Below are 143,756 nucleotides of genomic sequence, written 5' to 3' on the forward strand. Positions count from 1 at the left end.
CGATGATGAGGGCCTCTTACTCTTATGGCTACCCATATTGTATATTCTCTTTCTTTGTCAATATAGAGACTTTTTATTTTATTTATTGAAAATTGGGTTGAGAAGTGAGAACACAATGTCTCTCTCTCTTTTGGGCAAATTTATAAGCTTAAATATTGGTAGTTATTTGGGAGAGAGACACTTGGGTATTTATTATTATTCCAACTTTTTGGTAACCGGCGGAAGTAAAGGCCTAGAAAGTGCCGTTAATGGCATGGTTGGTTATATAAGGTGTTTTGACTATGTTTTTTACTATATGCGACCCTATGAGTGTTTTACCGTATCTATAGGGCCATTTTTTGCTCTTATATATATATATATGGCATCATGCATTTATGGCAAAGAAAATATATGCTAAATTTGCTCAATTTAATTTATGATATATATATATATATTAAGAAATTTGAAAAAGTTAAAGAAAAGATAAGGACAGAAAAAGGTGTAGAAAAGGAAAAAATAGTGTGTGAAATGATTTTGTCATAAAGATATTTCTATTATTTGGTTGTTTGAGAAAATTTCATCAAGAAAAAGTTTAAATTTATATAGATTTTTATTTGATTTTTTTTCTTAAAGAACTTACAAGTCAGTTAATAAATATGTTTTTTTCATTTAGAAAAATCTTGAAATATATTAAAAAAAATCATAAATCCTAAATATTTTTTTTTTAATTTTCATATATTTAAGAAAAATGTTATTTATTATTCATTTTTATAATAAAGTAAATATGGATCAATATCAACAAATATATACTCTTCTGAAAAATCTTATACCACTAAACGTGATTCATTATGCATCATTACATGAGAAGCATGCTTTCCTTAAAAAAAATGAAAGAAAAAAAAAATTCTAGAACACAATAAACACATTATGGAACCTTCTTCGAGTTTGACAATTAATTTTACCATTTCATCATCCAATTACTCGTCAAAAAACTAATTTATATCATATTATACATAAATGAAAATTATGGAACCTTCTTCTAGTTTGACAATTAATTTTACCATATTATACAGTCAACACTAATCAATTCATAGTATTATTTTAAATATTAAAAATGTGTGTCTAACCGATTTTTTTTCTTTCAAATTTTAACGGAATCTTATAAATATACATTTAAAACTAATTAAAACATAGAGTAAATTAAATATTTAATAATTTTTATTTTTATTATTTTTTTCAATTTATATAAGTTAAATTTAGATTTTAAATTTAATATTGAGATAAGAAATCAGATAGATAAAGATAAATAGTATACAATATTACAAATCCGCATAAAAAAAATTAAATATGATATTTTCTTAATTTCAAATATATACATTTTTAAAAAAAAAGGTTAAACTCCATATGTTTTTTTGTTCTTTCCCTATTTTGGCCCAAACAAATATATAACATATTAACATGTGCTAAAAATCATACACGCAAAATATAATGCCATGTCTTTTCAAAAAAAAAAAAAAAAAGTGACGAGTTAACAAATTAATTTGACAAAAATTATTATTATTATTTTTATTTTGAAACATTGGACAATAAATTATTTTACAATTTAGCATTACCATGGATCAAATATTGAGATGGGAGGGAAGGCATCCCACTTGACATTTTTAATATAGAATTTTAAATGTATTTTTTTTAACATTATTTTATTTTGCCTCTATGATTTTTTCTTTCTTTCTTTCTATATTACTTTCATTATGGAAAGAATCTGGTTACTGAATATAACATGCGCTGGAAATGCTCTGTTCTAGATAAATTTATTAAGTCAATTTTCTATTTGCTGATTTTCATTGCTTGCTAGTTCTCTATATTTATAGGTAATTGTATATTCATATCTGTAGAGTTTGAAATAGTAATAGTTTGAATATTGTCAAACCAATTGTAGACTTCCTCAAAATGAGTTTACTATCTTTTTTAAATTTCATCTATATCATTGGAATACTTCAAGAAGATATTATAGATATATATATATATATATATACACACACGCGCTTTGAAAGAATATTAGAGATATTTCACTTGCTTCTTAAAGATTCTAATGTAATGATTAAGAGAGAAAAGCTTGTGGGGGTACTCTACTTACCTTAAAATGCAAGTACCATATAAATATATAGACAAATGGATATAGATATATACTTTAAATTTACGTTACACGCATAACTTCATGAATATTTATATATGGAGTACTATTATATTATATAATTAATCACTAGCTATAATTATAGGCACTTTTGATATTTTTCGGTATATTATAAATTGTAACTCTATTTTTTTTTACTGTATATAATGTAGATGCAGATCTCATAAATTTTCTAGATTATTCCAAATAATTTAAAATGTGGAAATAACAATTCAAATATTTTATTGTACTCGATAAATATGTGGGCAACAAATTATTTAAATCTTTGGTATACTAAATTATTAAAAATTTCCTAAAAATTTATGAAAAGTCCGTGTAATTATATTAAAAAAATAGAATTGCAAGTTACTAATGTATCAAAAATACTAAAAATGTATAGATAATTATTAAAAACAATAAATAGTGTTTTGACATATATAGTATATATTGATTCATAATAGCATTCAACATTCAAATATACTATGGTATATGTATATATAAATGATTAATGGGTGAAAATGAATTATTTTTTAGAATCATTTTGCACATTTAGGTTTTGATAAATTTTTTTAAAATGACCCTTGTCTAAAATTTTGATCGGCTGTCTAAAAATTTCGACTAACTGTTTGGATTGTTGGAGATCATTTTGCTAAAAATTATTAAAATTAGACCAGAGTACAAAATGACTACATTTTGCGAAATGATTCGATTATATAATAGTAACAAATCATATTGATAATGTCTACAATATTACATCATTTGAAATATATATTCAATATATTCATTGATGATCAATATATATTTGAAACAATTTTTCTTTATATATAATAATAAATAGTGTTTCGACATATGTACTATAGCATATATTGATTAATAATAGCATTCAACATTTAAATATAGTATGGTATATATATATATATATGAATAAGTAATTGGTGAAAATGAATTATGTTTTGAAGTTATTTTGCATTGTTGCTTAGTTTTAATAATTTTTTGAAAAATTATTTTTGTCTAAAATTTCGACCAGTTGTCTAGACTGTTGGATGTTATTTTGCAAAAAAATATCAAAACTAAACCATAACAAAATGACTTTAAAAAATAGATTATTTTATCAAGGACCAGTTATATAATAGTAACAAATCATATTGATAATGCCTACAATATTACATCATTTGAAATATATATTCAATATATTCATTGATGATCAATATATATTTATAGTTTTGCTAGTTGTTGGAGATTGATAGGAACACAGGCGGCAGAAGTAGTAGCATTGAAGCATTGGGTAGCAAGAACCTTGTAAGCTGCTTGTGTTAGGTGAAATCCATCAAAGAAAACATAATCCTTCCTATCTGTACAACTCTTTTGGAAGCTATCACACGTCCCATATTTGGTTACTCCACAACATGGCTTAAACCCTTCTTTTAGCCCTGCAATATATATTTATATTAATACATTAATTTTGTTTTTAATAACTTTCTCTTAAACAAATAATGAAAAAAAAAAATTACCAAATTTTGCAGGGTTTTGAGCCAAGTTGAAAAAATAGTCATAATTTTTGCCTATGATGAAAGTGGCCTGACTCATGGAGCTGCTGCCTAACTGTTTGATCTTTTGATATAACATTTGATTGAAATTGGAAACCAGAGAGTTTAGTTCATCTGCACATCTGGGTTTTGCTGGAAAAGCCATATCTACTACAAATGGCAGACATCCTAGGGCTTCAACATCAAACACAACAAATTTTCTAGCCCCCACGTTATACATTCTCTGAAAACAAAATACCAAGTTAATAATTAGAAAGAAAAAAAAAAGGTATAAGATCACCAAATTTGTTGATATATATATGGAAATGTTTACTCATTTATAGGGTAGAATGTAAAGTAATAGTTTTAGAAAATACTTTGGATTTTAATTGGTTAAAAATGGTGCATCTATTTTATTATACCATTAAAAGATCAGCATATTTTTGGACAAGGTCTTGAGAAAAGGCATCATGATCGATGGAACGATGATCCATTCTTTCGTTCCTAAGAAGGTTGACAGAGAAGTCATTGACCCCTGTCACCACTAAAACTATGGATTTGGACAAGTGTCTCCTCAAATCTTTTCCATTTCTTAAAACTTTTCTTAACTGTTCTCTGATTGTCAATTTGAACATCTCAATTTGTCCCCTTAGGCTTGTAATACCTGGCTGAAAAATTTACACCAAAAAAATGTTAGAATTTGCAACTTAATCATTAATTAGTAGTAATGTTAAATGTTGTGTAAATATATATATATATATATGTATGTATTTATATGCTTCTTACAAACATATCAGTGCCTGTATCGTCCAGAATTCCAGACATAGAAGATGCATAGTTAAGACCTTCTGTAGAGGTGTAACTGCTAATATTAATGGAATTGCATGGAGGTGGCAGACTTAATCCAAGTGATTTAGCTGCAGCATTATTAAGATATATGTTATGAGAAATTGTTATAATTAAAACGCTGTAATTTAGAGCGTTGCTATTAGGCTCCTGACGCTTTATAAGTGATTAACTGTTATCATATTAGTTATTAAATCAAAATATGTCAAACTCGATATTAAATTATGTGCTATAATTTATCATTAAATACTATTTTTTATTTTAATAAAAACATTTTCTTTTCTACACATGCAGTAGATATTTTGGTAGATTTTTAATATATATTGGATATATGTTTAGTATGAGGTACGGATAGCATAATTTTGTAAAAAAAATCACATTAAAAAAATTCTGAAATTATATAAAAAAAATCTCTTTGGTTAAGAAATGTAAAACGAAAGTGTTCCTTACCAAAGAAATCAGCCAAGTTGTAACCATTTGTGGCCCTGCCTGGGGCTCCAGCAGGAAAATCTATGCCATAAGGTAAATAGTTTGTTTTAGCATGAATATCAAGATTGTTGTTATTGCCAACATCAACATTAGAGTCTCCAAACACGTACAAGGCTGGTGCTAACTTTTGAGCTTTAGATAGCTCAACCAAGAAGAAGATTAACACAAAAACAATTACTGATACCAAAGAGATGAACTTAGTCTTAGCCATCTCTCTTCTTTGTATCTAATCTTTTTGTGTCTTTGTTTCTCTCTCTCTCTCTATATATATATATACACACTATTGGGGACTTAAGTATGTATGCAAACCTTAGTCCCATTTATAGACAAATTATAACCTTGAATTTTGGTTTATGCATTACACCAAAATAGTATTAGGACAGCTAGGATATGACACTTGGGTCTTTATTAATTGATCATTTATCAACTGAAGGTGCTTAAAGGGTGTGGTAATAAATGCATAAGTTGTTATTATTATGATTGTTTGCTGTTTTTTTTAAATTCACTCTGGAGCTGGTGGTAACCTCCTTGGCCATTAGTTATTAGCAAAGTTAACAAAAACAGATCATTTTTTTTTTCAGTTTTCTTGCGTTCATTGTTAAATAGCTTATTTTAACTAGCTCCTTCTCTGCTGTTTAACTTTTACAGCACCCAATCAAAAAATTATATAAGTGAAACGGAATGCAATATTATTCTGATAATATTGAACGTTATTATGATGCCTTTTATTATGTCAAGTTTTTAGTTGTGCTCATTTGAATATTGAACTAGTGTTATATCATTGATGGAGTTAAAAGACTAGGAATCATGGGTGTATTTTTTAAAAAATTAATATAAGTATGTATATGAATTTATAATGGCCATTAAAATAAAAGAGAAACTCCCTATTCTATGCATAATGTAAACCCCCACAACAACAAAAAATACACCTTACTTAAGAAATTATAAACAGATGTTTATTTTTGTACAAGCGTCCTAAAATATCCGTCCCTCCTCTTTCTCTTTCTTCTCTCTTTTCTTTTCTCTCTCACTCCTCTCTCAATTTGCCGCCGCCCGTTGTTGCCCCACCCTACCGCCGTCTAAAACATACCTCACCAGAACTCACCAGCCCTCACCAAAATTAAGCATGAATAGACCTCACCAGATCTCACTAGTCCTCACCAGACCTAGGCCAAACTAAACATGAACATACCTCACCATACCTCAACAAAATTATACCTAGTAAGGTATGTTGAGGTTTAGTTTTGCCGAGGAATGGTAAAGACTGGTGAAATTTGTTCATCCTTAGTTTTGTTAAGGACTGGTGACATCTAATGAGGTATGTTCATGCTTTGCCGATGTTTGGTGAGGTGCATCGATTTTTTTTGACAACAAATATAAAAAATGTAGAAAATTCTAGATTTATTAATCTTCAACAAAATCCAAAAACAAATGGACAAATAACAAAATATATGTTCAAAATACATTATTAAGTGCAAAAAATCAACATCCACCACAATATATACACAAAAACTACTTACCCATTAGTTTTGGGGTGTTTTGGTGGAGAACAAGATTGGGTGTGGTGTAGTGTGTGCGTTGGGGTCGGCAGTGGGGCGGCGACAGATTGAGAGAGGAGAGAAAAAATAGAAAAGAGAAAGAAGAGAGAAATAAAAGAAAAGAGGAAGGAAGAGCATTTTAGAAAGCCCATACAAAAATGAACATATGTTTGTAATTTCTTAATGGTATTTTTTGTGGTGGGGGTTTACACTATGCATAGAATAGGGAGTTTCTCAAATAAAATTAAAAAAAATTAAATTTTTTTTCCCCTGTACATTAATTGTAGCACTGTCACTCATTTTCTATGCAAAAGGAGAAAAAAACCAAAATATCAAAATTTGATCGCTCAGTATTGCCTGTGATTAACTACGTTTTCTGGTAGGTGTTGTACAAAAGAGAATATTTAGCACATGATTTTAACTGTACAAAAGAGATTAGTAATAATCCTTTCAAGTATTATATCACAAAATTAATGAAATTTTACATTGGAGTAGGGGATTTTTATAGTTCCCTTAGACAGACTGGAGGGAAGAGCAATATTTTCCACTTTGGATGTACTTTCAATGGACTCCATCGCCCGTGAAGCTTGGAGAGCCATCTCAGCATGTAGTTGTAGACATGTCATAGCCATCTGACAATAAAAATCCATGTGATCATGAAGATGAAGGATCAGGTGCTTAAGAAATCATTGTTAAAACAGAACCACAAAACCATAAGGGAGCAAAGAAGCTATATGGGAGTCTTGGAATTAGTTGGCTTACCATATAGCATTCTCTATCTGTATCTGATTCGGCCACGTGAAGGGCCCATGTGCGAACCCAATCAAGCCCTTTGGAAATTTCTAGATTTCCTTCAGTCAAGGAAGAAGCAATGTACGAGGGATGGAGTGATGACAGTACACACGAAGCTGCAAAAAGAGCAGCCTTCCTCACATATGCCTCCTTGTGATGGCAAATTCCTCTGCATGAGGGAACAAGCAAGCATCGAGTCTTTAGTGACAGATTACAAAGTGAAAGAACTACAGTGTTTCAAGCGCTTCTTTTCGGCTAATTACCTGGATTGCAGCATATCTAGAAGAGGAGAAGCCAATGCAGATGCTTCTGGATGCATGGCTGCACATTTCATACAAACACCGAGCGTGTAGATGAGTTTCCCTAGGACTATGAAATCTCTATTAAGCAAATCTACACCGTGTCTTTTTTTATCAAAGCCTTGCATGGCAGGAAGCATAAACGCTGCTGCATACATAGGAAACTTGTTATGGGACCATTCTGATTGGTTATCTTGTACATTTGATGACCCCATGCTCCATCTGCGTGTCTTCCCTTTTCTTATTTGACCAGGCTTTGGGGGGAGTTCTCTCTCGTAACGATTTTCCCAGTTCAGTAAAGTTCCTGTTTCTGAAATCTCCTTCCAGGAGCCTGCTCCTGGAGGTCCTATGTCACTAGGCAAAAACCATGCCTGGTTCTCTGATATGGTTGAGATGAGGGGCCTCGTCTGATATTTGGGTTTTGTAGATTTTGTACGAGACAGCTCCAGAGCAGCGTTGGTCATTACATCAAGTATCATTATTCTTTGACTGAAATCAACATTAGGGGAATATAGTATTTTGTTTAAAGTGTCAAGAGACTCCAATGGACACATAACAACCAGAGCAATAAGTGTTCTTTGCCTCTTGTTTTCAGCTGTTTCTTCCTCACCTTCTACAGCCAAGTCAGAGCAACGAACCTGTACAAGAGTTCTGACAAGATCACTTGCTACATGCCTAAGTTCATCAGGTGATGCTCGGACAAGATTTTCAGCGACATCAAGAGCCTTCTCCACCTGTAAAAACCATTTATAAGAAAAGAGTCTTGATGTGTTTCATAACATCTGAGATGATTCAAGCCATCCAATATTTTTATTTTTTTTACCATGTCTTTCCAAATATAAATAATTTAGATCACAAGAAGAATAGTATTAACCCAGGTTTTATCTAAAGAAATCTCAGAAAATTGCACCAAAAGGTGGACCTCTTTGATGCCACTGATTTAAAAAAACTCTAAAATGGCCACTAAAAGAAAAAATTAACAAATAAATTGGATGACTTACTCCATCGGCATCATCAGATTTACGTAGTGCTCCAATTACATCAACCAACTGTGTGAAGTTTTTTTTCAAATCCGTATCATCGTCCACCAAGTCATACGGCTGTAAAGATGAGTCACTTGAGGTATCAGAAATCTCACTCCCATTATCATCATCGTCATCTTTATCAGAGCCAGAATCACAATTTAGAGTAGCTGGATCAATAATCTCATCTGGATCAACCAACTTATATTCAGACACTTTCTTAGTTTTAGTCTTCACATTTTTTAGTATATTTTCATCAGCTGTGTGGTTTACATCACTCTCCTTCGCTGAAGAAATACATGATTTAACATCGGCACCCTTTTCTATGCACCTATTGTTGGTTAGAGATTCTTTCTCAGAGTCGACTAATCCGAACTCCCAGTCAATGCTTTCTCCTATGCAGCTATCATCTAGATATAAAGGATTTTCTGGATCAATAACTTTTGAGAATGCTAATGCGACACTGCTAGCCATTCTCCGCACCAAATGGTTAGGGCTCTCCAGCCTACCTGCCAGCAAAAAGACAAGATATAAGACAGTGGTCAACACCTAGAACCAGTCACACAAGAATGGCACTGAAATAAAGGAGTGTGAAATTACAGCTCACTCCTTGAAGAATTGAAGACATCACATCCTTAATCTCATCTAGTTCCTCCCTAGAAATCTTTTCCAAGGAAAGGCCAATAGCTGCAGATACATCTGAATTACGAGATTAAGGGGTAACAGAACTGCAAATAACACAGAGAAACAATGCTCAAATTAACCAGAAAAGACAGAAAAGTGGAAGTTAGTATTAAATATTAAATTCTTTCTCCCTAAGGTTGAAGCTTCAACAATTTATCATCTCAATTGTAAAATCATCAGTATCTGTTATAGAGGATCCAATAGGACAATAATAAAAAGGATACAAATTTGTTGCTCTGTTGTAGCCGATTGCACAAACTCCTTCTTAGACCATACTGATGCCAAACTATGCAATGCCTCGAAGAATTTCTGGTTATTTTGGCCTTTAGAAGTCACTTTTAAACCAGGTGGGCGTTCAAGAAGAGCAAAATGAAGGATCCAACGAAGGCAACATATAGGAAATACTTTCCAGAGTAAAAATTTGTCTACGAACATGGACCTAAGAAGAAAAAACAAAATTAAAAAAATTCCAATTAGAAGTAACCACCTTACTTGTAAGTTGTATGCAGCACTGGCGCCATAAACTTGATTTCAAAATACCACGATAACTACTTAATTCTTCACTTGCTCAAAAAAAGAGGGAAAAATAGGAATTGCATTCGCTAACCTGAACGATGTTTGATGTGAAAAAAATCGATGAAATAATATCCACAGAATCCAGTAAGCTTCAGCATCACTCACCCGTTGCTTTGCAATCTCACGTAAAAGCTGCTCAGACATTCTTTCCACAGCATATGAATCTTTGACTGATAACATCATATTCAACCAAAACTGGGAGGCAGGATTTGACCCAATTACATCCGCAGCAAATGAATCGTCATTTAATGACAATAAACTTTGCACATGCCTAAGAACCCTTGGGACAACTTCACTTATGAGAACATCTGTGAAAAAAGATATTCAAACACTTGGTTTCCCCTCTTCACAGAATAAAATGGCAATGCTACTAAACAACGAAACAGGAGCGCCTAAACTTTTGGATGTAAACATCTCGAGGAACATATAATAGAAGTGTATAATTTACAAAAAACAAAAATGAAGACAAAGAAAGAATCCATTTATTCTCATACGGCTAAGGCTTTCAGTTTAAGACACACCTACAGAACCACGGCGACATATGCGGGATAATGTTTCACCAACAAATATAAAGGCACCATCCATGTCACTTTTATTGGATGCAGCTCCTCCATTTACTATATGTGAATTTCTTTCTTCAGCCAAAGAAAGAAGCTGAATGGTAATCTGTTTGAAGAACAAACTATAGTTCTGTAAAGGACAAACACTTAACTAATGTGGAACTCCAAAAATGTGAGCAATTAATATATCATATAGCTAACTCCATCTCAACGTCTGATACTCAGTCATTTTATACAGTTGTTTATGTTTTTGATCCTCATAAACTTGTCCAAGCATACAACTTGAACAAAACATTAACCACACAAGATTAGGCAAAAGAGATGCAAAGGATACTGAGATGAGAGTGAAACAGCAACTCCCATTTGTGCTTTGTCTGGTAAAGATGAAACAATCTGTGCCACCATAGAAACACGTGCCTTGAAATGTTCATCGACAGAATCTTCATTTTGGTAAGCAGCACCAAATTCCTTAGCCATCTGGACCACTCCATTATTTTCCAGCAAGCAAAGAATGAGTAATCTGTGGTGTTTGAAAAGGAAAGCAAAAGAATGACAATTACTTATGACTTTTTATCATTAATAAAAGTCTTGTTTCCTATTCATAAAAAAATAAATAAAATGGTAACGTTTTAATAAAATATCATGAAAACAGAGAGATATACAACAGAATTCTTATGATGTCAGATTTTTTTTCCGTAACCCAGATTACAACAAGAATAACATTTATATTTAATAATTCTATTCTATTGCGTAACTGTTGCACATTGTTAATAGATGGGAAAATCATGTTGGTACATACCTACATAAAAGGAAAAACTGAACTTAGAGAACTAATGACTTGGGAAATTTCTACTAGAAATTCAACTTGAAGACAATTGCATCTAAACTTACAGTTCAACATAAATTCATAATTGTTCTTCATTTCCTTTGTATAATTTTGTAACCCATGTGTTCACTGATGGACAGAACAAAAGGTCACCTAGAGAGCTAGTCTCATGTGCAACTTAAACCAAGCAAGGCTTTCCACAAAAACAATGTTGTGATACTGCGAAAACGAGACTTTAAAATTAAAAATTATGAGCTTGTCAACATCTACCTTTCAGTATTTGAGCGGACAGCTTGAGCATCAAGTCCATCAGTTCGAATTGGCTGTAAGCAAGGGACCAAGGCTTGAACAACCTCAGTCATAAGTCCATTAGCAAAAAATGCATCATAGACATGCTTGCGTACCGAAATGGGGAAACAAGCTAGCCAATTGGAAGTAACCTCTGCAACCAAAATAGCAATGTACATGAAAATGGAGTAAGAAAACACAAATTTGCGTACTTTAATTTTTCAAACATGATGATTTTAACAAAATGGAGTAAGAACACAAGCTAAGCAGTTGTACCACGTAAAAGAACTCGAGCGAAGGTTGGAAATGCGGTTCCTCGGTAGAACACCTGCCACCACTCACTTCTCTCATCTGCTGAAGGAACTTTGGGACTAAGAATCTGAAACAATTACCAACAAACAAACATAAAATCAAAACAAAACAAAACAAAAAGGCGTGAGAGTTCTGAAGGTCTACTGTGACCATGAAAGTTCACCTTGTCTCGATACCGCTCATCAATACTACCTGCAACTCCAAAACTCATGTGTTAATTGTTTTCACCAAAATTTTAACAGAAAAAAAGAGCCAAAATCATATCTCTAATCATATATTTTATGAAAAAACTGATTTTGTCTCAAAGTTAAGGTAGTGCAACGAAGCAGGTCTTGATAACCACCTTTTCTTAGTACAATCAATTGAGCACAGCAATGTCAAAAATCAAAATTTATTGTTTTTCCTATCATTTCTAAGTAACCAAATTCACAGATAGAAATTTCAGAAAATGAATAAGTCGATTGAAGGTGACCTGAGAGAAGCGAAGAATCGAGAGGAAAGAGAAGGATGGCGAAGGAGTGAAGGGCGCAAATGACTTGGTCCACATGCTTGGAGTCGTTAATGGCAGAGATTACTTCTCCAACCTTATCAAGGACTTGAGCTTCTACGACCTTCTTTCTCCTTGCTCCCTCGTCCTCCATTTCCATCATCTCTGCTTATGTTCTTCCCTTGCTGTAGCCTCCCTTGTGTTTTGTGTTTTATGTTTGGCCAAACTATATTGTCGTTTCTATCCATCTCTGTCTTTTTTATAATAAAAAATATATGTCGTTCTGACATTATTGTCGTTTTATTGTTTCATTGTCGTTTTTGCAATTAATTCCCCTTCCCCTCTCCGATCGATGTCTCCATCTCTCTTCACCTTTGCGAGTAATCATCCCAAACTATATCCTTTCTTTGCGCTCAAATCAGTCGTAAAGGATTGACTTAAAACAATTTGCAAACTAAAATGACTAAAATGAAAATATTTACAATTGTTTGGATAAAAGCGATATTTTCTTAATAGTAAGGGACCAATGGAGTAATAAACTCTCTATACCACCAAAACTACGTCGTTTTTGTACATCAGCGTTAAAACGCTGCGTAATTATATTGGCACCAGCGAATTGAAGACAAGAGAGAAGAGGCGGTGTGGAATTTGAAGGAAAGGAAGGGAAGAGTGAGCTCCTTTTCTCGAACATACTCGCGCGCTTACCTCGGCTTTGGCGCTCTCTGCTGCCTCCAACTCTCACAGGTAATGAGTTTAGTTTTTGAAAATTTGGTTTGATTGGAATTTTCATTCAATCTTCTTTTTTGTGGAGGTTTTTAGTGTAGCATGTATGGAAAAACTTTGTTTGTATTTGACACATTGTTTACAATTTATTAATTTGAGATGTTTTAATGCTTTTATCCATAAATATGAATTTTTTTAGTATTTGATACTTAGTTTTGTTTTGTTGTATTTTTTTTTTTTAAATCAGAATTTTCATTCAATCTTCTGTGTTGCTGTGTTTGAATTGGCTAAGTTGGAGGGCAGAATGGATGCGAATATGAAGCTTGTTTTGATGTCTGCCTTGATTCTTTTGCTCTTGCCTTCGTCTTCATCAACCTCTGAACCAGCCACCACCGAGCGTTCTTTAGGTACCTTTTTTTTACATTACTTTAGTTAAATCTTCACCGTTTTTATTTTAACTTGTTCAACTTTCGAAGCTCTAGGTTTTTAATTTTGATTTTGACATGAACCATTGACGTCTTCCCTTTTCTCGTATGGTTTTGCTTCTGGTTGTGTAAGGATATAACAGACTAACTAAACTTTTAATACGCATATATTTTGTAATTTTCTGTGAAATTACCGAGGAAAGAGAGCTTCAAATTTAGAGTTGTAGTAGAGTTATTGGGTTATTTGGTTTTGTTTGGAACAATGGGACCAAATTTATGGAAAATCTTTTTCTTTTCTTTCTGTAAACAAATATTTAAACATGGTACACGTATAATTATGTTTTGAATTTCTTTGGTTTCTTTATTTCCTGCTGTGTTGGTATAGAGTTTGGAATTTATTCAATTCACAGAATTGCATGAAACTGTATTTTTTATACTTTGTATGTTATATATATTAAATTTACTTTACGGTTTCAGATCCTATATATTTATGTGTCTCTGACATTATGAGATTCTATATTGGACCTGTTTTAGCTATCTTTAGATGGGATATGGGGCTTTTTGCTACAGCTTTTACTAATCCTGCAACGTTATTCTTCAGCAGTCATTAGGGGCAGTGAGTTTTCTTAAAATGATGCTCTTAAATGACAAAATAGTACCACTTAGTGATAGGTTATTTTGCAATTCATGTGTTACTACCAAAAACCTTAACAGTTATGGTCAAAGCATAAAGATGATTGGAAATCTGGAATATGTGATGTGGTCTTGATTTCCATGATCAACCGTATGGCTTGTTGTATTATATCAAAGTATTGTTGTGCTGCAAAGTGCATTCTAATAGAACTGAATGCTGACCCAACCAAATTAGGATTGGAGATCATAATACGTGTGTGTTTTGGATTTTGGTGTTGTTTTCAGAAGTTCACTAAACATACTCATGTTTCTAACAATTATATACTGAAGCAAAAACTAAAAAGTATTTCTGCTCTTGCAAAAAATTTGTTCTCAACTAGTGACCCTCTAGATTTGCTTTGTATGTTCTTGCAGTTGTTGCCCCATCCTCTGTCCTTCAATTATCTCGTGGGTTACCGGTGCAAAATACTCCTGGAAAGCATGGAAAAACTGTGGTTTGTGAAAGAATTCATATTCGTGGATTGTCCAGGGTTAAAAATTTGAGGAAGTTTGCACACTCTGTGACAGTGAAGGTATCAGTACGAAATTCAAGTGTCCATGCCCCCAATGCCGAGGTTTGTTTCCATAGGTGAGTCGCTATATTTTGTCTTTCTCAATTTGATAGCTTAATGATTAAGTTACTAAAATCGAGAATGGTCTTGAAGGTTTGCATATTTAATAAGTGATGTCCAATTTTCTTTTGCAATGTAAAGTTTTTGTTTATATGCTATATTGTTGATTTTGTGAAGTATGTACGCAATAGCTAATCACTCTGAAAATTCATTCTTTTCTCTTGCTACATATTTTTAAACTTAAAATATAGAAATTTTAAGCGTGGTATGAAGCAGAATGCTTTTATGCAATAATGTACTTGTATATCTTAATTTTTAGCTGAGAAAGTAACATTTTTCCCTTCTATATCACATCAACACACTTAAATCAAAAGATGAAGACTGCACAGCATATGATGTGGATGCGTTATAAGATTTTATATATCTGCTGCAGGAATATATCTGTGGCAATGGGCATGTGCCCTGAAGGCCACTGGGAGAAAGTTTTCAAGGGTTCCTGGGCCCGACATGGGTCACCATTTGACCACAAACTATTAGATATACGGACAGCTAGTTCATCCTTGGAAAGTTTTGAGGTGTCCATTAAAGAAGGTAACTCTTTTCAGCTTATTGTTTGCATAATATACTCTTGATTTAAATCTTTATATCAATAATTGGTTCACCCACTTCATCTTTTTGTTTTGCAGAATTTTTTCTCCATCGAATAATATTTCTGGTATTTGGAATAGTAATGATGAGTGTGGCTTCCTTTCTGAGCACGTCATTAATATTTTACTATGGCAGTGCAATGGCAGTTGGAGTCATTCTTGTAATATTGGTGTTTCTTTTCCAGGTAATGTAATTGCGTCCCTCTGGTATTGCTTAATTGACATTGAGCAGTAGAAAGCTATGTTTCTAGAATTTGTTGTTCTTAAAATTTGCAAAAAAAAAAACGACTTACATTATGGTTAGCTGATGAGTAGATATCATTGTGTTTTATTTACTATTTTGCTGTTGTGATTTTGTCTACTAGCATGGACATCAAGTTAGGATTGTTGCTTGAAATTTTCCAAATCCTGCTTATGCATATGTTCATGATTATTGTAAATTTCATCGGCAATCATTATATTTGCTATATAGATTAGATATCTGTGTGGTTGATAGTGTGATACTCATGGATTATTGGCCTATTTTCTGTAAGCTTCATTTCACCCCTTACGAAATGCCTTCCCACAGTGAATATTCTGGGATAAATTTTCCAGAATTGTATTATGCAAATCTCATGGAGGACTAGGTCTCCTCCTAACTGCTATTAATTTATTTTAGTAGACAATGCAGTATGTGCTATGAGTTTGTTGTAGTATTTCATTATTTGATTTTATAATGTGGCCATCTGCTTAGTTTAGACTGATACGTCAATATTTTCACTTTGACGTGAATAATTGAAATTCTGGAAAATTTATTTGGGATTTAAATGGCATAATTGTTTTTCCCTCTGCGACTATTGTGACACAATGTTTTCTGGCATTGGCAGGGCATGAAGCTAATTCCATTTGGTGGAAAGAGATTTGCAATATTTATCCCCTCATCTATTGTGAGTATCTGTTTTTAGATCATTTTATTTGTATAGTATTTACATGAGTTTAACTAACCTGAATCTTACTGATTTGTGTTATATCAGGCTGGTCTCGCATATTTTTTCAAGCTATTTGTACCTGGAGCTTTGCATTCAATTCTGGAGCTGATTGGGATCGATCAAGAAATGTATGATCCTGTATGTGAGTTTTCTTGATTCTGGTAAATTACCTTTTTCTGCTGTAAAATAAATAATATATTTATTTGTATTTCAGATAGGGGGAAAACCATAATATTTTGTGAACAGTAAATGAATTCAGAAATTCTTATGCATTTTTTTATTGTATTAGAGAAGCTACTACACTCCAGAGCATTTGTAAGTTTTTTTATTACTGATTGATTGCTTATTGCAGCTGGTAAAATTTCTCCTGGCTTTTGTTATTCTTACTGGAGCATGGATGGGCTTTTGGGTGGTTCGCAAACTTGTCCTAACAGAAGATGGATCTGTTGATATAAGTACAGCTCTATTCGTTGCATGGTCCATCCGAATCTTGGCTGCTCTTATGATCCTTCAGGTTTTTATCACCAATCATAAATTTAATGGGATATTTTCACATGACCATATTTTTGTTTCCTGGATTATTTATTTGTTATTGTTACAAGTGACCCATTACTTGACCAAGTATATGTTATCTACAGAGTTCTGCAGATCCCTTACTAGCAACAGTAGCTCTAGTATCTGGAATAGTGGTCTCTTCGATGTTAAGGAGAGTTTTTCGATGGCGATTCATTCGTCGTGTTTGCCGGCAAGTCTTTTTTTCAGTTCAGTAACTCAATTATGGTGTCTTAACTAGTAACCGCAGACAAAATTATGTGCTTCAAGGCTCAGCATAAGCTGGCTGGCGCTCCTAAAATATTCTGATTCTTGTATTTTCAACATAGTTATCTATAACTATTCAAGTATCATATGTTCCTATGTTATGCTTCTTTTTTGTTTGTGCAATTAATGACATATACGAAATGCTGTTGCAGAAAATTACTGAAAGCAGCTAAAAAGAGCCACAGTATTTCACCCGTGCCTGATTACTCAGAATCTGAAGATTCTCTCGATGACTACACGTGCACAATTCAGAACAATGATGATTCAAATTTCCTTAGGCGTTCATCTAGAAAGTTTGCAATGGCATCATCAATCAGCCCTGGCCAATGTTTGATTCTCTCTCTCTCTCTGATATAATTTTCTGACAATGAAAGGAACCACTTAAATGCCACCTTTATAAGTACTAGATACTAATATATATGTTTTTTCTTCTTCAGGGTTTGGCAGGGGAACCCCCGGTAAGCTGTTGGATGCAGAGTTGTACCCTTCTAGCTTCCATGATACAACTGAAAGGAAACGATTCACGAAGCAGGGGTGGGAAAAGTTCACCAAAGACTCCACAGAAGCAGCTTTGGAAGAACTTGTTTCTTCACCCTGTTTCGGCAAATGGGTTCACCAAAATGCAGATAGAATCACTGTAACCCCCAACAGTGGAAAATCTGAAGGGAAGCAACGCAGATCTTTCTGGTTTTAGGCAGTAGCTGCTTTCAGGTCCTTTGTTCGGTCAGAAATGGTGCATGTGAGACAAGGAGCACGAGTAATAAAGAAGAGTTTGAATTGTAGATTTCAGTTAGGATGGAGAAGAAGCAGTAGCTGCATTTTTGTAATTACATCGTGATATTATGCATATGATTAAGAATGATGGGCATCTTTCTTTTTTCCACAAATTTGGCCCATTTAGAACATTAGGAACTTACCATGTAACTTATGTTCAGTAGCTTAGGCTGATCTTTAGATTTGGTCCAAGTATTCTTTTTCTCCGGTGTTTTGTTTAAGCTTAAACTAATCAACTCAAGTATCCTTTCCAGTTATTGTAATCTTCATCTTTTTTTTTTATTTGTATCAAAATTATATAATTTTTAAAATTTGTGAAGTTGTATTTATCATAAAGTGTCTTGGTTGTAACGCTTTCTTTATTATTTTAAATATTTATCGAAATATATTTTTAAATTCAATTAAAAATAAATATTTATTAATTATATTATTATAAATTTAAATATTATAAAATATTATTATTATATATTATAATAATATTTAATATAAGACTAAATATTTAATAATTATATTAATATAAATTTAAATATTATAAAATATTATTGTTATAATAATATATAATACATAATCTTAATTTTTATTAAATTTTTTATAATTTATATTTAAAAAGAAAATATGTTATTTTTTATATTTAATATGAATACATATATATATTCATATTAAATAACAACAAGCGTTGTAAATACATTATATGTAAGTGTTATATGTGTACTAATAGTATGATTGTATATCTACATAAGAAATTATAATAAGTAAGTTTATTCTCCAAATATTAATGTGTAATTTGAATGATATCACAATTGTTTTGTACCTCAAATAGGATAGTTTGTGATCTAAAATATTATCATATTAGTATTATTTTAAATCATAAACAATGCTTATAACTTTTCTTTTAATATGTCTATGTCATTCTTTTATGTATAAAATTATTTATTTATTTAAAATTTATATGACAATCATAAAAAATTAATAAAACTAAGCAAATAGCAAATGTACATTACACATTGCTTAGTGGCTAGTGCTAATGTGTGCAAAATGAAAGAAATTCAAATTGCTCTTTAGGAGACTTTAAATTTCAAATGGCAGCACTCATATAATTGTTGAATTAGAGTAATTAATAATAATATTTGCTAGGTTTATCAACGGTCCGTTTGGATAATTTTTACCATTTAAAATTTAGAATTCAGTTTTCATTTTAAATTGGTGTAATTCAAAAATTGACTGACCAGTAGATAACATTAAAAGAAAGGATCATTTTAAACTACGATTTGGTCGATTTAAATCGCTAAAACTTGAAAAAAATAGAATAATGAAAAGTGAAGATTGTTGGAATCCAAACAAAGTGAATTTTTTTTTAGGAGAAACAAAGATACAAGCACAACACAAAAAGTCCAAAACCTAAACCCAGTTAAATCCACAAGAATCAAAAGGGGATTTTTTAAAAATATGGCTTTTTAGCCATTAATGTGCAAAAATATGGGAGTTAAATTTTCCTTAATTTGTATGGGAAAATTTAATTAACAAAAACTTAGTTTATGGGAAAACTAATCTCATATTAGAAATCAAAATTAAACAAAAAAATTCAATAAAAGGAGGGGTACTATGGTAATTAACATTGCCAAAACTCATTCAACCAAGCCACATCTTCTCTTTCATTTTGCCCTAGCCGCCACCTCCCTGTCCTCCACTCGCCTGCCTCACCATCTCCACCATCATCTCCGGCCACCCACCCTCACCACCTGCGATTCACCTTAGGCGCGCACCTCCGTGAAACCCAGCCAAGAACACCCCAATCGCACCATCGACGAACACAACCTCAATCCGCGCATCTCTGCGCGATTCCATTCGCGAGCCCCCAAATCCAAAACGACGGGGATAGGCTGAGGTGAGGGGTGTGCTGGTGGTGGTCGGAGGTGAGGGAGAAGGGTGGCGTCTGGGCTGAGTGCGATTCGTGGTGCTCGAAGGTGCACAAAACGACGGGGATGGCTGGGTTTGTGACAGGGTTTTGCGCGCAAGGGATGGGGGTTTCTGGTGGTGGTCGGAGGCGAGGGAGGAGGTTGGTTCGTGGTCAGATCTGTTTTTTTTTTTCTTTTCTATCTTCAGATCTATGGTAACTGGTTACCCACATTCTTTGTGTGTATATTTCAGGAGGTAACTGATTACCTACACATTTTGATGTGTGTGTATATTTCTGGGTTCTTTATGGTAACTGGTTACCTAGATTACTAAATCATATTTACTCTTCCTTTTTTTTTTCCTTCAAATGTGATGTTTCTTTTCATTTCTAATATGAGTGACTCGTCACACCTCTTATGGTAACTGGTTACCCCTCTTATGGCAGTAGGTTACTAATCTCACTGTAACTGGTTACCCTTCCTGATACATGTTATTTAACCTCTAAGACTATTTTTTACATAACTGTGAAAAATCAAACAAGTAACTGGTTACCCCTCTAGATAAATGCTATTTAACCTAGCTGTGGGATTTTTTTTTACATAACTTTGAAAAATCAATTAAGTAACTGGTTACCTTACTCAGGTTTTGAAAAAAAAATGAAAAAATGTTTATAATAAATAAAAAAAATAATAAACACAATTCATATTATAAAAAAATAAAAAATAAAAAATTTGCAAAACAACCATGGAAAATTTTAATATAAAAATAGTTATATAAAATTAATATAAAAAAAATCAAATAAGCTAAAAAAAATAATCAAATTACAAGCATACCCTTCCAAATTAATAAAACTTGATTAAGAGTAAAACTATGGCATAATCAAACTTTTATACAAAAATATGGGAAACTAAACCCATAAAAGTGAAATTTAAAAAAAAAAACCATAAATTAACTTTTCTTGAAAAAAAAATCATATGTTTGCACAATCTATTAAAAATTCCATATAACATATAATTTTCACGAATCAGAACATAGTTAAATGTCATAAACACAACTCACAACACATAATTATATCATTTATTTCTGACTTGCGCTCAAATAAGTCGTTTAGGGTCTGATTGGTTCGCGATTAGAAATCTGTATTTTTGAAAACTGAGATTCTGAAATGAAAATCTGAACTTAGTAACTAAAAACATGTTTCTGAAAATGTGATTGATTCAATATCAGTAAACTGTTTTTGAGTTTTAAAAAACTGAATCTGTGATTGGTATTAAATTTGAAAATATAACAGAAACTAAATATGTGATTGGTTCAGCTGAATCTGAACATTATTTTAATTTTATACATAGGTTGTATAATATTAAATTTTGATTTATCAATAAATTTAATTAAGTAAAATTTAATTATATTGATAAGCAGTGATTCAAATACTTGAATATGTCTTATCACAATTTTGGTGGATCTATAATCAATGTAAAATTTGGATATTTGGATATACATATATGATTAGGAATTATTTCTTTATTTCATGGCTTTAGTGATGCGTGACATAAGTGCATAAATATATGTATACACACAAGCATATTTAGTAAAGGTCATTAAAAGAATAGTTATTCATATCAGCAATAGTAGTTGATGCATGGTTATTGATTATTACATCAACACAACAAGAGTACATCAAGAAAGTATATTTGCAACAACAACAACAGAATACACATATAGAGGGACCCTCCATTCTAATACATGTAAGTTTATCTCTATGGAATACCATGCCACTTTTGGGTGGAATTTGGCATTTTATCTATCTACAATGACATTCCAATTTTACAAGAAAGCAACCATTGAAGGACTCAAAATTAATTTCTCAAAAACTTCTTACTCTAGAATTGCAACTGAATAAAAATCCTATTCCGAAGATGCTTATTTGGTGAAAGCCCACAATAAAAACCAAGATTGCCAAATCAGAATTAAAGGCAAGAGAGAGCTTTTAGACTTGCATTTAAAAATTTCACCTGATTGTCAAATTTGACCAAATAAGAGCACAAACCATAATTCAAGTCCATTAACCAAATATGCAAGCAAGAGAATTGAATAAAGGTATGGAAATATAAAAATAGAATCAAACAATATTATATATATTGCTTCTGATTCTCTTTTGCGTGTATAATGACTCCTTTATTATTTTTTAGTTTCTTGAAACGTCTCAACATTTGTAATAAGCAGTTGTAAATTCTCTCATTTTCTGTCATCAAGATCTCTGTTCACACAGTTGTAAAGTTAAGTCTCTACTGCCATTGTAATCTCCAAAGGTAGTTGTTCAGTTTTCTGCAATTTATCTATGAAGTTTTCTTGTTTTGTGATTGTTCTTGTTTGATAATAGTTTGATCACCACAAAGTGTATGATTATAAATATTTTTTTTCTTCAAAAAAAAGAAGAGAAGATATTAATGTTTTGACTGAGAATTAAGATACGCACATATGTATACAAAAATGGTGAAGAAAACTTTATTCAACTGATTAATTAACATTAAGCCTACAATGAAATGAAAGACTTTCAGCATGAGAAAATTAGAGAAAAGTATAGAATCAAAAGAAACAAAAAAGCATTAGAGCTTTTGGATTAAAGTGTAACATTAAAATTACTCAAGTTGATATTGAGCCATAGTGATTTAAAGCATATAAATTTCTATTCAATATACTATACATTACGTCTCTAAGGCATTTTCCCAAACATGTGGAGTGCACTGTTTCTTTCTTCTTAAACCAGCAGCATTGTTGCATAAAATTACTCCAAAAAAATTCCAACTATAATGAGCAGTACTAAATGTAGAATCCAATTGACATTATTCCAAAATATAAAAAATAAGAAGAAAACTCAGCATTTGATGCAACACATACTACAATCTTCTAATTATACATCTTTCAAGACATAAAGAAAAGCAAACTATAATAACATTAACTCACTCTCTGTTCCTTCTTCAATCAGTGGTGTGTCCAAATAAGGTGAAGCCCAATATAAAGAGTCTTTCAACTTAGATTCGTCTTCCAAGCTTTCAAAAGTCTTGACCTTCAGGTGCTTAAGGTTTGTCAATGGTTGATGACTTCTTCTTTTAAACTCTTCAGGGAAGAGGAAAACCTTAATACATAGTAAACAGAATCAATTAGCTAGCATTGACCATGACCATGCCAAACTCTACAATCTTATAAAGAAAAAGAGGCTAGAAATCAAGTCTAATTAAATTAAGCATATTACACCAAGTATAAGTTCCTATGACCATATCACAAGAGAATAAGCAATTGAAAATTTTGATGTACTAATGGTCGTTGGGTATCGAAAATGCAAACTACTAACTGAAAAACAAGAAACATACAGTATAAAAAGAATAAAAGCTTGTGAAAACAATGAAAGAATTATTGTACCTGTTCTGACTGAGCTTCTAGGCTTTAGAACAAATTTCACATCACTAAAACAATAAACTCTCAAACATAAATATATATATATATAAACGTTCAAACCAATTTTAGAGATACCTTATGTGGCTGATGGTAGATGTGGAGTTGGAGTGGATCAGGCGCTGTTAGGAGGGGCAACGAATCACCATTGATGAGAGAGAGATGAAGAAGCTCTGTCTTTTGCAAATGGTGGAGGGGAGAGGAGATGGGATTTTGTTTTTAGGGTTTTTAGGAAGAAATTTCACAAAACGAAGAAAACGGTATTTATTCGTTTTCTATTTTACAACATAAAGTCCAAATATAGATTTGGATGTGGTTTTGAAAAACTAGCTACCAATCAATTATTTTCATGCCCCACAAATTTTCAGTTTTCTAATTCATAAAATTATACCCAAATTCTATACCAATCATACCCTTAGGATTTATAAAACAATTTTTCAAACTAAAATGGCTAAAATGAAAATATTTAAAATTATTCAGGTAAAAGAGATATTTTATTAATAGTGAGGGACCACTGGAGTAATAAACTCTTTCTACCACCAAAACTACGTCGTTTCTGTGAGTCAGCGTAAAAACACTTATAAACCTCTGGGCCTCCACCAATGCATATTTATATTTTCTTCTGTTCAGTTTCTTCGTTCGTCTTTGCCCTTTACTCAATATCTCTTCCATGGCGACTGCGGTGGTGGCTGATCCAAACAAGAAGCTTCCCCGGCCAGGGCGGGGCGGGTTCGAAGCTCATGGACTATCCGAAGAAGAGGCTCGAGTCCGAGCCATAGCTGAGATTGTTAGCTCCATGGTCGACCTCTCTCACAGAGGCGAAAATGTCGACCTCAACGCGCTCAAGTCCGCCGCTTGCCGCAAGTATGGCCTGGCGCGTGCACCCAAGCTCGTAGAAATGATTGCGGCGCTTCCTGATTCGGAGCGAGAGTCGCTGCTTCCAAAGCTCCGGGCCAAGCCGGTTCGAACCGCCTCCGGCATCGCCGTCGTGGCCGTGATGTCTAAGCCTCACCGGTGTCCCCACATCGCCACTACTGGGAACATTTGCGTGTACTGCCCCGGTGGACCTGACTCAGACTTCGAGTACAGCACTCAATCTTATACTGGCTACGAGCCAACTAGTATGCGCGCCATTAGAGCTAGGTAGGTTTTTTTTTTTTATTAGCTTTTACTCTCCTTTTTTTATCATGCTTTGGTCTCGGTTTTGTTGGCATGAGGCGTACACTTTTTTTAACTTAAATTTCCAAATTCTTGTAATGGTTTCTTTAGTGATGTTTTAAAGTGGATTTTTTTTTTCGAGAAACGCATCAGAATTGTAAAATAATAATTATACAAATAAAAAAATTGAGCATAATTGTCAGAATGTAAATAATCTCATCCTTGGAAGTGTTTGTTTCGGGTAGTGTGGCTTAGTTCCGTGGACAAGTGACCTAATAGTAAATCTGAGATGGGGAACTAATGCCATGTTTTGTATGAAGGTAGGAAAGAATTCGAACGAAAGGGTAGAGAAAGGAGATTAGTCTTCCTTATGTTTGATACTAGAGGAATGGTAGAATAGGGGATCTAAATTTGGCTAGAACTGATGATTTGAAAAATTGACAGATTGTAAGTAAACTAATCCTGGGAACTGGGAAGTGTTTGTATTGGTTTGTGAGGCTTAGTACAAGTAATTCTAAGATGGAAACTAATGCTATGTTTTGTAGGAAGGTAGGAAAGAATTCGAACGAAAGGGTAGTAGAGGAAAGAAAACAGTCTTCCTTGTATTTGGTACTAGAGGAATGATAGAATATGGGATCTAAATTTTGCTGAAGCTGATGATTTGAAAGTCATCGTTTAGATTATTCCCCATTGAAACCCTTCTCGCCAAACAATCTTGTACTCCAAAATTTATTCACTAATCTGTTGACTCCTCACTTCTCCTCCTTTCTACTTATTTTTTCTTACAAAACAAGGCAGTAAGGTTGTTCTTTTTATGTTATTAATTACCTTTTTTGCTTGTTCGCTTACCTTTTTGGGTGTAGTAAATGTCTAATATATGGTCATTAGTCATTGTGATTAGCATGCAGTATTATTTTTTACTTGTTTGCAGTATAATGTTTGATATATTTTCTGTTATTAATTGTTCGCCTGTGCTCTTATCTCTGGTTTTAGATACAACCCATATGTCCAGGCTAGAAGCAGGATAGATCAGTTGAAGCGTTTGGGTCACAGTGTAGATAAGGTCTGGTTTGTTTTTTCCATTTAAAGTACTTGAATAACTATTTAATGTTTATGCTAGATTTTGAAGCAAATTTTCACCTGCTTACTAGCATGACCATATGATTTCAGGTTGAGTTCATTTTGATGGGCGGTACATTTATGTCACTGCCAGCAGATTACCGTGATTATTTCATAAGGAATCTTCATGATGCTTTGTCGGGACACACCTCTGCGAATGTAGAAGAGGCCGTGGCCTACTCAGAGCATGGTGCTACTAAATGCATTGGCATGACTATCGAAACGTGAGTTTTAAAATTGATGTATAAAGATATGAAGTCCCAATATTCTAGGTTTATTTCAAGTATTCTCAACCTTTTTTTTAATTATTATTTTTTAAATAACTAAAAAAAATTAAAAGTAATTACAGCTCAAGATCGGGTTCTTTGCTGCTGAAATTTTTCTTATCTCTTGCCTCTTTTCCAAATCACCAGGAGGCCAGATTATTGCCTTGGACCTCACCTGAGGCAAATGCTTACCTACGGTTGCACAAGATTGGAAATTGGAGTACAGAGCACGTATGAAGATGTGGCTCGTGACACAAATAGAGGTCATACAGTTGCTGCCGTGGCTGATTGTTTCTGCTTGGCAAAGGATGCTGGTTTCAAGGTGTGTTATTTTCCCTTAACATATCTTTATTAAAGTTACATAATTAAATATTACATGACTATAATTTTTAATGGCTGATTGTTAATCTTTTTCAACATCTTGTGGTCTTTTTATTTCATCTCTGTTTTCATTACATAACCTTGCATCAACTCTATTCAGGATTTTTATGTTTTTGTGTCAAGGACAACTTTGTGTTACATGTTTCATCATAAATGTTATGTGAATCTGCTGGACACAAATGCTTCTCAAGCATGTTGTTTTCATTTCTCATGCTAATGTGTTTTCTTTAGGTTGTTGCACACATGATGCCTGACCTTCCAAATGTTGGTGTGGAGAGGGACATGGAAAGTTTTCGGGAGTTCTTTGAGAGCCCATCATTTCGAGCTGATGGTCTTAAAATCTATCCTACCCTTGTGATCCGTGGAACTGGGCTTTATGAGCTCTGGAAAACTGGCAGGTATAATTTCAATATTTATTTTCATGGTTTTATTTGTCCCAGAGAAAGCCTTTCTCTTCCTGCTATGTGCTGTTTACTTTTGGTGATTACTGATGTTTAAAATGTGTGATTTTACTTGTCTTTGGATCAAACTTTGGCAGCCAAACACCAATAATAGCTTAACATCAGAATCAATGTTGAATATCTTAGTAAATTGTTCATATTTTCTCCATTTGCAGGTATAGAAACTATCCACCAGAGCAACTTGTGGACATTGTAGCTAGGATTCTAGCCTTGGTACCTCCTTGGACACGTGTCTACAGGGTACAACGTGATATTCCCATGCCTCTAGTTACATCAGGGGTTGAGAAAGGAAATCTTCGGGAGCTAGCTTTAGCTAGGATGGAGGACTTGGGCTTAAAGTGTCGTGATGTTCGAACAAGAGAGGCTGGAATCCAAGTAAGTATGCACAACTGTACTCATTATAGTATCCAGCTTATTATGTAATTGTGTAGAACTCAGTAGTTCTGCTTCTCAGAAAAGGGAAGAAAAGAAAAGTCCAAAATACTAACATGTTTGATGATTTTAGGATATCCACCACAAAATTAAGCCTGAACAAGTTGAGCTAGTACGTCGAGATTATACAGCAAATGAAGGATGGGAAACCTTCCTCTCATATGAAGACATACGCCAGGTATTTGGAATCTCTCTCCATCTACCTTCCTGAAATATATTTCGTCCCCAACTACTGAGCACTTTCTAATGCTGTTAATCAAATTTACTGGTTATACCTCAACGAATTCCTTAACTGTCAGTTGTGCCGTAGATAAATCCATGTCCTTTCATGTTTGCTAGCAAAACAATTTGCGCCTGCCGAAATCTAACATGCTTTTCTTTTATTGATTCTTGCTTGACAATAGGATATTCTTGTTGGCCTGCTGCGGTTGCGCAAATGTGGGCGGAACACAACTTGTCCTGAACTCATGGGGAAATGTTCCATCGTTCGTGAACTCCATGTTTATGGAACTGCTGTTCCGGTTCATGGGAGGGATGCAGACAAACTGCAGCACCAGGTACACACACTAATGCTTCTACAAAACAAAATTACCAAAAGTAATAAAGAAGGAAAAAGAAAATGTTCCTACTCATTATAAGTTTTTAACCTTTTTGTTGTTCATACTCACAGGGTTATGGTACTCTTCTGATGGAGGAGGCCGAGCGTATTGCTCGCAGGGAGCACAGGTCAACAAAGATAGGTGTTATTTCAGGCGTAGGAACACGGCATTACTATAGGAAACTGGGTTATGAGCTTGAAGGGCCTTACATGGTAAAACATCTAGTATGACAAAGCTAAAATGGAACACAGTTTTGCCTCATCTATAATCTGTAACCTTATAAAAAGTGAGCGAGAATAAGAAAGTTTTCGTTTGGTTTTGGATATTTATTTTACATATATTACCTTTGTGCCTTAGGCTGTGTAAATGTTTTTTTTTAATTTAATGATAGCCTAGTACTTTCATAAAATATACATATATACCGTCTATATAGAAAGTGTAATAGATAAAGAAATTTTTTTTTTTTTTTTTTTTTTTTTTTACTTTAACATAATATTCTAAATATTTAATGGAATATATTTTTAAAATTAATTAAAAAATAAATATTTATTAATAATATTAATATAAATTTAAATATTATAATATAAATTCAAATGTTATAAAATGTTATTATTATAATAATAAATAATACAATACTATATATTTGATAATTATATTAATATGTATAATTTTAATTTTTTACTAATTATATTAATATGAATTTCAATATTATAAATTTTTATTATAATAATATTTAATAAAAAATTAGATATTTAATACTCATATTAATATAAAATTACATATTATAAAATATCATAATAATAATACATAATTTTAATTTTTATTAAAAAATATTAGTTTAATAAAGTTATCATATTATATATATATATATAGGGAAAGGCTTCAGTGTTCCACTTTTCTTTTCAACACTGGTGTTGTCTATTTCTGGCCTTACACGTATACTTGTTGACTCTAGTTTATATAAATGGAACGGTGGAACACGCTATTAATTGTACAACCTCCTACTCCATATCATTCATTTAAGAGTTGTTTTATTTGGAAAAAATCGCGGGGTCCCGATATTGAAGTTCTTATTAATCGGTGGGTTCATTTATAAAAGTAAAAAGAGGTATTTTATGGGTAAAGCATCTGCCGATTGTTTGGTGAGTTCTGTCTTCAAAATCCCTCTCTAACCCTGGTTGTGGGTGGTGGTTTTGGATCTGTCGATTGTTTGGTGAGTTCTATCTTGAGAATCCCTCTCTAACCCTGGTTGTGGGTGGTGGTTTTGGATCTCCCGATTGTTTGGTGAGTTCTATCTTCAAAATCCCTCTCTAACCTCGACTTCCGAATTCCGTTCAAACCCGTCGATTGTTTGGTGAGTTCTGTCCTAAATAAATTTTTGTGGGTGGTGATTATAAATATACTGGGTTTTGGATCTCCCGACTTCCGAATTCCGTTCAAACCCGTCGATTGTTTGGTGAGTTCTGTCCTTAATAAATTTTCTAGGTTTCGGTATAGTCAGTTATGTCCTTAACGCTGGCAATCCGGGGCTTTTTTCCTATCTTGTTAGTGTTTTAAAGTTAAAGGTGGGATGTGACCTTCACTCTCGTTCCTCTACTTCTTATTAAATGTTACTGGGTTGTTTATTTATCTTTGTATAATATGCTTGGGATGTTTGTGTTAATTTGTGACTTATAATCGATTGGATCATTCTTTTGCCGTGTGAGTGTTTAGTAATTAACAGTGGGTCTATGTTATTTTCCATTGAAATGAATCGATTTGTTTTGGGGACAACCTTGGTGTATTCTAGTTGTATTTGATCAAAATGTGAAATCTTGTAAAAAACATGTGTGTTATATTTTTGTCTTTTTGCAGGAAGGTATGTAGTGTGGACTGTGGTAGTCGTTTAGCACTAAACTACCTCAAATATTGAATTGTTGTTTTTATTATGGGGGTAAGTTATTTTCTACTGACACCCACTATATTTTGTTGTTTGTGACCGTGAATATTAATTTTCTATTTAGAGTAGCCCATAGTTTTAGTATAAGTTTTGCTTCACCATTTGAATGAGCATCTTGAGAATTAGCAGGAACCGGATCGAAATACCATTCAATTTCAGATCATAGAGCGTCAGATGTCAAGCATGGAGTACTGTGTTCGTTCGATAAATGCAAATATTGACCTCCTTAGAACCGATGTTAATCGTCTAAAGCATGTTTGGATAAAAGCGACCGTGAAGAATGTAATTTCGAGGATCGTGTTTTAGAAAAGTTATATGGGGAACAAGGACCAAAGAAAGTAGATATAGATGAGGATTGTGCATTGAGCAAGAATTATCAAAACACAATGTCCGATCTTGATTACTTTTGTCGACTTGCTGATGTTGGTAGTTATGTGGATGATGATTGTGATTTTGTTACACTTGATGTTGCTGGGGATGTGAAAGGCAAAAGTGTAATGCCCCGAATTCTTCGATGTGTTTAACGGCGTGAATAGTAGGCTGGGAGGGCCATACTTGTTTAATTATGTTATTAATTGATAAAATGCATGTATATGTTGATTATATTATAATATGATGTGAAATGCATGCATGTGAGTCCATATTTTTAATTACAGGGATGTGATGGTAATTTGGCCTGTTGAGGGTGAATTGTTTATTTGTACGCATGTTGGTGATATATTTTGAGACCACATTATGGTGTGGGTTTGTTCGAGCCATTCGGCATGAGACGATCATGGTATGTTAATTATCGGTTTGGTCATAACGGGCTTAAGCTCGGGGCTCGGGGTGAGTCTCGGGGTGTTTTAATGATTAGAGTGTTACCGGGCATTAAAGGGTAACGGGATGTGAATTATTGGTGTTTGAGAATAATGAGATTAGCGGGAATTGGGAAGCGTTAATTATGATTAACGGGATAGGTGGAAAGTACCAAATTTACCCTTGAAATGGTTTTAGAAGCCTTAAATGACCTAGGGGCATTTAGGTCATTTGGCTTGGATATATGTGAAGTTTTAGATGCCTTTAGAAACAGAACAGAAACAGAGCTACACTTCTCTTTCCCGTACGTCCATTTCTCTCATTTTCTTCTTTGGAGTTTTTGAGCTCAAAGTGTGGAATTAAGCTAGGAAATCAAGGGGCTGAGGTTGTGGACTTGGTTCAACCATTAGAGAGGGTTTAATTCCAGGTTTGAGGTAACCGCTAAAGGACCAAAAGGTTGATCGTTCTCAGGGGTCGTTCTTATATTATTTTTAGCTCGAACCAGAGGTAAGAAAACTGCACCCCAAGTGTGACATGCATGGTTATACATGAGGCATGTTGGTTGTGTAAATATGGACATGGATTGAATATAGAATGCTTAGCATATGTTGCTCACTTGTGCATGGAACTGACTCATTAGTCAGATTTGGCAAAGGTGCTAGTATCAACTGTGAAGTTGTGACTTATTAGTCAGGTTCGGCAGTGGTACTGGGCACTGGTCACATTGCGTTGACTCATTAGTCAGGACGGCCTTAGCGTGTATCACGCAAGCCAACAAAGATTAGATCTAATCGACTATCAGCATTGAATGACTCAAAGAGCATTAATGCCAGACCGACCTTGAGGGTCGACGAATGAAATAAGCGCTTGGAGGCTAGTGGCTTACCTAGCAGCCACTATCCCATTTGAAACAGTGACATGCCTGTCAGTCACTCAGTATGGTTTACCAGAACCTGTTGAAGGCTAGTGGCTTACTTAGCAGTCACTCTTCCATTTGAATTAGTGACTTGCTTGTCAGTCACTCAGTATGGTTTATCAGGACCTCATGTGATGTTCACTCATTTGTTTGAAAGCTTTATGCTCAGTGTGATTATAACGATGATCACTTGATAATGCTTATGTATAGTGTTATGTTTTCTTGCTGGGCTTTGGCTCATGGGTGCTATGTGGTGCAGGTAAAGGTAAAGGAAAAGAAAAGCTCACCTAGCCTTGAGTGGAGAGCTTAGGTGGTGGTGATGTGTACATATGCGGCCGCTTAACCACCACGGCCAAGGAGTTCTCAGAGGAACTAGGGGGTTTACCCTATTTTTGCCGCTTAGGTCAGCGGGGTTGTAAATTTAAAACATTAATGACCATTTTGTACTGAGAACAACTTGTAAATGTTTTGATTAGCTCTGCAGAGCAGTTTGTAATGAAAATATCTATTTCCCTTTTTATTGGTTTTATACCTTAACCTGTTAATTACACTTAGAGCACGTTTTTGACCAAAGGACTCGGGTAGCGAGTCAAATTTCCGATCCACCGTTCACCGTAACTGTTCTGGGGTAACCAGGGCGTTACAAAAATGGTTTGTCATATTAGTTTCATTTTGATTTTTGTTGTTAGAATATTGATAATGTTTTGAGATGAATTTCATTTAACTGATAATGTAATTAAGAGCTTGTTTATATATAGGGTTGCGTTGAGGAAGTGTATATTACTAACTCAAAGAAGAGTAAAAGGAAATTTGGTTCTACCTCGAACAGTGATAAGGTGATACCATTGTATTATATAAAATAATTGTCTATAAAATGAACAATTATTTGTAATTGAATCATTGTGTGATTGGCAGGTCATCAATATTGACTCTGAGAAAAAAGGACGTCGTGAAAGTGAAAAGTTTTTGTGTGGGCCATTTATATTGACTATCTCTCCTTCTTCTCAAGAGGAAGTTGTGGTGAACTATATTTTCAAGAAGCCAGAGAATGATGAATTGTATGTTGTCTGATAAGTGAAAGTGTGGAATATATTAAGAGTTGTCTGAATTTGAGGTAATTTTACTTTATATTGTGTGAGTTTGTTATGAATGCAGAGAAACTCTAGTTCTATGTGGTAAGCAGGGGTTGAGTCGAAAGCATTTGAGGACATTGCAGCCAAACACTTCTTTGTCGACCTTAGTAAGTTTTTTTTAATAAAGTTGAATAAGTAATGGCAATTAGTGTTGTAAGTTATTTAGTAGAAGTGATTTATTTTGGGGTTTTGTAGGTTATCAATTGGTTTCATTGTATCTGACTGAAAACGAGAGGGGTGTTTCCAAAGACTTTCCGCGTAAATGGTTTTTGCCTACCCGAATGACGGTATACTATATTTAGTTTGATACAGTATTTTATGGATTATTTTTTATGTTTGAAATCTGTAAATAGTTTGGTTTATTATAATTTATTGAATGTATTGTGTAGAGTGAATTACTTGGTCCTGCCAAAGAAATCCATTTACGGAATTATCGTGAAGGAAATATATACATGGGTCCACTCTTTATTTGTAATGAGGTGATTCATCGATCACTGTCAATAGTTTCAATTGTGGTGTATTAGATTTGGACCCATGTATTAAAAAGTTGGAATTTATTTTTTTAATATAATTATTGGTGTAGATATCAATTCCTATTCAAGTTAAGGATCATCTAGTGTTGTTCCGCATCGTGATGGGCATCAGAACTATTCAAATTTTGGACTCAAAACTGGAATCTGATGGGGGTTCCCGTGCTCCTTATTTGGTTGAAAATGTGGTAAGCTGGTTGTTATTTTTGTGAACAAATTGCTTTTTAACTAAATTTGATTTGACTGCAAAATTGATGGACTCTGTTTAAATAAATTGCAGCTGCGTAATCTAGATATTGCATGTGAAGATGAAATCAAGGAGGATAAGCGGCCTGGGTGGACTTTCACTGATTTCTCAGTTGTGGCGATGGAGGATATACCAGAACAAAGGAATTTGACGGATGGTGGTTTGTTTGTGATAAATAGAATGGAGGGGAGACGAATTAGTGCTGCATTACACATTAACTATGCATAGAATTTCCTTTACATTGGGTACCCACTTTATATTAATTTGAATTTATGTTTGTATTTTGTCATGTGTGTACTTAGTACGATTCTCAGTTCGAGCGAGTCCGCATATTGAAGAGGATTGTCATGAGTAATTTTAACAACCTGCAATGTTTAGTGTTGAAGAAGGCCCTTCAGCTTGAAAATGAGAAGGAGTATAAGGTTGACAGTGAGGATTCAGAATCAATAGTGAGGGGCAAAGGAGGTAAGGAAAAGTGTGCCTCAAAATTTAAGGGAGAGAGTGGTTTGAAAAAGGGAAGAAATTGGTGAGTGTGTGAATTTTTTTTTATTATTCCATTATTTTTAAATGTTAAGTTGTTATAACTTCATTATGCTATTTGTCACTGATTTTGGTAATCAATAATTGCAGATACTACAAGTGACGTTTTTTGTGTGGTGCTGATGGATTGGAGATGTAGCCATCCAATGTAAAGTTGAAGAAGATTAGCATCATGTTGACTGCTTGTTTTTTGGGTCAACAGTACTGTTATTTTGGGGTTATTAAAGAATCAATTTACCCTCGTTACCTTCTCAGATGAATTAATTTGTAATGGTTAGATTGTAAAGATGGTAAATTGAGTTAGATATTTTGGTGTATTAATATCTTAGTCTAGTTGCATCAGGATGTTGTTGACAGGGACATGAGAGGGTCATTGTCATTGCTTTATCTCCTATTTAAACTATATGAATTTTTGAGTTCTATTATGGGGTTTATGTTTTTAATGTGTAACCGAATTGGTCTATTTTGTACAAAAGTTATTGTTAGTAGTAAGGCAGATACAATTCACCACTTTTTAGACTAGTGTGGAATTAAGCATCTATATTTTTTTATAAGTTTCCTCCCTCTTTGATTAACAAGAAATTGAAAATACATCTGCAATTACTATATTTCTACTCTATCGTATAAATGTCTAAAATTTTGGATTGGCTATTTTGTAAAAGTTGGCCAAATTTGAGTACGAAAATTTGGAATAATGTAAAGTTCATGCTAGTGTTAATAATAAGATGAGGTAGTTGTATTCTTAAATTATAAAAAAAAAAAAAAAAGGCATGACATTTTACAAGGAACTTCTTTGATGACCCTTCTCAGACCCCACACTCTTACTGCATTATTCTATATAATCCACCAAAACGGTTCTTCTTTCTCTGACATTACAAATCTAACAAGATAAGAAACCTATTATTAAGAGAATAAGGCCATTCACAATAATTTGGCTCCGCCATTGATATTATGATACCAACGGGAGTGAGTAGATTTCAACAAGTGTGTTTTTGCTTGCTGCTACACTATGTTTGTTAATGAATATTGGTAATTGTCATTTAAGTGAAACAAAGCTTATTAAATATTTGTCATATAAAGTTTCATGTTTAAAATCCTTGTTTTCCATGGCAGTTAATTGAAATGACTTTTACAAATCATGAAAGTCATACAAAAAGGAGAAACTACAACATAATAATATTAAGAAATGACTATAAACCAATACACCATCCATACATACATATGTGGCAAAATTTGTAATAACCTATACATGTAGATGTGAATAATAACCCAAAAAAATTGATTAACTCAGTTTGTATACTTAAAACATGGTGCACGCAGAACAAGTAAGGAGGATTGGTGGACTACAAAATACTGGTTTGTTAACCTTCTCAAAACCTGCCAATAAGTTTAAATTTGTGACCAAGCACCATCATATTCAACCTCCGCCATATCTGACCAAACCACTGCCTTCAAAGTCATCCAAATTGTCATTCACATCACCCATTTCATTGTGGTCCCCCTCATCTTCGTTATTTTGTTCGTCATCTTCATCTTCAGTGGCATTTATTTCGTCATCATCTTCTTCAGTGGCATATATTTCCTCCTCTTCGTTGTTGTTTTAAGATATTTTAGGCGGTAGATTGGCTTTTCGTTTTTTTTCGTTTATGGTTTTTGCAAGTAGCATTGTTGTGGCCCACTTGTTTGCATTCGGTGCATCGACGGAGTCGTGGTGGTCCATTTGGTCCTACCCTTGCTGTTCCTTTTGTTGATATGATAAGTGGATTTTTAACTTTCAGAGATGGAGTAACGGGTGTCTGGTTCTCGTTGCCATCAATTTCCAACAATTTCAATGCTGCAAGCATTTTTTTAATCTCCTCTTTGGCCTTTCTGTATCGCATCTCACTCGCGGATGCAACGACTGCCAATTCATTGCAGTCTTGTATTAGCTATGTGAAATGGCGCTCTTTCGTTGGTAAATGGAACATCTCTGAACTAAGCAGGGCATTAGAATGTACATGCAGAAAATTCGTCTTCAGCCATCGTGTGGCAATAAGGGATTTTGGGATCTCAGTGATCTGCAAAAATTTCATGATAGCAAACATGTGGGAGCAGGGGATTCCACAACTAGTGAATAACATACACTCGCATATTAGATGTTTATCTGGTATCCGTTGTCTAACAAGCTTCCTATAACTCTTATCACTGTATTTTGCAAGTAGATAAACATTTTCATTTTCATTTTCGCCTCTTTCTTTTCTACTTACGGATAACTTTCCTCCCTTTTGAATTTGCTCTCTTATCTTCCAATAGAGGTTCCTTGTGTACAAAGTTGCTACTTGTTTTTCAACCAAATTCATGTAAGTCTTGCCTAAATCTGGCATCGTGTGGTTAGATTCATGATCATCTTTACGTTCTTTATGTCGCATCCATGACAAAGCCATGTCTAGTCTTCGAATGAAGTCATTTAACTTCATATTTGCCGCAACCTTTGTTTTAATAAAAGCGTTCATTCCTTCACACCTTTGTGTTGTTCCCATATAGGCGAAAAAGTGTCCTCTAAGAAATGTCTCCGCCCATGTTTCTCTCTTCTCATACATGCAAGTCATAAACCCATTCTGATGGATGGAATAATGTTGTACACACTGTTACCATTTTGCTTCAAATTGGGTCTCCTTCATGCACTTTGACATTAATTTATGGAAATCTCTGATAAAATTTGAATCTTTCACTGCTATAGAGGCATTCCAGCTAATGTGCCAGCTACAAAGACGGTGAATAGTTCTTGGCATCAACTGATTTATAGCCATATTCATGGCTGGACAACCATCCGTTATCACTGTTTTTTGAGCTTTTTCATTCATGCACTCCAAGAAAGACTGAAGCACCCACAAATAAGTCTGTTCATTTTCATTATGCAAAATTGCATAAGCAAAAATGGTTGTCTTGAAGTGGTTGTTCACTCCTAACAAGATTAGTAACGATTTTCCATATTGGTTGGTGTTAACCGAGATTTTCGGTAACTACGTTAATAAATGTTACTTAAGGATAATTGTAATTAAAGCTGAAGATTAACACGGGGTTTTTACGTGGTTGGGGCGTTAACTAGCCTTAGTCCACGAGTCTGTAGTATTAGGGCTTGAAAAACCTTTTACAATGGAGTTTCTCTCTGTATTTTGACAGGGTTACTGTATCTCAGATGAAGAGAGATCCTTTTTACAGTGTTCTGTAGCTTATATTTATAGGCTTATGGGAACACTGGGTCTGGGCCGGGTACGACCCGGGCCCATCGGAGATATGGATACTCTTGGCCTTTCTAGTGGAATCCCAATACAAAAGATACAAAATACATGAATTCCAGACCAGCTAAGGCCCAATAAGTTGACTCAAGAGCTATATCTCGCCCGACAAAACGGTGCTTTTGGTCTGGACATTTCGAGTTACGAGGTAGATTCAGGAGACAAGACCAATCAGAGTACTTGGCAGCACAGACCTGAAACAACGGCGTGCAATCCCGAGGTGGCCTTTTCTGCAGGTGAAAAGTGGGGACAACGCCCACGCGAAGTGGGGCGGCTTCAGGGTCCAGGACGCTTGACCCCTCCAATCGGGGATGAGGTGATCCGGGTCCGTTTACCTTTGTCCCTCTTCATTTACCACAGGCCCGGACCGTACCAGGGTCCGGGACCTGGACGCGTAGGTCGTGGGGGATCCGAATGATCTGTACATCACCCGAACGTCCGTCCCTGAGGACGGAACCCGGAGGGCCATGTCGGACCCCTCAAATGGGCCCAGACATGCACCCCCGGTCCATACCCCTCCCCTCGGACATTTTCCGTACCAAGAGGCCTTGGGCCGGGCCCGCGTGCTTACATGGCCCCTGACAATGGACCTGGACGAAGGCCCCGAGCCCATGCAGGAAATGGGGATAACAGTTGGTCTCATATGTTGTGTCAAAAACTAATGCGTGGCCAAATTTTTCATAGTCTTTCCTACACTTCCCGTCTGCCCATATCATTGACTCTAGCCTTTTTTCTTGGTCGAAAGTGTACTTACAAAACAATTGGTCATCATTATCAGATTTATGCTCTAGGTATCCAATAGCTTTAGAAGCATCTAACTCAGCCAATTCCACTTTATTGTCTTCAGTGAACTTGTTGTAAAGGTCTTTAAGTAAAAAAGGGAGTTTGTCATAACCACCATGTTGTAGAGCCATGAATGACATAATTTTACAAGTTTGAATACCTGATTTCCTCATACATCTTGCTTGTTCTAAGGTCCCATCTGGTACCTTCCTGTGGGATCTTAAGAATGCTATATGGTTCTGTGATAGTAAAGGATGGGAATGATTATGAACAAACTTATTCACTATCCATTTTCTAGTTGCTTTTACTTTGTTAACACATAAAACCACTTTGCAATCCATCCTAGTAACTGCCTTAGGCTCACGTCTCCTTGGCTGCATTTTACACCATTTCTCGTCCCTACGACCTTCGCATGAGCAAACCCAACTTCGTATCGTTAGATCACCATCCCTGCTGGTTCTTCTTGTCCCCTTTCGAACACCAAATCCCATTATTCTTGCGTAGGTTGTGAAAAAGTTTTCAGCAGCCCCAACATCATCAAATGTTTTGCCAACTAATTCTTGTCGAGTTATTTCAGCTAGATCCTTGACGATACCAAGACGTTCCAAAATTTTGTTGAAATTTTCGAAAGAAAACCCTGCTGAAATGTCCATTTCCTAATATTTCAATCTGAAAATTAATTCAAACATTACAATTTTACTTGTATGCAGAGACATATATGATTTATGGAGGATCACTGGAAAAAAAACATGCATACTACATATGGAGTAGTATCTTACTTGTATGAAGCGTGAAATGGCCAACCATTCCAAACCTTTGACTGCCTTCCCACGTATCCCAGACAAAAATATTTTAACCAATGTCCCTTGATTATAGAAGAGGCAGAGACATCTAATAGTTAGTCATGATTTTTGTATTAAAAAACGATGTCAAAATGAAAGAATGTGTTTTTTAAAGCAACTTACAGTTTCTTTGATATTAGTTCTTCACACACAGAGATTTAGTATAAAACTTCAATTTTGTTGAATAAACTGAATAAATGGTGGATTGAACGGTTTTTTTATATCCCCATCAAACATTTTAATAATTTCTTCCCACCATTTTTTAATTCAAATCATGTCTCCACTTAAATCTTTATTATATGGTCAACTTGCAGGGGCAGTAGCTAAAGGTTACTCATTACGAGCACAGTGATAGGCAGTAAAAAATTATTTTTATTGAACTGCATCGTTTCATTTGATTTATTTAATCAGCTATGCTCTCATACACTATCATGTTTTTGGGAATAAACAAAATAGTAGAAATATTGTTTTTTTAATAATATTATTGATCTGATAGTTTGCATAAAATGTTGTCAGTAACCAATTTAATATGATTTACACACAGTTAGTAATACCAAGTGGTCCGATCTTTGAAGATATGGTGGTTGAAAAGAAGTCATGAATATGTAGATATGACGTACTGACAGGGACTGCTTTGTACGACTTCATACTCAAGTGTAATATTGAATATACTACTAAGAGCACTCACACTGACAGGGAAGTGATTCAATCCCTCACCTCAATTTGAGGTTTGTGATCCTTCTCAAGGGACAAAGAGCGTTTCACTGTAGCTATTATTTGTTTGTTATGTTAGTTACCCATAGTAGCCGGTTTGCAAACCGAGAAGAAACTGTTCGTAGGTGTACAAATAAATTTATATTGTTTTTTTATTATTATTTTGTTTACCCAATATTCCACTGGTAATTGGAGGGGCAATAGTGTAAATTTACATTTTTTTGGGAATGTATTTTTTGATTTGGGATGTGTATTCAGAATCAGTGATATGTGTATTCAGAATGAGAGTTGTTATAATTTGAAATAGCCTTAGGTAGCCTTAGGGTTGATGATATTGACTTAGTCGATTTGGAGGGGGTTCAACTCCCCATTCTCCTTGGTGTGAGCGGCAGGCACAAATATGTCTCCACTTATAGTCTGCATTCCATTTAGTATAATACTAGCTTGATCTAGAAGCTAACGAAGCTTGAAGATTATGGTGCGGACATCTAGTGCAGAGCATCGCAGCTTCTTCGACTTAGTGGACACATTACGCCTTAGGAATTTAAGCTTTAGGAGCTCAGTATCTTTGTGAATACAACTCCTGCACTTTCCACTCCGAGGAGATTTTTTTTTAGTGGACTTACTGGCACCTGAAGACTGAGGTGATTTTTGTTCTTTCTTCAGAAGTGTAGGGGGTTTGGGTGATATTGGAAGTTTGGTGGATTTCGAAGAAGATGGTGTGATAGGGGAGGGTGAGCTCTCTAACATCCTATATGGCGGATAGAGTGTTGGATATTGATTTGGTAAAAGATCTTCAGAATCATATGCTTCTTACTTGATGGAGAAAAGGACACGTGATGGGGAGTCCATTTGGTGTGGTGTATGAGTTGAAAAAGTGTTGATGTGGGTGATTAGGAAATGGAAAGGATAGTTGCATTTTATAGTGGTTGTTTCTATCATGGTTGGAAAAGTACTTTTCAGAAAAATCCCCACGTGTAAGGTGAATATAGGATTTTTTTGTAAGGTGAAAAGTACTTTGTAGTAATATCAGGAGTTACACAAAGTGATTTTCTGATAATCAATCAGAATTAATGACCCTTACGGGTGTCGTATGCTGCATCAAATTTAATCATTGATTTTAGTAATTCCTTGATTTTACTAATTCCTTATAGTGATAAATAAGTGTCGGAATACTATTCAATTTATTATTTAAAAGATAAAAAGTTATCAAACAATGGGCTTTTGATTTTTAACTCATAATTCAATAACATAAAGTAGACATCTGTCTCCAAATATTGACAAAGTTCACATTGTAATTGGATTTGTAGACATCTGTCTCCAAAAATTGACAAAGATGCGGTTATGATGAAGGTCTATTTTTGGTGTTTTGAGCACATCAATTAATTTCTTCTACTGGAAGAAATTAAACTATTATTCAACCACAATCAGTAGCAAGTAAATTGGGCTGACTTTGACCATACAAAATTTTATTGCAACAAATTAAATAATCCCATTCAAAGTTCATTATATTTCCTTTTAACATTTTATTTTACTTGGAAAATCAAGTGGTAAATAGGATCGCCAATTGATTATGTTATTTGTGGTAATTTAACTCATCCCTCGGACTACCCTTTTACTGTCTGGTTAATATAAATATTAATATGGGTTCATGACATTTTAATCAAAATTATTAAAGGGTTAATCAATGGCCAAAGTCTGATAAACGCTGCTTCAATGACCAGTTTTCGTATATCCATCCAAAACGATCAAACAAACATACTCAGAATTGATGTAGATGCCCATTAACCTTAATAAATAGGAACCACAATACTAAAATAAAAACTTAAGTCATTATCTATAGCATAATCAGGTTTTTGCTTACAAAGCATAATTAGTACTACAGGGGGCATGTCCAAAACACTTTGTGAAATAGTTCCAACCAAAATTCGTGTCTACTAACACAAACCATAAAAAATATTGGGTCTGTTCCGTAACCCCAAACAGGTTCAAACTCGACCAAAATATAGTACTTAATCCTTAAAACTGAGGATACTCCCAAAGATAATACATATCTATTTATCATTACCGTTGTTGATTCCAGGAGATGGACGTGTTGTGGGTGGAGTAGGTTTGGGACCAGCATCATCGAAGTAGGCAACCATCTGAGAACACAGGCGAGCTATTTTTTCATTGCACTCCACTTGCCTGGTTTCAATGTCATCGAGTTTGCTCATGGTATAGTGTTGGAAGACTTGTGGATCTATCACCATCAATGGCAGCGACGATGGTTGGGCCTCGTCAGATGCATATGCGGAACCACAAAAGTCGATGTAGTCTGCACAGAAGCACCCATCGCGCTTATATCCATTGGCTTCAAAGAGATTCCTCATAACACCTAGGGTTAATAAATTAGGACAACATTTTTTTATGTACCAGCTCCACTAATGGTTGTATTAACAACATTAATAGATTATATTCATCATCTGATTTGAAATAAAAACTATGTTGAACAAACTAAAGTACAATCTCATACTATATTAGGCTGATTACAAAAAATTAAAAATTATAAAGTTAAGAATGGGTAGAAAATGAATACCTTCCTTCTCGTTTCCTTCGTGGAACGATCCCCTACATTGGCGCTTTTTGTTGCCTCCCATTCTTTGTTGTTCGTCTGCATCTCTGGTGTTAGAAGACAGTTCATGCAAAACAATATTGCCCGACCTCTCTTGGATTTCAATGGAGGGCGACATATTGGGTGGAGAGTTTGGGTGAAAACCTTGGTCGTGTTTTACCTTGACTTCATAGTCCTCAGAGTAGTACGAATAGTTGTCTGTAGAATAGTCGGACCAGTTGCTTGATTGAGCAAACTCCCTCCTGGAACGTAAAGATTTCCTATCATTTTTGTTTTTGGAAGGCATTGTTTTCTTGTTTGAGGTACAATCTGAAGCATAAAAGTTAAAAGACAGAAGGTGAAGATGTATATTAATAGTTTCCATTTCACACGCAAGGCAATTATTGAAAAAGTTATGGTTTTGAGGCATCTCTTCGACTACTCCCTACCCCCATTATAGAATATAGACTCTCGAGATTCGGATGGGATTGTCCAAACCTTGTCTACACGTCTGAATGTATTTATTATTTTTGCAGTGTCATCATTCCAAAAATGCAATCAATGTCAGCTCCACCGCCACTCAATAAAATAAGAAATTTTTTTAATGGTATAATTTTTTTTCGACATATATGCTCACAAGAACCATTAACATGTGATTTTTTATTTTCTTCCTTTGGAAAATAAACAATTGTTATAGTCAACTTTATTATAATTATGTCAAACTTGAACCACAGTAATCAATGAGGTGCATGGAGATAAATCAAATCCATTGCAGATTTGGCATATAATTATTAAAATATGGAATTAATGGTATATTTGTTGCCTATACTGATTATTGGGTAACATATCCATTTACTGTATACCAGTTAGTAGTGGAATTATGGTGTAACATATCATATAGAAAATTATTTATAATTATTGACTTCAATGCAATAAACTTTGAAATCCGAAAAACTTGGGTTTTACTGTAAGATTGGTGGTTATGTTGTGTTGGGGTTTGGTTATACTGATATTGGGGTTGTTGGGTTGTGCTTCTGGCTGAGTTAGGATTTATTCGTCATGAACATTTACAGGTGTTTCGCTCATTAACTAATTTTTTTTTTCTTAAAACAAGTAACAGTGTTTGGCATTGTTTTCATAAAATAATTTTTAAAAACCAAGTTACAAAAAACGAAAATTTTTTAGAACAACCAAAAGTTGTTTTTAGTTGTTCTCAACTTTTCATTTTGTAAATTTTATTCTCACATAACCTTTATAATTATTATTATCTCACATCAGTGTCTCTCTCATTAATTTATCTCTCCTCACTTTCTCTAACATCACTTTCTTTCTCATAAATATATGATCTCCTTATTTTCTCTCTCCTCACTTCCTCCATCCTCATAAAATATGGAGGCTTCCTTTGCAACTTTTGCCAGCTTCTCTGCCTCCTTCTCAGTTACTACTTCCTCCGCTGCAGTCGCAGTCTCCCCCACAGTTGATTGTAACTCACGGAATAACCTGGAATCAACATCTGGGAGGCTATTGTAGTAGACTACCTCACCGGGAAGTGGCTTCAGCATGGAAAATACCACTAACTGCATGGTTGAATAACCTGTGTCCGAAAAAATTTAATAAAATAAATCATTAATCAATTAATTTGTCACATTTAACAAGATAAAATGAAACTTACTCGGCAGTTGAAAAATATAGGAACCAAATGATCTGTCCAAATAGTGATATCGATCTTCGTAGCCCAGTTAACCATCCTTCGAATCTGCTTCAATACCACTGTTCTCACCGAACTTACTCCCGAGAGCTTCCATCGCCTCAAAAGCTCAGTAAAGAAGTACAGGTGCGTAGCCATTGAAACTATACTTGGCCTCCTTCTATTTTTTGGTCGAACCCCTTTTCACATTACGCCTCGTAACTGTAAGAATGGGCTTCTGCATGTCCTTTTGAACTCCTCTAATAACCTTCAACAAGGAGAACTTCCCCCACGGATACTTGAAAAAGTAATCAAGATCCTCAACCATCTTCAAGAATCACCCCATATTGTCGTTGTCTTCTCTGGGGCATTCAGTACCCCCTCTATTAAATAGTACAAACCCAGGTTAAATGCATCTTCTTGGTTTGTCGAGGCCTTCAAAGCATCTTCCAACTGGCCGAAACTGACCTTCGAATCACCATTAAAGTATTCAGGGATGATCCGATCACTTGAAAGATGCTCTCTCAACTCGTCTGGGGACGGGGTGTTCCCAAAATAGAGCCCGGTGACTGCTTGTCACATGGCTAGGGAACAATGTTCCATAGTTATGACTCTAGAGTCATGAGGAATGTTATGTTGGTGACTAGTCATCATGCACCTATCCTGTTTAAGCTAGTGAAAGGTTCACTTATTTGTTAAGCCCTGGTGACCCTATCGTCACATGGCTAAAGGGAGTTGTACCCACCTTAATGAGTTTTGCGACTGTCACTTGCCTGTTTTGGACTGAAAGTCCTGAATGATTATTATGATCATTGTTGATATTATATCATGCTATATTGTGTTTTCTTGCTGGGCCTTGGCTCATGGGTGCTATGTGGCGCAGGTAAAGGGAAGGAAAAACTCACCCAGCCTTTAGTGGAGAGCTTAGGTGGTGATGTGTACATATGCGGCCGCTTGACCACCACGACCGAAAATAGAAAAAAGATGCATCGGTGTTGCAAAAAAAGGGGATGCGTTGTAGTCGTTCCCATAATGTTTAACGCCCAAAATGTGACTACACTAAGCGGTAGTTGTAGTAAGATCGGGCGGTCGATCCACAAGGAGGTAACCTAAAATCAAAAGGTTAGTAGAAAATAACACAAAAAAAGTTAGTAACAAGAAGTAAATAAAATTGTAAATGGAAAGATGTTTGAGATTTTGGTATTGTATTTTTGATAAAGTGATGAAATGAGATAAGTGAAATAAAGGTAAGATGTAATCAAGAGTTTGAGAAAATGAAAGGTTTCAAGAATCATCCATATGCTTGTTTTGTTACTTGGTTACTTGATTTACAAAAATACACAAGTAAATAGTTCACATCCCAACATTTACTTGGAAAATCTACATTAAAGTCCATAGTTTTTTCTAACAAAAGTTCATTTGAGTTATAAAGTTCTTTACTTTAAAAGAACAATGTTAATCTTATGAAAAATCTAAAAATGACAAAATACCCAAGGGCAATAATGCAATAGAAGATTAGACATAAAATTATGTATCAATATTACTTTTACTAATTAGAAGCACATAGAAAGAGCATGACTAATCCTATATACTATTAGCATAAGTAAATAAAGATAGAGATGAAAGAACATAAATAACTCAAATATATTACATTAAGAACATAGTAAATCAAAGTAGCAAAATAACATCACTTGCATATGGAATCATCCCTAACCTTCCTAGGAAGATTAGGCCATTATGCTCATGATTCTCACAAAATTCTAAGAAGAAAATATGAGAAGAAAGTGAGTGGAAATTTTGCTATAGTTTCTCTACTCTAAAAATTACATTCCAAATGTGAAGAGAGTGTCCCTATTTATAGATGGAGAAAAGGACTAAAAAGAAATTAAACAACAAAATGGGGTTTACAAAATAAATCTGAAATATTAATAAAAAGATATGATTTTGAAAAATCAAATCTTATTATTAATATTACCCTAGCTCTTTTTGTGTATAGTCAAAATGCTCATTTTCTAAAATACCACAAAAACATGAGCTTTAAAGTCCAAAACAGTGGTAATCTTACAATGGTAAACAGTGGTAAACAGTGGTAAGCTATCTGTCTTCCTGGGTTCTTCCTTCCTTGCCTTAGGGCAATCCTTTTTCAGATGACCCACTGCTCCACAAGAGAAGCAGGCCCTTGCCTTACACTCTCCCAAGTGATGCCTCTTGCATCTAGGACACTCGGGATAGGACTTCCAGGCTTCACTGCCCCCAGGACGACCTATTGTAACACCACGAGGTCTCCTGTCAGGACCTGGAACTGGGAAGGTATCAGGAACCTTCCTCTTCTGATCACTGGGGCCAACACCCCTACCAAAACCCACAAATGGAGGACCTGGCCTCCTGAAATCCCTTCTGGCTGCATTGTCACGCCAGATCTTAATCTCTGCAGTTTCCGCTGTAAGTGCCTTCTCCACCACCTGTGCATAAGTAGTCACTCCTGCCACAGTGGTGATGCGCACATCTCGGGCTAACGTAGGTTGTAGCCCCTGTAAGAAACGCTCTCTCCTGGTCCCATCAGTGGGCACCAACTCCTTGGAAAACTTTTCCAAACGGTCAAACCTTAAGGCATACTCGGTTACTGATAAGCTTCCCTGAAGTAGCCTCATAAATTCATCAGCCTTCGCCGCTCTAATGGCGTCATTATAGTACTTTTCATTGAACAAGCTCTTAAATTCCTCCCAGCTCAGGAGATTAACATCCTTGGTCTGGCCAACTACTTCCCACTAAATCCGGGCATCTTCCCGAAACATATAGGCAGCACAGGCCACCCTCTCAGTACCAACTACCTTCATAAAGTCCAAAACAGTGGTAATCATACTCATCCATTGTTCAGCTTTGGTGGGATCAGCACTGCCTTCAAACACAGGAGGTTGCTGTTTCCTGAGCCGCTCATAAAGAAGTTCCAATCTGTTTTCAACCCCAGGCAGTGGCCCAATAACTAGCACCGACACAGAAGGTGCCTCTGCAGCACTGGCCACCACAGGCACTTGCTGCTGTCTTAGGAGACGAAGCTCCTCTCCCTGTTTTACCACTATAGCCTGCAAATCATTAAACATCTGCTGTCAGTTTGCAGGTGCTGGCTGTGGAACCTGAGATTGGTCATTCACTTGACCCTGACTATTGTCATTATTTTGACCCTGACCGCTCTGGCCATCTGAGGTGCCTGTCTGTTCTGGGTTCATTCTGTCACTGATACCTTACTGAAACAATAATCAATACGGCCAGTCAGGTAGTAATAACTAAACCTCTTGCCGCCTTACGGTCCAAGAACAAACAGATAATAATCACATTCCACAGTCATTCAATATTCACAATCAGATACATGTTTATGGCATTCAGCACTCAGCATGTATCACATGATAACCCATAAACGACCATACTAATAAGCAGGTGCCAGCAATCTCAGTACTAACCAGTACACATTTGCTGAAGATATAATATTTCAGGGCACAGGCTCAACATAATATCTCATGCACACAGGTAAAGCATATATATCACATTTAAGCAATTATACATGTAACCACATAAATAGTTACCAAACCGTGAGTCGAGCTTGCCTTCGGTGATGTGTGTACATACCCAGCCAGTCTACAGGAACCCTAACCTTGGCATTGTTCTGATACCAAGTTGTAACGCCCTGGTTACCCCAGAACAATTACGGTGAACCAGAAATTTGACCCGCTACCCGAGTCCTTTGGTTAAAAACGTGATCTAAGTGTTAATATCAGGTTAAGGTGAAAAACCAGCAAAAAGGAAAGGGTAGATTTCATTAAGTAAACAAACTGCTCATGAGCCTTTCAAAACGTTTACAAGTAGTTCGTAATACAAAAGAGAGAGTCGCTACAGTTCCAAATTTACAATCCCCGCCGGCCTAAGCGGCAAAAATAGGGTAAACCCCTAGTCCCTTTGAGAACTCCTTGACCGTGGCGGTCAAGCGGCCCTGTATGTGCATCACATCGCCCAAGCTCTCCACTCAAGGCTGGCCAAGCTTTTCCTTTCCTTTACCTGCACCACATAGCACCCATGAGCCAAGGCCCAGCAAGAAAACATAATAAAACATGATGTAATATCAACAACGATCATAATAACCATTCAGGACTATCAGTCCAACAAATAGGTGACAATAGCCAAAAGTCACAATAATGAGCATCGCTCCCTCTAGCCATGTGACAATAGGGTCACCAGGGCTTAACTGATAAATGACTCCTTCATAAGCTTGATCAGGACAGGTGTATGGTGATTAGTCACCAACATAACCTTCCTCACAACTCTAGAGTCGAACTATGGACAACGTCCCTTAGCCACGTGACAAACGGTCACCGGGGTCATATACCTTGGCTATAGTCATCTGATCGTAGATCAGGCAAGCGCTTATAAGTTCTTCGACCTTAGGGTCGGTCCCGCATTAATGCCATAGAGCCATTCAATGCGTGATCATCGAATTTAGTGTCGGTCCCTGACTAGTCAGTGTCTCAAACAGGTAATCAACGTACATCAGCACTTAATACGCAATCCACGTCCACATATATCAACCAACATGCCTCAATGTCAAACCATGCATGTCACATACCTATACAGGGTGCAACTGTATTCATATACTGTTTTCTTACCTCAGATTCGAGCTAGAAAGATTAAAAGAACGGCCCGTGAGAGTGATCAGCCTTTAGTCCTTTAGCGGTCACCTAATTAAACCAAACATGAGACATCATTAATAATAATGATCAACATAGGTTCCCACACCAATATCTAGCCTCTGGAAGATCAATCCCAACTAATCAAAGTGGTAGGAACACTCCCGAGGCCTATAACTAAGTTCCCGGGGTCAAAACGAGCAAACGGGGCGAAAACAGGGCAAGGGCTGCGGCCCTAGCACCTTGGGCCGCGGCCCCCAGGGTTCCCAGAGGCAAGGTCCGCAGCGCCCTCCATCAAGGGCCACGGCGCCCAGCAAGCACAAAGCCTCCACCTGCTTCTTCAAAGAAGGGCCGCGGCTCTCCACCCTGGGCCATTCCCAAACGTGATTTTATCACTCCAAAGCCTCCAAAATCATACCTAAACATTCCCCAATCATCAAAGAAAAGTTCCCAAGCTTCCCCATGCACCAAAATCCTCAAAACCCAAGGTTCAAACGAATCGGAAACTCAACAATTCACAAAATCAATTCAAAGCTTAGAAACTCGGAAAAACTCAAAACTTAAACCTCGATTACCTTTGATTGGGTTATTTTCCGTCAAATCCTTCGGTTAAGAAGCTTCTAATCTTTCTTAGGATCGCTACGCCTCAACCCTTGCTTGATTCCGACTCCTAGAACTCGAGATATCTCCGAAAATACTCAAACGGTAAAACGGGCTATCAAAAGGAAGAACGAGAGGTTTTCTTATCGTACGATCTATCTAACAGCTACTTCAAGCTTAAGTAACCTCAAATAAAACCTAGTGCTCGGGGTCCCAAAAACACCCCCGGGGACATTATAGTCAAAACCTCCGAAATTTCACCCTGATCTCAAATATTCCCAATTTTTCATCAAATAGGCATTTCTATTACCCCAAAATTGACCCCATTATAACAAAACCGCTAATCCATCATGTATGACCGTCTCATGCCGAATAGCTCGAATATATCTCCATAATAATGAGATCTCATTCACAAATCAAGTTATGCACCCAAACACACAAATTCACCCTCAATGGGCCAAATTATCAGAATAGCATAATTATATAAATGTGGACCCACATGCACGCATATAACATCATATCATAATATAATTCACATATACATGCATAAACACATTTAATGGCATAATTAAACAGTTATGGCCCTCCCGGCCTACTAATCCAGCCATTAACCATAATAGGGAATCCTTGGGCCTAAGGGTCTCTTTGGGCCTGCTGGAGCCGTGGAGCTTGAAGGCAATGCTGAAGGAAATAGGGAAATCGTAGGAGATGTAATTATCCCAAGGAAATATGCATATATGTGCATATGGGTCAATGCAGGTGGAGACAGGTGGCGCAAGGAAGGATGATCACATTGGGTGCTAGATGAAGCTGAAGAAGGTGTTGGGCTGGAGTCTTGGGCCGAATGGGCCTGATTTCTTCAACAAAATATCACTTTCTTCATTTCCTTTTTCAGTTTTAACTATTTCTCTATTCTCCATTTTTATTAGTGTCCAAATGCAATTTATTTCCTGAAAATTAAACATAAATTAAATTAAAATTAATATTTTCAATTATAAAATATATTACAATAAATTCATGAAAATATTAATTAAAACTTAATTTATTTTACACTTTAAAACTAATTAATTTGCATTTTTGAGCACTAATCACATAAATATTATTTTATTTTAGTATGGAAGACAATTTATAAAAAAATTTAGGCAACTCATTTATGTCTAACATGACAGATTTTCTTGCCATTTATTTTTATAATGTAACATTTTAAAAAAATTAGTCTTTCTTTTATTAAAGAAAAAAAAAAAACCCGTCCACCTCATCACTTGACCCCCACCACCGAGCTCTTATCATAGCAAGACCCACTTAGTTGCTCTAAGTCAGTCTTTAGAAAGTCACACTAACTATAAAAAAAATAATGCCAATAAAGAACTCCATCCGTTCCTCCTCAGACACACTCTAGTTGACCATCTTTGAATTTCTATCTCATCATCTTATTTCCAAGCAATGGGCCGAAAAAAAAATTATGTGGTATTTGTGGGCAGATCAACTGGTATTTTTGAGTCATGGGCTGATTGCAGCAAGGAGGTGCTTGGATTTAGTGGCAACTGTTTTAGAGGATACAACACCATAGAAGAAGCTATAGAAGAATATGGGTCATATTTTGGCCGTATCACAGTCACACCTCACAAGGTAAACCCTGATGGTGAAGAAAACAAGAATAAAATTCAGTATCAAACAAATGGACCAAACGCAACTGCCGAAGAAACCTCAACTTCAGTTGATGGGAACGAAAATACCTAAGCAAATGAAGTAAGTTTAGCTTTCGCTGTGGGTTTTCTTCTCGGTTCTATGTCCAACCTTCGCATCGGACATGCGTAGTCGATGAATAGGATCTCCACAAATCCACTTATCTTTAAAGAGTTATTTCTTCCATCACTTTTATTTTACTTTTCAGTAAGCTTGTACACCTCCTTAACTATGTTTGTATTTTAGTTTTTTACCTTCTCTGTTTTGTCATCTACCTTCTCAAATATGGGGTTCTCTGTTCCGGTAGTCAGAAAAACACTAAACTCATATACTGGGCTTGATTAAGTGGGATTTATTCAAAACCACACCCTGCTTTACTGTTGAACTTGTAAGGGCAATAGTTAAATGTGAAGATGACCTTTATTATCTTTTATAATATATAAAGCTAAAATATGGTCACCTTGCCGTAATAGTTACGTCTTTTAATAAAAGTCTTAATCTCATAGGTACTTCACACATCAACTGATTTACTAGTGAACTAGGTGTATATATTGTCACTATTAATTAAATTTTTTTCATCACCTTTTCTTATTCTTTTTAATAATCAAAATCCCTAGCTTTTTTTCTTGGTTAAGGAAAATCTCCATAAAAATAAACCAAAATTAAATTTTAATTAATGTAGTGGACAATAATATTTTTTTTGGGGTAATACTACATAACAAAAATGATATCTCTTCTATATAATAAATGTGTAGATAACGAAAATTCTTGGTTTAACAGTTTTTTATTTTTTTAATGATAATGTCGACGCGGTTTTTCGCCAACAGTGAATTATATGAATAAATAGGATGGATTACTGCTGGATGATAAACCGTGATCTAGAAAATGATAATAATCAAGAATGTGGAAACTAATTGCGTGGTTCAGAAGTTGAAATCCCCCTGGTATATGCACGTTTATATTACGTGGTAGACTTTATAAGGATCCGGGGGTATGTCAGGCCTCTGATGCATCACGAGCCTAATGTGGCGCTAGCTTGTGGCTTCTACTATGTCGACACAATGGCTCCAAGCGATGAGCAGCTAAATGATCCATCAGCTCGAGCTATTTGTTTAGGGGACTGTAACAAACAGCCTTGGGTGGACGGTGGACACGTGGCAGATCGATTTAGGCCCTTCTCTAGCTCGACAAAGTGCGTGCGAATATTCAGGGCGTACAGATAACTTTAATGGAATATTCGCATATTTAACAGAATATTCTTATACTTAACGGTAGTTTGTAAACATTTAAGTTTAAATAAAATAAATAATTACAAAAATTTCAAAAAGGATATTTTTGAGATATTTTACAATGATAATTATTTTAAAACAATAAATAATAAAATCATACGTTTTATAACTTAAAAATTAAATAAATTTAAACTCACTTATTAGAATAATATCATATTAAACATATAATATAATCTACTGTGAATTAGCAATAATTTTTTTTTTTTTTAAAACTAGCAAGAAACTTAAATTTAAAATACACGTATAATATTTAATATTACATTAAACATAACGGGAGCGACTACAACGCATCCAATTTTTTTGCAACATCGGTGCATTCTTTTTCTATTTCGGCACCTGAATAGTTATAATCCCAAAAAAATTTATATGATGGTGTACATTATAATTATGTAGAACATCCTGCAAATTTTCAATAAATTCTGAATAAATTATGGTACCGAAATAGGGTCTAAACTGTCTATTGCACGAGTGCCTATTTTTTTGTGTACGCGAGTAAAATTTGACAGTTTGAGCTCTATTTTCGGCTTCGTAAACTATTCAGAATTTCTTGAAAATTTAATTAAAATATGATATTTATTTCAAAATTCATATTACATTAATATAAAAAGCCATAAAAATAATTAACAAATTCTATAAATAAAACAGATCAAAAGTGGATATTGCACATTGCTTGTATCTAGTTCTTATATAATAATAAGAGAGTATGGATGAAATGATATGCATCAAGAGGAAATTTTATACTAATTATTTAACTTATGCCAAACAATATATGTCGTCATGATTATTAAATATGTAGATGTTGGTAAAAAAAAAATTAAATTGTGTTTACAAAATTATATAAGGGGTTGGTAAGATATTTAGTACTGGAATAAATAATATTCAAAAGCACCAATGAAATTAGAAAACCGCGTTTTATGGTGTGTATTAAGGGTAAACCCTAGAATCCCCATAATTTTAATTATATGAAAAATTATTCATCTTACGCAATGAAACCACTGAAGAAAGGGAGTACGAAATTCAACCATGGCCTTAATCACCCGAAATTCCAAACCAGCAGGACCTTCGAGGCAAAGGTACAGAACTACACATCAAGAAACAATCTGGCGACTAGAACACGACAACAAATACCCAAACGGCGGAAATCGTTGATTCGACTTGGCAAATCGGGTTTAAGGACCCTCAAGGAGATGACAACATTAAACTCACCAAACCCTTATCGTCCTCTGCCTCTTCAACATATTAGCAACAAGGTGAGCCATATTCCGTATATTTTATAGTCTTATTTATTTAATCCATCTTCACCAAAATCCAGTGTTTTGATCTTCTCGAAGGTATCCTTCTTAATCTCCATATATTATTATTGTACCAAAACATTGTACTCATTATCTATGGTTTGGATTTACTCGATGCGAAATAAATGTTATGCAGTGCATGTTTTTTGACTAAGAAATGTCTATGTTTTTAATTTTAAATAAAGTATTAAGCCAATTACTAAAAACCAACTATTTAATCTCATATGTACACTGTCAGTTGAAGAGTAAACTTTGGCAGTTAGTAATCCAAAATTATTGAATGTTAAATTATATTTTTCAATAGGAACATAAACTTCATTTGGGGCTACATTCTAATAGGCCCTTACTCCTAAAAGATTGGTACCTACACATGGACGAGTTGATGAAGGAGAAAATCATAGGCACTAGATTGGCAACACTTATTGACACCATACAGTGGCTACCCATGAACACGAATATCATTATTGCTATAGCTGAGAAATGGTGGGACTCAACTCATACTTTCCATATCGATAATGTTGGCAAAATATCTATGACACCTTTGGATTATAGTGCAATTACAGGAATCCCTTGCATTGGTAAACCATTGAAACTCGACCCCAAAATCCATAATAAGAAAGAAATCTTGTTCCTTTGCTTAGGGTCACCTATAGATGGAAAAATTCATCGATCTGTGGATATAGGGTGGCTAATTAGAGAGTACAGCAACATGACTCCAAAATCATCATTTGAGAATGACTGTGTAGTTAGAACTTTCTTATTAGCACTAATTGGTTCTACCATATTGGCAAATGAGACCATGAAGGTATCTCTTGCATTATTACCCTATTTGAGGAACTTGAGTACTATATACAAGTATAATTGGGGGGCTGCTGGACTAGGTCATTTGTATGAGCAAATGGATGACATTTCTCGAGGTAATATAAACAAGGTTGGAAGTAGTATGCATTATTGGCAGGTATGAAAATTTTAAACTTTTAAATTATTTATTATTAATTTTAATAACCCTTTTCATTTTAATTATTAAAGTAATCAGTATATCTTGTAACTCATCTATTGTCAGCTATTATAAACAATTTAACACGGGTAATAATCGTGATGTAGGTCTGGTCTATTGAATACCTAAACTTTCGGTCAGCATAACCAATACCGTGCGGCCTACACTCAATGGACTTCCACGAGAGCTTGAATGCTTGAATTCCTCCTCAACATATGATTTTACTAATTCTTTGACATTGAATAATATGCGACATCATCTCTCACATTTAGAAATCCATCAAGTAAGACTCCTCACGTGATTTGTACATAGTCTGCTCATTGACACATCATGCACGTAATTTATAGCACATAAACATTAAGCACTAAAACTTTATGTGAAATTTTATAGGTTAATTGGAGACCATGGGGAATGGTTGATCAGTATCCTGAATTCATGAAACAAAGTATGGAGTCCACCCATAAGCGACTACTAATGGTTAGTGAAAAAGGGGGGTCTTGGTATTTGGGAGAGAGAATTAGTGTGCAAAGCCTTCGAACATGCCACTATCTACTACCGAATGACCCCCCTAAGTCAATGATTTCTTCAAAAAAGACAACTTACATCACTAGGGATATGGCTAGTAATGGACGTGAAGCTTTCCACTTTATTAAAGACTTCAACCCCAACACATATCCCCCCTTCCTGAAAACATAACTAAATAATAACTCTGTAACCCAACCTCAGGTATAGAAAACAATAGCATCTAAGTTCACCTCCCTAATCTTATGAAAATAAAGTAACAACTTGATATCTTTTAGACATGAACTACATTGTAGGGTGGAGAAGATCCAACGAATATGACCGTAAGGATCAAGTGCGATGTCGAGAAAGAAGTCATGCTTGTTGATGACAACATACCAACACCGCCTTAGAAGATCCTATTACCAACGACTCAAGGACGACCTGATGTCATATGGATTCCAGCAGATGTAAACATGCCAGATATCTCAATACCACCACACGTGAAGCATGTAAGATATAAATCTATAACGTAACTTTGCTAATCTAATTGTAAATAAATGGAATTTTAAATTTAAGTGTATTAGTAGTATCTATTTATAGGCTTCTCCAACCTATATTTTTTATGACCAATTTTAATTGCAACTAAAAAGTCATATTAATATTATAGAAGTGCATTCCTTAATCAACACTGATAGATGATGCATAATTGCATATAATGCAGGTAAGTGTCGGCAAAGCAAATGAGCTACTTCGAATGATTGGAGGAATGCATACTGTCCTTGTTGAAAGGATCATTCAGGCTAGGGAGCAGCTACAGACTTCTACTTCAACAATCCAAAATCTAAGATATCGTCTGGTGAATAAAATTTAATTTTACAAAAAAAATTTGCTTCTCCAAGATTTGTATTCCTACCCATTCAACTAATTAATATGTCACATGCAGTTAATGAGGGAACAAGAAAATTATCATTATGAAGATGACATTCAAGAAGACGAAGATGATCCAATCATATTCAACAACCAAATAATGTCAGCATGGACAGTGCAAATGATGGAGATATAGAGGATGCACAACTTATTTAAAAACTTCTTCTAACAAACTCCAAAATTGCCGAGCCTCTGTAACAGACATCATCTATAGCAATTCTCTTTATATCCCCTACTTAGGAAACGTATCCTGAATGCCCCATTTGCTTGAAGTAGAGGAGGTTCTACTACTTAGGAAATTTTGAAGTCCTAACTTTTTTATGTATTAATAATCAAATAACTCTACTTTATATTCATTGTAGTGTTCTTCTTTCACGAACCTGAACCCTATTTAAAAATTAGTATTTTTAAATGTGATGTTATTTGTTAGATTAATAGTTCAATGACTACACTTTATTATTTACAACTAAATGAATATTGTTGGAACTGGCATTCGATCAACATGTATCTTTCATTAAAATGAACCTCCAAACAATCTGAAAAAATATGGCCACTACACTACTCGTTCCCCAAACCCAAAGTAAGGGCCATTTTAATGCTCCTCAGCTCAGGCTCCACAGCACTAGCCTCCATAGAAGAGAACACACTTCAATCTAGTTCATTGCATCTTTTTTAATACCCATTTCATATTAAATAAAATAGTACTTCACCAATTGGAATTAAAGATGAATTTAGCAAAATTCAAACCAAAAACTACGATATATACTCTAGGACTACAATTTGCAAAAGAAATATTCTTAACACTAACAGTTCTGGATTTGTAATGTCAGAGAAAGAAGAACCGTTTTGGTGGATTATATAGAATAATGCAGTAAGTGTGTGGTCTGAGAAGGGTCATCAAAGAAGTTCCTTGTAAAATGTCATGCCTTTTTTTATATATAATTTAAGAATACAACTACCTCATCTTATTATTAACACTAGCATGAACTTTACATTATTCCAAATTTTCGTACTCAAATTTGGCCAACTTTTACAAAATAGCCAATCCAAAATTTTAGACATTTATTCGATAGAGTAGAAATATAGTAATTGCTGATGTATTTTCAATTTCATGTTAATCAAAGAGGGAGGAAACTTATAAAAATATAGATGCTTAATTCCACACTAGTCTAAAAAGTGGTGAATTGTATCTGCCTTACTATTAACAATAACTTTTGTACAAAATAGACCAATTCGGTTACACATTAAAAACATAAACCCCATAATAGAACTCAAAAATTCATATGGTTTAAATAGGAGATGAAGCAATAACAATGACCCTCTCATGTCCCTGTCAACAACATCCTGATGCAACTAGACTAAGATATTAATACACCAAAATATCTAACCCAATTTACCATCTTTACAATCTAACCATTACAAATTAATTCATCTGAGAAGGTAACGAGGGTAAATTCATTCTTTAATAACCCCAAAATAACAGTACTGATGACCCAAAAAATAGACAGTCAACATGATGTTAATCTTCTTCAACTTTTGTAACGACCTCCTTTCTTAACATACATATATATAGTGTAAAAACAAAGTTTTACCTGAATATAACAATACTGAAATTCTGAATTTACAAAAACTTTATTAAACAATACAAAAACTAATGTTCATAACTTCAAACCATACAATACTCACAACTAAATAAAAACTTTATCTTACATACAAATCTTAATACTTTTATAAATAATTTTCGTGGCGTTACTACACCTTAACATAGAAATGAAGATGTATACAACCGATAAATTGAAAAGCTTTATGTAAATTACAAAGTTCATGAAATACTTTTAAAGCTTTAAGTAATTTATAAAGTTCACAAAATACTTTTTATGAAATATAATTATAGAATCAAGTTTCTCGTTTATTTATAAAATAGCATAGCAGAACTCCACTCCCTTCAGGTCGGCCCCATATGTACAGTCATGTTGGCTCCACGTATACTCATCAACAATTTATATTTGGGGCCTCTTACCTACAATACAAAACATTATCTGATGAGCTAAGGCTCAGTAAGTAGAATAACTACCTCATATGCATTAAAATAAACGTGCAACATGCTATGTATTTTCTTTCTTTCTTTCACTTTCCTTTCTTTTGGGCCCTAGAGGATGCTGCTGCCGGCCTTACATAGGGAATCACATTCCCACCTGAACATAAACATGATAATAGGGAATTTCTCCCTCATAAACATTCATGATATAGGGAAATACATCTCCCTCCTTACATTTTTGGGACGTAGGTCTCCCAAGCAGCACCTCTACTTTAACGCTTTCAATAACTTGTTTGTGAACATTAAGCGTGCTTATGCATAAGAAATATAACATTCTTAAAAATAACTTATGCATAACAACATGGCAGGATAACATATAAAGCATATAAATGCACATAAGACACATAAATGACTTGTATTGTAGATGAGGATTCTACATACCTTGCGTCTTGATAAAACAACCGAAATTGTTAGCTTCCTGATAAAAACACAAACTATTAACTTACATAAAATCTACATGATGTAATTTTAGTTTACAATTGTTGTTATTCTATTTTTTCTTTTCTTCTTATTTTATTGTTTATTTTATGTCCAGGCATATGGTCATACTATAATTGTCCATGGCAAGATCCCAGTCTAAAAGTCGTGGTCATGGTCATACGGAAATGTCCAGGTGATAGTATCAGTCTATAATAATAGGGAATACGGTCATATAACAAAAGTCCAAATAGTCCAAAGTGTGACCATAGCCTATATAAGTTTAGTATTATAAAGATACATAAACATAGTTTATATTTCAATTTTGGCATTATAACGACATAGTAAAATAATCTATATATAAATTTTTGCATTATAACGGCATAGTAAAATAATCTGTATATAAATTTTTGGCATTATACGACATAGTAAAATAATCTATATATAAATTTTTTTGGCATTATAACGACATAGTAAAATAATCTATATAAATTTTGGCATTATAACGGCATAGTAAAGTAATCTATATATAAATTTTGGCATTATAACGACATAGTAAAATAATCTATATATAAATTTTGGCATTATAACAACATAGTAAAATAATCTATATATAAATTTTGGCATTATAACGGCATAGTAAATTAATCTATATATAAATTTTGGCATTATAACGACATAGTAAAATAATCTGTGTATATATAATAACTAAATAACTGAAAAGAAAGGCTCGGGAAAGAGCTTACCTAAAAGGTTTTCGTAGGCTAACGTTTCGGACAGAACTTCGCCTAGATCTTCAAGATTTAGAACTTTAGAAGGGTGTTAAGAAGATGTTTGGGTAGAGTAAGAGAAAGAAAATGAGGTTTTTGTGATTCAATATGAGTTTTGGAAAGGCTATTTATAGGAAAATTTTGGGTTACTATGCTAATAAAATATTTAAAATATAAGCATAGTGGAAAAATAAAATATGCAAAATATAAGCATGGTGGTTTGCTAATGTCATCATTGTATCACTACTGCATCATCATGTGGGAACCATGGGGTGGACCCCGCTGTGGGACCCATGCGGACCCCATTGTGGGACCCACTATGAATAGTACTCGGTGAATAGTAAAAAAATTGAAAATTTCTCAATCTTCTTAATTTACCTAGTCCAACATTTTTTACTCACAAACTTTTCTGAAAAAGTTTCTCTAACATCCATAAATTAATTATTCTCATGTGTTAGTTACTTCAACAACTTAGAATTGTTAAAATCCCACAATAGAATACACCTATATCCCCAACGGTCAAGTCACTATTCACCAACGGTCATAACGGCTAGTTTTTGTCCTATAAATACTTGTTCCTTCAACCATTTACTTGCAAACTTCCTCATCTCTTAACCTTCTAGATAACATTCATCATCAAATCATGAATTTCTCTTTATTTTTCATAACTTTAGTGATTGTTTGCTTGTATTTAGCATCATTCTATGGGTATTATACTAATGAAATGCCCATGAATATTATAGTTGCGTATTCATTAGTTATTCTTCCACTTTACTTAATAGCTCTAGCCTTCGATTAGCATTGTAGTGCACTCAAAAGTATGAATAAAAATATATTCTCTTATCTTTCATAATTGTTATAATGTATTTGTAAAAAGAAATGGGAGTTACAACTTTACATTGAATGGATACATCTCCAATACATCAACACCACAACCCAGTCCAAATTATTACTGCAGTCCAAACTACATACCTTCCTGCAGCAAAAAAAAAAAAAAAAAAAAGACAAAATACAAAATACAAAATCAAACACTCTTAAAGATAATCTCAAAACTATAAATATAGGTGCCCTTCTTGTACAAAGATAAACTCATGAGATCAAAATATAAAACAAATGTTTTTGACGAGATTTACCTTCCTGCAGCAAAAAAATAAAAAAATCAAAACAAAAATATAACACACATGTTTTTGACGAGATTTCACATTTTGATCAAATACAATTAGAATACACCAAGGTTGTCCCCAAAACAAATCCATTCATTTCAATGGAAAATAACATAGACCCACTGTTAATTACTAAACACTCACACTGCAAAGGAATGATCCAATCGGTTATAAGTCACAAATTAACACAAACATCCCAAGCATATTATACAAAGATAAATAACCAACCCAGTAACATTTAATAAGAAGTAGAGGAACGAGAGTGAAGGTCGCATCCCACCTTTAACTTTAAAACACTAACAAGATAGGAAAAAAGCCCCGGATTGCCAGCGTTAAGGACATAACTGACTATACCGAAACCCAGAAAATTTATTAAGGACAGAACTCACCAAACAATTGACGGGTTTGAACGGAATTCGAAAGTCGGGAGATCCAAAACCCAGTATATTTATAATCACCACCCACAAAAATTTATTAAGGACAGAATTCACCAAACAATTGACGGGTTTGAACGGAATTCGAAAGTCGGGAGATCCAAAACCCAGTATATTTATAATCACCACCCAAAAAAATTTATTAAGGACAGAACTCACCAAACAATCGACGGGTTTGAACGGAATTCGGAAGTTGGGAGATCCAAAACCACCACCCACAACCAGGGTTAGAGAGGGATTTTGAAGACAGAACTCACCAAACAATCGGAAGATCCAAAACCACCACCCTCAACCAGGGTTAGAGAGGGATTCTCAAGACAGAACTCACCAAACAATCGGCAGATCCAAAACCACCACCCACAACCAGGGTTAGAGAGGGATTTTGAAGACAGAACTCACCAAACAATTGGCAGATGCTTTACCCATAAAATACCTCTTTTTACTTTTATAAATGAACCCACCGATTAATAGGAACTTCAAAATCGGGACCCCACGGTTTTTTCCAAATAAAGCAACTCTTAAAGGAATGATATGGAGTAGGAGGTTGTACAATTAATAACGTGTTCCACCGTTCCATTTATATAAACTAGAGTCAACAAGTACACGTGTAAGGCCAGAAATAGACAACACCAGTGTTGAAAAGAAAAGTGGAGTACTGAAGCCTTTCCCTATATATATATATATATTTAACATCATAAATAATGTTTTAGTTTAATTATTCATTTAATATGTTTATGTTATTCTTTTATATATAATATTATTTATTTATTTGAAATTTATATGACAATGATATAAATTTAATAAAAAAAATTAATAAATTTTATAAATAAAACTAAGTAAAAGTGTATTTTGCACGTTGCTTGTATCTAGAATTATATATACACATCTATGAATAATAACCATTGAGAAGTCTTCTATATATACATATGGAAGACTTCTTAATAATTAGTACCCATAGATGGGCACTAACAATTATGATGATGTGGCAACATAATGATTTGGTATAGCAAGTCACCAACAGGTAAATATTTTTTTCTACATTAATTTTGAATTTAGTTGTTTTTTTGCCATAATTAATGTTGTTTCCAACCAATGAGAGACACTAGCTATATTTAGAAATTGACAGGCATTTGAAAATTTAAAAATTTACAATATTATATTTTCATAATAAATACATGTTTTTCATCAAGTAACCCTTCCAAAAATTTGAAAAAATCAAAAGCTATTTTTAGAAATATAAATTAATAACTATAAATATGGACCATTGATCTTAATCTAATAGTTAATAATATTAAAGTAACCATCCATAGCTAGTAATATGGAAGACTTCTCAATGGTTACTAGCATTATAGAACTAATTTGCGAAATAAAAAATAAATATGTACATTATAAATATTGATAATATCATGATAGTTCAAATATTAATATTAATATTAAAAATTTATAGGTAAGAATTTTTTTTAATGAAAAATTTATTTAATTATTAAAACCATTAAATATTTTTAAAATGTCAGGAAAATATATTTTTTTCAATGTCATGTTTGGTATTGTTATAAATTAAGTAGTCCATTTTTTTTTAAGAATGATTCACTATTTTTATATTTTATTTATATATTTTGAAAGAAAAAATAAATAAAAATAGCATTTAGGGACCTAAATGATATGATTTGAAAATATTGAGGACCTAACTGATACAAAATCAACTTTCGGGACCTAAGTATTATAAAATGTGAAGAATGGGGATTACAATTGAAAAAAACCATTTTTAAAACTTAAAAATTAATTTACAAAAATAAAAAATTAAACCAATTTTAATGTGGCTCATGTCATTATATTTTTTAAATTAATTTTAATTACTTATTAAAGTATTTATAACTGAGGGTTATATGGTCATTATAAAAAATTTGGTTGACTAAATTTGGATAGATAGTATCATCTTGTATACAATTTTAAATTACAAAATACCAAAAATATATAATTAGAAACATAAGATTAACAACTATATTAAGTTACTAAATGAGTATATTCATTATTTTATGAAACAAAATATTATTAGTAGGCATTTTTGAACACAAATGGGACTAAAATATTATTTTTGTCATAAATTGAAAACATTCTAATTTTAATAAAGTTTTAATTTGATCAAAACCGATTTTTTTTGATGAAAAAAAATGATGTTTTCAGGGGTGCAACACGAGGACTTCCCAGGAGGTCACCCATCCTAGTACTATTCTCGCCCAAGCACGCTTAACTGCGGAGTTCTGATGGGATCCGGTGCATTAGTGCTGGTATGATCGCACCCAAAACCGATTTAAGTGATAATTCTATTTTGATTTGTAAAATGTATTTTGGTATTACACTAGATAAAAAAAAAGTGGAAATAGATCTTAATTTTTATAAGCAAAATTGTCTATAGCTTCAATGGATAAAACATCGGCGAAAAGCAGAGCACGGCAATATACATATTTGCACTCACTTCACTTCAATCTCTTCCTCGTTCAATTCCCTTCCACTCAATAATAATTACCCAATAATGCTCAAATCAACCTTCAATCCTTTTTTCTCAGCCTTTCCCGCCAATGTCAGAACCAGAAAACAGCCTTTTCATGTTATCCTTAGTTCTTTCTCACAAATCCCTACAACTGTTCGACAAAATGCCTCACCGAACGACCCTACTGCCATCCTTCTACAGCATCATCTCTCCCCTGCTTCTGCTTACATTCACCTTCCCTTCTGTCGAAAACGCTGCCATTACTGCGACTTTCCCATCGTTGCTCTTGGCTCTGCTTCCAGCCAAACCGAGGACGACCCTCGAATGGTGAACTATATAAATCTTCTCTGTCGAGAGATTATGGCGACAAAAGCAGAAAACAAGACCAACCCACCTCTTAAAACGGTGTTTTTTGGGGGTGGCACTCCTTCTCTGGTACCGCCGAGGCTTGTTTCGTCGGTTTTGGAGACGTTGAGATTGCAATTTGGGTTGAGTTCAGATGTTGAGATGTCTATGGAAATGGACCCTGGGACTTTTGATGTTGTGAAATTAAAGCAGCTCGTGGAATTGGGTGTCAACAGGGTTTCACTTGGAGTTCAGGCATTTCAAGAAGAGTTATTGAAGTCTTGTGGGAGAGCTCATGGTCTCAAGGAGGTGCATGAGGCTATTGAGATTGTTGACTCTTGTGGGGTTGAGAATTGGAGTGTGGATCTAATCTCTTCCCTTCCCCACCAAACTCCAGAAATGTGGGAGGAAAGTTTAAGGCTTACTATCGAAGCTCGACCCACCCATGTGTCTGTATACGATTTGCAAGTGGAGCAAGGCACAAAATTTGGATTGCTGTAAGTAAATAGTGGAAAAATGATAAAATAATAGCTTCAATTTCTATGCATATTTAATTCTGAATTTTGGATATTTGCAGGTATAAACCAGGGGAGTTCCCATTGCCTTCTGATTCACAGTCAGCTGATTTGTATAAAATGGCATCAAGAATGCTTTCTGATGCTGGTTATGCTCATTATGAGATTAGTAGTTACAGCAAAAGTGGGTTTGAGTGCAAGCATAATGTAACTTATTGGAAAAACGTACCTTTTTATGGTTTTGGCCTTGGTTCAGCTAGCTATGTTGGAGGGCTGAGATTTTCTAGGCCAAAAAGCATGAAAGGGTACAAGGAGTTTGTGGAAAATTTGGAGAATGGGATGGTAGAATGCCAGAAAAACAATCACATTGATTTCAAGGACACTGCCACGGATGTTGTTATGCTATCTCTAAGGACGGCCAAAGGCCTGGATTTGAAGTCTTTCGGAGAAGCATTCGGTGACTCCCTTGTTGTTTCTCTTTGTAAAGCGTACAAACCTTATATAGAAAGTGGGCATGTAGTTGGCTTGGATGTGAAGGGAAGAGCCTTATCTGCAGAAGAATTTGACTCCCTGCTACCTAAAGAGGACAAGGAGAAAATTCAAAAGGAACTTGCTTATATTCGACTTAGTGATCCAGATGGTTTCCTTCTATCAAATGAATTAATATCCCATGCATTTGGAGTCATAGCTCCATAGTATCTGATCCTTCTAGATCCTTTGTGATTAAGAGAAGTTCAGAAAAAGAAAAATGCATGTATGTCGTATGACCTGATGATATACAGAGATTAAGACACAATGATACCAACTTGTCCATGGCATTAGCCTAGGATGGCCTGATTCATTATTGCCATTCTTTAACATTGTTGGTGGTGAAGAGAATCGTGTGGTGTTGAAGGAACAAAGGAAAGAAACTAAGACAGCAAGAAATGTTATCTGCATTGAAGGTATTATGAACTATGGAGCATGATGACAAGGAGCAAATACAGACTAATAAACAGTTTCAATCATAAAAAAGGGTAAGCGTAATTTACTAAAGATCAGCTCTGTTGCAGCCTAACGAGTGAAGAAAATGAATTAAACTCCGGTTACAGGATTAGACATTTGAAGTATGACAAAGCTGTTAATGCAATTTTTTGCCTTTTTTTTCCTTTCAATTATTACTTGCTGACACACATTGTAATCTATTAGTAAATGAACATGTAAGTCGATTTATAAACATCTTCATCAAAGTATCATATTTGTGTTCATCAGTTCATCAAATTATCAACTTTGTTTTGTCGATTTTAAAAATGGTCATTTATCATTTTTTTTTAACAAAAGAGAGCATTCAATCATTCATTTAAATATTTATGAAATCCTCTTGGGGAAAAAATCAAGGTGCTATGGTATTTTGGTGTCAAAATACATGTAATGTACATTTAGCGGAATTATTTGATACATCACAAACCTAAATTGGACAGGTATTATTATACATGTACAAAACAAACCATTAAAAAATTCATCAGCCAGAACCTTTACTAAGGTAAAAGTATGACATATGTAGGCCCCTGTAGTTTTTAGTTGGTGATGTAGCTGAGGTTGGTTTCATGCAAGGACTTGAGTAGTGCAATCAGTACACCGCTTTTGCTGCGAAAATTGTGAGAGCAAGTCCAATTGGGACAAGGAGATCATGATTTTGATCTGTCCATCTGATAGATGGCTTCCAAAGCATAACCTTCACAATAGAACCAGTTGAGTCAATTATATTAGACTGAAATGTCATGTTTTAAAAAATGAATGATGCAACCAAGACTCATGGAGCCAATAAAATCATTAATAGAATAGCATTACACTTGATTAGATCTGAAAAGAAAAAAAAACATTTCCAAGGTACACATTATCTCTCAAAGCATGTAAAAAATGGCATTCTCTCACAATTTATGAAATGAATTTCACAAGACGCAATCTAGTATGGATTACCAATTACGAAGATTTGGTTTTCCGCCCAATTGGTGAGATGCGTTTCAGATCCTGGGTCCTCATTCTCATCTCTCTGTGTATCACAACAAATTAGTATTTGAAAGAACTCACTTGACTGTAAATGAGGTCTCTCTAAAAATTACAAAGTGATACCTTTGGTGCAAAAAAACAATAACATAGAAAATAGGGAGCAACATCAAAATCAGTATTGAAGTAGCCAGGTATAGTACACTTGTTTCTTTCTGCATGAATGGGGAAGTGTTACTACTACTATACATATAATCTGACAAACATAAATAATAGTTTAAGGAAAAATAAGATTAGAGAAACACCAGGAATTTACAGAAGAAGCAAACTGAAGCCTTACCTTGCCTCCCCTTGAGAAAGGTTTTAGTTTCCCCAAGCAAGTGTGAGCATCACAAAATTGATGCAGAAAGAATTCTGAAGATGAATCAGAATGTTAATATAAGTAGGACAAAGTAAGGACTTCATGATTAGTTCCTCAAACGTGCACTATTAATATAAAGAAAACGACAGTGTATAAGAATTAAGCACAAAGACATCGTTCCAAAATCCCTCTATATAAGTAGAAAATTACCATGAAGGCGACTTGCTGAGGGTCCCCGGTTAATGGGGAAACAGCTGTCAGCAAGACTCTGCACAATTCCAACCATTAGATACAAACAAGCAAGGCGAAGTGGTTAGAATCAACAAGGGTAGCAAGCAAACCTCACATAAATAGCGATTCCTTGCAACTGCTGCAGGATTGCATTTGGTTTTGCGTGACTTGGTATTTGTCACATGGTCACAATGTAGTGCCCCACATAAATCAGCTAAGCACTTGCTGCCATTCTGCGTTCAATAAAAGTTTATTATCCATAGTGTCAGTAAAAAATACAAGACAGATATTGTCACATGACAACAAAAACTTAAAAAAAAAATGCATAATGCACCTACATAACAAGCTAATTAACTTCCATGGAAGAGTCAAGACAGAAAAATGATCTGGTCTACATACAACATTAAGAAGATTATAGTGTCTGCTCTCAAAATGCTGATCGAGAAACTTTTCAGCACGGAAGCTTTTCTTACAGTATGCACACTGCCATTCATTTGTATCCACATGAACCTTGTGCTCCTCCTGATCTCTAAAGATGTCGTTGTCATGGTGAAGTCGACACTTGTTTGGAATCTGATAGTGTGCTTGTTCCACAAATGGCATCAAGTACTAGATGATACACAACAACAGTTGTTATTCATATAAATATATATATTTATTGCATGGTGAAAATCTGTAATGAAACTCAGCATTTGGTTCTTACATCCTCAATGATTTTCCATGCTACTCTACTTCTTTCCCTGGAACAATGTACTTCCAGAGCATCTTCCTTATCTTGTATTAATGTTCTAACATAAAAATATATAACAAGATTAGGCAGCCTATACGTCAAACTGTAATGGCAGTTATTAGCACTCTCAAAGGCAGTCAAGCATTCTACATAATTTTTCTGATGATAAGAAAACGATACAGTTACTACAACCAGTATGGTAAACAATCAAACGCATCTTTACATCATCCAAATTTATCTCAAGACCCACTTTACTTAAAAAATCAACTATTTACAACTTGGCTTGGCCAATTTAAACACAAGAAAATTATACCTTGAACCGTCAGATCCTTCTTCTGCCTGGATCAAAAATACACAAAGCTTAGTAAGCAAAACATAACATAGCATATCAATAAATGCATAACGATATCCAGATGAATGCTCAAGAAATACTCATGCACCAAGAACTGAAAGAGCAAAGCCTGAAACTGATCATACAGAGTCCTCCAATGCATCATACTAGAAAATGAACCAAAATTAAGAATTTAAGTAGCCACTAAGAGATCCACAAGCACTTACAGAACTGAAAATAACTATATAAACATTTAACTTCACTGCCCAAAACAACACTTCATTCTTTCAGGGAAATCACCAAACAATTTACTGATAAATATTTCCTTGGGGCATACACATCTTAGCTGCCCAAAAATAGAACAGAAAATACATAACCACAGTTCTTTGTATCCAGTTCCTATATCATCCTTGAAGAACCAAAATATAGTGCAAAAAGAAAACAATTGACCTCAAAAACCAAAAACCCAATTCACAAAATTGAAGTTACCGCGAACACACAATTTTTCTATTTTATATATGTATGGAGGAAAAGGGTACCTGGTTTCCTTGGAGAAAAATGATCACCAAGAACGCAATGGAAGCAACTGCTCTAGCCTTCTTCATTTCTGTCAAAGGTTCAAACTTTAAGCTTTGAAAGAGGTTTTGCAAAATCCCGTTCCATTTGGACAAGTGTAACTTCATAACAAGGTGTTTGGAAGGCAGGAAAACCCCATTTCTAACCGGATTAGTAGAGTTCTTAGCACTGGTTAAGAATAGCTTGATTCCAATTCCTCGTTAGACTTGTACATCTCTGTCATAGCTCATAATTGCATGGATAGACAGAGGAAGAAAAAGAGAGGACGACGATGGGGCTGGGAATTGGAATTGGAATTGGGGGTTGTTCGGGGCGGCGCTGCTACGCGGCGAAACCGGTGAAACTTAATAAACGACCATATCTTGTAAAAACGACAATATTTTAATAGAAAACGATGAGGTTTTTTTTTTTTTTTAGGAAATTTGATTAATCATGCTTACATTAGCTTAATAATTAAAATTTGAACCAAAGTTAACCACCATATGATATCAATGCTCATCTTTCATTTAATACCAAAAATACCCCTCTCATAACACCTTTCCTCTCTATTCTCCCTCTTCCTCTCTACCTCTCTTCACCATACATTCTCTCTCACTCTCTCTTCACCATACGTTTTACACATAAGATTTTTATACTAAAATCTTGCAAGAAAGATACACATTCGGACATTGTGGATTGTTTGAGGAGAAACACCAAGCTTTGTGTTATTTTTGCTCATAGTGAAGAGATTAAATGGGTAAGTGATTTTCTTTGATTCTTGTTGTTGTTGGTTGCTTTTATGATTCATAATGCTGTTTAGATGTTGGATCTGTAGTTTGTTGGTATTTTTTGCTGTTTTTTTGGGTGAAAATCGTGTTATGTGAAAATCTGCGTTTTCTTGGGTTCCCTGAGTTTTTTTCTAAATGCTCGATAGTGTCCGATAGAGACCCGATACAGGCACGATAGTTGTTGAGTTTCAAGGTTAGGGATGAAGGTCCGATGGCAACCCGATGGTTGCCCGATATTTTGGTTACCCGATGGTTATAAAGGTACGATGGCTACCCGATAGTTGCCCCGATTATTATTTTAAATCTATACACCCTTTTAAGTACGATAATGGATCGATAGTAGTCCGATATATGCTCGATTGTTATTATTAAGTTACTGCGGACCTAATAGTACGATGGTACTCGATGTTACCCGATACTTGCCCGATATTAGTGTTTTAAGTGATCAAAAACATAAATAAAACTTTGCCCGATACCGCCCGATATGGCCCGATACTGGTACGATGCCAAAACATTTGAACTAAATTTCGACATTTTGTTGCCATTTACTGATTTTTTTTTCTTTGTACATGATAGGGTCAACTTTGTTCGCGTACTTAATGTATAATGGTGTTTGGGAGCGTGAAGGTAGAGATTGGGTTTTTAATGGAGCCGAAAATTTAACGTTCGAGTTGGAGAAGGACATAACTTACTCACAACTTGTTGAACTTCTGTACTCAGAGCTGGAGGTTGACAAAGTGCAGTATGACCTGAAATTAGAAGTGAATTATAAGTACATGAAAGGGTTAATGTATCGGCCTGAACTTATAAGGAATGACAAGGGTGTAAGCTTATATTTGTCAATGCTTTTGAAGAAGCCAGATGAATTTGTTCCCCTTTTTGTGACTTTGGTGGAGAAGAATATCATTGTTGATCGTAATCCTCCACCAAGTACTGTTAAGGATACTCGTAGTGAGGTTGGGACTTATGTTCCAGAAACAAATCCGGAGGTGCTGGTAGCCACTGCTGTACCTGAATCAAACCCTTTCATACCGATAGTTGATCATGTAGCACAGATGCCATTTCATGATGATTTTCCTGATTGTCCTGACCCTGAAAATGATTTTGAGGGCAATGACGACCAAGAAACAGAGGTCCGTTCTCAAGGTTTGAGCCTGAGTCCACTGTCGTACCAAATACCGAGGCAAACAACATGTAGAAGTAGACCCCGTAGAGAAGATCGCCAAACACCTGGTACTAGTAGTAGTCGTCCAGACGGAACAAATGATGCTAGAGAATTTAGTGATCCACTCTCTTCTTCGACATATTATAGTAAATTCAAAGCTCAGATGTTTACAAGAGAAGACATTGAGGATAATAGTCACTATATATCTATGGGTGGCACATCGGGCGGGGAGATTCATTTAGGAAAGTTTTTCAGAGACAAGGAACATTTAAAGAAGGTTGCTGGCTTGTTTGCAATGAAGAAGGGATTCGACTTTATAGTTAAGAAGTCTGGTACTGATGTTTGGTATATTACATGCAAGGATCCTGATTGTGGGTGGAGGTTAAGAGGGAAGAAGAAGCAACTTTCTAACATGTTCGAGGTGACAACATTTGAAAATGTACACACATGTTCCCTCGATGTTCGAAAAAAAGATAACCGTCAAGCATCACCTTTGGTAGTTGCCGAACTGATCAAGGATAAATTCTCAGTTAACGGTTCAGATTATTTAGCCTCCAAAATAAGAGAAGATATGAAGAATTCTTTCGGGATCGAAATGAGTTATGAGAAGGCTTGGAGATGCAGAGAGAAAGCACTCCACATAGTTAGGGGTACGTCTGAAGCTTCATATTCGAAGTTACCTGGGTACTTGCACATGCTGCAGTTGAACAATCCCGATTCCATTACTGATTTCAAGGTAGACGAGGGTCGCTTCAAGTATTGCTTTTTTTCTCTGGGTGCTTGTAGGCGAGGATTCAAGTTTTGTCGACCTGTTATATGTATTGATGGGTCCTTCTTGAAAACTAGGTATGGTGGCCAAATGTTGTGTGCCGTGGCATTGGATTCAGACAGCCACATATTTCCGATTGCTTTCGCAATAGTTGACAGTGAGAACCACGACTCTTGGACCTATTTCATGAGGAAGTTGAAACAAGCGATTGGTGATGTTGAGAACTTAGCATTCGTATCGGATAGGCATCAAAGCATTGTTCATGCTTTGGAACTTGTCTTCCCTGATGCACCCCATGGCACATGCTACCACCACATTATTATGAACGTGGCTAGCAAGTTCAAGACTGATTGCTTCACGGATCATATTTACAGTTGTGCATACTCGTATAAGAAGACAGATTTTGAAAGAGAATTTGAGAAGATAAAAGCAATGGATGTTCGAGTTGCACTATATCTTGAGGGCATTGGATTTGAAAGATGGGTTCGTGCGTACTTTCCAGGGGACCGTTACAATGTAATGACAAGTAATTGGGCTGAAAGTTTCAACAGCAAAACTAAGGACGCAAGAGCCTTCCCGATCACTGCTTTTGTTGAATTCATCAGGTTTACTATTCAAACATGGTTTGCTACTCGAAAGGAAAACGCTGAAAAGTGTAGCATGACTCTATCACCAGTTATGGAGGGGGACTTGTCATGTCAATTTGAGAAATCTCGGTTCTTAAGCGTCGACAGAGCTGGACCTTATACATTTAATGTCCACCCCGGAGGAACAGTTCAGAGCGGTGGTATAGTTGATTTGGAGGCACGACAATGCAGTTGCGGCCTATTCCAAATCATGAAGATTCCTTGTCCACATGCATGTGCTGCTGCTCAAGAACGAAATATTAGCATGTACGCATTATGCTCTCAATATTACACAAGAGAGAGTTGGAAGAGCACATATGAGGGGACAATTATGCCAGTTGGTGATGAGGATGATTGGGAATTGCCTGAAGACATTAAGAACATCCAAGTTGGAGTACCGATTGAGAAGAAACCTGTAGGCCGACCGAAGAAGCAAAAGGTCGGACGAATTAGGAAAAATCGATATCCTTCTAATGGAGACAAGGTTGTGATACAACGATGTTGTAGCAAGTGTGGTGGTAAAGGGCACAACAAAGCGTCTTGCAAGTACCGAGGTTAACTTGTTTTGTTTGTATTCTAGTTGACCTATTATGTTTTATTTCTGCTTGAACTAGTAATATTTGTTATGTGCTGGATTTTGCAGGTTTTTTTCTGTTTTTTTCTCCATTATGAAACTCTTAAATATGTAATAATCCAGTGTTGGTTCGATAGTGCACGATGCTGGTACGACAATGCACAATATTGTTTGTTGTATGATTATTTAAATGTATCTTACAATATGGTACGACGTTGCTCGATGTAGTACGATAGTTAATGTACGACATTAGGGTACGATAATGTACGATATTGGTCCGATAATGGTACGATGGTATGGTTTCAGTACAGTTTCGTGAAATTTGTGAGGCATGTGAGGGTACGATAGAGTACGATAGTGATCGACGATAGTACGATGCAAAGATTAAGCACATTAAAATGTAGTAATTACAAAAAGAGCAATCAAAAAGATTATACAATTCAAAAAAATTAAGACCGTTCAACATAAGTTTTGGTAGAATAAGTCTACACACCACCTTTGCCTAAAAAGTTTCATATTATTGTCAGTTACATTATCAAATGGTAGTTGTAGAAGCTTATGTTCAATATGCTCAATTACGTAACATCCGCAATCGCCACTGCATTAGAAAATAAACAATAATTTAATAAAGTTTTGTAATTAAGAAATAATAATTAATATGTGATATTTAATAAAGTTCACCTGGATTTTGTTTGCGGTACGAATTCACGTGGAATGAGTTTCCAATCGAAGGGTCTGACCTGACTCTCTGATGCTGTCAACTGAGGCGCGAGTATAACGTCATGGTTCTCAAATAAACCGGACTGTCGCAAGACCGACGGGAAAATGGTACACCAGTCAACCATCAAGCTGATCAAATCGTTTTCGGAAATTGATCCGATACTGGAGTCAAAGATGTTGAGCATCCACCCATTCAGGTCTGCCTCTACAGCTAGCCAATGCATTTGGTCTTTCAAGAAGAGGGCAAAATAAATGAACTCCTTGTTCTGCCAACTCGGTAAGAACTGGACTGCATCACCCCTAACCAGGTCCAATATACTGTCATCCCAACTAAATCTAGAATAGTCAGAACCTGGAAAAGCGTCCCACCGACCCTTCAATGATTCGGGAAAAATTGTAGGCATAACAACACATTTCTGAGGGTACACGTTAGGATAAAATTCTAGACGCCTCCTCATGAGATGGAATGCTGCATCTAAATGCTACATTAAAGGAAAATTAAGTCAGTAACCACATTATCATACCAAAATAAATAAACAAAAAACTATCAGACATGAATATAGTAACTATCGTACCATAATCGTACCCCAATCGTACATGAATATAGTAACAATAAAACCTTCTATCGTACCCATATCGTGCTAATGTCGTACCATCATCGTACCTTTACGGCAAAAACTAGTATTATACACCATCGTACCCACTAGCGTCCCTGAATCGTACCATCGTCGTACATTATCGTACTACCATCGTACCTATATCGTCCCATTACAAATTCTAAAATTACGATGGTAATAGTAACTACTTAACAAATTATATCGTACCACTATCATGCTAATGTCGTACCACCATCGTACCATTGACATATAAACAGTTTATAATTTTACACTTATAATTATCGTACTACCATCGTACACAAATCGTACCTATATCGTACCACTACATATAGAAACATTTAAATAAATTTTCAACATTATTTAATTATGAAGTTATAGAAAACTTACAGAGTCAGAAAGCCATGTCCTCGGAGTATGCAGTTTCAGGAACCAAGCAGCATCGTGTGTCCCTGAGAAGCATTCCCTCGGATATTTATTCCCAATGGTGCCAAGCAACCACTTGTGAAAGGTCATAAGTAATTTACCATCAACAACCCTCAATGGATCCACATTCACTGCTGTCTTCGATTTCTTATTCCTTTTCCTCATTGCAGTGTACTCATCGAACCACCTAGGTCTCTTTCTTTCTCTCCTCTTCTCCGGTGCTGGTGGAGCTATTAGGGGTGAGCATCTAAACCGACAAACCGCGGTGACCGACCGCACCGCACCATACTACACCGCAAACCGCGGTGTCAAAAGTGTAATGGTTCGGTATGGTTTGTATTTTAGCTAAACCGCGCGGTGCGGTGCGGTGTGCGGTTTGGCGGTGTGAAATTTTGGTTTGCACTGCACCGCACCGCATACTTACAAATATATTAAAAAAAATAAACTTTACATATATACCATTTTTTATAGTTACCCAATATGGGAGACTTGTATATTTTTTTTGTGTTTCACTAAACTTAATTGATAACTTGTGATGTTGTTTAGAACTTATTAAGGATTTGTTATGAACTAAGGATTTAGTATTTTTTTTTAAATTTAAATTTTGTTATGGCATATTTTTTAACACAAACCGTGGAAAACCGCCCAAACCACACTGCAAAAAATGGTTTGGTTTGGTCGGTTTGGTGCAACCAAATCACACCGCATGGTGTGTTCTAGTTACTAAACCGCACTTGTGGCGTGGTGTATTAAAAAGTGTTCAAATCGCCCAAACCACACCGTGCTCACCCCTAGGAGCTATGTTTAAGAATTGTACTTCAGAATCTTCAGTATCTCCGATTACAGTAATTTGCATATCCTCTGGTGTGCGAAAAATGTGATCATCTACATCATCAGGTCTGTAATCGTTAGGGAGAATGTCTTCATCTACAGGAGACTGAGGGCCTTCTTCAGTGGACTGAGGGTGTGGATCTGGAACTGGCCTACTAAGATCTTCCATCATTGTCATCAGCTTCTGCAATTGACCCAAGATCTCGGACTGACCTTTAATAAGGGCACTTTGTTGCCCTTCAACCTTTTCCAACCTGGCCAAAATCATAGAGTAGCCTGGTTGCTCAGCTTGGGAGGAGGTGCTGGCATGAGGTGTTGATGGGGGAACCTCAGGTGCCTTAGGTTGAGCTGGTGGAACCTCCTTAAAAATATTTGCTGCTTCTGCTTGCTCAGCTAACTTTTCAGCAAGCTTTTCAGCCTGGCTCTGTAAGGCTTCCTGTGTAGGCTGTCCATCGGGACCCACCTCTAGTTCCTCTAACCCCATGTCCACATACAATGGGGCTTCATTGTCTGTAAGGGTCCTCACATACTGTTCTTCAGCAGGTCGGGCACATAGGTAGGGGTATACTGTCAACTGCCACAAAAAACAATGCATATTTAGATTGGAAAGTAAAACAATATAAAAAATAAGTAATTGTCATCGGTGAAAAATGGTACACTATCGTACCCCCATCGTACCCCAATCGTACCATATCGTACCCATATCATGCAATTATCGTACCCATATCGTACCCATAACATAACAATATCGTACCCGTAAGTGAGAATTACTTGCTAACTATCGTACCATCATCGTACAACATCGTACCAATATCGAACCTCTACAACTACATTAACAAAGAATGCATATCGTACCCCCATCGGACCATCATCGTACCAAATCGTACCCCTTAGCCAGTTTTCAAACTGTTGACAAAAAACCACAAAATAACCCCATAATCGTACTCAAATCGTACCCTATCGTATTCCTATCGTGCAGTACCCATAAAATTGCATATCTAGAAAAAAATATAGAACATTCAAAAGTAAAGTAAAAGCTCACCTTTTTGGCAAACAACTTAATAAGTTGCTCTTTGTGTATCTCTACTTTCTCCTTGCTCTGCCAGTTGATCATTCTTGGAATGTCTTGGCCCAATCTCACAGCATAATCCTGACCCAACTCAATGATGGACTCAAAAGCCCAATACTGCAATGCTGCAGCATACCCATAAATAGAGTACTTGGCCTCCTTCTGAGTCTTTCCTTTCTCAATCTTCTTCTGTAAATGCTTCTTCATTTCAACAAAGTCTTTTTGACAAGTTTGTAACAACTTCTGGTATGATATCTTCCCCCACGGCAACTGGAAAAAGAAGTCAACGTCGTCTACCATCTTCAGCATGTCAGTCCAAACCATCAACTTCTCCTCACGACCTTTCAAAACACCCTCAACTAATAAGCACAAACCCATCTTGTACACATCATCAACTATTTGACAACTCTCAAAAGTTCTGCGCAGTTGCCCTATGCTCACTGGGGAATGACCATTGAAGTACTCAAGAATCAACCGATCCGAAGTGGTCTTCGCTTTAATCTCAGCTTCAGACGGTCCGGCCTCAAAATTTAAACCAGTAACTAAAGCGAACTCCAATTGGCTAAATCTACATCTTTTTTTCCCAATATAAAACTGGACTTCGTCAGTCTTTTCCCCTCTGAATTTGTGCAACAACAGCTGATGGACTAAGGCACCAGAAAAATTTAATGGTTCCGCCATGAAGAACAGTTTGAAAGGGGATTCCTTCACCCTATCCAATAAACCACACTGTATACATTTTGCTTTAATCTTTGGAAAGTACCAACTGCCGCGCCAAGTGATACGTCCCGTAAAATGTTCCTCTACTGGAACTATCAGTTGTGGAGGTCTTAAGTTCTGCATAAAACAAATAAATACCCAATTAAATAGAATAACAAAAAAAAACATCAAATTTTATATTCTGCAATATACTATCGAGCAACTATCGGACACTATCGCACCATATCGGACACCAATGAAAAACTGGAACTATAACATTATCGTGCACAATCGTACCTCACATCGTATACCATCGGAATATAACAACACAACCATTTGTTCCCACTATCGGGCATACATCGTACCCAACATCGTACCCTATCGTACCTCTATCTTCAACCTCAAGTTATCAGAAAACACAAACCTATCGTACCACCGTCGAACCACTATCGTACCCCTATCGTACACTCATCTTCAACCTGAAGTTATGAGAAACACAAATACTATCGTACCCCTATCGACCCACTATCGTACCCTATCGTACCTCTAAAAAACCTAGAATTTTTTTTCAAAATTTTACGGTTTATCAGATTTCACACAGTCAAATTCAACAATACATACTATAACATTTTCCAATGGAAAAGAAATTAAAAAAAACACATACCCTAGACATTTTTGCGTAATGGGGTGTCGGTTTTTCTTCTCCGGTGAGGCTTGGTTTTTATTCGTCTCCGGTGGGGATTTTTCCGACCGTCGGGTGAGGGAAAGAGAAGTGTCGGGTGATGGTGGGTGAGGGAGAGAGAAGCGTCGGGTGTGAGTAGTTATGTTGCTCGATGGTTTTCTGGGAGTGAAGAGTTTTGGGAGGGAACGGGAAATGGGCAGGGGAAAAGCCGAAAGGTACAGTTTTTATTTAAGTTTTTTTATCACTATCGTGTACCATCGTGTACCATCGTACTATCGGGCAAGCATCGGGCACTTATCGGGTACCATCGTGTACAATCGTACTAATAGGTCCGCATTAACTTAATAACAACTATCGGGCATGCATCGGACTACTATCGATCCATTATCGTACTTAAAAAGGGTTCGTAGATAGAAAATAATAATCGGGCAACCATCGGGTAGCCATCGAACCTTAATTACCATCGGGTAACCATACATATCGGGCAAGCATCGGGTGGCCATCGGACCTCACCCCTAACCTTGAAACTCAACAACTATCGTTCCTGCATCGGGCCTCTATCGGACACTATCGGGCATTTAGAAAAAAACTCAAGGAACCCAAAAAAACGCAGATTTTCACAGACCACGATTTTCACCCAAAAAACAGCAAAAAATACCAACAAACTACAGATCCAACATCTAAACAGCATTCTAAATCATAAAAACAACCAACAACAACAAGAATCAAAGAAAATCACTTACCCATGTGTATCTTTCTTGCAAGATTTTAGAGAGGAAAGGTATGGGATTTTGTTATGAGAGGGATATTTTTGGTATTAAATGAAAGATGAGCATTTGTATCATATGGTGGTTAACTTTGGTTCAAATTTTAATTATTAAGCTAATGTAAGCATGATTTATCAAATTTCCCTTTTTTTTCACAAAAAGACCAATGCTAATTAGGGGTGAATCGGGTTTTCGGGTTTCTGGTGTATCGGGTTCGGGTTTTGCGGGTTTCAGGCAGAGGAAAGTGGTACTGAATCCGGTTCGAAATTTTCGAGTTTTGGGATGATTTTGGGTTTCTGGTTTAGTCGGGTTGGGTTTGGGCGGGTTTCGGGTGGGATTGGTCCAGAAATGGGCTTTGGGTCGATAACAGAAATTCTTGGTTTTAACCGTTTTTTATTTTTTTTAATGTTAACTTTAACGTAATATTATTATATTTAACATAATATTCTTATATTTAACGGTAGTTTATAAACACTTAAACTTAAATAAAATAAATTAAATAATTAGAAAAATTAAAATAAGATATTTTTGAGATATTTTACTATGATAATTATTTAAAAATAATAAATAATTAAACAAATTAAAATATGACATTTTCAGATATTTTATAATGATAATTATTTTAAAATAATAAATAATTAAATAAATTAAAATATGATATTTTTGAGATATTTTACAATAATAATTATTTAAAAATAATAAAATCATACGTTTTATAACTTAAATAAAACTTAATTAAACTTAAACTCACTTAATAGAATAATATCATATTAAACATATAATATAATTTGCTAAATTAGCAACAAATTACTTTTAAAAAAAAACTAGCAAAAAACTTAAATTTAAAATCCACGTATAATATTTAATATTACATTAAACATATAATATATAATCTCTTGTTGTCACTCCTAATTTCAAAAACTAGAACAAACATAAACTTAAACAAAAATAAATAAATTATTTAATTAAAATAAAATATTTATTTAAAATTTATATGACATTAATATAAATTTAATAAAAATAATTAATAAATTCTATAAATAAAACTAAGTAAACTTGCCTTGCAAGTTAATTGTATCTAGTATATAAAAAAGAGTATATATAAGAGAAATGTCATAATATTCTAATATTTAACGGAATGTATATTTAAAATTAATTAAAAATAGATATTTATTAATTATATTTATACAAATCCAAATATTATAAAATATCATTATTATAATAATATTTAATAAAAAAACTACATATTTAATAGTTATATTAATATAAATTCAAATGTTATAAAATATCATTATTATAACGAAAATTTCTACGATAAGACCTTCAAAAAGAGCTCTGCTGGTGGGGCTCTTTTGTGTTCTCAACCCGTGAATAGTTTTCGACGCGATTTTTTTTATGACCGTATATATTATAGTTATTTAGAGCATCCTGCAAATTTTCAGAAAATTCCAAATAATTTACAATGTCGAAAACTAGTTTAAAAACATGTTGTTGCACTCGTGACTAATTTTTTTATGCGCGTGGAAAATAGCATGTTTGAACCTAACTTTTGACACTATAAATTATTCGAAATTTTCTGAAAATTTGCAAATACTCTAAATAACTAAAATATACACGATTATAAAAAATATCGCTGAAAACTATTCACGGGTCAGAAAAATAAAAGAGTCTCACTGGTGGGGCTCTTTTTGAAAACCCTACCATAAAATGCTCTTATTATAATAATATATAATACACGACTAGATATCTAATAATTATATTATATAATTTTAAATATTATAAAATTTTATTATAATAAGAGAAATTGGTGAAAATAACATCTTTTTTTAAGTGATTTTGCACTCTGGTCTACTTTTGATAATTTTTTGCAAAATGATCTCTATATAAAATTTGACCAGATGTCTAAATTTTTCGACCAACTGTCTAAAATTTTCAACCGACTGTTTGAATTTTTCGACTAGCTGTCTAATTATAAGATGTCATTTTGCAAAAAATTATTAAAACTATGCTAGAGTGCAAAATGACTTTAAAAAATAGATTATTTTGCCAATACAAAACTAGATATTTAACACTTATATTAATTTAAATTTAAATATTATAAAATATCATTATAACAATAATATATAATACATAATCTTAATTTTAATAAAAAATTATCATATATATTTAAAAAGGTTATCATATTATATATATTTTAAAAAAAAGTTATAAACAATGTTTTGGTTTAATTTTTCTTTTAATATGTTTATGTCATTATTTTATATATAATATTTTTTATTTATTTAAAATTTATATAAGAATGAAACACATTTAATCAAAATAATTAATAAATCTATCTATATAAATATATAAAGGAGAGCTTCAAGGAGATTACGTGGCACTCTAAAATCTCTTCAAAGCACTTTTTCTATTTTCTCCTTTAATCTAATTTTTTTTTATTCATTTTATATTTCCTAAAATATGTTAACAATTAAAAATATCAACATATACACATATTAATTTGATTAAAAATTTATTTAGCTTAAATATCTTAACTACTTAATCGTTAAAAAATACTAAAAAAGTTAATTAAAAATTACGTAATAGTTTTTTGGTTCTCTATATGTTATACCCAGATTTCGAGCCATAGTAAATATGACCTCGAAAGCTGAGTTCGCAATAAATGGTCTCGTGAGGATTAGAGTATGATCTAGGATTGTAAATCGAGCATGCAAAGTATGATATATGATCTCGAATGAGGTGACCTCGAAATAATCCCGATCTCGAAAGGTAGCTCCGAGAACACCTTCATCTTCAGGAACTTTGGAGCATGGGTCTTAAGCTCGATGTACTATCTCGAAAGCAATGTTAGCTCGGGAGATGTCAGTGGCTCGCACAATGACATGAAACATGAGATGCTGAAGCTTTGAAGATACGCTATAACCACCTTGAATATCTACAAGTATTGTAAACATGAGATGTAATCCTCATTTATTGATGTAAATCCCCAAGAATCGTGGGAAATTATTTAGTCAGTTATGCATTCCCTGGTCTTCAAGGACGTTTCCTTTTTTATCTGATTAAAGGCATTTAAAGGCATTTATTTTTATTCGCAAAAGAGTAACTACCCAAAATATGTGGGATAGTACTCTGCATCCTTCTCTATAAATAGAGAAGCCATGCACCATTGTAAATGACCGAAATTCTGATCCTTGAGAGAAAACTCTGGAGAATTCATGCTAAAGAATTTTTCAGAGATAATCTTGAGATTAATAACAGAGACTCGCGGACTAGGCAGATTTAACTGCTGAACCACGTAAAAAACCGTGTGTTTTGATTCGTTTGTTTCTTTTGGCCATTGTCTTTAATTGTTTACGTGCTCTCTTCTTTTATCTGTTGACGAAAAACGGCGTCAACAGTTTGGTGCTTTCATTGAGAGCCTTAAACATCCATCCCTGAGAGATTCATGGCTGCAAACAATCAGAACACTCCTGAAGAAAATTACCCAAGGCGTCCTGGAAAACAACCAATGGAGAACCCGGATGCTGATGAAAGAAGTGGGTCCTCTGATTCCCGGGGACCACCTCCACAACCAAGGGATGAGGACATGTACTACAATCCTGAGCGTTATGTCCCTATTGTAGAATTGGAGAATCGGCAACTGAAACAGCTGTTGGTAGAAGCCAACAAACGGAATGAGGAGTTGACTAGGATGGCCGCAGAGGCGCAGGCGGCTCAGCCCCCGCCTCCGCGCGAAAACCAAGTCCCTCCTCCAAGGGACGTGCACATTCCTCCCCGGAGACCCCGTGGACGTCCACGGAAAGATGCTGCCACAAGGAGGCCGACTCAACCTCCGGCACCAGCAGAGCCATCTGCTCCTTCTAGACCCCAGAGGAGTACCCGAGCTCGGGTCCCGCCTAATCCACCTGTGGAAGTGCCTGTAGGAACTGAGAACAACTGAGCTCCTGCCGAGGCTCGGACTCAGGTTCCTGGTAGTGCACCGAACGCGACTGACCCATCTCGGGCAAATTCTGGACCCTCTAGGCCGAGGCAAGGGCGGCCACCACCGTCGCCTATACGGTTCCCTCCGTCTCCCGTAAGATATCCTTCACCTCCCCGTAGAAACGCTCAGCCTGATTGAAATCAGGATCAAGGGCGTACAGGGGAAAGACAAGGAAACAGGGAGACATTCCGGGAGCGGAGAGGCGCACCATCTGAGAGAAGTCAGACGTCTCGGTCTCGCACTGCGGAGACGAGGCGACGTAGAAAGGATCCACCACGAAATGACCGATCAATGAGTTTCACCAGCGATGAGTCCGGAGAGACTAGGTCCGTCAGTAAACACGACCGAGGTCGTAAAAATACTGGAAATTGCAAGAGTCATCCTGACCTGCGAAATCATCTGAATCAGAGCAGGGGAAAGGGAGATCAGACAAATCCGGATCTAAGGAATCATCTGAATGGGCGTAGAGATCCCTCACGGAGACGCGAGCCTGGGATCACGATTAATGACTATCAATTCCAGACACCACATAAGGACCCAGTTCAAGAAAGGATTGATCAGCTCGAAAAAGCCTTTAGGCTTTTAAAGAATGAACGAGGGAGTGGTCGATACGAGGACTCTGATGAGGAGCTCGAGCCATTTGCTCCTAATATTTCTAACACTCAGTTTCCTCAAGGGTTCCGGATTCCTCACGTCCCAGCGTTTGAAGGAAAAACTGACCCATGTAGCCACCTGAGTACATTCAACACTATTATGAGAGCCAGTAATGTAGGTTACGAGCTCAGATGCATGTTGTTTCCGACATCATTGGCCGGACCTGCCAAGAGTTGGTTCGAGAAGTACAAGAGACACTCTATAACTTCGTGGGATCAATTGTCTAGAGACTTCAAGAAGCAGTTCCGGGCTATGATGGGAGTCAGACCCGAAGCATCCACTTTGACTAACGTCCGACAACAACCGGGCGAAACACTGAAAAGCTACCTGACAAGATTTAATCTAGAGGTCGCCCGAGCTCGAGACGTGGATGACAGTGGGCACTTGATGGCCATCCGAGCTGGTGTGTTACCTGGAAGTGCCCTTTGGGATGACATGCAAGGGAAACCGGTGAGATCAATAACCGAGTTTAACAAGTGGGCGCAGAGATTTGTCAATGTAGAGGAGGCGAGATCAACGCTAAAAGCAACCTCGCAAACCGAAACTACAACGATAAACATTAACTCCGCCTCAACCTCGGCTGACCCAGCAGCTTCACAGCCTACCTCAGAGAATCCCTCTAAGAGGAAAAAGAGCGAGGGAAATAACCCCGAGGCTGAAGGAGGAAAGAAAAAGAAAGGAGAAAGGTATTACTCCGTATACAAAGTACACACCGAGCTCAACGAGTCTCGGGAAAATATATACCTGGCTAATGAAAACCAGGTCCCCTTCAGGCGTCCGGACCCAATGAGGAATCAAAAGTCCAAGAGGGATTCCAGTAAGTATTGCCGGTTTCATAGAGACACCGGACACACAACTGATGAGTGCCGACAGCTGAAGGACGAGATCGAAGGGTTGATCTCGAGAGGTTATTTCCGGCAGTATGTCAAAAACCAGAGTACTGGACAGACTACTGCAAGCCAGAGAGTAGCCGCACTTCCGGCAGCACAGAATAATAACTCCCGATCTCGGGAAGAAGACAGGCCTCCGCCGATAGATGGAGAGGACGTAATAACCATCTCGGGAGGTCCTCATCTCGCAGGAGGGGGTAGAAATGCTCAAAAGCGATACGTGAACGAGCTGAAGACAGGGGACGGGTCTCCTTATGAACCCGAACCAAGGGCACCAAAAAGCCAAAGAGTTGAAACCCAACCTATAACCTTCACCGAGGAAGATGCCTCTCATGTCCAGTTCCCTCATCACGATCCATTGGTCATCACCCTGCAGCTTGCCAACAAAAGAGTGCGCCGAGTTCTCATAGACAATGGGAGCTCAGTTAACATTCTTTATAAAGCAACACTAGATAAAATGGGACTCTCCCTTCGCGACCTGAAGGCTTGTGCAACCACTTTGTACGGCTTTTCTGGAGAAGGAACTGCCTGTATGGGGTCCATCGAACTCCCTGTGACCTTGGGAGACTATCCAGTCTCGGTGACCAAGATGATGGAGTTCGTGGTAGTAGAGTTACCATCTGCCTACAATGTACTGCTCGGGAGACCCGCCCTGGTCGGGCTGGGGGCAGTTTCATCTGTAAGGCATCTAGCCCTTAAGTTCCCAACTCCGAGCGGGGTCGGAACATTGAAAGGAGATCAATTGGCAGGAAGGGAGTGTTACAGCATCTCCTTGAGGGGAAAGAAACAAACGAGCGCTCAAGCACTCGTTGTCATACAAAATAAGGATGGGACGGTTTTAGAAATTGACGTGGAAATCGATCCAAGGATCGAGGAGAAAGTTGACCTCGAACCATTAGAAGAGCTCGAAGAAGTTCAGCTCGACGATGCTGAACCCTCGAAGAAAGTAAAGGTCGGGAAACACCTCCAAGACGAGGCAAAATAGCAATTAATTTGCTTCCTCAAGAAAAACCAGGATGTCTTCGCATGGTCACACTCAGACATGGTGGGGATAAGCCCAAATGTTGCGAGCCACGCGTTGAATATAGACAAAAACTTTCCCCCAAAGCAACAAAAGCGAAGACAGCTGGACGAGGATAGAAAGAAAGCACTAAAGGAGGAAGTTGACAGGCTGAAAGCAAACAATTTCATCAGGGACGCTTTTTACCCTGACTGGGTAGCCAATCCAGTGTTGGTCCCGAAGCCCAATGGGACGTGGAGAACCTGCATTGACTACTCGGACCTCAACAAGGCCTGCCCAAAAGACTGTTTTCCACTGCCGAGAATTGACCAGCTCGTGGACGCCACGGCGGGGCATGGTCTGATGTCGTTCATGGATGCCTATTCTGGATATAACCAGATTCCCATGCACGCCCCCGACCAAGAGCATACGAGCTTCATCACAGATAAAGGGCTTTACTGCTACAATGTCATGCCATTCGGACTCAAGAATGCCGGAGCCACGTACCAGCGGCTCGTAAACATGATGTTCTCAGAGCAAATAGGGAACAACATGGAAGTTTATGTTGATGACATGCTTGTAAAGTCTCAACTTAACAAGAACCATGTTGATGACCTCGAAGAGTGCTTTGGCGTGCTCAGAAAGTACAACATGAAGTTGAATCCTCAGAAGTGCACTTTTGGGGTGTCTTCAGGGAAATTTCTGGGTTTCATTGTCAACTCTCGTGGGATCGAGGCTAATCCCGACAAAATAAAGGCCCTGATCGATATGCCTTCACCTCGGAAGCATAAAGATGTTCAAAGCTTGACTGGCAGGATGGCAGCTCTGAGCAGGTTCATTTCGAAGTCAACGGACCGCGGTTTCCCATTCTTCAACTTATTGAAAGGAAGTAAGAAGTTCGAATGGACAGATGAGTGCGAGCTAGCCTTTCAGGAGCTCAAAAAGCACTTAGCCGAACCACCCATCCTATCGAAGCCTGAGACGGGAGAAGTACTGTTCCTATACCTCTCAACTACCGAACACGCGATAAGCGCGGTGCTCGTTCGAGAAGAAGAGAGAATACAGAAACCCGTCTACTATATCAGTAAAAGATTACTGGGGGCAGAGTCAAGATATCCACTGATGGAGAAGCTCGCCCTCAGTCTAATCCACTCATCTCGCAAGCTCCGCCCTTACTTTCAAGCACATCCTATCCATGTACTAACAGATCAACCACTAAGGCAAGTCTTGTCTAAACCAGAGGCGTCTGGTCGACTCCTTAAATGGGCTGTTGAGCTCGGACAGTTCGAGATCACCTACCATCCGAGAACGACCATTAAGGCACAAGCGTTGGTGGATTTTATAGTGGAGTGCACCGGTATAGCCGACGACGAGGTAACAACCACGGCCCACGAGCTGTGGAAACTTTACGTCGACGGGTCGTCAAATGAAAATGGAGCGGGGGCAGGAGTTATTCTGATCACTCCTGCAGGGAGAAAATTTCACTCTGCTTTAAGGTTCGGCTTTAAAGCATCTAATACTGAAGCTGAGTACGAGGCTTTACTTGCGGGACTACGAATAGCAAAAGAGCTCAAGGCCAAAGCTATACATTGCTACAGCGACTCCCAGCTTGTGGTAAATCAAATCTTGGGAGAGTACCAGGCTCGTGGCACGAAAATGGCAGCTTATCTGGAGAAGGCAAAATCCGCATTAGAGTTTTTCGAGTTTTATGCAATCGAACAGGTTCCCCGAGAACAAAACTCAAATGCAGATGCCTTAGCTCGGCTCGCCACTTCCGCCGAAAATGAGGAGCTGAATGTTGTACCCGTAGAACACCTGTCAGCACCCAGCATTAATGAGCCAGACGAGGAAGATGTGTATATGATCGAGACAGAACCAACCTGGATGAGCCCGATAGTTGATTATCTCGAAAATGGAATTCTTCCAAAAGATCGAAATCAGGCTCGGAAACTAATGTATCAACTTCCTCGTTACACCATTCTGGACGGAAAGCTATACAGAAGAGGGTATTCCATGCCGTTGCTCAGATGTGTAACTCCTCCCGAGGCAAAGAAGATTATTGAAGAAATTCATGAAGGGTTCTGCGGAGACCATACCGGGGGGCATAGCCTATCCAAGAAGATTATACGCCAAGGATATTTCTGGCCAACCATTAAAACGGACTCTTTCGAGTACGTGAAAAAGTGCGACAAATGCCAAAGATTCGCCACGATACCCCGAGCTCCACCTTCCGAACTGACCATGTTGACATCCCCATGGCCTTTCGCGGTATGGGGCATCGACCTCATAGGCTCACTCCCAACTGGCAAAGGAGGAGTAAAATATGCTGTGGTCGCGGTTGACTACTTCACAAAATGGACGGAGGCTGAACCATTGGCGACCATAACTTCGAAAAAGATCCTAGATTTCGTGGTAAAGAACATCGTATGCCGATATGGAGTACCAAGAAAGATTGTATCTGATAACAGAACCCAGTTTGATTGCGACTTATTCACCAACTTTTGTAACAAGAACGGCATAATAAAGAGCTTTTCGTCAGTGGCTCACCCTCAGGCGAATGGTCAGGTCGAAGCCGTTAACAAAACTCTCAAGAGTTCTCTAAAGAAAAAGTTGGAGGAGGCAAAGGGACGATGGCCCGAGGAATTACCCCAAGTCCTTTGGGGATATAGAACTACAGCTCGGACATCGACGGGACATACCCCGTTCTCTCTAGTGTATGGCTGCGAGGCAATGTTGCCCATCAAGGTCGAAATCCCAACAATTCGAACTCAAATTTACAATCAGGATTCAAACCACGCTCAGCTCGAAGAAACCCTAGACTTGATCGAAGAAAAAAGGGAAGAGGCTCAGCTAAGAAATGCTGCTTACCAGCAACGAGCCACAAGATATTTCAACAAAAGGGTTCGAGATCGAAAGTTCGGAGTGGGAGATCTGATATTGAGACGCGTATTCTTAGCAACCCGAGATCCAGCGGCTGGAGTGCTCGGGCCAAACTGGGAAGGACCGTACCAGATAGAATCAGTCATCCGACCTGGCGTATACAAACTGGCGAGATTAGATGGGAGCCTGATACCACGAGCATGGAATGGCGAACACCTTAGACCTTATTATCAATAGTATAGGAAAAGTGTTGCCTGTAACCATGATTTTCTATCTATATTAGTTTGTTTTTGAATTTCATCAAATAAAAGGTCTACTTTGTTTCACATGTAATTTATTTTTATTTTTGCAATCTCTCTTAATTTAATAACCTATGGTCACACTCATAGGATATTAAGGGGGCATCATTGGTACACATACCACCAGCTTAAAATATAAAAAATATATAAAGTATTTGGATATAACCAAGTACGCGATCTTAGATAATTCGGACATAACCGAATTATCAAAAATATAAAGCATTTGGATACAACCAAGTACGCGATCTTAGATAGTTCGGACATAACCGAATTATCAAAACATAAATTATTTGGACATGACCAAATACGCGAGCTTAGATAGTACGCGAGCTTAGATAGTTCGGATATAACCGAACCATCAAAAAACCTAAATATTTGGAGTTAACCAGATGTGCAAACACAACAGGTTTGGAACAAACCAGCCAAATTATCGATCGATGATAAATGGGAGCCTAAACCTATTGCGAGATAAGTCAAAGTCGAGGCTGGAATATCTTAGAAAAATAGTTTTGAACTCTTAACCTCGGAGCCAAAATACTGAGGATGAGGAAAAGTAACTAAAAAAGATATAACCAAATCATTCATATTACATGCCATATAAGTACTTTTCAGTTCATGGTTAAAGTAATGTCCGACCTTGATAAATAACGAGGTTGGAAGCGGATAGCTTGAATAAACTATGCATGAATGCATCGAATTTCGAGCCTAAATCTAAACTATGTTTGTATGAATTAAATAAACATAACTAGCTCATCAATGTAAGAATATGCAAAATATTTCGAGCCAAGAAATGTAAAGCATATAAAAGGAATAGTTAAAGAAATTGTGTCAGCCCCGTGGGCACAAATTTAAATAGTTACAAGAATAAGGGGACGCAGCCCCGATAACTGATTTCTCCGAGATCGGATTTAAGGAAGAGGAGTATCCTTGGCCTTCTCAGCATCAGTATCACCAGACCCTCCAGGACGAATAGCATGGCTATCCTACTGGGCCGCCTCTCGAGCAGCTAAACTTGCCTCGAGACGGGCATTCCACCGCTCAACATATGTGGCTTCGAGAGGACCCAGGAAGCCGGTGTCGAGGTCGGCATTGTCGGCCCAAAGCTTGTACATGGCCTGGTCGACCGCTTTCTCCTTCTGCTCCTTAGACTCGTTCAGGAGGCGGACCTTCTCGCTCTCCATGAGGTCGAGGGTAGCAGATTTCTCCTCTTCGAGCTTGGCATTGGCCTTCTCGAGCTCAGCATTTGACTTTTCCAGCTCCTCGAGACGGGTCTTCAGTTTTTCAATTTCAGACTTCGAGTCTTTGAGCTCGTCAATCAACTTAAGCTCGAGATCCTTCGACTTCTGAGCCAGAGACAAGCTCGTTTGCACCTCGTTGGTCAGTTTATAGTTGAGCTGTGCTGAAACAACAAGGGCTTGAAACACAAACGAATCAGAATTGCGAATTGAGGCGTAAATACTTAAAATAGGGTTGAGAAGGCTACCGCGGCGGAGAGTTCGATACTCTTCTCATAAAGAGTGTTGCAGTCCGAGGCCTTGCGCACGAGATCCCAGTGGTCGGCGCCAAAGCCAGAAAAGCTCTGACCTACCCGAGAAAGGACGTCCGAGCTGAGTACAGCCCCTTCTGTCCCGGCGGCACCATCGAGCACATACTCCTCAGTGTGGGTTCGAGCCGTTGGCAGCTGAACCGTTGAGGTAGAAGGTTCTTAGGGGGCCGAATAACTGTTAACCGGGTTTCGGTGGGAGGCTGCGAGATGGATGCAGTCGGGCCCGACCCATCAATCTGGGCAGTCGGTTCCTTGGAGGTGTTCGCAGTGGTCTGGGCCGTGGGAGTCGTCTCGCGATGTTTAGGTACCTTGGACGGTCGGTCGGACCTCTTTGGTATCCTCGGGCGTTTACTCTTCTGGGCGCCAGCTCCCCCATCGCTAAAAAGCACGGCGTCGAGGTCGGGATTCATGGCACCTGCACAATGACAGTGAGTTAAACAATAATAATAACTTTGAAAAAAGATGGAAACCAGATGAAGAAAAAACCTAACTGAGACTCTCCCCCGAGCTCGAGCTTGGGGACCAGGAAATTCCCCCGTCTTCAGAAGAGGCGGGGGGAATGCCTTCCCTATAAGTTGGTGATAACCTCGAGAGGTCCCTATGATCATTGGTCCCATACTGCACATCTATCCCATTCCACACCTCGTCCGTGGTGTACTTAGTGTCGTATTTCCCGAGCCCACTATCAAACCTATGGACACAGTCATCTACCCAACTCCATATGTAGAAGTGGTATCTATCCTGTGGGCACGAGACTAGTCTATTGGGCCTGTGTTTTAATAAAGTGGGGGACCACATTCGCGAAGTAGGAAGGGTTTTACCTCCATCTGAGTCCGAACTCGAGGCTTCGTCATTGGCCTCATTCCCCAACCGCGGACTTCTCGAGCGAGTTGGGAGAGATGCCCTCCTTTCTCTCCTCGGAGGAAGGATGCCTGTGGGCAGTGGCACTTCCTCCCAGCGTTCATATTTTTTACTGGACCAGTCAGAGGTTGACTGGCCCTGTCCCAACAACCCACAAGCTCGTAGCTTGTCCTCATGTAACAGAAATGAGAGAGATCTCCTGCCGTAAGGGAGTCGGAGCAAGCTCTCTCTGTGCCCCTTCATTGTCTCGTCAGGGGTGGGACGCTGAAAGTTAGCTGAAAGGCGAGATACACTTCGACTAAATATGGATTTAAGGGCTAAAATTCCGAGCTCAAAAATAGAAAGTAACGAGAATACTTACGAATCCGCCTAAACGAACGATGTCGAGACGGGAACAGACCGTCTGTCCAGAAAAAAGCCTTCTTGAAGTCAGGAGGGTGGTTCGGAAGATCTTCAAAGATCTTCGTCTCTTTGGGGTAGCTCGAAAGATAGTAAAAACCATCTCCTCCCCGAGCTCGGGAGGGATTACTCTTCAAGCAAAAGAGATATAAAATCTCTTGGGGTGAAGGCCCTGTCCACCCCAGCTCGTGGAACAAGGACCTCAGGGTAGTCAGCACCCTGTATGAATTGGTGTTGAGCTGGAATGGAGCCAACCCAACGAAATCAATGAAGTCTCTGAAAAAGGACTTCAGGGGCAGCAAAGCTCCGGCCCTCATATGTTCCTGGCTCCAGGCCGCGTATTTTACACTGGAATCGCGGCCTCCAGGGGCAAAACAGCTCCGTTCATGCCTAGTCGGAGCTCGACACTTCAGTGTGTCCAACGAACTAAGGCCATGGAGGGCCAGGATATCGGTTATTTGGTTGGTGGTGGTAACCGAGCTCTGGTAGAACTCGGCTTCAAACATCTCCCTCCTAGGCTGCGAAGACGAAGGCTCCGCCATTAAGGAAAACTGGAGTTCCCCTGGGTGGTATGCTACCGTAACTTTTAACGCAGGGTCGAGGGGAACTGGCCTAGGTCCTGGGTTGGGCTCCGGATAGATGGCTTCCCGAAGAACCCTTCTCTTCTTTTCAATAACCTAGTCTATCTGGCGACGATAGTGGGCTCGAATGTCTTCTTGCTCGCGTGCGATCTCGTATTCTTTAATCCAACGTTGGTTCCGGGCAAAGATCGATTTCGGGCTCGGAGATTTGGGCTCGTAGGGAATTGCTCGTAATGACCCCCACCGTCTTTCCGGATTCTGTGACATCTAACGAGAAAGAAAAAATGGTGAGGGCCATGCATGCAAGAATCACGAGCTCGACAGGATGAACTCGGAGATTTAAGGACAAGAAACTAAGAATTAAGACCCTTACTAAAGAGTCAGAGCGTGTGTTCCACAAGAAAGAAAAGGAGTGTGGATGATTTTTTTTGAAAATCCCGAAATTCAAGGGAAAGAGAAGTGGCGGTTAGCCAGGAAAGGGCATTTTTGGGTTTCGTGTAATTGTCAAGAACAAGGGTTTTTACCCGAAAACTTAATGTACAAGAAACATGGCCTAAAATTTTCAAAACCCAGAAAGTTGAAACTTCGTTCAAACGAAAAAACTGGGTACAAACCAGAGACGAACATCCAGAATGAAAATCTAGAAGGCATAAAAGCCCATCGGTTCAAAACTTCCTATCGTATCATTCTAAGAACGTAAACTAACATACACAACCAGAACAGTATGGGTAAAAAGCTGAAAACAAAAATGGCATACTTACACAGTGATGGTGATTGCAGCAAAGTCGTCGTTCGAAGAAGAGGTTGCAAGAAAGAACTCACTGACTCGAACAGACCAGGATTCCTTTGTTTCTTGGGTCGAGAAAACATGCACGGGACGGAAGCTTCTTAAGAAAGTTTCTGGCTTTCTTGTTTTTTTTTTCCTTTCTGGTTTACGATGAACAAACGTAAAGAAGAAGACGAAGAGGGGGTCTTGTATATATAGGTGGGAAAATTAAATTAATCAGGAGCGTTGATTAGAATCCTCAACAGATCGAACGGATGGGGATCAATGGCAAGATGGCGCCGAAAAGTTGTCAGACGAACGATCGTGGGCGTGTTCCCAAGGTACTCAAGTGCCTAAAGTGAGCAATACCCATCTGGCACGTGTCCATTTTCAAGAGCGTATGACGGTACAGTTCCCAGGGAAAGTAGTTCAAAAGTTTCCTTCTCTTAGGATTCGAACAAATACTTTTGAGGGGGCAAGATGTTATACCCAGATTTCGAGTCATAGTAAATATGACCTCGAAAGCTGAGTTCGCAATAAATGGTCTCGTGAGGATTAGAGTATGATCTAGGATTGTAAATCGAGCATGTAAAGTATGATATATGATCTCGAATGAGGTGACCTCGAAATAATCCCGATCTCGAAAGGTAGCTCCGAGAACACCTTCATCTTCAGGAACTTTGGAGCATGGGTCTTAAGCTCGATGTACTATCTCGAAAGCAATGTTAGCTCGGGAGATGTCAGTGGCTCGCACAATGACATGAAACCTGAGATGCTGAAGCTTTGAAGATACGCTATAACCACCTTGAATATCTACAAGTATTGTAAACATGAGATGTAATCCTCATTTATTGATGTAAATCCCCAAGAATCGTGGGAAATTATTTAGTCAGTTATGCATTCCCTGGTCTTCAGGGACGTTTCCTTTTTTATCTGATTAAAGGCATTTAAAGGCATTTATTTTTATTCGCAAAAGAGTAACTACCCAAAATATGTGGGATAGTACTCTGCATCCTTCTCTATAAATAGAGAAGCCATGCACCATTGTAAATGACCGAAATTCTGATCCTTGAGAGAAAACTCTGGAGAATTCATGCTAAAGAATTGTTCAGAGATAATCTTGAGATTAATAACAGAGACTCGTGGACTAGGCAGATTTAACTGCTGAACCACGTAAAAAACCGTGTGTTTTGATTCGTTTGTTTCTTTTGGCCATTGTCTTTAATTGTTTACGTGCTCTCTTCTTTTATCTGTTGACGAAAAACGGCGTCAACACTATATATCTATTTTTCTTATTATATTACTAAAAAAGTTAATTAAAAATTACATAATAATTTTTCGGTTCTCTATATATCTATTTTTCTTATTATATTATAATTATATTTTTTCTTCAAAAGCGAATAGTTTTACAAATATTATAATTATTATCATCATTCATTAATATTAATAATTGTATTTTTGTCTCATTTGATATTTTATTAAGCTTGTGACAATACGATATTTATCTATTTTTATTAAGCTAAAAATTTATTTAGCTTAAATATCTTAGCTACTTAATCATTGAAAAATACTAAAAAAATTAATTAAAAATTTCGTAATAATTTTTTGGTTCTCTATACATCCATTTTTCTTATTATGTTACTAAAAAATTTAATTAAAAATTACGTAATAGTTTTTCGGTTATTTATATATGTATTTTTCTTATTATATTATAATTATATTTTTTCTTCAAAAGTGAATAGTTTTACAAATAGTATAATTATTATCATCAATAATTAATATTAATAATTGTATTTTTCTCTCATTTGATATTTTATTAAGATTGTGACAATACGATATTTATCTATTTTTATTAAGCTAAAAATTTATTTAGCTTAAATATCTTAGATACTTAATCATTGAAAAATACTAAAAAAGTTAATTAAAAATTTCGTAATAATTTTTTGGTTCTCTATACATCCATTTTTCTTATTATATTACTAAAAAATTTAATTAAAAATTACGTAATAGTTTTTCGGTTCTTTATATATGTATTTTTCTTATTATATTATAATTATATTTTTTCTTCAAAAGTGAATAGTTTTACAAATAGTATAATTATTATCATCAATAATTAATATTAATAATTGTATTTTTCTCTCATTTGATATTTTATTAAGATTGTGACAATACGATATTTATCTATTTTTATTAAGCTAAAAATTTATTTAGCTTAAATATCTTACCTACTTAATCATTAAAAAATACTAAAAAAATTAATTAAAAATTACGTATTACTTAAAAAGTTAATTAAAAATTACGTAATAGTTTTTCGGTTCTCTATATATCAATTTTTCTTATTATATTATAATTATATTTTTTCTTCAAAAGTGAATAGTTTTACAAATATTATAATTATTATCATCAAACATTAATATTAATATTTGTATTTTTATCTTATTTGATATTTTATTAAGCTTGTGAAAATACGATATTACTATATATCTATCTATCTATATATATATATATAAAGGAGAGCTTCAAGGAGATTACGTGACACTCTAAAATTCATTCAAAACACTCTTTCTATTTTATCCTTTAATCTAATTTTTTTTATTCATTTTTTATTTTCTAAAATATCTTAACAATTAAAAATATCAATATATATATACATATTAATTTAATTAAAAATTTATTTAGCTTAATTATCTTAATAACTTAATCATTGAAAAATACTAAAAAAAGTTAATTAAAAATTACGTAATAGTTTTCGGTTCTCTATATATCTATTTTTCTTATTATATTATAATTATATTTTTTCTTCAAAAGTGAATAGTTTTACAAATATTATAATTATTATCATCAATCATTAATATTAATAATTGTATTTTTCTCTCATTTGATATTTTATTAAGCTTGTGACAATTAGATATTACTAATAGTATTATTTGGATTTGTGATTTGTTTTCACAATAGTAAATAAATGTTTTGTAGATTGTAATTTTAGTGGACATCCTCGCAGCAACAAAAGATGCGGAGGTTGATGTGAAACACGAAAAATTCTTTTTAGACTATATATATACATATATAAAGGAGAATCTTAAGGAGATCATGTGACACTCTAAAATCTCTTCAAAACATTATTTCTATTTTCTCCTTCAATCTAATTTTTTTAATCATTTTCTATTTTCTAAAATATTCTAACAATTAAAAATATCAATATATATACATATTAATTTGATTAAAAATTTATTTTTCTTATAATATATATCTTAACTACTTAATCATTGAAAAATACTAAAAAAAATAATTAAAAATTACGTAATAGTTTTCGGTTCTCTATATATCTATTTTTTTATTATATTATAATTATATTTTTTATTAAAAAATGAGTAGTTTTACAAAATATTATAACTATTATCATCAATCATTAATATTAATAATTGTATTTTTCTCTCATTTGATATTTTATTAAGCTTGTGACAATACGATATCACTAATGGTATTTTTTGGAATTGTGATTTGTTTTCACTATAGTAAATAAATATTTTATAGATTGTAATTTTAGTGGACATTTCCGCAGCAACAAAAGATGTGGGGGTTGATGTGAAGCACGAAAAATTCTTTTTAGAATATACATATATATATATATGTATATATATAAAGAAGAGATTCAAGGAGATTATGTGACACTCTAAAATCTATTCAAAGCATTCTTTCTATTTTCTCATTTAATCTAATTTTTTTATTCATTTTCCATTTTCTAAAATATCTTAACAATTAATAATATCAATATATATATAAGTATTAATTTGATTAAAAATTTATTTAGCTGAAATATCTTAACTACTTAATCATTGAAAAATACTAAAAAAATTAATTAAAAATTTATCTATTCCTATTTTAACCTTTTGACAAAACTTGAGGTCTACAAGTTAATTTGTAAAAATAAAGGTTCCAATCGGGTAATCAACTAAAATACAAGGTTCAAAATGGTGTGAACACTTACAGAAAATAAAAATTGTATAAATATATAATTTAATTTTCATAAGAAGTTTGACCATTTTAAATAAATACATGATCCAAAGGTTCATTTTTAAAAATAAATTTTCAAAACGGGTAATGAGTAAAAATACAGTGTTCAAATAATCAATATATTAATTCCAATTTTTATTCTTTTGACAAAACACAAGATCTAAAAGTTAATTTTTAAAAATAAATGCTTCAAATAGGTAATTGGTCAAAATAAGTCTTACACAAAATATAAATTTTCTTATACATAATTTAGACTTTTTATAAAAAAAAAAACTACACAAAGCGTATAATAATAATAATAATAAATAAATAAAAGTACATGTACAACAAACTTTTTGAACTTTGTTTTCGGTATTTTAATTTGTCAGAATTTTTCAAAAACACACTGGAAGTTCGCTATACAATGAACAGTGAACACCATCATGAAATAAAAAATTATAATCAAGATGCCTTCACGTATCCATATAAAGAGCATGTTGTACGAGTATGGTGAAAATGAATCACCACCCCACAATCTCCAAAAAAATATTTAAAAATATATATGTTTTAATAATTACAAAAGACTGCGCGGAGCGCGGTTATGTTTTCTAGTTCTATAAATAAAACTAAACAAACGTAGATTACATGTTGCTTATATCGAGTATCTCTTCTATATAAAAACATGTAGATAATGTAAATTTTTGGTTTTAACAGTTTTTTATTTTTTTACCGTTAACTTTAACGGAATATTCTTTTAATTAACGACAGATTGTAAACATGACTTAAACTTAAATAAATAAATAATTAAACAAATTAACATAGGATATTTTTTAGATATTTTACAATGATAATTATTTAAACATATAATATATAATCTTCGAACAAGCATAAATTCAAACAAAAATAAATAAATTAATTAATTAAAATAGGATATTTTTAAGATATTTTATGATAATTTAAATAATTAAATCATATTTATTTATAAATAATAAATACATACATATAATTTTTTTCTTATAAATTTGTGCTATAGTTTGTTTTTTATCAAGTGATTGAAGTTTTTTTTTTCTTCATCAAATTCACCAAAGAACATTGTGACATACATTAGAAACTAAAAATAGTTGATGTATGTATACTACTGTCTATACTATGATTTTTTCTATTCTTATTTTATTTCTATTATTAATTTCTTATTAAATACTATTGTATTTTATATATAAGTCACGTAGTTATGTAAATATACATATATATCAACGTTATGTTTGAATGTCATATATGTAGAGATTATTGATATAAATACTTATATATATTATAGAACTATAATTCATTATATTATATATATATATTAAAAAAAATAGTGAACCAGTTTTTATTAAAATTATAGATAATATTTATAACTTTAAAATTAAACAAATGTGAATTGCACGTTGCTTCTACCTAGCATTTCTCTTATATAATAAGTGTGTATATAATAAAAATTATTGGTTTTAAAGATTTTTTATTTTTTTAATGTTAACTTTAACGAAATATTATTATATTTAACAGAATATTATTATATTTAATGGTAGGATATTTTCGAGATATTTTATAATGATAATTATTTAAAAATAATAAATAATTTAAAAAATTAAAATATGATATTTTTGATATATTTTACAATGATAATTATTTTTAAATAATAAATAATTAAACAAATTAAAATATGATATTTTTGAGATATTTTACAGTAATAATTATTTAAAAATAATAAAATCATACATTTTATAACTTAAATAAAATTTAATTAAACTTAAACTCACTTATTAGAATAATATCATATTAAACATATAATATAAACTACCGTGAATTAGCAACAAAATATTTTTATAAAAAAAACTAGCAAGAAACTTAAATTTAAAATCTACGTATAATATTTAAATTACATTAAACATATAATATATATTCTATTGTTGTCACTCCCAAATTCAAAAATTAGAACAAACATAAACTTAAATAAAAATAAATAAATTATTTAATTAAAATAAGATATTTATTTTAAAATTTATATGACATTAATATAAATTTAATAAAAATAATTAATAAATTAATTGACATTCAAACACTGATGAAAGGGAGATTATAAGACAATTGTTTAGAAGTCACTAAAAAACAAACAAAACTAACATTTAAAGATCTAATCAAACAGTAGGGAGACGGTTTCCGATGGGTGCAGACCACTAATAGCATAAATAAAATTGTACCTACAAAAATCGGATTAGAGAAATACATGTTGCCATACTTACTCATTGATACATCAAAGAACATAATTTCATCTTGAAATCAACCATCCTGTGTAGATCAATTTTGAGGGGCTGCAATGATCGCTAACGGCGACGGGTAACGACAGTAAGGATGAAATTGGCAAGCACCACACCTCTTGTTTTTTCATCTGAATTAATTAAAGTCCTGAGATCATGGAATATAAAACAGAAAAGAAAAAAAGAAGAAGAAAATGGGTCGGAGATGGAGAAGATGGAGGAGCCGGTGGTAGTGGTAACAAAAAAACGACAAGGTATCTTTAAAACGACAATTTGCATCAGGAACTCCAAATGACTATTTTTTTTATAAGAACCACTGCATAGGCTATAAATCACGCATACCAAATTTACAATAGAGTTGGGATACTCAAGTCACCAAACATATTAATTATGTAAAGAGAGCTAATTTTACAAGGGCTGAGCTACCCTCGTTGACTTATCTTGGACAATAGTTAAAAATTACATTAACAAAACTATTGCAAACTACAAGAATATATCGAGACACCACCCGACTAGAATAGGCCCTAACAAATTTTGCAATGAGACAAAATATTGCATTCTTACAATCAGCTTCCAATGAAGGATAACTTTGAGTTCAACAACTATTTGTTGGAATAAAATACTCTATATGGGCTTATCTCATATGTATAAGTGTGTATTGTTATCTTAAGATTGACCCACTTAAAATGATCATTTTGGTAATTTGGTATTAAAGTGTTATAGGTTAAATGTGTAGATACTTAAGTGGTATTTTTAATTTATTGAAGGGCTAAATTATAATATTAAAAACTAATAAACTATTAGCTTCTATATATTGGTAGTAGTCCCCAATAAACAAGATATGACTCTATTTTCTTTTTCCCGTCAGGAGATAAAATAAGAGAGAATTTTGTCTTTGTATTCTTGGAAGATCATTACCCAAAAGCTATCTCTAACAATGGATTAACGTACGCTTTCGTTATTTATATTCTTTTCTTTTTGAATCATCAAGAGTTTCTTTAGATTTAAGATTTCGTGTATAAGCACTTGTAGTAACATGTTTGCTTTTGTGTTAAAAAATTCTTACACTATTTGGCTCATAAGCGTGGTTGTGAGGGGGTTGAAGCTGATGCCAACACATGACCACTACTGTCCTGAATGACCACACCCAATCCTATCTTCCCATTGCCCAAGTTCACAGCTGAGTGTTTATTTTTATGCCAATTCAAGAGGACATGTCCCAGTTTAGGACAGATTAACACTAGAAAGCGCAAGATCACTAATTTTGTTAGCCTCCTGGAATTTATGGATAATCAAGGGACCATTTAACTATCAAATCCTCCTACATACTTATCTCATCATGGATTTGTTTATTTCTATGGTACCGAACTTCTCAATATCCTTAGCTGGTATTAGCAAAACTCCAAATGACTATTGCATTATCAAAACCACCTTTACTTTTAGATTTTAATTTTTTTTAATGTCTAATTAATAAGTGGATAACACATCTAAAATTAAAATAAATATTGACTTTAAAGAGGTGGATGTAATTAGAAAAATATTATTTTTAGGGAGCAATTTATAATATCAAAATCTCAAAATAGACTATTAACTAGAAGATGAATGTTTTTGTTATTATTCTTATACAAAAATGTCATCTTGTAAGTTTTGAAAAATAATATATATATTTTTTTAGGAAATATAAAATATTTATGGTTTTTGTATTAGGATTTTATAAAATAGAGAAGTTAAGAAACGGTCAAACCTTTTCATTCTATTTTAATTATTCGAGAATAATATCTACCAAAATGATATATTTTATTTGTCATTAAAGAATGTGGTTTTGTTAAATAATATTTTTTGATAAATATTAAAAATATAATTTTAATAAAATACATATTATTATATTAATCAAATGTTTCAACTCTGTCAAATTTCTTTAAACTAGGTAGAAGCAACGTGTAATGCACATTTGCTTAGTTTTAATGTTGTAAACATTATTTATAATTTTAATAAAAAATGATTTATTATTATTTTTAAAATATATATATAATAAAATGAATTATAGTTGTATAGTATATATAAATATTTATATCAATAATCTCTACATATATGACATCTAAACACAACATTAATATAGATATATATATATTTACATGACTATTGTTATACCCAAAAATTGGAGAATGCATCCTAGGAGGCTAAGGAGAATGCATTCTAGGAGAGCTAAGGGGAGTGGTCCTAGGAGACCCCAAGGAGGATGTGGTCCTAGGAGACCCCAAGGGAGTGGTCTTAGGAGACCCTAAGGAGAAAGTGGTCTTAAGAGACCCCAAGGGTGTGTAGGAGGCAAGCCTCCCAATGTTTCTTAAGTGTTGGCTCGAACGTGTCCAAGGTAAGTAGCTAAGGAGGAGGAGTCTCATGCAAGAGGAAGGAGACTTAGATTTTGATAAGGAGAACCTATACAATGTTCGATCAGACATGTTTGGGAGATGCTAAAGGAGGTTGCCTCAATGTTGTCCAAGGTGAGGTGCCAAGGAGGTTGCCTCGGACCACCTTGGTCCGAGGAGAAGCCAAGGAGATTGGTTCAAGGAGGAACATGGCATGCTAGAGGAGAGTGCCATGTTAGAGGAGAGAAGTGCATGTCCTACCACCATGCACGTTCAACCCACGAAAACATGTCCTACCATCATGCATGTCCTACCACCATGCATGTCCGACCAACATTTGCATAAGTGGTCAGTAGGAGGTGGATCAACTAGCTAGAGGAGACTAAGTCAAGATTCTCAGAGACAGCTTCAACAACATACGCGGGAATCTCTCATTCTTCCCACAAATGGGGGGTTTGTTACATTTCGAATTTTGAATGTTTAAATGTAATAAATATAATAAAATATCCCTATGATATCAGTTGAGGATCCCAGGCCTATAAATAGAGAGCTTATGGGATGAGAGAGGGGTCTTCTTTTATTTCTTCTTTCTAGAGAGAGAAAATTGGGACTGTGTATTCTAGAGAGAGAAAGTTGGGTCTGAGTATTCTAGAGAGAGAATTCTTGTATTTTTGCAATTTGTACTGAAGAAACTCAGTTGGCTCAGTCCATCTGATCTTGAGTACAGGTTTATAAATCACAACTCTAAGTGGATTAGGCTATTACCGACAATCGGGGCTGAACCACTATAAAAATCTCCTGTGTTATTTACTTTTCTTGTTTAAACCGTCTGTGTCGTTTTTATTTCTCTTGAAGACTTGTCGTATTTGACGTTCTCACGTCGTTGGTTAAAAACGCAGTCAACAATATGTATCCCTTTATTATTTTTAAATAAATATGATTTAATTATTTAAACTATCATAAAATATCTTTAAAATATCCTATTTTAATTAATTAATTTATTTATTTATTTTTGTTTATGTTTGTTCTAGTTCTTAAATTTGGCAGTGACAACAAAATATTATATATTTTATGTTTAATATAATATCAAGTTTAAGTTTAATTAAATTTTATTTAAGTTAAAAAATGTACGATTTTATTATTTTTAAATAATTATTATTGTAAAATATCTCAAAAATATCATATTTTAATTTGTTTGATTATTTATTTATTTAATTTTATTTAAGTTTAAGTCAGGTTTACAATCTACCATTAAATATAAGAATATTCCGTTAAAGTTAGCGGAAAAAAATAAAAAACGCTTAAAGCTAAGAATTTTCATTATCTACATTTTTTATATAGAGGAGATGATATTTTTGTTTTCATTTTTCATTCCTGCACTTTATGATAAACACTTATAATTATAATAGAATAAAGATTAAAAAATTCATATAAAAATAAGTTTGATCAAAATCAACTATAAAAATTAACTTTAGTATATTTTTTCTAAATAAAATATTATTACTAAAATATTCTAAAACAAAGAATTAAATATGATATTAAACTAAAATTGAATGATCAAAATAGTAATTTCTCAATAATCTATTATTGCTCTTTGTGTAGAATAAGCAATATTATACATCCCACTAGCTATAGCTATAGTATCACACAAATGTTTCTTAGTTATTAGTCCATCAACATTTTTATACATCTATATTGTATACTTTTTCTATATTGTATTAACAACATGAAGAGTTAGACACTAGGCAATGAAAAAAAAGAATTTGGGAATGAATATATGATTATTTTAGTTAGAGAATGGCAGCTAGTACTTCTTTGTCCAAGTTGTCTCAACAATAAACTCAAAGAGTTGGCTTTGTTTTTCTAGACTCACTTGTTAATGCTTCACATTTCTACAACTTGGTATAAAAAGAAATGTTATTGACCAAGTGACTAAACGTGCCATAGCAACCATATCCTTCATAAAAGTCAGTGATTTAACAACATAATTTTGCATATATATAAGACAAAGCTCAGATAGATTTCACATCAAACATTCTATGCATATCTCTCTATGGCATCATTATAGTTTGGCTTTGAGTTTGAGTTTCTTTCAAGCTTAATGTATGGCTTGTAAAAGATGTTGTAATTTAAAACTCATTTTGCTCATAATTTTTCTTGCTCTATCTCCCAAGTCTTTTTTGGCTGCCTTCTATTTTGGGTTTTTGATCCTCTTTCTTGCTGCTATTTACTCGTGGATTTATAAGTACACATGAGAAAATCATTCAAACACATTGTTAAGGTAAGAAAATGAGGCTAAGAACCCCTGAATGAAAAAGCCAAGCCTTGTTATCATCTTATTTTGCTATTGTAATTTATCAATGCCTTGTAATTGTGTATGTAATAGATGTTCTTGCAATTGTGTAGTGTACGTAATAATTTTTCTAAGCAATATATTATGAAGTATGCAAAGTGTTAGCGATAGCCCTTGGTGTTTTATTTCTCAGAAAGAGCACAAGGCAGGACGTTCATAAACTTAGTTTTGTTCCTATTTTTGTCATGCTCATTTGAAGAAAGTATTGATTCTCTCACTTAAATACATTGTTGGTAGTGAATTTCCTAGCACCCCTTTATAAATAAACAGTTCATCTTCAACAAAATAGAAAAAGACGCACGAATCGATACGACAAGAGAAAAATATTAAGAATAAACAAGTCACTTCTGAAAAGTAAAATTTCTTTAAAAAATATCATCTCCAATTTTATAACAAAATTATTCTATCCAATCCAATCCTACTTTCCAAACAAAACCGTAAGGAACAAAGACTCCTTATTTTCTATAAGGCAATCAGCAAGCAAAACATAGATTTATAAGGCAATCAACTCAAAAAATTTACTCGGTGTATGACACTGACTATGGAAGAGAGAAGACGTATAAGGCACTCATAAGAAGTAACTAAGTCTAGTTTTGTGGCAAAATGAATTGTTAATTTACACTCTCCTTGGTGATAGTAGGTGAAAACTCTATGGAGGCTTAACGCTTATCTTTTCTTCTTGCCTCTCTTTTTTGCACTAGTCTCAGGTGCTTCTGCTTCTTCAGCCTTCTGCTCTGCCTCCAAAATGGCGAGCTGCATATTCACAGAACAGTGTCAAAATAAAAACCATTTAATTTAAAATTTAAAAGAAATTGTTTTCAAGAACTTTGGTATAGCTAAAAGAGTTACCTCATCTAGAATAGGTTTGAGCTCCCTGTATCGACCTTCAGCGAGATCAAAACCATCTTTTCGAAGCTCCTGAGAATCACGTCAAGACATATTGTGTCACATGCAAAGTCCACTTGCGTAGACATCAAAGATTAGAAAGAAAAAAAAATGACTTGATATCATTATTTATTAAGGACAAAGCAAACCTTTCCAGTGTGTTGAGTATGTTCATGTGCGGCCATTTGCCAGTACATGTTTGTACGTTTGTAAAAATCTCTTAATGTTTCTCCAGGCTACACAAAAACATAAAGCACAGATAGTTGAGATAGTAATGATATAAGACTGATGCTTGTGAAAGCTAAACGAGGAATTAGAAGAAAATAGAATAAAGTACCACTGGAGTTCTTTGCGAATCAGAAAGGCCGAGACTGGCTCTTATCTGATCTATCCTGGCCCGTTTCTCCTTCCTTCGAAGTTTCTTTCCTCCACCCTTGATTAAAGCAACAGCATCCCCCATTTGAACCGATTCATCCTTGCTAATCTATACACAGAAAATCAACAAATACGAAGACAAGTTCAGTTATTTTCCTCGAATGTAATATGCAAAGCTTAAATCCTTCTAAAATTACAGACATGGATTACAAATAGGATAAAACAGATGGTGTAACTAATGCAAATTATCAGAGTAAATAAAGGTTTGAAACCACTAAAGTTTTCTCTAGTTTCAAAAACAATGTATCAACTTAGCAGAAGCACAGAAGTATGAAGAGGCACCTCCATGTCATCATCGTCGTCATCGTCATCATCATCACTCTCATCACTATTGCTACCACTATCACCTTCGTCATCACTATCATCTTCATCATCGTCATCATTTTCATCCTCGGAGGCTTCCACCCATTCAGCTTTTGAAGCCTGCATCACACAATAAGAAGAGTCAACCAAAAGCAAATTAAATTGATACCCAATTTGACCAGGTATCAATTTTCTTCATTAATCTCAAAATCAAGACATTTTGGAGCTTATTGGAACACCCTAAGTAATTGGTTCAAATAGGATTGACAGGTTAACAAAATTTAATAGGCTTCAGTCAAAGCTATTTTGTCTCCTTTAATATTTTCACAAGGTGGTCTTACAATTTCGAATATATTCACAAGCATATTATGACATTTGTATACAGAAAGGACTGTTACAAACCGGTATGATGCACTTCCATTCGTCAAGTTTGCTGAGATTAAGAGAATACAGATCATCAAGTGTAATTTCCTGATCTTTAACCTCCATCATGCCTCCATATAAATATAATGTATCTCGACCAACAACCATGCAAGAATTGATGCGTCCACAGGGCTTCACTACCTAAATAGTTTAAGCCAAATTCACAAATCAGTTTGAGGATAATTTTAAAAGGACGTGGTGGGGGACGCCATCCAGCACAACAAACCTCAGGTAATTCAGATTTGGACGATGTTCCATTTTCATCTACAGCCATGCTTGTGGTCATATGCTGGGACATCTGTTCAATGTTGATTTCCATGTTACACGCCTCATCATACTCTGATTTCTCATCTTTGTCATTCATTTCAAGTTCCTCATCATCAATAGAATATGTCTTGTCATCACCATTACATTTCTGTTCAGAAATCTTTTTTAGCTGTGCAACATAACCAAAGAACAGATGTGAGTTCCAAAACAAGGAAATCTAACAAATGAATTTTATGCTATCTATTCAAAAAATATGAAAAGTAAATTAAGGAATATAATTACAAATTGAAATTATCAGATATCCATATATAAATTCACATGGTTAAACCTTTTTTGTTGTTGACTTCTCCTTCCGTAACTCCAATGGATACCTGAAACGAAAAGAAAATTAACATTCTTGGAGTCGACATGCATACCTCTATGCATTTAAACTCATTAGTATTTGTAAACTCAAAATGTGCTTTTTCATGAAAAATAATTTAATCATTTGAAAGGCAAGGAAAATAATTAAAACATTTTCAGCCATTACCAACGCCGGTTGTCTAATTGGAAGCCATAGAGTTCATTCAAGAACAAGCTCATTATCACATCACCTGCAAGGAAGACATCACAATAAACAAGAAAAATTAAGGCAAAAGTATTTGACTGTATAAGAATGACAGCACAATAAACTTAGTTTGAGACTATTGCATAAATATACATGCCATACAAATACAGAGATGATAAAATTGAGTGAAAAAGATTTATTTTTTATGGGCTACTTTCCTGTAAAAGGTAAAAATAAAATAAACAACTGTAAGTAAAGGCAGGACATAGAAAGTAAACAATTAACCTTCAACTTCCATATCCACCACTCCTCCAAATAGTAAAGCTCGTCTCTTATGAACACACATGGAAAACCCAGCACGAGGTCCAGGAGGCATCCCGCTTTTCTTTACCTATTCCATAGTAATTAATAATAGTGACGACCACACGTATGAACCATTTTATTATAGTCAATATACAATAAAACAACAAAAATTATGAAGCAAAAAATAAAATGACATGGCTAAATATTAACGTTTGATTTTTTTTTAGCAACGAACCTTGTTCCATTCCCAAGTCCTAGGATCAAGGGACCACATATCTGAATGGACATTTCCTTTCTCAGAGCTGTTCTTATCAGATGAAAGTTCTTTGGAATAGCCACCATATAGAAAAACCTGCAAGTCAAAAGAGGCAAATATAGTAATTATTTTTCCTAGGTGTTATAGCAACCAACCAGGTACATGTTAAACATAAACGGGTATCTGTCCACTACAAAAAGACTTGGAGCACAGTGTAGCTGCCTAATATAATACAGAGCATCTCTGTGTGCTCACCTCATCCTGGAAAACAGAAAACTGAAAACCACTTCGGGCACTTGGCCACATGGCTCCAGGCTTCGGCTTTATTTCTTGCCACTAAAATTACAACCAAACAAAACTTTTCATTAACATACACCGTAATACAATAACAAATGACAATGCTTGTTTAATGTAAAAGAGCCAAGCTATATGTACCTTGAATTGATCCAGATCAAAAACATATAAATCATTAAAATACCTGCAAAAATAAAGTACAGAATCTCATTAACCGCTAACACAACAGAGCAATACAATTAATACTTACTATAATAGAAGTATAAGGTCTAAAACCAAGGAGGATAAAAACCTTTACGTCTGCTAATGTCAATGAAAACAGTTAAAATTATAAGCTAAAAGATTGCATAAAACCTCAAAACAAGAAACGAAAAACATTCAAAAGTGAATATTTCTTAGCAAAATAACGATTTTCCTGTCAAAATATGTGTTGAACGAATTCAAACTTCTGACTCAATGAATTAAGCAAATTCCTTTTTTCAATAATAATTTAATGCCATGAGTAACCAACTTTTAAATGAACATGCAAAATAAAAATCAAACAAATACAGGCATCTGCAATCTTTTTCTTTTTTTTTTATCCCTTTTTTCTTTTTGTAACTAGGATTCCTGCTAAAAGTATCTTCAATTTAAGTCTACTAGAATAGTCATTGTTTGCACAAATCTGCATTTACCTTCTTCTTTTTCCCAGTTTTGAGCAGGGGCATAATTTATTCACTCAGAGGAAGAAAATCAAATTTACAAATTAGGTTAACCTAATTGTTTTCATGACAGTACGAACTAGAAAAATATTTATAATGGCATACACTAGAAAAACTATCATCTAAGATAAGAACAAGTGTTAGATAAAATCTGTAAACAACCTCACTTCTCTAAGAGTGTCATAAAAACCGCCAAAAACAATGATCTTGTGCTTGTATAGTACCTGTAACCAAAAAACAAAAGGCGTAAATAAATAAATAATAAAAGCCTTACTAGCAGAACATACACAAGTATTTTAAATGTCAGGTAAAAGAATTAATATTTACCATTCGATGACCAGACCGCGGACTTGGGCACCCTTTTAGATTAAGTTGCTCCCATTGATTTGTCTTTAGGTCAAGCATCCAAAAGTCCTAAAGATCCAAAATACAAGGTAACTCATAACCCCAAAACATTTTGATAACTAGGTTTAACCATCCAAATCAGTTTACAATGAACTACATGTATAAAAGGATTCACCTTGTAGTGATGGAACCTCTCTTGATTTGGGGATGTGAACTCTCCACCTAATGCCAAACAAATGCAATCGCGTTAGGAATGCAAAAAATAATTATTCACATATATCCTAATGTTTATATCATTTCAAAATCCAAATTATGTTTCTATACCAAAGATATAGAGATAATTCTTCCAAGCAATTGCTTGGTGAGCACTGCGAGGAGGTGGACTATTAGGGCTCGAAATTAATTTCCATTCCTGCTTTTCAATGTCATACCGGTACAGATCACCATAGACAAATGTCTGCATTGATCCAAATTGATGTGATCATAGGTAAGTAAAATAAGGGAAATTTTTTTTACTATGAATAAACCAAGAACACTAGTAAAAAAAATCTGAACTAACCTTGTTACCATTGTAAAATTCACCCCCATAGAGGATCAATTCAGTATCTTTCAAAGGATTTATGTTCAACTACACAAACAGCACAAGCATCAAGTAATATTTCAATCAAGGGAAAAATAACAAAAACAAGCCACAAACAAGGTAAGGACATTACCGTACAGTTTGATCGAGGAGAAGGAGCTGGGACATTTTCCTCAATATGAACTTCCTTCTTCTTAGCTTCCTCTTTTTGTATACTTAACTGTAAATAACAAAAGGGCGTTATATTTTTCCAAAACAACTCCATTTCATTACTCTTTCACCAACTGAAAGATTTGTATGTCAATTCAAAATACAAACATTACATTTCAATTACCAAAGTAAAAGAACTCATAGCACTGATAAACACATGCCAGGTTACAACAACTACTAAATGACACATTAAATGAAAAACATGAAATCCAAACCAAAGTTTAAATTTTCACAAATGCATAGCTTTCAGTATGATAATCAAAATTTTCAGGAAAACAAAGAATAATTGTAGTGTTATAATAATACCCATTGAAAAAAAGAAATTTCTAGTAGAGATACGATAATGAATATACCAAAATGGCATCGATGTCGTCCTCGGGAGAGAGCTTCTTGGTCTCTCTGCGAGCTCTCTTTTCCTCTGCTTTGGCAGTTTTCTTCTCTGTTTTCTCTTTTCCTTTTCCGGGCTTCTTCGTTTTCTTCCCCATCTTTAAGTTAAGCCAAAAAGCTCGAAGCTTTTAGTTCAGAGCAGACAACACAACAGTTTTTTATGCGAGGAAGGAAAAGACGCCATGGAAGCGGCAGTGTTCAACTATATAAGAATCATAGACTAGACTTGTGTTTGTATTGTGTTTTGTGTTCCTCTTGCGACGATGTCGTTTTGCTGAAATAGTATAGTAAGGTCGACTTTATAAACGCACCGTTTTAGCAATTGGAAAACATTCCCTTCCAAGCAATAGCATATATAAAACTGCAATCGCTAATTTGTGGGCAAATTTTGAAGTAACTAGTGGTACTTAAATACTCAAATACAAATTTTGATGGTGAAACTCATTATTATCACTAGTTTGGTGCAAGTCTTGTTAAATTTAGGGAAACAACAAGTAGGATATGCTTTTTTCTAATGGAAAATAAGTTTATTAAACTCATAAATCTACTGTTATAGGATAACATAAGTAAGAAAGATAAAAATCTATTACTAGTGATAAAAATTTCTAATGCATGGGCCACATTATTCGTAGAACGCAAAATGACGCTACAAGAATCACCACTTACTTCTTACTACATCTAACAAGCAAATAACACGACTAGAACACATGAGAGTCATAAAACTTTAGAGGTTTAAAATAGAACAACACTAGCATCACTCGCAACCACACTAATAAAACAACCTAGTGGAAATGCAACCGGCAATCCATAACGAACAACTAAAGACTCAGCAATACCAATTGAAAAAAATCCTAGGAATACAAGTCCATTATGCAACCCATGTAGTCTCATAGGAGTCTCATCTCACATATCTCACGCCATTAAAATCATTCACAGTGTATGTTTATTCTACGATACGACTATGTAAAAAAAACACTACTCGTAGTGAGTCATATTCTACTTTATTGGTTTATTATTTTTTATAAATTGAGTATAAATATTACCTTAATGGATATAAGATACTCGAGATACGTTTATCATATTAAAAAAATTAATATGTATAATTATACATATAAAATTAAATGATATATAATACCACATATAATTAATTATTAGTGATAGTAAATATTAATAGTATCAATATTTATAAAGTTAATTAGAGAGTAATACTACTAATAATTAAGTATTAAAGATAGTAATTGCTCATAGACTCATAGTATAGCATACATTATATATATTTATAAAATTAATAAAATATATTATAATGTATTCGAGATGGTATATACTAATAGGGTTAATACAACAAATTTCCCTAAAGACTTGTTTTTTGTAATTTGGTTAAAAAATAGTGCCATGAGTTCAAATTCTTTTCAAATAAGACCGAAATGCCCTCAATTTATGCTAATTAATACATTAAATATAATTATTAAATTTTAAACAAAATAAACCAAATTAAAAAGACTAATAAAAAAATCTTAATTGAAACAAACTATCTCTCTCCCCTCTCTCTTTCTCCTCTCTCTTTCTCCTCCTTCCCCATTATGTTGTTCACATCCCTCTCTCCATTTTTCTCCTCTTTCTCCCTAAATTTTTTTCCTCTCGCTAGAGATTTGCCCAAGACCCAACCAGGGCCGGTCCGTGAGGATTGGGAGGCCAAGGAAAATTTTGATATTTTTATAATATTTATATATAAAATGGTATTTTTATAAAATTATGGGGTCTTTTTGTATAGAAAAATAGCATTTTTTAAAGGATTAATTACATGTAACATCGTAATTTTTTATAAAAATTGTTTTATACGGTATATTAAATTAATTACAAAAATACGATTATTTCCAATGGTATAATTTCAATCTAAATTATAAATATATATTTATATTCATACTCATATGCTTTAACAATAGGAGATAATATATATAAATTATTCTCTCTCACTTATCTTTTTCAGATTTGTACGTGTTGATATTTTTTTGTCTTTTTGTGTCCATTTTTAATGAAAATTCAGGCATAACAAATAATATAATAATAAAAATAATAATAATTATAGGTTCTATCTTCAATAAAGTAGATTAATTTATTTTTATTTAAAATGAATGTATTTATTAATATTAAAATAAATATTTATACAATTACTCAAAAAAAAAAAAAAATTTATACAAGTTACAATATGCAGCTTGTTGACGCCGTTTTTCGCCAAACAGTGAAAGAAGAGCACATAAACAATAAATGATAATGGCCAAATAAAATGAAACAAATCAAACACACGATTTTTACGTGGTTCAGCAGTTAAATCTGCCTAGTCCACGAGTCTCTGTTATTAAACTCAAGATTATCTCTGAAAATTCTTAAGCATGAATTCTTCAGAGTTTTCTCTCAAGGTTCAGAACTTCCCTCCTTTACAATGGTGCATGGCCTCTCTATTTATAGAGAAGGCTGCAGAATACTATCCCACATATTTTGGGTAGTTACTCTTTTTGTGAATAAAATAAATGGCTATAATCAGATATAAAAGGAAACGTCCCCTGAAGACCAGGAGACGTATAACTGATCAAATAATATCCCACGATTCCAGGGGATTTACAATAATAAATGAGGATTACATCTCATATTTATAACACTTGTAGATATTCAAGGTGGTTTTCACGTATCTCTAAGGCTTTAGCCTCCCAGGTTTCCTGTCACCTTCCGAGCTGGAGATATTTCCGAGGTCGCATGGCCTTTCGAGATCGTATGTGCGTCGAGCTCAGGAACCCTGATCCGAATTTATCCTCGAAGATGAATGCGTTCCCGGAGCTATCTTTCGAGATCATGAACTCTTCGAGGTCACCATACTCGAGATCGTATATATCCTACAAGCTCGGCATATGATCCTGGAGCTTGTTTCCAACCTTATGAGTCCACTTATTTGTGAATCCAACTTTCGAGGTCATAATTAACATGGCTCGAAATCTGGGTATAACATCTTGCCCCCTCAAAAGTATTTGTTCGAATCCTAAGAAAAGGAAACTTTTGAACTACTTTATTTGAGAACTGTACTGTCACACTTTTGAAAATGGACACGCGTCAACCAGGTATTGCTCATTTTTGGTACTTGAGTGCCTTGGAAACACGCCCACGATCGTTCGTCTGACACCTTTTCGGCGCCATCATGTCATTGATCCCTAACCGTTGGATCTTGTAAGGATTTCGTTCAACGTTCCAGATTAATGCCTTTTTCCCACCTATATATACAATACTCCACTCTTCACCTTCACTTTCACTTTCGTTCATCAGAAGCAAGAAAAGAAAGAAAAACGAAACCAGACCTCTCCATACAACTTCCGTTATGTATATGTTCTCTCGGCCGAAAAAGCAAAGAAATCCTGGTCTGTTCGAGTCAGTGAGTTCTTACTTGCAACCTCTTCTTCAACCAACAATCTCTCTGCAGTCGCCATTATTGTGTAAGTAAGCAATTTTTGTTTTCCATTTTGCCAGTTTTTATTTAAACTGGTCTTGTTGTGTATATGTATATACTGGTTTGCATCCCTAGCCTAATACTGTAATATCCAACATTTTCATAATACATTTATTTATTATAAATCAAAGTTTTAATACATAAAATGTACAACTTTACAACTTTAAGAAATAGTAATGGAAAAATAGTGTTTAAAATATGATTTTATGTTTTTAATGAGATTAAAGAGAGAGAAACTTGAGTAGTCAAGTATTGGACCCAAATGTCATATAATTTTAATTGGGGATTTTTATAAAATTAAGAAAGTTTTGCTAAAGGGCTTATTTGAAAAGAATTTTAGTATTTTGGGTCCAAGTGTAATTTTTAAAAATAAATTTAAAAAAAAAAAAAAAGGCTTCAGCCTTTCTTTTTACCCGAGCCCCTCTCTCTCTCTCTCTTTCTCTCTCTCTCTCTGTGTGTTACTGTTGCCGACAACGCAGGAGTACTTTCCGGCCACCACTTTTAGCCACGCGCCGGACCGTTGGATTCAGAGGCCTCCGAACTATCGACCTACGCGGGAATCTAGAGCTCACTCGCCGATTAAACGCCTCAACCACTCGATTTAAGTTCGGCCACCCCGTGACTTCAAAGTTGCGATTCGGCCACCTCGGGCATCCGTTTGCCGATCCGTCACCACCATCGTGCTCCTCGTGTTGTGGGCTTCAAAACCCAATAACTTGTTCCTACATCTACCATAGTTGGGTGGTGGGCCCACCACGAGCCACCGCGATCCACCGTAGACCGACGGTCGAAACTTAGTGTTCGAGGTTTTGAAGTACGTTTTGAGTCTCAGAAAATCATCGTTTGACTTGTTGTGGAACCCGATCACTTTGGTATAATTTATTTTACCTATATATTGTGATTTAATTGTGATTGATTAGAATAATTGTTATTATGTGTATTTATAGTATATAATTATATATTATTGATATATGAAATATTTTTCTGTAATTATACTGGCTGTCTGGGATTATATATATATTTCTAATACAGGTTTTGATTTTGGGTTTGTCCACTTTATAGCCGTTGTGCTGTCCAATTTTCTAGAAAATATTAAATATTAAATAAAGTATAAAATACATATTTAATTGATTTTATATTAATATGGAAATTATTATGATTAATTAATTTTAATTATTATTGTTATTGTTTTGTTAAGTAAATCAAGAATACAGATTCATATATATATATATATATGAAAAGTATGATTTATAGTAAACCTATAATCTAACCATTATTATTGTATATTAATATTTTTATTAATATTTGAATATTAAAATAATATCAAATATTAGTTTCTTACAGTTATTGATATTTGTAAGACCAGTGAATTTTGGAGAAAGTATATTTATTATATCACTGGAATTGATATTATGACTAATTAATAATAATATAAATATTTATATTTATATTATTATCATTATATTGATTATTACAACTTTATGTTAAAAATATGATTTCTTTTATAAAATGATTATTTGAATATATACATTCATATACGTATTGCTATTGAAGTATTTTGTTATCAATATTGAAATAAGTTTATTTATAGACGATAATTATTATTGTTGTTAGGATTATAATTATTATTATCATTTATATAGTTTCTGGTATGATTAATATACACTATCAATAGTGTATATTTACGGATTAGATAGAATTTAATAAAGTATGTGCCTTGAATAGGATTTGTATGGATTTGATTGATTGACTCTTGGTGAGTCGTTTTAAAATAAGCTAAGGACCTAAGGTAAGTAAATCTCACCTTTTTGTGCTTAAGTGTAAGATGCATGACTACATTGATTGTGCACATCTAATGAGTTAAGTATGGTATGATGATGATGCATATGATAAGTATGTGAAGAATAGTTATATGAACACCATAAGGGTGTTGTGTGATATGTAATTGATGAATTATGTGATATGTGAAAGATGTCTTACTTGGTTAAGAATGATATGAATTATGTGCAAGTATGTGTTCTTATGTTGATGGATATGTGGATTACTCTATGTTCATGATTTGTTATATGTTATGATATATGAAGCGTTTAAGTTTTTAGGCTGGAAACCTTAGACCTGAGCCATAGCTCTACGTTAAGGTATAACAACGCCACCAACCCAAAGCTTCATGTATTATGACTAAAGATGTTTTGAGTTATATGAGATGTGATACAATGCCTTGATTGAATACCATCAACATGAATCATGAACATGAACATTGGCATTTCAACATCAGCATGTATGCATGGCATGTACAGTTATGTGATACATTATTATGTGATATAAGACCATGCATATGAATATGAGAAAAGTTATGAAATGCCTTGAAAAGTCTTATGTAAAGTTAAACATTTAAATGACACAAGGATTAAGCAAAGTGATAATAAGATGTTAAAAAGGGTGCCACTGTTTCGATGAAGCAATTAAGTAAGTGTAATGAAGAAGACGGAGGTATATAAGACTTATAGTGGCTGCCCACTAGTGTGGGCTAGGTCTGAGTTGACCATTCCGATATGTTTGCCATGTTTCCGTCTTTCTCCTCCATATGTGTAATAAGTATGGCAGCTATGGCAACGATGAAATGAGTGTTATGATGAGCCTAGCTGCGATGATGGCTAGCCGGAGGAGAACCCATGGGATTCTATATGATATGTGTAACAAGCCCTGCAGGCATTGGCTGAATCAAACAGTGTGCACAAGTGATATTGGGCCCATAAAAATGTGAAACTAAAAGAAAGAGCATAAAAGTAAAGTTTGAAAGTGCATGAGCAATAAATGAAATGCATAAGTATATAAGTCAGCATATTAGTATATGTGCACTACAAACTCACGACATTCATGTGTATGTGTATGCATGAGATTTGCTTACTGAGCATTAGCTCATTATGTTATTTTCCAACATTTTTCCAGGTGTGGCTTTAGCTGTTGAGCAACTTGTGGAGCACGGACTCAGTAGCAATGCAATAATGGTTTAGAGTTTTCATATGGCTGCCTTAAATTTAAAGTATTCATACGTGTAATAATTTCTTCTAATAAGTTTATATAAAAGTTTTAAATTTTTCTGTATTTCTTCGTATCATTTTATTTAATTCTTTTGGTGAAGTGCCTTACATACTCGTAAACCCTAGAATTACGAGTATGTGGCAGACGTACCCTACCTTAGGGACGTTACAAATACGATAGGAAGTTTTAACCCGATAGGTTTTCATGCTTTTTAGACTTTCATTCTGGATTTTCGTCTCTGGTTTATACCCAGTTTTGACGTTTGAGTGTGGTTCCCATTTTCTGGGTTTTGAAACTTTTAGGCAACGTTTCTTGTACACTAAGTTTTCGGATAAAAACATGGGCCTTGACAAATGCACGAAACCCAAAGACGCCTTTCATGGTTAACTGCCACTCTTCTTTCCCTTGAATTTCGGGATTTTCAAAAAATTATCCACGCTCCTTTTCTTTTTCGTGGAATACACGCCCCTGACCCTTCAATAAGGGTCTTAGTATTTAGTCTCGTTCCTAAATTTCCGAGCTCATTCCATCGAGCTCGTGATTCTTGCATACATGGCCCTCACCATTTTTTCTTTCTCGTTAGATGTCACAGAATCTGGAAAGACGGTGGGGGTCATTGCTGGCAATCCCTTACGAACCAAAATCTCCGAGCCCAGAATCGCTGTTCACTCGGAATCAACGTCGGATAAGAGAATACGAACTTGCGCGCGAGCAAGAAGACATTCGAGCTCATTACCGCCGTCAGATAGACGAAGTCATCGAGGGGAAGAGGAGAGTTCTTCGAGAAGCCATCTATCCGGAATCTAATTCAGGTCCTAGGCCGGTTCCTCTCGATCCTGTTTTAAAGGTTACTGTTGCATACCCCCCCAGAGAGCTCAAATTTTCATTAATGGGGGAACCTTCCTCCTCACAGCCGAGGAGAGAGATGTTCGAGGCCGAGCTCTACTGGAGCACGGTTACCACAACCAGTCAAATATCTGAAATCCTGGCTTTCCATGGCCTTCGTTTGTCAGGCACCTTGAAGTGTCGAGTTCCGACTGGTCAAGAACGGAGCTGCTTCGCTCCTGGCGGCTGTGACGCCACAGTGAAATATGCGGCATGGAGCCAAGAACATATGAGGGCAGGAGCACTGCTGCCCTTGAAGTCTTTTTTCAAAGACTTTACTAATTTCATTGGGTTGGCTCCGTTCCAACTCAACACCAATTCGTACAGGGTGCTGTCTGCCCTGAGGTCCTTGTACCACGAGCTGGGGTGGGAAGGACCTTCACCTCAAGAGATTTTATATCTCTTTTGTTTAAAAAGTAACCCCTCCCGAGCTCGGGGAGGGGATGGCTTTTACTACCTCTCGAGCTACCCCAAGGAGACGAAGGTTTTTGGGGACCTTCCCAACCACCCGCCTGATTTCAAAAGAGCCTTCTTTTGGACAGATGGTCTGTCCCCGTCTCGACATTACTCGTTCAGGCGGATTCGTAAGTATTCTCGCTACCTTTATTTCTGTGCTCGAGACTTTAGTTCTTAAATCCATATTTAGATGAAACGTGTTTCGCTTTTCAGCTAATTTTCAGCGTCCCACCCCTAATGAAGCGATGAAGAGGCACAGAGAGGCCTTGCTCCAACTCCCTTATGGCAGGAGGTCTCTCTCGTACCTATTACATGAGGGCAAGCTTCGAGCTTGTGGGCTGTTGGGAGAGGGCCAGTCAACCTCTGACTGGTCCAGTAAAAAATATGAACACTGGGAGGAGGTGCCACTGTCCACAGGCGCCCTTCCTCCGAGGAGAGAAAGGAGGCCATCACTCCCAGTTCGCCTGAGGAGTCCGCGATCTGGGAATGAGGCCAATGATGAAGCCTCGAGCTCGAATTCAGATGAAGGTAAAGTCCTCCCTATTTCGAGAATGTGGTCCCCGACCTTACTAAAACACAGGCCCAATAGGCTAGTCTCGTGCCCACAGGATAGATACCACTTCTACATATGGAGTTGGGTAGATGACTGCGTCCATAGGTTTGATAGTGGGCTCGGGAAATACGACACCATGTACACCACGGACGAGATGTGGAACAGGATAGCCGTTCAGTATGGGACCAGCGATTATAGGGACCTCTCGAGGTTATCACCCACCTATAGGGAAGGCACTCCCCCCACCTCCCCTGAAGACGGGGGAATTTCTTGGTCCCCAAGTTCGAGCTCGGGGAAGAGTTCCAGTTAGGTTTTTTCTTTTCCTGGTTTCCCTCTCTTTTCAAACTTATTATTATTATCTAACTCATTTTAACTGTGCAGGCGCCATGAATCCCGACCTCGACGCTGTGCTCTTTAGCGATGGGGGGGCTGGCGCCCAGAGGAGCAAGCGTCCGAGAATACCAGGGAGGTCCGACCAACTGTCCAAGGTACCCAGACGCCGCGAGACGACCCCCACGGCCCAGACTACTGCGAGCACAGCCAAGTAACCGACTGTTCAGGTTGATGCGTCTAGCTCGACCGCGCCTATCTCGCTGCCTCCCACCGAAACCCAATTAGCAGTTGTTCGGCCCCCGAAGAAACCTTCTACCTACAAGGTTCAGCTGCCAACGGCCCGAACTCATATTGAGGAGTACGTGCTTGATGGCGCCGCTGGGACAGAAGGGGCTGTGCTCAGCTCGGATGTCCTTTCTCGAGTGGGTCAGAGCTTTGCTGGCTTCGGCGCCGACCACTGGGATCTCGTGCACAAGGCCTCGGACTGCAATACTCTTTATGATAAGAGTATCGAACTCACCGCCGCGGTAGCCTTCGCAACTCTATTTTAAGTATTTATGTTTCAGTTCGCAATTCTGATTCGTTCTTTGTGTTTCAGGCCCTTGTCGTTTCAGCACAGCTCAACTATAAGCTGACCAACGAGGTGCAAACGAGCATGTCTCTGGCCCAAAAGTCGAAGGATCTCGAGCTCAAGATGGCTGACGAGCTCAAACACTCGAAGTCTGAACTTGAAAAAATGAAGACCCGTCTCGAGGAGCTGGAAAAGTCGAATGCCGAGCTCGAGAAGGCCAATGCCAAGCTCGAAGAGGAGAAATCTGTCACCTTCGACTTCATGGAGAGCGAGAAGGCCCTCCTCCTGGACGAGTATAAGGAGCAGAAGGAGAAAGCGGTCGACCAAGCCATGTACAAACTTTGGGCTGATAATGCCGACCTCGATACCAGCTTCCTGGGCCCTCTCGAGGCCACATATGTTGAGCAGTGGAATGCCCGTATTGAGGCAAGTGTGGCCGCTCGAGAGGCGGCTCAGAAGGATAGTCATGCTATTCGTCCTGGAGGGTCCGGTGATACTGATGCTGAGAAGGCCAAGGATACTCCTCTTCCTTAAATCTGACCTCGGGGGAGTCATTTATTGGGGCTGCGTCCCCCTATTTTGTAATTATTTTTAATTTATGCCCACGGGGCTGATACAGTTTAACTATTCTTTTACATGCTTTACATTTCTTGGCTCGAAATATTTTGCACATTTTATGTTGGTGAATCAGTTATGTTTATTTATTCTTACAAACATAGTTTGGATTTTAAGCTCGAAACTCGATGCATTCATGCATAGTTTGTTCGAATTATCCGCTTTCGATCTCGTTATTTATCAAGGTCGGATGTTACTTTAACCATGAACCCGGAAGTACTTATGGTATGTAACGTAAATGATTTGGTTATATCTTTTTTGTTTAGTCACTTTTACTCATCCTCAGCTTTTGCTCCGAGGTTAAGAGTTTGAAACTATTTTTCTCTTAAGATATTCCAGCCTTGATCTCGACTTGTCTCGAAATGGGTTTAGGTTCCTACTTATCATTGATTAGTTTTTTGGCTGGTTTGTTCCAAACCTGTTAAGTTTGCACATCTGGTTAACTCCAAACGTTTTAGGTTTTTGGTAGTTCGGTTTTGTCCGAACTATCTAAGCTCGCGTATTTGGTTATATCCAAATACTTTATATGTTTTTGATAACTCGGTCATCTAGGCTCGCGTACTTGGTTATCTCCAAATACTTTATGTTTTTGATAACTCGGTTATCTAGGCTCGCGTACTTGGTTATCTCCAAATACTTTATGTTTTTGATAAGTCGGTTATGTCCGAACTATCTAAGCTCGCGTACTTGGTTATATCCAAATACTTTATATATATATTTTATTTTTTAATTTTCAAGCTAATGGTATGTATACCAATGATGCCCCCTTAATATCCTATGAGTTTGACCATAGGTTATTAAATTAAGAGAGATTGCAAAAATAAAAAACAAAAAGAGATTACATATTGAACAAAATAGATCTTTTATTTGATAGAATTAAAAAACAGACAAGCTAATACAGATAGAAAATCATGGTTACAGGCAACACACTTCCTACACTACTGATAGTAAGGTCTAAGGTGTTCGCCATTCCATGCTCGGGGTACTAGGCTTCCGTCCAATCTCGCAAGTTTGTATACGCCAGGTCGGATGACTGACTCTATCTGGTATGGTTCTTCCCAGTTCGGCCCGAGCACTCCAGCTGCTGGATCTCGGGTTGCCAAGAATACGCGTCTCAAGACCAGATCTCCCGTTCCGAACTTTCGATCTCGAACCCTCTTATTGAAATATCTTGTAGTTCGTTGCTGGTAAGCAGCATTTCTCAGCTGAGCCTCTTCTCTTTTTTCTTCAATCAAGTCTAGGGTTTCTTCAAGCTGAGTGTGATTGGAACTTTGGTCGTAAATCTGAGTTCGAATCGTTGGGATTTCGACCTCGATGGGCAACATTGCCTCGCAGCCGTATGCTAGAGAGAACGGGGTATGTCCTGTTGAGGTCCGAGCTGTGGTCTTATACCCCCAAAGGACTTGAGGTAATTCCTTAGGCCATCGTCCCTTTGCTTCTTCCAACTTTTTCTTCAGAGAACTCTTGAGAGTTTTGTTAACGGCCTCGACCTGACCATTCGCCTGAGGGTGAGCCACAGATGAAAAACTCTTTATTATGCCGTTCTTTTCGCAAAAGCTGGTGAACAAGTCGCAATCGAACTGGGTTCCGTTATCGGATACGATTTTTCTCGGCACTCCGTATCGGCATACGATGTTCTTTACCACGAAATCAAGGATCTTTTTCGAAGTTATGGTTGCCAATGGTTCAGCCTCCGTCCATTTCGTGAAGTAATCAACGACGACTACAGCATATTTTACTCCGCCTTTGCCAGTCGGGAGAGAGCCTATGAGGTCGATGCCCCATACTGCGAAAGGCCATGGGGATGTGATAACTCTACAAAATAGAGTTATTTTACCATATTTTATATGCTAATTGTTGCTTAGTTCTTGAGTTTTTAATTAACTTATTAAGTTTTTATGTAATTTTTAATTTATTAGTCTTAGTGTAGTTTTATAGATTTTTATATGTTTTTATAGATATTTTATTATAATATGTTGTAATTTAATTATTTGAAATTTGTATTGTTAAGTTAGAAGTAAAAGTGTAATTCTTGTGAACTTAAATGCTATATTAAATTAAGTTATAATCAATATTTTTTAAATAATTAATATGATTTATTTATATTTGAAAATATTTGATTGTTATTTAATTTATTTTTATCTTGTAGGAATTATATTATAGTCTTGGGAAAAAGAAAGAAAGAAAAGTAGTTTTTGTGAAAAGGAATTAGAAAAATTGGCACAAGGCCATATGCTCCATTCAGCCCCACGGCCCAGGCCCACTGCCTCTTCCATCTCCTCTCCAGGCCGTACGGACTCGGCCTCCTTCCTCAGCTCATTTGGGCCCAAGCCCAGTAGCTTCTCCAAACCGGCCCAGACGCCCCAGCTCGCCCAGCAGGGCCCAAAACGCCCCAGCCCGCATGGCCCAGGCCCAGCCCGCCTGTCCTCTGGCCCAGCCCGCCTGTCCCCTGGCCCAGTCCGCCTGCCATCTTCAGCTCTCCACATTGCCTTCAGCAGCTCCCACGTGTCCTTGCCAGCAGCCACAAACTCTTTTCCTCCAGCAAGTGATTTCCTTCAGCACACACCACCAACGCCTGCCATCCTCCTTGCCAGCAGCTCATCTTCTCTCATGCATCAATCCCTCCAGCAAGCCACATCCCCAGCCGAGACAACTTGGGCCTGTCCTTTTGCCCAGCCAAATCGGCCCAAGTCCCCAAAGCTCCCAGCCGCCTGTTACAGCTATTCATGCCACTTTTTGAGCCTATATTTCCTAAGTGTACCATTTGTCTCCTATACTCAAAATGCCACATTTTTACCCCTTTTGTCTACACACTTTTACCCCAAAATCATCATCACTCCTACAAATTACCCCTATTTACCATATTATTATTAATTTAATCAATTTACTTAATTTAAATTGATTATTTTAATAATGTCATTTTGGCTATAAATAAGGGTTTTCAAGACCATTTTGGGGGCTTAATGTTTTTGGGTTACCATCTTTTTCTCTCTACCTTTCTCTCTTCCATTTGGGTTTTTCAAGAGCATTTTGCAAGTATGTATGTCTTTTATTTTGTAATTTCTACTCAAGTTATGTGCTTCTAATCTTTTTCATAAGATTATTAAGATCATGATGAAGCAACTTGTAACTAGGTAATATTTATGTTGTATGTTGATTTCCCTTGTAATGCAACAAAGTCTATGGATTTTTCTTCTTCATATATTTCTTTCATCTTAAATATCTTGTATTTTAGATTGTTAAAACATATTTACACCTTGTTCTTCATTAGTGCATAAACATAATATTCTTTGTGTAAGGTGTGTCATTAAATTGTACACATCCATGCTTAGAACAAAAATATTATGTTTTGCCTTATAAATAATGTTCATTGATTTATTTGTTATTTCATTAGATTGATTTACACTAAATGCTTTGAAATTATAATTTTGAAAAGTGAAGAAAAATCCTATCTTTTTATAAGAAATTTGTGTTTAAAATTATAAATCCTTTTTGAAAAAAATGATAGTTTAAATTATTTTAACTATCACTAAAACTTGGGAATCAATATACTAATAAATGTTATTAAACTTACATTTTGTGGATTCTAGTATCTTAATAATCTTTTCTTTTAATACTTATTTTCAACTTATTATTGGTTTATTTTCATTATCTTAAATAGCTTTATTTTTCAATCTTTTACTTTATGTTCATTAAAACTTATCAATCTTTGGAACTAGGTTAGAATTTATTAATTATGATTTAAAATAGTTTCATTTTCGATTTTAGACAACTCCTTTGGGTTCGACATCCTTACTTACGATCACTATTCTATATGGACGATTCGTGCGCTTGCGATATATAAATTTTTAAACATACCCGTTTTGGGTCCATCAGGATGTCAACATGGTCAATTCGGATGGTGGAGCTCGGGGTATCGTGGTGAATCTCTGGCATTTGTCGCACTTCTTCACATACTCGAAAGAATCTGTTTTAATGGTTGGCCAGAAATATCCTTGTCGTATGATCTTCTTGGACAGGCTATGCCCCCCGGTGTGGTCTCCGCAGAACCCTTCATGAATTTCTTCAATGATCTTCTTTGCTTCGGGAGGGGTTACACACCTGAGCAGCGACATGGAATATCCTCTTCTGTATAGCTTTCCGTCCAAAATGGTGCAACGAGGAAGTTGATACATCAAATTTCGAGCCTGATTTCGATCTTTTGGAAGAATTCCATTTTTGAGATAGTCAACTATCGGACTCATCCAGGTCGGCTCCGTCTCGATCATACACACATCTTCCTCGTCTGGCTCAGTAATGCTGGGTGTTGACAGGTGTTCTATGGGTACAACATTCAGCTCTTCATTTTCGACGGAGGTGGCGAGTCGAGCTAAGGCATCTGCATTTGAGTTTCGTTCTCGGGGAACCTGTTCGATTGCATAAAATTCGAAATACTCCAATGCAGATTTTGCCTTCTCCAGATAAGCTGCCATTCTTGTGCCGCGAGCCTGGTATTCTCCCAAGATTTGATTAACCACGAGCTGGGAGTCACTGTAGCAATGCATGGCTTTAGCCTTGAGCTCCTTTGCTATTCGTAGTCCCGCGAGTAGAGCCTCGTACTCGGCCTCATTATTCGATGCTTTAAAGCCGAATCTCAAAGCGGAGTGAAATTTACTCCCTGCGGGGGTGATCAGAATAACCCCTGCCCCCGCTCCATTTTCATTTGACGAGCCATTGACGTAAAGTTTCCACAGCTCGTGGGCCGTGGTTATTACCTCGTCGTCGGCTATACCAGTACATTCCACTATAAAGTCCGCCAATGCCTGTGCCTTAATGGTCGTTCTTGGATGGTAGGTGATCTCGAACTATCCGAGCTCAATAGCCCATTTAAGAAGTCGACCTGAAGCCTCTGGTTTAGACAGGACCTGCCTAAGTGGTTGATCTGTCCGTACATGGATGGGATGTGCCTGAAAATAGGGGCGGAGCTTACGAGATGAATGAATTAGACTGAGGGCGAGTTTCTCCATCAATGGATACCTTGACTCTTCCCCCAGTAATCTTTTACTGATGTAGTAGACGGGTTTTTGCACTTTTTCTTCTTCTCGAACGAGCACCGCGCTTATCGCGTGTTCGGTGGTTGAGAGGTATAGGTACAATACTTCTCCCGTCTCAGGTTTTGACAGGATGGGTGGTTCAGCTAGGTGCTTTTTGAGCTCCTGAAAGGCCAGCTCGCACTCCTCTGTCCATTCAAACTTCTTACTTCCTCTCAATAAGTTGAAGAATGGAAGGCCACGATCCGTTGACTTCGAGATGAATCTGCTTAGGGCTGCCATCCTGCCGGTCAAGCTTTGAACATCTTTGTGCTTCCGAGGTGAAGGCATGTCAATCACGGCCTTGATCTTGTCGGGGTTAGCCTCGATTCCACGAGAGTTTACAATGAACCCCAGAAATTTTCCCGAAGATACCCCAAAAGTGCACTTCTGAGGATTTAGCTTCATGTTGTATTTCCTGAGCACGCCAAAGCACTCTTCGAGGTCATCAACATGGTTCTTGTTAAGTTGAGACTTGACAAGCATGTCATCAACATAAACCTCCATGTTGTTCCCTATCTGCTTTGAAAACATCATGTTTACGAGCCGCTGGTACGTGGCTCCAGCATTCTTGAGTCCGAATGGCATGACATTATAGCAGTAGAGCCCTTTATCTGTGATGAAGCTCGTATGTTCTTGGTCGGGGGCATGCATGGGAATTTGGTTATATCCATAATAGGCATCCATGAATGACATCAAGCCATGCCCCGCCGTGGCGTCCACGAGCTGGTCAATCCTTGGCAGCGGAAAACAATCTTTTGGGCAAGCTTTGTTGAGATCTGAGTAGTCAATACAAGTTCTCCACGTCCCATTGGGCTTTGGGACCAACACTGGATTGGCTACCCAATCAGGGTAAAAGGCATCCCTAATGAAATGGTTTGCTTTTAACCTGTCAACTTCCTCCTTTAATGCTTTCTTTCTGTCTTCGTCCAGCTGTCTTCACTTTTGTTGCTTTGGGGGAAAGCTTTTGTCTATGTTCAATGCGTGGCTCGCTACATTCGGGCTTATCCCCACCATGTCTGAGTGTGACCATGCGAAGACATCCTGGTTTTTCTTCAGAAAGCAAATTAATTGCTATTTTGCCTCGTCTTGGAGGTGTTTTCCGACCTTCACCTTCTTCGAGGGATCAACTTCCTCGAGCTGAATTTCTTCGAGCTCCTCTAAAGGTTCGAGGTCAATTTTCTCCTCAATCCTCGGATCGATCTCCTCGTCAATTTCTAAGACTGTTCCGTCTTTATTTTTTATGATAACGAGTGTTTGAGCGCTCGTTTGTTTCTTTCCCCTCAAAGAAATGCTATAGCACTCCCTTCCTGCTAATTGATCTCCTTTTAATGTCCCGACCCCGCTTGGGGTTGGGAACTTAAGGGCCAGATGCCTCACAGATGAAACTGCCCCCAGCCCGACCAGGGCGGGTCTCCCGAGCAGTACATTAAAGGCAGATGGTAACTCTACTACCACGAACTCCATTATCTTGGTCACCGAGACTGGATAGTCTCCCAAGGTCACAGGGAGTTCAATGGATCCCATACAGGCAGTTCCTTCTCCTGAAAAGTCGTACAAAGTAGTTGCACACGCCTTCAGGTCGCGAAGGGAGAGTCCCATTTTCTCGAGGGTCGCTTTATAAAGAATGTTGACTGAGCTCCCATTATCTATGAGAACTCGGCGCACTCTTTTGTTGGCAAGCTGAAGGGTAATAACCAACGAATCATGACGAGGGAACTGAACATGGGAGGCGTCCTCCTCAGTGAAGGTTATTGGTGGTGTTTCAATCCTCTGGCTTTTCGGTGCCCTAGGTTCGGGTTCGTAAGGAGACCCGTCCCCTGTCTTCAACTCGTTAACATATCTCTTCTGAGCATTTATGCTTCCTCCTGCGAGATGAGGCCCTCCCGAGATGGTTATTACGTCCTCTCCATCTATCGGTGGGGGTCTATCTTCTTCCCGTGATCGGGAATTATTATTTTGTACCGTCGAAGGCACAGCTACTCTCTGGCTCGCAGTAGTCTGTCCAGTACTCTGGTTTTTGACATACTGCCGGAAGTAACCTCTCGAGATCAACCCTTCGATCTCGTCCTTCAGCTGTCGACATTCATCAGTTGTGTGTCCGGTGTCCCTGTGGAACTGGCAATACTTACTGGAATCCCTCTTGGATTTTTGATTTCTCATTGGGTCCGGACGCCTGAAGGGGACTTGGTTTTCATTAGCCAGGTATATGTTTTCCCGAGACTCATTGAGCTCGGTGTGCACTTTATACACGGAGAGATACCTCTCTCCTTTCTTTTTCTTTCCCCCCTCAACTTCGGGGTTATTTCCCTCGCTCTTTTTCCTCTTGGAGGGATTCTCCGAGGTAGGCTGTGGAGCTGCTGGGTCAGCCGAGGTTGAGGCGGAGTTAATGTTTATCGTTGTAGTTTCGGTCTGCGAGGTCGCCTTGAGCGTTGACCTTACCTCCTCTACATTGACAAACCTCTGCGCTCGTCTGTTAAACTCGGTTATTGACCTCACCGGTTTCCCTTGCATGTCATCCCAAAGGGCACTTCCGGGTAAAACACCAGCTCGGATAGCCATAAGGTGCCCACTGTCATCCACATCTCGAGCTCGGGCGACCTCCAGATTAAATATTGTCAGGTAGCTTTTCAGTGTTTCGCCTGGCTGTTGTCGGACGTTAGTCAAAGTGGATGCCTCTGGTCTGACTCCCATCATAGCTCGGAACTGCTTCTTGAAGTCTCTAGACAACTGTTCCCATGAAGTTATTGAGTGTTTCTTGTACTTTTCGAACCAACTTTTGGCAGCTCTTGCCAATGTTGTTGGAAACAACATGCACCTGAGCTTGTAACCCACGTTACTAGCTCTCATAATAGTGTTGAATGTACTCAGGTGACTACATGGGTCGGTTTTTCCTTCAAACGCTGGGACGTGAGGAATCCGGAATCCTTGAGGAAATTGAGTGTTGGAAATATGTGGAGCAAACGGCTCGAGCTCCTCATCAGAGTCCTCATATCGACCATTTCCTCGTTCATTCTTTAAAAGCCTAAAGGCTTTTTCGAGCTGATCGATCCTTTCTTGGACTGGGTCAGTAGGAGGTGTTGTCTGGAATTGATTGTCATTGATCATGATTCCAGGCTTGCGTCTTCGTGAGGGATCTCTACGCCTATTCAAGCGATCCCTCAGGTCCGGATTTGTCTGATCTCCCTTCCCATTACTCTGATTCAGATGACTTCGCAGGTCAGGACGATTCTTTCGACTTCCAATATTTTTACGACCTCGGTCGTGCTTACTGACGGACCTGGTCTCTCCGGACTCGTCATTGGTGAAACTCATTGATCGGTCATTTCGTGATGGATTCTTCCCATGTCGTCTCGTCTCCGCAGTGCGAGACCGAGATGTCTGACTTTTCTCGGATGGTGCGCCTCTCCGCTCCTGGAATGTCTCCTTGTTTCCTTGTCTTTCCCCTGTACGCCCTTGATCCTGATCTCGAACAGATTGAGCGTTTCTGCGGGGAGGTGAAGGATATCTTATGGGCGACAGAGGGAACCGTATAGGCGACGGTGGCTGCCGCCATTGTCGCGGCCTAGAGGGGCCAGAATTTGCCCGAGATGGGTCAGTTGCATTCGGTGCACTCCTAGGTACCTGAGTCCGAGCCTCTGCAGGGGTTCGGTTATTCTCAGTTCCTGCAGGCACTTCCACAGGTGGGTTAGGCGGGACCCGAGCTCGGGTACCCCTCTGTGGCCTAGGAGGAGCAGATGGCTCTGCTGGTGTCGGAGGTCGAGTCGGCCTCCTTGTGGCAGCATTTTTTCGTGGACGTCCACGGGGCCTCCGGGGAGGAACATGCACATCCCTTGAAGGAGGGACTTGGTTTTCGCGCGGAGGTGGGGGCTGAGCCACCTGCGCCTCTGCGGCCATCCTAGTCAACTCCTCATTCCGTTTGTTGGCCTCTGCCAACAGCTGTTTCAATTGCCGGTTTTCTAGTTCTACAATAGGAACGTAACGCTTAGGATTGTAGTACATATCCTCATCCCTTGGTGGAGGCGGTGGTCCCCGGGAATCAGAGGACCCACTTCTCTCCTCAGCATCCGGGTTCTCCATTGGTTGTTTTCCAGGACGCCTTGGGTAGCTTTCATCAGGGGTGTTCTGATTGTTTGTGGCCATGGCTTTTTCAGGGATGAATGCTTAAGGCTCTCAATGAAAGCACCAAACTGTTGACGCCGTTTTTCGCCAAACAGTGAAAGAAGAGCACATAAACAATAAATGATAATGGCCAAATAAAATGAAACAAATCAAACACACGATTTTTACGTGGTTCAGCAGTTAAATCTGCCTAGTCCACGAGTCTCTGTTATTAAACTCAAGATTATCTCTGAAAATTCTTAAGCATGAATTCTTCAGAGTTTTCTCTCAAGGTTCAGAACTTCCCTCATTTACAATGGTGCATGACCTCTCTATTTATAGAGAATGCCGCAGAATACTATCCCACATATTTTGGGTAGTTACTCTTTTTGTGAATAAAATAAATGGCTATGATCAGATATAAAAGAAAACGTCCCCTGAAGACCAGGAGACGTATAACTGATCAAATAATATCCCACGATTCCAGGGGATTTACAATAATAAATGAGGATTACATCTCATATTTATAACACTTGTAGATATTCAAGGTGGTTTTCACGTATCTCTAAGGCTTTAGCCTCCCAGGTTTCCTGTCACCTTCCGAGCTGGAGATAGTTCCGAGGTCGCATGGCCTTTCGAGATCGTATGTGTGTCGAGCTCGGGAACCCTGATTCGAAGTTATCCCCGAAGATGAATGCGTTCCCGGAGCTATCTTTCGAGATCATGAACTCTTCGAGGTCACCATACTCGAGATCGTATATATCCTGCAAGCTCGGCATATGATCCTGGAGCTTGTTTCCAACCTTATGAGTCCACTTATTTGCGAATCCAACTTTCGAGGTCATAATTAACATGACTCGAAATTTGGGTATAACACAGCTAATTGAAATTAATATTAATAACTATATGTTACAATATACAGTTAAAGATAATTACAATATTATTATTTTTTATAAAAATATTATATATATTTTTTAAATCATAGTTAGTCAAATCTCAACACTCAATGTTAAACCAAAACCATATTCTAGTCCAAGTTTCAAGATTTGTTACAAAAATACATTTTAAAGTTAAAAAATTAGTTTTGTAAATCTTTGTAATGATCATGTTAAATAAATTTATAAATATTTATGTAAATGTGAGTTACAAAAATAAACTTTTTAATTGTGAAATTAGTTTTGTAAATTGTTGTTACAAAAATGTAAAATTTGTTTAAGAAAATATTGTATTTCACCCCTCTGTAACTACATTTTTTATAAATAATAAATATCTTAAATTTATATTTTTAAGTTGTATAGCATAAATATGATGGTTCCTGTAATATTTTGGGACAATATTGTAACAATATGGCAAAATATAATATTTTTATGTATATTTTGTTTATGATTTCTTAACTATAAAATATTTTCATAAATGTTAGTTACAAAAATATCTTTCTTAGTTGTAAAACTTGATTGGTAAACTATTTTTACAAAAATAAAAAATTTAGTTACGAATTTGTTTGTAAGTTTTATTTAAAAAAAAAAAATCTACAATTCTATAATTGATTTTTGTAAATATTATTTACAAACACGTAACAAATATGTACAATTTTGTAACAGATACTTACAAGTTTGTAAATGTTGGTCATAAAAAATTATATTTTACTGTTTTTATTTATGATTTTGTCACTCCATATTTACACTTTTGCTACTTTGTGTTTTTATTCAAAAATTCCGTATTTTTGTAATGTACCGTATTTCTCATATTTTTTTTAACTTTTAGTGCATTTTTATAGATTTTCCTTTTTTAAATTAGGATCTTTTTATTTAGGGGCCCTAGGAAGAGGCCTAGCCTGCCTATGCCTAGGGTCGGCTCTAGACCCAACCACCCTAAGTTGTCGCTGACAACGCCCAACTCCCTTAGCCTCGGCGACATCTTCCTTTCTCTATTTTTACAATCTTATTCTTCTCCAATGGTTTTTTTAGTTTTTGATACTGCTTTTATCCCTTTTTTCTTTATTTCCATATATGGATTAAATAATGGGTTGCCGTCACGATATGATGTGTATAATTTTTTAGTTTTCTTACTTGAGTTTGATTTTTGGGTCATCAATTACCCATCTTACTGTAAAAGTGTATAACCACTTACCATGCAGTATACAATTTTAAAAAAAAATGGTATTTACTATAGTATATGTATTCTGGTTACCCATATTACTACAAATATGGGTAATCAATTACTATGCAATCTAAAACTTAAAAAATTGTAACCGATGTAGTGGTAACAGGTTTCCACATTTAAAATATTTTTATTTTTTATTGTTAGTGATGTGTCAATAACTGTTTACCACCTTTAAATTAGTTGGTTTTTTTTTAGTCACTGGTGTGGTAGGTATATTACTATCTTAAAAAATATGTAGAATTAATTATAGATTGGAACAAAGGGAGTACCATCATCTTTGATAACCATGATGGCAACCCATTACTTAACCAAGAAAAAATAAAAATAAATAAAACAGTAATAAAAAAATACGCACAAAAGAGAAGTGAAATTATAATTTTAACCTTAATAATAAAGCTAAAATGACCAAATTATCATAAAAAATAATTCAAAACTAAAACACACTAAACTTAAATAAAAACATATGGCATTTTTCCAAAATCATACAAAATATTGGAAAAATAATCCCATATTATTAACTTAAAATAAGTAAAAGCCATATACATTTTGAGAAAAATTTAAAATCCCCTATTTTTGTAAAGAAGTTTTTTTTAAAAAAAAAAAAAAAAGAAACTATATTTTATGTAATTTTCACTAAAATCATATCACTTGATATGATATTTCTGCAAGCACTCTTTATAAAGTGATGGGGAAATCATGTGAGGTATGGCCTTTTTTTTATTTGTTTTCATAAATATGGATTTTTTTAGATTTTGTATAAACTATGGCATTTTCTAAATAAAGCTAATTATGTGGATAAACATGTCCATATATTTTGTGTTTGTTTGAATGATTTTCATATTTTAATTGTTAACATAGTGTTTAGGGTTTTGTGTGTTTTTTTGTTTGTATTTTGGTCACTTCATTCAATCTTGTAAGGATATTTGTGTAATATTATGTGTTTTTTATTTAATTTCTTTTTCCAATAATTTAAAAAAATTATTGCTTAACATCAATTTTGCATATTACTTTTAGTTTCAGAATAGGTTACTGTTGACCGCGTTTTTGGCCAACGACGTGAGAACGTCAAAAACGATAAAACCTTCAAGAGAAATAAAACGACACAGACGGTTTTGAAAAGAAAGTAAATAACACACAATTTTTATAGTGGTTCTCTGGTCTAACATGACACATATCTGGTCTAGCATGGCACTTCTCTGGTCTAACATGGCACATATCTGGTCTAACATGACATATCTCTGGTCTAACATGGCATATCTCTGGTCTAACATGGCAAGTCACTTTATCACAACTCTGAGGAGCCAATATACTTATTGATTTATTAATGTGTCTTTTACGGACCATGTACTGCCACTTGTCACCTCTATTGCCACGTCATCAATCTCCAATCTATTGGGATAACAGTTACCATAAGAAGTAACCTGATACGTTTATTCCATAATATGATATCATCACGAGTAACTTTGCTATATTCGTTTTGAATTAGGTTACCGTTAAAAGTAATCTAGTACTTTTATTCCAAAATAAGTTATCATCACGGGTAACTTTGCTATATTCGTTTTGAATTAGGTTACCATCAGAAGTAACCGGGTACTTTTTATTGATGATTGTAATTGTTTCATGTTACTTTTATGCTATTCAAAAAGTCTTAGGTTATATTTTATGGTGTTCAAAAAATACCAAGTTACTTGTATAATTTATTTTTGTTGTAGTCTTTGTTAATTTTATAAATTGCAAAATATTCGATTATTTTTTGCTATTGTATTTGCTATGCTTGTAATTTTTCTAAGTTATTTTATGGTGTTCAAACATGTCTAAGTTATTTTTTGTTGTTGTTTTTGTTATTTTCATGTTACTTATTTATAGTTTTTTCTATTATTATTAGGACAAATTGTCTTTTTTCCCCCTGAATTATCGCAGATGTAGAGTTTTGCCCCCTAAACTTTTTTGGTTGGCTAAAATACCCCCCGAATTACTGTACATGTTGAAAAACAGTCCTTCCATTTATAATTTAACAGATTAGAAATTTGGTGTTTTTAAAAAGGGCATAAGTGTATAAAATTATGACAGAAGGACGTTTTTGTAAAAGTATTATAAGTAATTTTTTCACAAAAAAAAAAAGAACATAACCATTTTGGGTGGACTGGGAAACGTGAGCCCTCATTCTTCATCTTCAAATCTCAATATTATTTTTATTTTCAATTGATTAAAGGGAAAAAAATTGGGTAATCTGAGATAGTTTTTTTTTTGGTGTATTTTCCTTCAAGAAAAATTTGAAGACCATGGCTGGTGGTGAAGCATCTTCTCACAGTAAGTTTTCAAAATTTGTTTTTGATTTGTTATTTTGTTTAATGTTCTAGGATTTGTTAGTTATGTGAAAAGTGAGTAAGTATTAGTTTGGTGAGTTGTAGTAAATATGATTTGAAGAGAATATATATATATATATATATATTTATGAATATATACACATACATATATTTATAAACGTGAATAGATGGGTAAGTAAGTTTGGTTGGTTGTAGTAATTATGACTTTGAAGAGAATATTTTCTTTTTCAATGAATGTGAATATATTCTTCTCTTTTTTGTGAATAGTTGGTTTGTTTTATTGTTTGATAAAGTTTCAAAAAAGGGTCATGGGGTTGTAAGTGCATTTTTGTCATTTTGGGTTAGTGACATAGATTATATTCTTCTAGGCCAGAGAAATTTGGAAAATATGTTTGTGGGGTCTGATTTAGTTGTTGGATAGTGTGTGTGTGTGTGTCTTATTGTGTGGTTGTTGACCCATTGAATATATATTAAAGAATTGAGAAAGTATATCATAGGTATTTGAGACCATACTTTTCTCATTCTTTGGTTTTTTTTTTCTTTCTGTATAGATCTTCACTCCTCTACGCCTATTGTGGGTGAGGGTGTTCATGGGAGGAGGGTAGACTTAGAAGGTGATAGTTCTAGTGAAAGTGATCTCAACAATGAATATCAAGGTGATCCTGAGTATGAACAAAGTGATGATGAATTGGTTGTTGAAGACAATGCAGAAATACATCTAAAAGGACTAGGGAAAAGGGTAGTAGAGATTGATGTAGAAGATGTGTCATTGGATAGCTCTGACAAAGAGTATACACGAGAGGATAGTTCTGATGATGGGGATGTTTCAAATGAAGATGAACTCAGCAAGTTACACAAACCTAAAAGGCAATCAAAAAAAAGAAAGCTACCTGATTTGCTTGAGTTTGATGTTGATGCTGAAATGGAGAGACCGCTACTAAAGCTTGGCTTAGTATTTTCTTCTGGAAAACTATTCAAACAAGCAGTCAGGGAATATGCTATACAGAATGGAAGAGACATATGGTTCAAAAAGAATGATTCTCATAGGGTTCGAGCACAATGTAGAGGTGTTGAATGTCCTTGGGTGTGTTTTGCCTCAAAGATTGATGATAGTTCAACATTTGTCATCAAAACTTATGTTGGTGAGCATAGATGCTCTAGGAAGCCCCATAATAGATTTGCTACTTCAAAATGGTTAAGTAAGAAGTACTTAAATGAATTCAAGAGCAATGATAAATGGAGTATTTCTTCATTTATGGAAAAAGTGAGCAAAGACCATGTCATTGAAATTTCCAAAGATAAGGCCTATAAAGCTCGAAAACTTGCAACAAAATCTATTGAAGGCACTTATGAAGAGCAGTATGCTGCTCTATGGGACTATGCTGAGGAGATTAAGTACACAAATAAGGGTTCCACAGTTGAGTTTTTAACTGAATCAGGAGACAATGGGAGGCCACGTTTTAAGCGAATGTGCATTTGCTTTTCTGGTTTAAAAGAAGGATTCAGTGCTGGATGTAGGCCAGTAATTGGGTTAGATGGCTGTCATATTAAAGGACCGCATCCTGGACAACTATTGACTGCTATTGGGATCGATGCAAACAATGGCATGTATCCTGTTGCATATGCTGTGGTAGAGATTGAAAGTAAAGATTCTTGGAGTTGGTTTTTAAATTGTTTGAGGGATGACTTAAAAATTGAGAACTCCAACCATTGGACATTCATCACGGACAAGCAAAAAGGCTTGAAACAATCATTAAAAGATCTATGGGAGGAAGGTGTACCTGAGGCAGAGCATAGGCATTGTGCAAGGCATTTGGAGAAGAATTTTATCAAAGTTTACAAAGATAAAAAGCTCAAGGAGCTCTTATGGAAGGCTGCAAGAGAGGTTAGTGTTCGTAGGTTTGAAGGTGTGATGGAAGAGATTAAGAAAATTGACGAGTCTGCTTTTGATTGGTTAATGGAAGCAGGGCCCCAACATTGGAGCAGATCACACTTTAGGACTCATCCAAAGTGTGACATTTTGTTGAATAACTTGTGTGAGACATTTAATGGGACAAGGGCAATATTGGCTGCAAGAGATAGACCAATATTATCCATGCTAGAAAGAATTAGAATGTATTTACTATAGAGGCTTACCAAGAATAGGCATGCAGTATTGATGTGGAACTCTAGCATTGCTCCAAGGATACAAGACATTATTGAGAAGAACAAGGATATAGCTGGAAGCCATCTTCCTATCAAGTCTTCGGATTTCATCTACCAAATTACCACTATGTATGGTAGCTTGTACTATGTTGACTTGAAGCAAATGAAATGTAGTTGTAGAAAATGGGAACTCACTGGAATTCCATGTAGTCATGCAGTGGCTGCAATCTGGCAAAGAAGGGAAGATCCAGAAACTTATGTAAGTAAATGGTACACGAACGAGTATTATTTGAAAGCTTATTCACAACAGATATTCCCAATTAGGAATCAAGATGAGTGGCCAATAACTGGTAACGTTGGATTGATCAAGCCTATATCCAAGATTCAACCGGGTAGACCAAAGAGAAGTAGAAAATTAGAGCTTGATGAAATGTTTCCTCGAACAGGAAGTAAAATGAAGAGGAGGTACATCACAATCAAATGTTCAGGATGTGGTGTAACAGGTCATAATTTTAGAACGTGTGCTAGAAATAAAGAGAAAAAATCAGTAAGTTTTTCATTTTATAAACTGAAAGTACTTGAGAATATTTTATATAAATATAAATCTTAGCCATTATTATAACTTAATTTGCAGGACATCAATCCTGATGTTGCTCAGCGTACTTCTACTGATTCAACCATACCATTTACAAACACCAACCAGGTTTGTATTATGGTTTCTAACATATATTTTGTTCCTCTATTTTTATTTAAATAGATATATGTGTGTATATATATATACGTGTGTGTATGTGAAATTGATTTTGATGTAGTGCCTGAATATTTCCTACTTAACCATTTATATGTCTATTTTTATCAACAGATTTAGCAAAGAAAAGCACGAGGATTGCATCCCAAACTGACAGATTTTAGCATTATGATTGTCTTTTAGAACTCCTTTTGTAACATTTATCCTTTTGCTTGGATGGTTGTAACTTTTATAAATTATTTTGAAGCAGGATATTTTAACATATTTAGTGCTTGGATATATAGGCTAGCAAGTATAGAATGACTGGTATAAATTTTTTACTCTTATGCAAGCTATATGTTCAAGATTTTTGGAACTTTTTCATAGTATAATTTTGGATATCAATGTTAATTGGAAGTAATTTCTTGTTGGTTTCTGTTTACCTACAACAATCAATATATGTTTAGCATATAATTAACAAGATATTCTTCTCTTCTTGCTAATGCTGCAAACTATATTAACTCATGGCTGCTAATATTGTTGAGCTTTGAATTGATGCAAATATTGTTGAGCTTTGAATTGAAGCAGCCAAAAATTGATCATTGCATGACAAGAGAACCAAGTGTAGCTTGAGCTTGTGAAATTACAATATCCTCCTAAAAATATTCCCATACTTGCAATGATGTAATTAATGTTGACAATGATATAATCAAAATCAGTTTGTTACAGTAAATAGAAATTGTAAAGCACCTCTTCTTTAAACAAGTTTTTAGTTTGTGCAAGCTATAAGTTCAAGACATTATTGGTATACCATTTTAAAATCAGCTTGTACTAATCTAGTTACAAGTTTCAATTTTCAAATTGTTATCTTTTATAGATATAAGTATTCAAAGACATTAGTGGTTTGCCAATGAAGTTTGCCTAAAAGACACCTGAATATTTGACTTGCCTTGATCTGCATATTAAAAGACACCTACTGTAAACTATAATCTCTGAAAACTGCCTAAATGCTATAACGAATTCAGCCACAAACCAGAAACATACCACAAACACCAACAACTTTTTCATTGCTTCAAAATCACCAAAATAGTACAATAAAATGTAGCAGAACAGTAATACATACAACACTTTTCTACTAGTTTCATAACACAAACATAAACCAACTTTTTCATTGCTTCAAAATCACCAAAATAATACAACAAAATATAATAGAACAACAATACAGAACCCATATTTTACAAGTTTTATGAAAATCAAAATTCTTTCAATTTCTTCATCTTTTTTGTCAACAAGCTTCTGCAATGCTTGAACTTCATCTTCAATATGTTCTATCTTTCTAAATAACTCGCTGAAATCTTGCTTGAATCTCTGTTTAGGGACATGGTCTATCCAAATGAGAAACCCACAACCATTGTTAATATTTCTCTGAAAAAAAAGGCAAAAAAATAACAAATCAGGTACTACAAAACCCATAAAACTCATTTAAAAAATAAAGAAAAACAATTTACCTTATATTTGGGGCAGCCATAAAACCTTCTACCTGGTTTACCTTCAGTTCGAGCAGTGCGTATGACAGCCTCCCACCCACAATCACAACTAGGTATATTATTCCCTTCTTCATCTTCATACCTTCTTCTACTACGAAATGATTTGCTTGAAGATGTCAATGAAGACATGATCTCCACTATGAAAAATGCAAACTTCAACAAATAAACAACATCTAACAAAAAAAAATAAAAATAGAAATAGTACTGTAAACTTACCGTGAGAGGGAGCTTCACCAGCCATGGTCTTCCTTGGAAGTAGAATCTCAATTTTTTTTAAAGAAGATACAAGAAAACTCTCTCACATTACCCAATATTTTTCCTCTTTAATGAATTGAAAGTATGAAATTTGAAGATGAAGAATAATGGCTCACATTTCCAGTCCACCCTATTAACGGTAATGTTTTTTTTTTTACTTTTATTCTTTTCTTATTTATTTATTTTTGTTATGAAAAAATTACTTATCAAAATTTTACAAAAACATCCTCCTGTCATAATTTTATACACTTATGCCCTTTTTTAAAACGGTAAATTTCTAATTTGTTAAATTATAAACGAAAGGACTATTTTTCAACATTTACAGTAATTCGGGGGTATTTCAGCCAACCAAAAAAGTTTAGGGGGCAAAACTCTACATCTGCCATAATTCGGGGGGAAAAAAGACAATTTGTCCTTATTATTATCATCTCAGATTAAGGTAATCTAGTACTTTAATACTCTGTTTTAGTAGCAAGTAATTTTCAGTAATCTAATTATTAAATAAATATAGAATCCTAAGTAACTCAATCCAAAAATAAGTCGGATACCCATAACTAATTATACATAAAACACAAGTTAATAAAACCAGGAAATAAGGTCCTTTCTTGAGATTATATATATATACTAGGTAGAAGCAACGTGTAATGTACGTTTGTTTAGTTTTAAAGTTGTAAATATTGTCTATAATTTTAATAAAAACTGGTTTACTATTTTTTTAAATATATATATGTATAATAGAATGAATTATAGTTTTATAGTATATATAAATATTTATATCAATATTCTCTACATATATGACATCTAAACATAATGTTAACATATATATATATATTTACATGGCTACATGATATATATATATATAAAATACAATAATATTTAAAAAGAAATTAATAATAGAAATAAAATAAGTAGAAAAAGTCATAGTGTAGAAGACAGTAGTATACATGTATAAACTATTTTTAGTTTCTAATGTATCTCACAATGTCCCTTGATAAATTTGATGAAGAAAAATAGCTTCAATCACTTGATAAAAAAATAAACTATCGCACAAATTTATAAGATAAAAAAATGATGTATGTCTTTATTATTTTTAAATAAATATGATTTAATTATTTAAATTATCATAAAAATATCATATTTTAATTAATTAATTTTTGTTTAAGTTTATGTTTGTTTTAATTTTTAAATTCGGCACTAACAACAAAAGATCATATATTATATATATAATATGTTTAATATAATATTAAGTTCAAGTTTAATTAAATTTCATTTAAGTTATAAAATATATAGTTTTATTATTTTTAAATAATTATCTCATTCTAAAATATCTTTAAAATATCATATTTTATTTATGTTTAAGTCATGTTTACAATCTACCGTTAAATATAAGAATATTTCGTTAAAGTTAACGGAAAAATAAAAAACCTTTAAAATAAAGAATTTATGTTATCTATGCACTTTTTTATTTAGAAGAGATATACGAACCAATAATGCAAGAAATACATTCGTATCTATTAAGTAAATAAGATCAACTTGGTGGTTGATAATTGGTATGTATATGTTTGTACACTCTGTGGAGAAAAGAGTAGCATTTATCATTAGAGTAATGATACGTGCACCCAAAATATGCACCAAAATATTACACACAATGACATGTCACTGCTTTTTAAAACAGTGGGTTCCAGTTTTAATAAATGTAATTAGCTAAGCCAAACTGCCATATCACTGTGTGTAATGTTTGAGTGTATATTTTAGGTGCACATATCATTACTCTTATCGTTAATGCACCTAGAAAGTGAAATCAAACAAAAATTAAATCATGCAAGGGACGACAAAGAAAGAATTAATAAGTAGTTTACGGATCAAGTAGGACTTCTTCCACCCCATTTTGTTGGGCTGGCTACCAGAGAGGTGAGATTGGAGTCGGTGGAACTTCGACCACGTCCTCGCGGCACTCCGACCAGATTTTGGCATCCACATCGTGAAAGAGAAAGAAAAATATGGTGAGGCAAGCATTTCTGAGGAGTAATATATATATTTCCCAGAATTTTAAAATTATAATTCTTTTTTTTTTTGTTTGATCAAGAAGAAAATGACCTTCATTGAACAATACAAGTGAGAGTCAAAGACTCAAAACAAACAGACACATCTGCCAACTACACACCATATAAGACACTCAACTAATTACATTGAAGGTTCCGAATGTACACTTGGTCTTTAACAGACAGCTGACTATTGGTAACTATGTAAAGCCTATATTTAATTGTGTATTTTACTTCCTTTACTAGATTCAAAACAGTCAAAGAGTAACCATCATGAAAACACTTGTTTCCATTCCTCCAGATGCTGTAAATCACAGCTGCAATAACCATATTCACTATAGGAGTTGTTACTCCAATCCGAGCTCTAGCCAGCCAAACCATCCAGCTATTGAAATCAATAGGCCAAGCATCGAACCCCAGCCAATCAAAGATACTATTAACCAACAGTTTAGAGAGAATGCAGTCAAAAAATAGATGAGAATGACTCTCAGGATATCTCTCAAAACAGGACAGACCAATGTATTCATATGAACATGCAGCCTACTGAGATTATCTCTAGTTAATAGCTGAGAGTTAACCACCTGCCAAAGCATAAATATGTGTTTAGGAAGGATTAGTTTACTCCAAATGGTTTGATAATAATCAACCCTTTGCTGGTCTAAAAGGCTGTTATATAATTTTGAAGGCTGGAATTTCCCTTGCGCACCAGCAGAGAGAATAACAGCTAGGTTAAAACGATCTTTGAGATGGCAAAGCTTCCTCCAATACCAGCTACAATCTGCCTTTAGTTCATAATTCCATATATTGACTCCTTTCAGATAAATGGAATTGATCCATTTAACCCATAACAGATCTGGTTTAGCAGATATAGCCCATACATACTTAGCTAAAACAGCCCGATTCCAACTAGCTCCATCTCTGAATCCCAGTCCACCATAGGCTTTGGGGAGGCAAATTTTATGCCAAGAGGGGATATGCATCTTGCGTCTCTGCCCAGAAGTGCCCCACATAAAACCCCTACAAAGCTTTTCTATTTCCTTGATAATACTTTGAGGCAAAACAAATATGGCCATCCAATAATTTCGAAGCCCAAGTAGAACTGAATGGATAAGTTGTATGCGGCCAGCAAAGGAGAGATGTCTAATCGCCCAGTTCTGAATTTTCAATCGAAATTTTTGAATTACCTCACAGTCTTCATGTCTCCATTTGGTAGGCCTCATGGGCACCCCAAGGTACTTAAGAGGAAAAGTACCTTCAAACAGATTAATTTCTTGAGCAATCTGAGTTCTCTCATTGCTATTGACTCCACCAAAAAAAATATGAGATTTACCCGAGTTGATTGAAAGCCCAGTAGCAGCAGCAAATTCCTCAAGGACCTCCTTAATACTTCTTACAGTTGAGATAAAACCCTTACAAAATAAGAGCAAATCATCAGCAAAGCACATATTAATAAGCTTGAGACTTTTACACATTGGGTGATATCTAAAGGAGGATTTAAGTGCTGCTAGTTGTAGACTTCTAGTCAAATATTCCATTATAAGAACAAACAAAAGAGGTGACATGGGATCACCTTGTCTCAGCCCCTTTTCACCTTTAAATTTGCCTTGAATTCTGCCATTCATCAGTAGAGAATAGGATGTATTCCGAACGCAAGACATAACCCACCCTATGAATTTCATAGGAAACCTTAGAGCTTTTAACAGATCCTCAAGAAACCTTCAGTCTACTGTGTCATAGGCCTTACTTAGATCAATCTTGATAGTGCATATTGATGAAGTAAAAACCCTCCCATAGTTTTTGATGAGATCTTGAAAAATCATTATATTATGGGCTATAGAGCGACCTTTAACAAAAGCTCCCTGATTTGGCTTTATAAGATCAGGGAGAACTAAGGCCAGTCTCTTACAAATCAATTTAGCCATGCACTTGTACAATGTAGAGCAGCAGGCTATGGGTCTATAGTCAACAGCCCGGGAGGGGTTAGCTACCTTAGGAATTAGAGACAAGGTTGTTTCATGAAGCTCAGATGGGAAATAAACTGTTTCAAAACATTGAGTTATTGCAGCACAGACCTCATCCCCTATATCATGCCAAATAGCTTTGAAAAAGCCTGAACCAAATCCATCAGGTCCTGGAGATTTGGTAATAGGAATGACAAAAAATGAATCCCGAATCTCCTTCTTTGAAAAAGGTTTAAGAAGCTGCAATTGCTACTCAACAGAAAGTTTAGAACCCATCTCAACATTCTGGATGTTTATTTTGCCTGTAGCCGAGCTAGGACTACCTAAAAAGCATCTGAAATGACTCACAAAATGAGATCAACTTCAGAGAAATTATCAACTAATTTTCCTTCTTCCGTGATGAAAGAGACAATACCATTTTTAGCTTTACGCTTCTTTAAAAAAGCATGAAAGAATGAAGTATTCATATCTCCCTGTCTCAGCCAAGTTATCTTGCTCCTCTGGATTAAAAAGCTATGATACAGCCTTTCCTGAACCGAGAATGCTTCAGCAGCTATCCTCTCATCTTCCTTATATCTAAATACATAAGGGTAGGCTTGAGCTTGCAATTGAGCTTCTTGGTAGTTCTCTTTAGCCTTATAATAGTTTAACTTTAGATCACCAATTTTTTCCCTGTTAAAATTTTTCAAACGGTGTTTAAGTCTCAGCAGCTTAAGAAATATTGCTTTGATACCTGTGGCTCTAAGCGGTGACCTCCAGCTATATAAAACCAGTTCTCGAAAATCATGGTGCTCTGTCCAATAGTTATAGAACCGAAAAAGCTTTAACCCCAACTTCTCTAAAGGCCGAGTGCTAACTAGACAGGAACAATGGTCTGAAATGGTTTCCCATCTAAAAACTGCAGTGGACTAAGGGAACAAATCAATCCATTTCTCATTCATAAGAACATGGTCTATTTTTTAGTATATTCTTGCTGCACCATTTTGGTTATTATTTCAAGTAAAATACGAACCTACACTTTTTAGAGGCTCAACATGAGCACCCGCAAGCCACCGAATGGAGTCAACCAATTCTAAATTTGAAATAGGCTTACCACCTGATCTGTCTTTACCTGAAAAATGGGCATTAAAGTCCCCTAAAACTAACCAAGCTTTGTCCATAAGAGCAAGCCTTTGCAACCCTTCCCAGAGATCTCTCCTACCTTCAATCGAATTAAAACCATAAACAAAAGTGACAACAAAATCTTGCTGCACACCAGCCATCTTCACCAAACAATGATCAAATTGATTAGATTCCTCTATAATCTTGACTTTAACAAATATCTTTCTCCAAACTATCAACAGTCGGCCTTCAATAACTGAACTAGTGTGAAATTCCCAATTCGGAAACTGATGTTCCATGAACTTTCTTATTTTGTTTCCCTTCATTTTAGTCTCTAAAAGACCACCAACTCCTATTTTATTTCTTCTACAAAGGTCACTAATAGGGCTATGCTTATTAGAACCATTAAGCCCTCTAACATTCCAACTCAAAATATTACAATTATCCATTTGAGGAGACAGAATTAGTGTTACCTTCTTTACCACTTAACACTTGCTCTTGTAGCACCACAAACTTATTTGATTTCTTGTACTTTTGACCTGAGTTTTTAGCAATGATTTCTGAACTCTGTCCATCCTTGGTTTGAGCAGCAACTCGCTTCGGGGTAAGCCAAGGTTGGCTTGCCTGATTACCTTTATCATTAGCAGCTGATTCCTCACTGTTAGGTTGTAAAGTCTCGACTGGGTTGACCTGAACCTTGCCTTCGCCTGAACTAGCCTGAGTCGCAGGCTTCTCCAGCTCTACATCCTTAATTCCTTCAGTTCTCTGATCCTTTCTCTCTGTTTTAGTTGTAGGCTCCTTCACAACCCACTGAGTTTTCTGGTCTTTCCTACAGTCTGTCATTGAGTGACCAAAACCAGCATAAGTCTTACACTTAATAGGTAACCATTCATACTCAACCCCCTGCTCCATGATTTGGCCATGCTCATTGATATATTGTATACTTCTAGGGGGGTTATCAATAACTTCCATTTCTACCAGAATTCTTGCATACTGAATACGTGAACGCTCCCTTGTGAATTTGTCCACCATTATTGGTTTGCCAATTGTACTCACTAGGGCACTAAGACATTTACTACCCCAATATTGAAGCCCCAAATCCTGTAGACGAATCCAAAGAGGAACTGATCGCACAAGTCAAATAGCACTCAGATCTGTCGTCCATGGGCGAATAATTACCGGCTTCCTATCAAATTGGAGAATGCCATTTTCTAGAACATGATCCCTTGTTGCATCATCATTGAATTTGACCATAGTCAGACCCATAGTCATTCTTGCTATCTGAGCAATCCCTAGATGACCCTAAACCCTTTTAACGAACCCTTCAAATACATCCATTGCGGGGTTAGCACCATGCAAATGACTGCCGAGCTCCAATTTGCGGATTGTAATTTGACCTCCTCAACATCAATTCTAGCAAATTTCCGTCCCTCCCTACATAACGGTTCAGTGAATTCAAGCTTTTGGTCCGAAAAGGACACTTTACTTGTCGTGAAATTTTGCCACTGTCGCTGAGCTGAAGCTTGAAAGTCTCCTTCATCCACCTTGTTTGCCCATGAAGCCATCGTAGAAGTCGAAGCACCATTTCCATTCCCTACAGTGGTAAAAACCTGGGTTCCTTTATCCCCCGACCCACAAACCTCTTCAATTTGGCGATTCAAATCCGCAGCAATGGTC

The 143,756-nt window shown here is 35.7% G+C and overlaps 13 protein-coding genes, 1 long non-coding RNA gene and 1 other non-coding gene across 17 annotated transcripts in view; 5 read left to right on the forward strand and 10 right to left on the reverse strand.

The window, feature by feature from the left end:
- The window catches only part of LOC133828860 (GDSL esterase/lipase At1g71691-like), a 4,390-nt gene extending 4,260 nt beyond the window's left edge, over positions 1-130 (reverse strand). Inside the window, exon 1 of the mRNA XM_062258937.1 lies at positions 1-130. This exon is cut by the window's left edge and continues 229 nt beyond it. Coding sequence (XP_062114921.1) covers positions 1-36 — 36 coding nt within the window. The 5' untranslated portion in view covers positions 37-130.
- Positions 131-3,346: 3,216 nt separating this feature from the next.
- On the reverse strand, positions 3,347-6,756 carry LOC133830136 (GDSL esterase/lipase 7-like). The gene is made up of 6 exons (XM_062260057.1): positions 6,534-6,756; positions 4,975-5,034; positions 4,465-4,595; positions 4,101-4,346; positions 3,664-3,922; positions 3,347-3,582 (listed from the first exon to the last, which is right to left on the reverse strand). The coding sequence occupies exons 1-6, from the start codon at positions 6,535-6,537 to the stop codon at positions 3,368-3,370; spliced, it is 915 nt and encodes a 304-aa protein (XP_062116041.1). The 5' UTR covers positions 6,538-6,756; the 3' UTR covers positions 3,347-3,367.
- Positions 6,757-6,881: 125 nt separating this feature from the next.
- On the reverse strand, positions 6,882-12,612 carry LOC133830135 (uncharacterized). 2 transcript variants are annotated; one of them, XM_062260055.1, is made up of 13 exons: positions 12,383-12,612; positions 12,074-12,102; positions 11,875-11,977; positions 11,581-11,752; positions 10,819-11,004; positions 10,446-10,606; positions 9,956-10,232; positions 9,573-9,787; positions 9,265-9,363; positions 8,644-9,173; positions 7,607-8,376; positions 7,314-7,512; positions 6,967-7,183 (listed from the first exon to the last, which is right to left on the reverse strand). In XM_062260055.1, exons 1-13 carry the CDS (start codon positions 12,558-12,560, stop codon positions 7,022-7,024), a joined length of 3,081 nt encoding a protein of 1,026 aa, XP_062116039.1. In that variant the 5' UTR covers positions 12,561-12,612; the 3' UTR covers positions 6,967-7,021. The 2 variants fall into 2 exon arrangements, with proteins under 2 accessions (XP_062116040.1, XP_062116039.1); XM_062260056.1 differs by lacking the exons at positions 11,875-11,977; positions 12,074-12,102; positions 12,383-12,612 and having other exon boundaries at positions 6,882-7,183; positions 10,819-10,961; positions 11,581-11,715.
- A 384-nt stretch (positions 12,613-12,996) lies between these two features.
- LOC133830137 (uncharacterized) lies at positions 12,997-18,308 on the forward strand. Of its 2 annotated transcripts, none has more exons than XM_062260059.1 (11): positions 12,997-13,141; positions 13,368-13,527; positions 14,593-14,806; positions 15,223-15,380; positions 15,476-15,621; positions 16,303-16,362; positions 16,450-16,542; positions 16,757-16,918; positions 17,043-17,149; positions 17,376-17,551; positions 17,661-18,308. In XM_062260059.1, the coding sequence occupies exons 2-11, from the start codon at positions 13,425-13,427 to the stop codon at positions 17,915-17,917; spliced, it is 1,476 nt and encodes a 491-aa protein (XP_062116043.1). In that variant the 5' UTR covers positions 12,997-13,141; positions 13,368-13,424; the 3' UTR covers positions 17,918-18,308. The 2 variants fall into 2 exon arrangements, with proteins under 2 accessions (XP_062116043.1, XP_062116042.1); XM_062260058.1 differs by having other exon boundaries at positions 12,998-13,141; positions 13,413-13,527.
- Positions 18,309-22,474: 4,166 nt separating this feature from the next.
- On the reverse strand, positions 22,475-23,583 carry LOC133828861 (uncharacterized). The gene is made up of 2 exons (XR_009891348.1): positions 23,425-23,583; positions 22,475-23,029 (listed from the first exon to the last, which is right to left on the reverse strand). It is a non-coding gene; the product is annotated as an uncharacterized LOC133828861 (long non-coding RNA).
- Positions 23,584-23,963: 380 nt separating this feature from the next.
- LOC133830138 (elongator complex protein 3) lies at positions 23,964-28,179 on the forward strand. Its single transcript, XM_062260060.1, has 9 exons — positions 23,964-24,489; positions 25,498-25,567; positions 25,675-25,847; positions 26,037-26,211; positions 26,502-26,668; positions 26,887-27,106; positions 27,237-27,341; positions 27,568-27,720; positions 27,834-28,179. Exons 1-9 carry the CDS (start codon positions 24,017-24,019, stop codon positions 27,990-27,992), a joined length of 1,695 nt encoding a protein of 564 aa, XP_062116044.1. The 5' UTR covers positions 23,964-24,016; the 3' UTR covers positions 27,993-28,179.
- An 8,313-nt stretch (positions 28,180-36,492) lies between these two features.
- LOC133831965 (protein FAR1-RELATED SEQUENCE 5-like) lies at positions 36,493-38,579 on the reverse strand. Its single transcript, XM_062262365.1, has 2 exons — positions 37,803-38,579; positions 36,493-36,867 (listed from the first exon to the last, which is right to left on the reverse strand). Exons 1-2 carry the CDS (start codon positions 38,577-38,579, stop codon positions 36,493-36,495), a joined length of 1,152 nt encoding a protein of 383 aa, XP_062118349.1.
- A 24,219-nt stretch (positions 38,580-62,798) lies between these two features.
- On the reverse strand, positions 62,799-62,917 carry LOC133833187 (5S ribosomal RNA). The gene has a single exon (XR_009892582.1). It is a non-coding gene; the product is annotated as a 5S ribosomal RNA (ribosomal RNA).
- Positions 62,918-63,030: 113 nt separating this feature from the next.
- LOC133830139 (uncharacterized) lies at positions 63,031-65,198 on the forward strand. The gene is made up of 2 exons (XM_062260061.1): positions 63,031-63,948; positions 64,029-65,198. Exons 1-2 carry the CDS (start codon positions 63,149-63,151, stop codon positions 64,660-64,662), a joined length of 1,434 nt encoding a protein of 477 aa, XP_062116045.1. The 5' UTR covers positions 63,031-63,148; the 3' UTR covers positions 64,663-65,198.
- Positions 65,199-65,326: 128 nt separating this feature from the next.
- On the reverse strand, positions 65,327-68,505 carry LOC133830140 (uncharacterized). Its single transcript, XM_062260062.1, has 10 exons — positions 68,145-68,505; positions 67,588-67,613; positions 67,248-67,332; positions 66,944-67,153; positions 66,655-66,777; positions 66,524-66,581; positions 66,293-66,366; positions 66,079-66,167; positions 65,926-65,998; positions 65,327-65,680 (listed from the first exon to the last, which is right to left on the reverse strand). The coding sequence occupies exons 1-9, from the start codon at positions 68,286-68,288 to the stop codon at positions 65,929-65,931; spliced, it is 879 nt and encodes a 292-aa protein (XP_062116046.1). The 5' UTR covers positions 68,289-68,505; the 3' UTR covers positions 65,327-65,680; positions 65,926-65,928.
- A 677-nt stretch (positions 68,506-69,182) lies between these two features.
- On the forward strand, positions 69,183-78,276 carry LOC133831966 (uncharacterized). Its single transcript, XM_062262366.1, has 3 exons — positions 69,183-69,446; positions 69,525-69,994; positions 78,196-78,276. Exons 2-3 carry the CDS (start codon positions 69,548-69,550, stop codon positions 78,274-78,276), a joined length of 528 nt encoding a protein of 175 aa, XP_062118350.1. The 5' UTR covers positions 69,183-69,446; positions 69,525-69,547.
- A 24,826-nt stretch (positions 78,277-103,102) lies between these two features.
- Positions 103,103-108,906, reverse strand: LOC133830141 (uncharacterized). Its single transcript, XM_062260063.1, has 20 exons — positions 108,660-108,906; positions 108,230-108,316; positions 108,076-108,144; positions 107,841-107,973; positions 107,692-107,738; positions 107,499-107,585; positions 107,334-107,395; positions 106,612-106,654; positions 106,432-106,512; positions 106,156-106,272; positions 105,903-106,008; positions 105,600-105,663; positions 105,399-105,441; positions 105,030-105,239; positions 104,783-104,944; positions 104,360-104,500; positions 103,980-104,126; positions 103,792-103,878; positions 103,607-103,675; positions 103,103-103,510 (listed from the first exon to the last, which is right to left on the reverse strand). The coding sequence occupies exons 1-20, from the start codon at positions 108,789-108,791 to the stop codon at positions 103,424-103,426; spliced, it is 1,974 nt and encodes a 657-aa protein (XP_062116047.1). The 5' UTR covers positions 108,792-108,906; the 3' UTR covers positions 103,103-103,423.
- Positions 108,907-132,256: 23,350 nt separating this feature from the next.
- LOC133831967 (uncharacterized) lies at positions 132,257-134,429 on the forward strand. The gene is made up of 2 exons (XM_062262367.1): positions 132,257-132,284; positions 132,853-134,429. Exons 1-2 carry the CDS (start codon positions 132,257-132,259, stop codon positions 134,427-134,429), a joined length of 1,605 nt encoding a protein of 534 aa, XP_062118351.1.
- Positions 134,430-140,735: 6,306 nt separating this feature from the next.
- Positions 140,736-142,405, reverse strand: LOC133831968 (uncharacterized). Its single transcript, XM_062262368.1, has 3 exons — positions 141,995-142,405; positions 141,341-141,886; positions 140,736-141,227 (listed from the first exon to the last, which is right to left on the reverse strand). The coding sequence occupies exons 1-3, from the start codon at positions 142,403-142,405 to the stop codon at positions 140,736-140,738; spliced, it is 1,449 nt and encodes a 482-aa protein (XP_062118352.1).
- Positions 142,406-142,520: 115 nt separating this feature from the next.
- On the reverse strand, positions 142,521-143,351 carry LOC133831970 (uncharacterized). The gene is made up of 2 exons (XM_062262369.1): positions 143,259-143,351; positions 142,521-143,180 (listed from the first exon to the last, which is right to left on the reverse strand). The coding sequence occupies exons 1-2, from the start codon at positions 143,349-143,351 to the stop codon at positions 142,521-142,523; spliced, it is 753 nt and encodes a 250-aa protein (XP_062118353.1).
- Positions 143,352-143,756: the final 405 nt, after the last annotated feature.

Source organism: Humulus lupulus, chromosome 4 (assembly GCF_963169125.1).
Source record: "Humulus lupulus chromosome 4, drHumLupu1.1, whole genome shotgun sequence".
NCBI classification, from domain to species: Eukaryota; Viridiplantae; Streptophyta; class Magnoliopsida; order Rosales; family Cannabaceae; genus Humulus; species Humulus lupulus.

Bases quoted from the DNA above. Each gene is read 5' to 3' on its own strand.
- LOC133831965 (XM_062262365.1), bottom strand. From the start codon at position 38,579: ATGGACATTTCAGCAGGGTTTTCTTTCGAAAATTTCAACAAAATTTTG. The intron at 36,868-37,802 runs GTTTTTGACACA...TTATTAACGTAG, and splicing joins AAAAATTTGGCCACGCATTA to TTACCGAAAATCTCGGTTAA.
- LOC133830139 (XM_062260061.1), top strand. From the start codon at position 63,149: ATGCTCAAATCAACCTTCAATCCTTTTTTCTCAGCCTTTCCCGCCAAT. The intron at 63,949-64,028 runs GTAAGTAAATAG...GGATATTTGCAG, and splicing joins GGCACAAAATTTGGATTGCT to GTATAAACCAGGGGAGTTCC.
- LOC133831967 (XM_062262367.1), top strand. From the start codon at position 132,257: ATGGCTGGTGGTGAAGCATCTTCTCACA. The intron at 132,285-132,852 runs GTAAGTTTTCAA...CTTTCTGTATAG, and splicing joins TGGTGAAGCATCTTCTCACA to ATCTTCACTCCTCTACGCCT.
- LOC133831968 (XM_062262368.1), bottom strand. From the start codon at position 142,405: ATGAAGGGAAACAAAATAAGAAAGTTCATGGAACATCAGTTTCCGAAT. The intron at 141,887-141,994 runs GTAGGTTCGTAT...TTGTTCCCTTAG, and splicing joins ATGTTGAGCCTCTAAAAAGT to TCCACTGCAGTTTTTAGATG. The intron at 141,228-141,340 runs GTTGATCTCATT...TCTGTTGAGTAG, and splicing joins TAGTTGATAATTTCTCTGAA to CAATTGCAGCTTCTTAAACC.
- LOC133830141 (XM_062260063.1), bottom strand. From the start codon at position 108,791: ATGGGGAAGAAAACGAAGAAGCCCGGAAAAGGAAAAGAGAAAACAGAG. The intron at 107,739-107,840 runs GTATAGAAACAT...GTTTGGCATTAG, and splicing joins GAATTATCTCTATATCTTTG to GTGGAGAGTTCACATCCCCA. The intron at 105,240-105,398 runs GTTTAACCATGT...TATGTTGCACAG, and splicing joins AGAAGTCAACAACAAAAAAG to CTAAAAAAGATTTCTGAACA.
- LOC133830138 (XM_062260060.1), top strand. From the start codon at position 24,017: ATGGCGACTGCGGTGGTGGCTGATCCAAACAAGAAGCTTCCCCGGCCA. The intron at 27,342-27,567 runs GTATTTGGAATC...GCTTGACAATAG, and splicing joins CATATGAAGACATACGCCAG to GATATTCTTGTTGGCCTGCT. The intron at 27,721-27,833 runs GTACACACACTA...TCATACTCACAG, and splicing joins CAGACAAACTGCAGCACCAG to GGTTATGGTACTCTTCTGAT.
- LOC133830136 (XM_062260057.1), bottom strand. The intron at 4,596-4,974 runs GTAAGGAACACT...ATAATGCTGCAG, and splicing joins CAACTTGGCTGATTTCTTTG to CTAAATCACTTGGATTAAGT. The intron at 4,347-4,464 runs GTAAGAAGCATA...TAAATTTTTCAG, and splicing joins ATACAGGCACTGATATGTTT to CCAGGTATTACAAGCCTAAG.
- LOC133830135 (XM_062260055.1), bottom strand. From the start codon at position 12,560: ATGATGGAAATGGAGGACGAGGGAGCAAGGAGAAAGAAGGTCGTAGAA. The intron at 9,174-9,264 runs GTAATTTCACAC...TTTTGCTGGCAG, and splicing joins AATTCTTCAAGGAGTGAGCT to GTAGGCTGGAGAGCCCTAAC. The intron at 8,377-8,643 runs GTAAGTCATCCA...TGGTTTTTACAG, and splicing joins AATCTGATGATGCCGATGGA to GTGGAGAAGGCTCTTGATGT.
- LOC133831970 (XM_062262369.1), bottom strand. From the start codon at position 143,351: ATGACTATGGGTCTGACTATGGTCAAATTCAATGATGATGCAACAAGG. The intron at 143,181-143,258 runs GTAATTATTCGC...ATTCGTCTACAG, and splicing joins TCCAATTTGATAGGAAGCCG to GATTTGGGGCTTCAATATTG.
- LOC133831966 (XM_062262366.1), top strand. From the start codon at position 69,548: ATGTATAATGGTGTTTGGGAGCGTGAAGGTAGAGATTGGGTTTTTAAT. The intron at 69,995-78,195 runs GTAGCACAGATG...TTTCTGGTTTAG, and splicing joins TCATACCGATAGTTGATCAT to TCGGGTTGGGTTTGGGCGGG.
- LOC133830140 (XM_062260062.1), bottom strand. From the start codon at position 68,288: ATGAAGTTACACTTGTCCAAATGGAACGGGATTTTGCAAAACCTCTTT. The intron at 66,367-66,523 runs GTAATTTTCTAC...ATTCATCTTCAG, and splicing joins CTCAGCAAGTCGCCTTCATG to AATTCTTTCTGCATCAATTT. The intron at 66,168-66,292 runs GTAAGGCTTCAG...CCATTCATGCAG, and splicing joins CTTTCTCAAGGGGAGGCAAG to AAAGAAACAAGTGTACTATA.
- LOC133830137 (XM_062260059.1), top strand. From the start codon at position 13,425: ATGGATGCGAATATGAAGCTTGTTTTGATGTCTGCCTTGATTCTTTTG. The intron at 16,543-16,756 runs GTATGTGAGTTT...TGCTTATTGCAG, and splicing joins ATCAAGAAATGTATGATCCT to CTGGTAAAATTTCTCCTGGC. The intron at 16,919-17,042 runs GTTTTTATCACC...TGTTATCTACAG, and splicing joins CTGCTCTTATGATCCTTCAG to AGTTCTGCAGATCCCTTACT.